The sequence below is a fragment of the Peromyscus leucopus genome, chromosome 22, assembly GCF_004664715.2.
Source record: "Peromyscus leucopus breed LL Stock chromosome 22, UCI_PerLeu_2.1, whole genome shotgun sequence".
NCBI lineage: Eukaryota > Metazoa > Chordata > Mammalia > Rodentia > Cricetidae > Peromyscus > Peromyscus leucopus.
In genome coordinates this window covers 36349785-36493963 of record NC_051081.1, presented here as the reverse complement: position 1 = coordinate 36493963, position 144179 = coordinate 36349785, and the positions used below count along the sequence as shown (strand labels likewise).

The 144179-nt window shown below is 42.1% G+C and overlaps 1 protein-coding gene across 4 annotated transcripts; it reads right to left on the bottom strand.

The window, feature by feature from the left end:
- Positions 1–40487: 40487 nt before the first annotated feature.
- On the bottom strand, positions 40488–133096 carry Asxl2 (ASXL transcriptional regulator 2). 4 transcript variants are annotated; one of them, XM_028874991.2, is made up of 13 exons: positions 132740–133096; positions 112004–112086; positions 107594–107596; positions 97341–97449; positions 91872–92019; positions 80757–80872; positions 72122–72266; positions 66671–66814; positions 57568–57731; positions 53839–53935; positions 52322–52427; positions 49013–49727; positions 40488–43200 (listed from the first exon to the last, which is right to left on the bottom strand). In XM_028874991.2, exons 1-13 carry the CDS (start codon positions 132794–132796, stop codon positions 40771–40773), a joined length of 4317 nt encoding a protein of 1438 aa, XP_028730824.1. In that variant the 5' UTR covers positions 132797–133096; the 3' UTR covers positions 40488–40770. The 4 variants fall into 4 exon arrangements, with proteins under 4 accessions (XP_028730824.1, XP_028730825.1, XP_028730838.1 ...); XM_028874992.2 differs by lacking the exon at positions 107594–107596; XM_028875005.2 differs by lacking the exons at positions 91872–92019; positions 107594–107596; positions 112004–112086; positions 132740–133096 and having other exon boundaries at positions 97341–97421.
- Positions 133097–144179: the final 11083 nt, after the last annotated feature.

The following is a 144179-nucleotide window of genomic DNA, read 5'->3' as shown; positions in this document are numbered from 1 at the left end:
GAGGGGCAGGGAGGAGCAGGGTCCGAGGCCGAGCATTTAACAGATGAGAAGAAGATGCCACCAGGTTGTGTTTAAGCTGGGAGAGATGACTCCTGCCAGGTCTTGCATGGAGAAGGTGTTTCAGGTTGACCGGCCCGCAGAAGCCAAAAAGTATGGGTGAGACGCCCCTTGTGCAATTGTCTGGGGGAGTGGTCCAGCCAATCTGGGCCAGAGAACAGCACAGAGGCACCAGAGCCACCGGAGCATCTTAGATGGTCTGCCTGGCTATGTGAGAGGAGAATGTCCTGAGACACAGCCACCGAACCAAAGGAGAGGGGATGTGAAGCCGGGGGGAGCTAGGCGGGGGAGGCGTGAAGGGAGCTCGATCCAGCCAGGGGTTTCGGCAGCTGAAAGGAAGAGATGATGGGGGCGTTGAAAAATTGAAAATTTAAAGAAAGTAGAGAGAGTTTGAAAGCGTCACGATAAAAAAAAAAGCTGGGAAGACTGGGATCTCCAAGCAGCATGGAGTCCCTGCAGAGCCCATAGTATGAATATGAGGGGCAGCCGGCCGCCAGGGTGCTTTTCTGTAGTCCTGTTGGCAGCCTCCAGCTGGGGCAGCCTGTGCAAGTGCCGATCCAGGATCCAGGTTGGGCAGTGATACAGCAAGCCCTCTGGGAGGTTGGGATGTGAAGCTCTCAGTTGCTTTCAAGGACACGCTAGAGAGAACTCGCCTCTTCCGGGGCCCCGTGTTAAGGCAGACACGGCGGCTTCTGCTTACGTCCAGGGGGGTGCTCCTCCGATCTGTCGGCGTCAGTAAGCACACAGGCTGCTCACAAAGACCAGACCCTAACTACTTCACACTGACACTGCCCGTGATTCACTTCTTTAATTTTTTAGAAACTGTAGTCAGGGGCTGGAGAGAGGCTTGGCAGTTAAGAGCAGGACTCCTGCTCAGGCAGGAAAGTACTTTGCCACGTAAGCATGATGTTCTTGTTTTATTTTTGTCACTGTGAACAAATAAATACCCTGACCAAAAACAAAAACAAAAACAAAAAACTCAGGAGGGCTGGAGAGATGGCTCGGCAGTTAAGAGCACGGACTGCTCTTCCAGAGGACCAGGGTTCAATTCCCAGCATTCATGTCAAGCAGCTCACAACTGCATCGGTGAGGAGACATCAAGGAAGAAACTCAAATAGCTAGTTACAATGTATCCACTGCTAGACACATTGTATCCACTGCTGGTTACAATGTATCCACTGCTAGTCACATTGTGCCCACTGCCAGTTACACTGCATCCACTGCTAGTTGCATTGTGTCCGCTGCTAGTTACATTGTGTCCATTGCTAGTTACCTTGTATCCACTGCTAGTTACATTGTATCCACTGCCAAGAGCAAAGAAAGAACAACCTGGTGGTTGGTTACTCTCAGCTTGCTTCTTCCTTTCTTACATTGTTTAGGACCTGCCTACCCCCACTCCAGGGAATGGTACCGCCCACAATGGGCTGGGACTTTTGACGTCAATTAACAATCCTCCATGGTTTCGCCTACCGGCCAATGCCATTGTAGCTAATGCCTCATTAGTGCCTTTCCAGGTGGTTCTAGATTGTGCCACATTGACAGAAAAACTAACCAGCACTCACGAGGACCTGAATTAAGTCCTAGCATTTGTGTAAAAAGCTAGGCACTATGGTACACACTAGTAGTCTCAGCTCTGAGGCCATAAAGATCCTGATACTTGCTGTCCAGCTGGTCTAGCTAGGTCAGCACTCCCAGGTCCCAGGGAGAGACCCTTTCTCAAAAAATAAGGTGCTGGGGCTGAAGAGATGGCTCAGTGGTTAGGAACACTGATTGTTCTTCCAGAGGACCCGGGTTCAATTCCCAGCACCCACATGCCAGCTCACAACCATGTGTAACTCCAGTCCCACGGCCCCTTCTCATCTCCTCCAGCACCAGACACACCAGACATGTGGTACACAGACGTACATATAGCCAGACACCTGTACACATAACATGATAAATAAAAGGACATTTTTTTTTAAAAGATGGAGGCTGGAGAGGTAGCTCAAGAGTTGAGAGAACTTACCATTCTTGCACAGGACCTGAGTTCAGTTCCCAGCACCCATCTGTCAGCTCACAACTGCCTGAAACTCCAGGTCCAGGGGATCTGGCCTCTAGGAGCTCCTGAACATACTTGGTGAACATAAATTTATGCAAATAAACACAGATAACATATATAAATTTTGTTTTCAAGACAGGGTCTCTCAGAGCTGGAGAGATAGCTCAGAGGTTAAGAGCACTGGCTGCTCTTCCAGAGGTCCTGAGTTCAGTTCCCAGCAACCACATGGTGGCTCACGACCATCTGTAATGAGATCTGGCGCCCTCTTCTGGCCTGCAGTCAAATATGCTGTATACATAATAAATAAATCTTTAAAAAAAAAAAAAAAAAAAAGACAGGGTCTCTCTGTGTAGCTCTGGCTGTCCTGAAACTCGATTTGTAGACCAGGCTGGCCTTGAACTCAGAGATCCACCTGCCTCTGACTCCTGAGTGCTCAGATTAAAGGTGTGCACCACCATGCCCACATAATAAAATTTAAAAATACTTAAGGTGGCTATCTCCTAAAGATCGACATCTGAGGTTGACTTCTGTCATATGTCCATACCTGTGTACACACAGACAAATAGTAAAATTTTATGTGAGTTCTAGGCCAACCTGGTCTACAGAGTGAGTTCCAGGACAGCCAAGGATACACAGAGAAACCTTGTCTCGGAAAACAAAACAAACAAACAAATAAATAAATAAAATTTTAAAGAGACTGTAGTAAAATGTATACACCATAAAATGTGCTCTGGAGCCTACAAGGTGGCATCACATGTGTTAAATTTTGGTGTGGCTATCACCACTGTCCATCGCCAGAACTTCGCCACCATCGCCAGCCAACGTCTGTAATCCTCACGCATAACTCCCCCAGGCCCTGGTCATCTCTGTTCCACTTTCCACCTCTATGAATTTCCCGACCCCAGAACCTCCTGGAAGTCTCATCCTACAGCCTGTCTTTCTGTTTCTGGCTTATTTCACTTAGCATGATTTCAGGGTTCATGCCTGGTTTGGTTGCCACGGGATTTCTTCCCTTTTGAAATCTGAGGGATCCTCCACTGTGTGGACAGACCACAAGCTTTTCTCCAGACACTCATGAGTAGACACTGGAGATGCTTCCATCTTTTAGTTATTGGTAATAATACTCCTTTGAGCATTGGTGTCCAAATATCTGTTCAGCCTTTTTGTTCTGTTGTATGTATACATTCAAAAGTAAAAACTATCTGTCATGTTTATTTGTTAACATTTTTAAGAGTTCTTATGTGTATAAGAATTTTGCCTGCATATATGTAACACATGCCCTCAGATTCCAGAAAAGGGCATTAGATTCTCTGGAACTGGAGTTACAGACAGTTGTGAGCCTGTCATGTGGGTGCTGAGAACTGAACTCAGGTCCTCTGCAAGAGCAGCAAGTGCTCCTAACTGATGAGCCATCTCTCCAGCCCGTAGTTCATTCCCCCCAAAAAACTTTGTAGGGGAGGGGGTGTATATGAGCATATGGCCACGTGGAAGTCAGAGGACAAATTTTCAAAAGGGACTTCGCTCTCTCCTTCCTCTTTTTTTTTCCCCAGGAAGGGGCAGGATCATGCTTGTTTCCACCATCGCACTTTCTAGGAGAGCTTCTGGTAGATTCTCCTATGTCCATCGCCCATTTTGCTGTAGGTATGCTGGGATTATGGATGCGTGGCACTGTATCCAGGTTTTTATGTGTGTTCCCAGGATCACACTCAGGTTGCCAGGCTTATTTGGCAAGGGCTTTGCCTACTGAGCCATCTCCCTGGCCCTGTGATATATTTTTAAATGCTACACATAAGTGAATTTAAAAAAAAAAAAAAAAAAAAACATTAATGTAGCTTTGACTGGGAATGTGTCATGCTGGCCAGTGGAATGCCAGATTCAAGGGAAAATGGAGACGATCACCAGCCTGGAACGGCTGAGTTCACACCAGTCTGTTTCTGAGGCCCTAGGCTGGGATTTGGGGAGTCCTTTAGAATTCAAGGCTGGACCTTGCAATTGATTATTCTAATTGGGGGAACAAAAGAATCCAGGCCAGTGAGATGGCTCACTGGGTAAGAGAGCGTGCCAGGCAGTCCTGACCGCCTGAACTTGATCCCTGTAGCCCATGTAAAGGTGAAAGTAAAAATAAAAAATCTCCATGAAGCTGTCCTTGGACCTCCTCATGTTACGTATGCCATGGTCCCTGGGCACATCCCACCCCATCACACACATGACACACACAATAATGGTGAAGAAAACGAAAAATGTCCTAAAGCAGAGAGGAGCCCCCAGCAGGCTCTGGACACACCACCCCCACGGACGAACATGCGCACACGGCTGTGTGAAACACACCTTCCACAGCAGCTAGGGTTTGGGATGGACAAGGAGGGAGCTGGCCGTTTGTAAAAATAAAACCAAGTCTAATGAGGCAGCCGCCTTCCTTCTCAGATGCACATGCATCAAAAAACAGGTTTTGGATCCAGCCAGCCTTCTGCTTCAATCTGTTCTGTATCACGTCTCTCTCACTCTCTCTCTCTTTTTGTAACGACTGGGTCTTACGTATCGCTGTAGCCTTAGTTGGCTTATAACTATGTAGAACTTGAAATCCTCCTGTCTCTGCCCCCACAAGAGCTGGAATTACAGCTATGAACCACCACGCCCAATCTCTTCAGTAATGTCTAAGCTGCCATGTTCCCCCTCCCCATGCTCTGTGTCCTCTTCTGTAGGTGGGGTAGTATCTTAGTTAGGATTACTGTCGCTGTGATGAAACACCATGACCAAAGCAACTTGGGGAGGAAAGTGTGGGAGTCTGTGGGAGACCAGCTTCGACCTACTCCCACCTTTTGAAGGGTTCTTAAGTGAAGGAGAGAGGGATAAGAAAATATCAGATAGAAAGAAAGACCTAGGGGCTGGAGAGATGGCTCAGCGGTTAAGAGCACTAGCTGCTCTTCCAGAGGACCCAGGTTCAATTCCCAGCACCCACATGGCAGCTCACAACTGTGTGTAACTCCAGTTCCCTGTGATCTGACATCTTCACACCAATGCACATCAAATAAAGTTAAATAAATTATTAAAAAAGAAAGAAAGAAAGACCTAGACAATGAGGAGAAAGACAGAGACACAGGATAGCTTTGGGAGGGCCTGGGTCAATATCCAGTACCTAGTTCTTTATTCAAAAGGGCTTTTTATAATATGCCAAGGGGAGAGGCAAAAGATCCCCCCCTTCCAAGTTCAAAGCACACCGTACAGCCAAGTGTAGACCCTTCCAAACACCTGGTAAACACTCCTGTGGCCAAATCATCTCCTTACGCAGCCCTGCTGGGTAAAACAAGCTCAGATTCTCTAACCCTAAGTAAATTCTCACTAGGAAGCCTCTGTGGGCTCCCACAGGAAAGGGTTTATTTGGCTTACACTTCCACATCACTCACCACTGACAGAAGTCAGGACAGGAACGCAGGAAGGGTAGAAACCCGGAGATAGGAGATGATGCAAAGGCCACTGAGGGGTGCTGCTTACTGGCTTACTCCTGATTGGTCAATCTTTCTTATAGAACCCAGGACCAACAACCCAGGGATGGCACCACCCACCATGGGCTGTGTCCTCCCTTGTCAATAACTAATTAAGAAAATAACTAATTAAGAGCCTGATCTTATGGAGGCATCTTCTTAATTGAGGTTCCCTCCTCTCAGATGATTTTAGCTTGTGTCAAGTTGACATAAAACGAGCCAGCATAGGTAGACAAAAAGATCCCACACAGTAAGAGTGTGGTGAGCACACAGTAGACTGTCAGTCAATGGCCTCCACCTTTGTCTTCCTCCTCTTTGAGTGTTGGGGACTCCTCCACCCTCTGGCACTTTCCCAGGTAGCTTTAAGCTCCCCAGAAAAAGAAACAGACCCAAACACTGCCCTCTGCTTTCTAGTGGCCAAATAAGTACCTTGCAGATGTTGAAACGGAGTTCCAAGTTCAAGTTCTACTGATTTATGAGTCAGAGGTCAGTTCTAACTTACAGATATAGATCTGAATCATCAGCAAAAACGTCACCTTAACTACTACGGCTTACTACTTGCGTTCATGATGAAATACCATACGGCAGGGTGATGATAACACCACGTTAATGATACTGCCCACATCTGATTTGATGGCTAGAGCGATAACTCTGCACACTTAGCTCCCTGCCCATCATTAATCAGTGATGAAGAGTCTATGACTGAGATCAACATGGTTCGATTGAGTGGGGCAGCCCGGAAGTTCATAAGCCCAGAGTTACAGGAAGACTCCAGAGAGCCAGGGCACAGCGGGGAGGGCCGGGAAGATGTAATTAGCTGGAGGTGAGATGCGGATGCTGGTTTTCAGAAAGACTGATCGACTGGGAAGCAGAACACTCAGCCGCTGCTGGCGAGTTGCTCACTAAGGCGCTCACTAAGGCTCCAGGCCCATCTGTCTTGGGTCGTGACTGGAGAGCTCTTCTTTCCAGAGGCAGAAGCAGCTCGGCTGAGAGGAGCGGGGAGATAAGCAAAACTGGGTGGTGCAGCGGAGGCGGCGGCGTGGGAGAGTGATTGGCAGGAGCGGAGAGAAGGCCTTCGGAAGTCTGTGTGTGTGCAGCAAGGTACGTACTTGGAGAGGAGAGCGGGCAGATTGGTTTTGCACTTCAAATGTCACCTGGTGAGTCCCCAACAGCTAGTCACTATGACAATGGTTGTAATACAATGTCTACGACCCACACTGGAGCAGCTGAGAGAATAGGAATTAGGGAGCCAGACTCTGGACAGGATCGGAGAGGTCTCTAGAGCCAAGCAGAAGCCCCACGTCCTGCGAATTAGGCAGAATACACCGACAGGGACCCAGTCACCGCATCGGAAGATGCGCTAGCCTGGAAGCAGTCTTGCTGGCATGTCCCCGAGCTACATACATCATGTCCGGGTGACCCCTGTACCAGGCTAGTTAGTATACTGGTTTTTTTTTTTTTTTTTTAAAAAAAAAAAAGCTCTTTGCTAGGCTCTGTGGCAGACACACGTCCCCGCCGGTGGAGACCACACCTGCACTTCCGGGCCGCCTCCCTCCCCAGTTGGTACGAGAACAGCTCCAAATCCAGCTTTGCTTAGGAGCAGTTTCTGATCGCAGTACACTCTCGGGAGGGACTCATGCCTGGTCTCGTGCTCCTCACCAGCAGAAGCTATTCTCTGTGTGGATGGAGGGAGAGGAAAACTCTGCAAAGTGCCAACTTCCGCACCGTCTGAGAGGAGAGGGAGGTGTGATGACACGCGCATAAATACCCAGGTGGGGATGACGGGGCGCGATGAACCGCCAAGGCACAAATCAAGGCTATTTGAGGAAACACAGTCAGAGAAACTGAGGGCAGCGTGGGAGGGTGCCAGCTCCTGGGGCGTGAGGAGACATTGGGGGGCTGGGGGAGGCTGGGGGTGGGTGGCAGAATCTACCCAGACACTGAAACAGGGTTAGTGCTCCAGAGATGGCGGGCATAGAAGGTGAATGGTGGGGAGTCAAGGAAAATCGCTACTTTCAGAGGGACGGCGTCCTTTTTATTTTTATTTTATTTGAAATAGGGTCTCCTGTAGCCCACACCGGCCTCCAGCTTGCTAAGTAGCTGTGGCTGGCCTTGAACTCCTGATCTTCCTCCCTCTCTCTGCCTCCTTAGGGCTAGCATTACAAGGGTGGCCACCACACTCAGTTTTTACGACGCTGGGGATCCAACCCTTGGCTTTGTGCATGCTGACTACACTAGTTACAATCACTGTGCTAACGTCCCTGACAAAAAGTAACTTAAAAGGAGAAGGAGGGGGCGGCTGGAGAGAGAGCCCAAGGGTTAAGAGCACTGGCTGCTCTTCCAGAGGACCTGGGTTCAATTCCCAGCAACCACGTGGAGGCTCACAACTGTCTGTAACTCTGGAAACCGACACCCTCACATAGACATACATGCAGACAAAACAGCAATGAACACAAAGTTAAATAAATCTTAAGAAAGAAAGAAAAAAAAAGGCCAGACGGTGGTGGCGCACGCCTTTAATCCCAGCACCCGGGAGGTAGAGCCAGGCGGATCTCTGTGAATTCAAGACCGGCCTGGTCTACAGAGCGAGATCCAGGACAGGCACCAAAACTACACAGAGAAACCCTGTCTCGAAAAAAAAACAAATAAATAAATAAAAGGAGAAAGGGGTTATTTTGACTCGCATTTCAAGGAACAGTCCATCAGGACAGGACAGTCCTGGTAGGAGAAACTGATCAGGCTTCAGAGAGCTTCCTTCTTTTTAAGTGGTGCAGAGCCCCAGCCCAGAGAATAGCATTCCCCCGCCCCCTTTCCGGTGAATCTTCCCACTTTCATTAGCCTAATCAGGATAATCCCTCACAGGCATGCCCACAGGCCGACCTAAATAATCCTCCACCGGTGTGCCCGGAGCCTTGTCTCAGGGTGATTCCAGAGCGCATGGATTTGTTAATATTACTCATCACGTTAGGAAAGCGCTCTGCCCCTGAGCCCTGCTTCCAGGCCTATTTTTCTAATCCTCTGTCTCTTAAGAGAGGTAATTAAACTAAACAAGAAGGCTTTGGCTTGCAGATAGAAAGTGTAAAATAGCAAGGCTCTGAAGTGAAACATCAAATCACACGTCTACTTTGAAGGCTGTTGAAGCCGCTTCTTCCCAGCATAGTCTTTTTCTTTTCTCTGCTTTTCTTTTCTATTTGTAGGTTTCTCTGTGCAGCCTCGGCTGTCCTGGAACTCGCTCTGTAGACCAGGCTGGTTTTCGAACTCAAGAGATCTGCCTGCCTCTGCCTCCCGAGGGCTGGGATTAAAGGCGTGCGCCACCTCCTGGCATAGTATGTATGTTTAAGATAGAGTCTTGCTATATATGGCCAAAATGACTTCAAAATTGCAATCCTCCTGCCTTAGCATTCCCAGTGCTACAGTAACAGGTACCCCACAATACCCAGCTTTGATGCTGTAATTTTTAATTCGTGGTTACTATTTTACCAAATTGTCCAATACTCTCACTCTTTAAAGATGAGGAGCACAAGCTGAATGTGGTGGCACATAACTACAATCTCAACACTTAGCGGGGAGAGGTGGGTCAGGAGTTCAAGGTCATTCTCAGATATAAAGAGACTTCTATGCTAGATGAGACTGTCTCACAAAAACAAGAATAGGAGACCCAAGGAGATAACCCAATTGGTAAGACTACTTGATGGGCAGGCATTAGGACCTGAGTTCAGATCCCCAGTACCCAGCTGGGCATGGTGGCATATGCTTGTGGCCCCAGTACTAGTGATGGGAAGGGCACAGAGACGGGAGAATTTCTGTGGATTGCTGACCTTCTAGTGTACCCAAATCAGCAAACTCCAGGTTCCGTAACAGCCTCTGTCTTTTTAGGGTTTTATTACTGTGAAGAGACACCATGACCACGGCAACACTTATAAAGGAAAACTTTTCATTGGGGCTGGCTTACAGTTCAAAGGTACAGTCCATTGTCATCACCGTGGGAAACATGGCCGTGTGCAGGTAGACATGGTGCTGGAGAAGGAGTCAAGAGTTCTACATTCAGATTAGCAGGCAGCAGGAAAAGAACTGGCTTGAGCTTCTGAGACTCAAAGCCCTGCTCCTGCAGTGACACACTTCCTCCAGCAAGGCCACACCTACTCCAACAAGGCCACACCTCCTAAGATGCCACTCCCAATGGGCCAAGTATTGAAACACATGAGCCTTTGGGGGGCGGTTCCTATTCAAACCACCACAGCCTCTGTCTCAAAGAATAAGGTGGGAAGCGGTAGAAGACATCCAATGTCAACTTTTACACACACATACAGACACAGGAGCCAGGTGAGGTGGGTCACACAATCTCAGGACTTGAGGCTTAAAGGTTTTGAGTTTGAAGACAGGATAAAAGTGCTAGGATACAGTTCAGTTATAGAGCAAAGGCTTGGATTCAATCCCGTGTTGCTTTGAAAGAAGGGAGTGGCACTGTTAGGAAGTGTGGGCTTATTGAAGTGGGTGTGGCCTCGTTGGAGGAAGTGCGTCACTGTGGAGGCGGGCTTTGAGGTCTCATATATGCTCAAGCCACCCGCAGTGAGATAGACTGCTTCCTGTTGCCTGAAAGATGTAGAACTCTCAGCTACCTCTCCAGCACCATGTCTGCCTGCATGCTGCCTGGCTTCCTGCCAGGAGGATAATGGACTGAACCTCTGCAAATGTCAGCCTCCCTAAATTAAATGTTTTTTCTTTATAAGAGTTGCCATGGTCATGGCGTCTCTACACAGCAATAGAAACCCTGACTAAGACAAATCCCTAGTACCAAAGTGAAGGAAAACGAACCAAGAAAAGGGCAGAGAATCCAAACCCAAAATAATCATAAGGAAAGGAAGGAGTTGAGAGCTGAGGTCAGTGAAATAGAGACTAGAAAGAGCGGATAGAAAAACAGAGAGCGCCAATGGAGGCAAACACTGCTCTTTAGAAGAGAAACAAGACAAGATTTTAACTAGCCTTACCACGAGAAAAAGACCTCATCACTAACATCAGCAGTAAAAGAGGGCACATGACCACCGACTTTCTGGAACTAGAATCACAGGGAATATCTTGAGCAATTGTATGCCGACAAATTAGGTAACAAAGATGAAATGGAAGGGTTCTCAGAAAGACAGAAGTGGTCAACACTGGCTCAAAAGAGCTGAAGAACTGAACAGACCAGCAAGGACAGAGACTTTCTCAGAAGCAAAGAAAAGCCCCACAAGGCACAGCACTTGCCGAATGTGCATGGGGTCCCCAAATTTAATCCCCAGACAAGTCCACAAAGAAAAGCCTGAACTCCAATGGCTTCATAGGTAACTTCTACCAAACATTTCAAGAAGAATTAAAAGGCTGCAGAAATGGCTCTCAGGGGTGCCCACCACCCTCAACTCTAGTTTCAGGGGAGCCAACACCCTCCTCAGGCTTCCATAGTCACCTGTGCTCATGTGCACATATCCACACAGAGATCCACACTATACACATAATTTAAAAAAAAAAAAAGCAAAATCTTTAAAGAAGAGTAATTACCATTCTTTCACAAGTTTCTCCAAAAGGTATTTGAGAAGTGACAATTTCCTAATTCACCCAGAGGCTAGTATTTATTATACTGATACCAAAACCAAAGTATAAACTGAGCATAACCCTAGCACTTAAGAGGCCAAGGCAGGGTTATGAGTTCAATACTAGCCTAGGCTACATAGCAAGACCATGACCTCTCACCTATGATGGACTGTTTAGATGCCTACCCATTATTTACCCCCATTTCTTCCTTAACAAGCAGACCCCCAGTTTTGCTCATGGGTCTCTTAGTCAGAACAGTCAACACTCCTGGCCTGGAGGAAATCCTGATTGGCCCTGAGCCACCTAAAGATGCATCAGTGCTGAGCAGGCTCATGAGCGGGAGAGTGAGGCCCCAGATAACGTTCTGGATCCATGTTGATGGGAGGAAGCCCAGTTAGAAAGCTTTACAGTTGAGAGATGATGGTGTCTTGTCCAGGGTGATAAGGATGAAGGGGTGAGAAGTTGCTGGGACATTGTAAAGATGGCATTTTGTTTAGCAGATGTTTTATGTTTTTTTAAAAAGTATTTATTTATTCTATTATATATGTGTGTATGTATGTGCACCACATGCACGCAGGAGCCCAAAGAGGTCAGAAGTAATAGGTTTTCTGCCCCATCCCCGACCCCACAATAAGTTTCTTTGCTGATGCAGTAGCCAGATCAAGTAGAACTGAAAAAGTATAACAACAGGTTTATTGAGAGCAACTCTCGGGCGGGTTCTCAGGTCCCAGAGATCGAGGCCAGAGAAGTGGCGTCCTCGAACTAAAGCAGGAGATTTTATAGGTTGTAGGTGAGGGGTGATTATGAGTCTGTCACAAGTTGGGTTTGTGCCCAGGTACGGTCAAAAGCTGAGCACTTAGGCGGGGACTTGAGCAGCTAGCAACTTCAGGGGAGGCAGCCGCAGTAGCCACCAAGAATTCAGAACAGAACATTGCTTTTTGGTGCCTTTCCTTTGTTAGGAGATTCTCTGAGTGTGTGGGGTCTGGAGAGAGAGAGAGAGAGAGAGAGAGAGAGAGAGAGAGAGAGAGAGAGAGAGAGAGAAATGGGGTTTTCTGGACTGTGCAGGGGCAAGCCAGAGGCTCCAACCAAACAAGAAGTGTCAGATCCCCTGGGGCTATAGTTACAGACGATTATGAGCTCCCCCACAGACGCTATGAACCAATCCACAGGCCTTTAAAAAAGCAACTAGTGCTCTTAACAGCTGAGCCATCTCTCTGGCCCTTAGTATATATTTAAAAGAGAGTGCTGCAAAACACATATAAGCAAAACTCTCATCAACATTAACAAATAAAATAAAAATATAGTGCCCCAAAAGATATGGAGGCTGGATATGGGGTAGGCGAGATCAAGGCAGCAGTAACTCAGATGTGTTGGGGTTGAGCACCTGGAAGCATCAGGTTGGTATTTGCTGAGGTGGAGAGCAGGAATTCAGTTCTGACAGATGAGTATGAAATGCCACCTCAAAGCGGAGAGAGCCAGCAGACAGTTAGATGTGCTTAGGGACAGGGGGGAGGTTCACTCTGAAGATACAAATTGGAGAGTTCCCAGCATGTAGACAGTATTAAAGTCCTAAGTGACGTCCCTACCAGTGAGAATGGAAGGAGAAGGGGCCGAGGGCTGAGCTCCAGGGTAGCTGCCATGGCTGAGAAGGAGTTTTGTGTAGATAGGCGAACCCATCATTCAGCAAAATATTTATTTTTATTTTTTATTTTTTTAATATATTTTTTAAAAAAGATTTATAATAAGATAATATCTACGTTTTAATTAAATAATAGCTCAGAATAATGATTTAAAAATCCAATTTGCTGTACGTCAGGTCTCTTTGTATATGATCCAATTTAATTCTCACTGAATCGAACCAGCAATTTCGAGGCACCAGTTCAGTGATTGCACAGTACCATTACACAAATTGAAATAAAAATAAAACCTGATTTAAGTAGGGCTGTGGGGAAAGAGCCGCATGGCTGGGACTGGCGTCAGTGAGCCGGAGGGGAGTCTGGAGGAAACAGACAAGCAGAACCCCTCTGTATTCTGTGATCTTATCTTCGGAGAAGTTAACTCTTCCACACGTTGGTGGTGGCACCGTCAATAAGCACGAAAACCTGGAAATGGCCCGAGACCCTGTGACACTGCATAATACCTGAACATCTCGGGCTGGCCACTTAACCATTGAGAAGGGCAAGCAAGGATGGGAGTTGTTGACACACAGAGTCAGATTTGTCCTCATTGGGGTTGGTTGCTTCCTCTTGAGGATAGAATTTCAGCCAATTAGTTTCAGTCAAAGGAAACTTACTACAAACACAGAGGAATCTTGTGGCTCCAAGAACAACAGATAGCCCAGGAGTCCCTGGAAGCCTTGAGACCCAGAGCTGGGCCCTCACCCGGAAGGGCAGAGCCTGTGCTGACCTTCGTCATTTTATGCCTCTCTTCCCTCTCCCTCTCCATCTGCTTTGCTGCTGTCAATTTCTGTCTGCTCACGAGCCCCTGTGCCGCGGTGGCCTGCTGCGGCCTTCAGTCCTAGTTTAGGGGACTCCGGTGGATGGTGAATCCTCCCCAGAGGAGAGCTGAGGGAGGGCGGTGGAGCTAGAGAGAGTGGACAGCCAAAGCTCCTGAAGGATTTATAGACAGTTAATGGTTGATGGGGGAGGGAGAGGCATTTTCCTCCATGGAGTAGTTGTTAGTTATTTAGCTGCGTTGTGTTCTTACCCTGCAAGGAAGTGTCACGAAACACGACAGAATCCGCTTATAAGAGTTTATTAGAGATAAAGGGATAGAGAGTGCGCAGGCCTGTGGGAGAGACACGTGCGTGGAGAAGAAGAAGAGGAGAGAAGAGAGAGAACCGGGAATATGGAGCTCCGCTTTAAAAACCGGCTGGGGGCGTGGCCAGGTCACGTCACTACTCCACGCATGTGCGTAGATCACATGGTCACGTTGCGCGCTTATGCAGCCATGTAACGTCACGGATCCTGGTCACGTGAGACGCCTTGACCCGGAAATGGCTATCTTGACTTGGAATTGGCTAGGTGGAAGTGTCCGCCTGGTATATGCGACCGTGGGGGCGTGTTGTGAACCCTTCAGTAGTCATTGGTAAGGTCCCAATGTCTCTGTAGATTATTCTTCACCCACTTCACCCGGGTGCTCGTGTGTGTGTGTGTGTGTGTGTGTGTGTGTGTGTGTGTGTGTGTGTGTGCACTCATATGAAAGAGAGAGAGAAACTGGAAGGGTATTAGTTAGGAGGAAGAACAGTATTAATGGGATTAGGAGGGAGACAAGAGCAGATAGCAAGACAGGTAGGCTCAAAATACATTATTCATGCATGAAAATATCATAATAAAACAGACTCATTATTAGTGTATCATTAATATATGCTCATCAAAAACATTCTACCAAAAGACAGCAGAAAGCAAATAACACACCTTAACCCATTTCTGTCTTGTGGAAGGTACATTAACAAAGCCAGAAAGGTAGATACCACCTACAAGATAGACATTTTTCAGCCGGGCGGTGGTGGCGCACGCCTTTAATCCCAGCACTCGGGAGGCAGAGGCAGGCGGATCTCTGTGAATTTGAGGTCAGCCTGGGCTACCAAGTGAGTTCCAGGACAGGCGCAAAGCTACACAGAGAAACCCTGTCTCAAAAAACCAAAAAAAAAAAAAAAAAGATAGACATTTTTCAGGTGCCTCCCCCCTCCCCCGTAAAACTCTTTGTATTTAGTTACATGGTGGTGGGTGGTGCACGCTTTTAATCCTAACACTCAGGGAGGCAGAGGCAGGCAGATGTCATGGAATAAAAGGGAGGAGAGGAGGATGCCAGGGGCCAGCCACACAGCCAGCTACGGAGTAAAGAAAAGTGAGCAGGGCGGTGGTAGCACATACCTTTAATCCCAGCACTCAGGAGGCAGAGGCAGGTGGATCTCTGTGAGTTCGAGGCCAGCCTGGTCTACAGAGGGAGTTCTAAGACAGACTTCTAAGGTACACAGAGAAACCCTGTCTCAAAAAACAAACAAACAAACAAACAAAAGAAAGAAAGAAAGTTAGGAAGGAAGGAAGGAAGGTAGGTAGGTATATAGAATGGAGAAAGGTAAAAGGCCAGAGGCAAAAGGTAGATGGGATAATTTAAGTTAAATGAAGCTGGCTAGAAACAAGCCAAGCTAAGGCCAGGCATTCATAAGAAAGAAAAAGTCTCCATGTATGTACTTGGGAGCTGGGTAGCAGGCCCTGAAAAACTAAAAAACCAACTACAGGCATATCTCTGAGTTCAAAGCCAGTCTGGCTTATAGATCAAGTTCCAGGACAAGCCAAGTAACACCAAAAGCTCCTTGGAATTTGGCTTCCTCTAGAGGAATTCCCTGATCCCTCCAGGTAGTGACTTTGCCATAACCAGCTGAGTTCTTATGATAGATTCCTGCGGCCCGCAGCACACAAGGCCTTACACCTTCGGGAATCATCATCTCTGTAACCTGCAGCTCACTATGAATGAAATTTACAGGTCCCTCTGTGTCCCTGATGGAGAATTAGCCTAAACAGGTCTAGCCCTCACTTCTGTAGCCACTTAGCTCTGAAGCAATTATGTTTTCAAGGGTCTCTTTTCTGGTCATGTTTCTCAGCAATGTGAACTGATATATCCAATCCAAACATCCGTTGTGCCATGGACTCACCTCGATTATTAAGAAGTCTAGAAATCTGGCAAGAGTTTTTTTGAACGGGCAGCTTTTTTGTTACAGGAAAAGATTTCCATGGTTAGCACAAATAATAGGCTAAATAATGGTCGCCTGGAGAGGCTCATGTCCTCAGACCTGGAGCCTATGAAGCTTATCTCATATCACGGAAGGAGGAGCTCTGCAGATGTGATTACACTGAATTAAACGATGTGGTACGGAGATATTCCTGGATTACCCTGCCAGCAAGATGCCGTCACAAGAATGGATGCGTGAGGGAGACAGGCATGGAACGGGTGGAAGGGGGTACTCAGGGGAGCAGAGGAAGAAAAGACAGTGTGAGATGAAGGCAAGCCTAGGACTGGAGGAGGACCCTCGAAGCTGGGAGGCTGCTGGGCTCTTCTCAGAGCCTCCAGCAGAAGCTACCCCTGTATCCACCTTGACCTTTGCCCTCTAAAATGCTTTCTAGATTCCTGACCTCTAGAACAGCAAGAGACTAACCAGGAGCTGCTGGTGTTGTGATACAACAGCAATGGGACCTGACATGGCATGCATGCGTTTTCTTTCTTTCTTTCCTTCCTTCTTTCTTTCTTTCTTTCTTTCTTTCTTTCTTTCTTTCTTTCTTTCTTTCTTCCTTCCTTCCTTCCTTCCTTCCTTCCTTCCTTCCTTCCTTCCTTTCTTTCTTTCTTTTCAAGATAGGGCTTCCTGTAACTCACTTTGTAGACAAGGCTGGCCTCGAACTCAAGTGATCTGACTGTCTCTGCCTCCCAAGTGCTGGGATTTAAAGGCGTGTGACATCACGCCCAGCAACACGTATGTATTTCATCCTGACCCGAAGTAGGAAGGTGTGAGTCCTCATTCTGGTCCCAAAGCCTCCCTGGAAGTCAAGAAAGGTAAATTGAGTTACTGTCCCCTGAGGCTCCCCTAGCCATGTCCTCTGGAAGGTTGCATGCTTGGCCTCCCTCGCTCTCTGGACTTCCAGGGGATCCCACACTAGCAACCACACTCTAAGCACCCATATGTCCAAAGCACAGCTTCTCTTCCTACCTCTCCTTTTGAGAGTCTGTGCGGGGGGGGGGGTGGGGGGGGGGGGGACTCCAAGACTCCGGCGAGTCTTGCTTTCATATCCAGAGTAGCTAGGACTGCAGATACATATGGGTTATCACCATGCCCAGCTCAAGCATACCATCTTTTTAAGAACGAAAGAGTCCCATTAAATGTACAAGAATAGGTGCAGGGAATACTGACTTCTCTACCGTGCTAGTCCACCCAATTAACACTTGAGTGAGCATGCCATTTAACACACGTGCTCCCCAACACTGGTGGGCAGCCTGCCAAGTGCCCTCCTTGCCTTATCTGATTCCAGACTCTCTGGAGTAGCAATGCCCTCAATTGTCCTGTCTGGAGTGGAGCGAGACGCTGGGTCCAGGATTCTGCCTCATCTTGCTCAGCCCTGTGATAAACGCTGTGTGCTTTGCCTCTGCCTGCTCTGACCAGGCCAGTCCCATCCTGCCTGCTATTCATCCTGTGTTCCTGCTGCCACACTGGCTTGGCATAGCTTAGGGGCTGTTGGCTCCACACCAGGTCCTGTTCCTCTGCCCCTTCCAGGCCCACACCACGGGGGATGTGATGTCTTTACTCAAAGGAACTAGACTACATGGGGTTTGGGAACGGATCTCCTAGCTCCATTCTGGAATCCTGTGTGAAAGAGTCCACACAGCAACCCTGTCTGATTTCAACTGTGAGTCACCACATAGCATCTTGGCAACTTGAACAGCATAGGGCCTCGGTTTTTCCATTGTGCCAAGGAGATGATACTGGAAGACCCCACCATAACAGTCTTGTAAAATGCAAGAATGTGTTTTTTAATCCTAGCACTTGGGAGGCAGAGGCAGGCGGATCTCTGAGTTGGAGGTCAGCCTGGTCTACAGAGTGAGTTCCAGGACAGCCAGGGCTACACAGAGACACCTCCATTTCAAGAAAAGGAAGGAAGGAAGGAAGGAAGAAGGGAGGGAGGGAGGGAGGGAGGGAGGGAGGGAAGGAAAAAAGAAGGGAGGGAGATGGGGAGGGAGGGGGAAGAAGCTCTGCAGCTGGCTGAGGTATGTAGAACAGCAGTGATAATCCCAAGAACTTCCTAACTGTTTGGATCTAAAGAAATCTGGCTTCCTCCCCATTTTCCTGGAGAGAATTGAGTCTTTGGTCAGTAGGCACTTTAGTTCATGCCTAAGAAGCTAAGAAAAAGATCCTGGCATGGTGGTTCACTGATGCAATCTCAGAATTTGGGAAACTGAAATGGGAGAATTACCTGCAACATCAAAGCCAGCTTAGGCTATATAGAGACTTCTAGGCCAACTTGGGTTATAGAGTGCCAGAGTAAGACCCCATTCATAAAGAAGAAAGAAGAGGAGGAGGAGGAACATTTTCTTAAAGGAGGTGAAAAAGATGTTGGGGTGATGTTGACCTATAATCCTAGCACTCAAGAGGGGTGCAAGGGGCATCAGGATTCAAGGTCATCCATCCCCAGTTACACAGTAAGTTTGAACCCTGCTGCGGCATGGTCTTTCTGTACACTGTGAATATGTGCTGCTACCATTGGTTAATAAAGAAGTTGCTATGGCAAGGCAGAATAGAGCCAGGAGGGAAATCCAAGCACAGATACAGGCAGAAGGAAGTCGGAGTCAGAGGAGTTGCTGTGTGCTGCCGGGGAGTGGGAGGTGAGGTGGGGTGGGGTGGGGTGGGGTGGAGGATGGAGCAAGATGTAATGGAACACAGCTAACACCATGAAGCCACATGGCAAAAATATATATTAATAGAAATGGATTAATTTAAGATGAAAGAGCTGGCTAGCAAGAAGCCTGAGCCACGGACCAAACAGTTTGTAATTAATATTAAGCCTCTGAGTGATTATTTCATAAGCTGCTGCGGGGCAGATGGGATACAGGAAAACGTCCGGCTACAGAACCCAGTCTGGGTTACATGAGACTCTTCCTCAAAAAATTAGGCAAGGGGTTGGAGAGATGGCTCGGTAGTTAAGGGTACTTGCCATGTGTGGTAGCTAATTTTGGTTATCACCTTGACTACATCTGGAATTAATTAAAACCCAAACAGCTGGTTTCATCTGTGAGGGAGTTTTCTTGATTGTATGATTTGAGGTGGGAGACCCACCCTAAACCTTGAGGTCAGAAGACATACACTAAATCTTGACCACAGCCTGTAAGCCACTGGAATAAATTCCATCCGTCTGTCTATCTATCAATTATCTATCTATCTGTCTGTCTATCTAGCAATCATCTATCTATCTATCTATCTATCTATCTATCTATCTATCTATCTATCTATCTATCATTTTATCCTTTAGAGAATACCACTTTATTTATTTATTTATTTTATTTTTTTCAGAGCTGAGGACCAAACCCAGGGCCTTGCACTTGCTAGGCAAGCACTCTACCACTGAGCTAAATCCCCAACCCCAAGAACACAACTTTTTTGAGAGGATCCCTGTCTGGTTCCCAGTACCCATGCCCTACAGCTCACAACTGTGTGTCACCCCCACCTCCGGTAGATCAAGCACCTGTCCAGGAAGCAACAATGAATGTGTCACACACAGAAACACACACACACACACACACACACACACACACACACACACACACACACACAGGAATAAATTGTTGTTTTTGCTGGAGAGGTGGCTCAGAAGTTAAGAGCAATGACTGATGTTCCAGAGAATTGGGGTGGGGCGGGGACCTATGACATCAGATTAAGAATCAGGGTTAACATTGAAAACGTCAGCTGGGTGTGGTGGGTTAAGGCCAGGGAGGTTCTAAGCATCTTTGAATGCACAGGACAGCTCCCCAGATTTCAACAGTACTCCGGCTTAGAAACTATTGTCTAGAACAGTGGTCCTCAACCTTCCTAATGCTGCGACCCTTTCATATAATCCCTCATGTTGTGGTGACCCCCCCAACCATAAAATTAGTTTCACCGCTACTTCATAACTGTAATTCTGCTACTGTTATGAATCCTAATGCAAATGTCTGTTTTCTGATAGTCTTAGGCGACCCCAGTGAAAAGAGTCATGACCCACAGGTTGAGAACCACTGGTCTAGAAGGAAACTTCTGAGTCTTCAGTCATTTGTTTCAGGCTATACCCAGACAGAAACACATTTTACTTCGAAGTCTTAGTAACCTGGCCCTCTGTATTCCACGACAGCTGTCCATGGCAGAGGAGAGGGTGGGTTGGGCACAGGGAACTAACCTCTCGGAAGTACTGAGAAGCCACCTGACAGTACCAACCCACAAGAGTGCTGTTTCAGAGTGCTCTGCATTCTGACATCATTCATTGGTGAAGGTTATATTTGGCTGGTTCCCCGCTCCACGGGGGAGAGGGGTGCAGGCCCTGGAGACCCTGTTCAGGACCTTGTACTTGGACGGGGTTGTCTTATACAACAGGTTATTCAGACACGATACTCCAGAAAAAGACCGTGCTCAATTTACCCTTAGAAAACTCTAGCAAGATAGGCAAATGAGCCGAATCATCTCTAGGCCACTGGATCTGAGTTTTCGGTTCATTTGTTCGTGTCCCTCTTTTAAAAGTGTGCTGGAGCAGAACTGATCCAATTTGGTCTTTTTGGGGGTGGCCCAGGCTTTGATTGCTGCTCATCTCACATAGTTCCAGCAAAACCATCAGATTTGGACAAAACTGAGGACGGCAAAGAGTGAGATTAAACAACATAAGGCCAGACAGAGTTGGGGTAGTGGGAAGAGAGGGGGTGAGCTGGAGCAAGGGGCAGAACAGAATCACCGAGGGGTAGAAGCCAACCCACAGAGAAAGATGCTGATGATGACCAGCCGGTTCTCGTCTGGGTCTCAAGCATCCTGCTTCCCCAGCTCCTCTTGCACTGAGCTGAATTGAATTCCAGGCTGCTTCTGGGTAGAGGCGACAGCTCTGGTCTCATACCGGCGTCTGAAACACAGCCCTGTCTTGAAGGAGTAGGCCGTGGGGAAGAGAAGCAAGGCCGTTCTGACCTGTTGACTTGCGGTAACAGGGCATCAGCAGGTACCCCCCAACCCCCGTGCTAGATGCCTAGATAGAGCATGAGTATTTCCCAGTTCTTCCGTATACAAGGTGATCGAACCACGTTCCCACCCTTCCTCACGTGGCTGCTAAACTGTCATGGGAGTACTGTGAACTCTGTATTGTATGACCCACTAGCAGAAGAAGCGAAATTCTTTTTATTAGCATTGAGACTTGACTTAGAAAACATTCTTCCCTGTACAGTTTTTATTTGAAATTTATTATAGGTGTTAAACTATAGGTTCTTATTGCTGTGGATTGCATTTATAACAACTTCTGAGGCCACCCACTCATGTTCTGTTTGCATCATGGAGTCACAAAGTAATGCTTATGGCTAACAGGATTCTTTTTCTTATTAGATATGATATAATTCTTTTGTTGTGACTGGTTTTAAGTGTTCTACAGCGCTTCATCCACATAAGAACCTAATAAGGGGCTGGAGAGATGGCTCAAAGGTTAAGAACACTGGCTGCTCTTTCAGAGGTCCAGAATTCAATTCCCAGCAACCACATGGTGGCTCACAACCATCTTTAATGAGATCTGGTGCCCTCTTCTGACCTGCATGTGTACATGCAGGAAGAATACTGTATACACAATAAATAAATCTTAAAAAAGCACACACACACATACACACACACACATACACACACACACACACACACACACACACACACACACACACACACACACACAGAGTTCCAGGGGATCCAACACTCTCTTCTTGCATCTGTGGGCACCAGGAATGCATGTGGTACATCCAGGCAAACAATCATACACATAAAATAAAAATAAATCAATCTTAAGGGGAGAAAAAGCATTAGCCAGATGTGGTGGCACATACCTTTCTTTGATGTAGCACGCAGCAGGCAGAAGCGGCAAATTTTCCTGAGTTCAAGGCCAACCTGGTCTACAAAGTGAGCTCAAGGATAGCCAAGGCTACAAAGACCCTGTCTCAACAAACAAACAAACAAACAAACAAACAAACAAACAAACAAATGTTGGGTGTTGTGGCAAACACCTTTAATTCCAGCATGTGGAAGGCAGAGGTCAACCTGAATTACATATTGACTTCTAAATCAACCAAGGCTATACAGTGTACCCTGTCTCAACTAAAAAAAGGGGGGGAGGCTGCTTAAGAGAGAAGAAACAGCCAGGCGGTGGTGGTACACACCTTTAATCCCAGCACTTGGGAGGCAGAGGCAGGAGGATCTCTGTGTCTGATCTGCATAGTGAGTTCCAGGACAGCCAGAACTATGTGATGAGACCTCATCTCAAAAACAAACTTCCAATAACGAAAAGCCTTTGTTATCCCAAACCTTAACTAATGGCTGACCCTTTCTCACTCTTGAATTTCTCTAAGCTTGGTTTTGGATTCAAGTCCTAGAGACTCAGTGAGTTTCTTTGGCTTCTTTATTGCATAGAAGATGATTGGCTATTTGCTCAGTGTGTGTCAGGTTGAAGAACAGGAGGATGCTGCAGACGGAGTGACAGCCGAACTGTGTGATTGCCTGTTGGCAAGGTTACTCATCAGCATATCCTGATACTGAGACCCATGCATTTCAGGGATCCCACACTCAAGCCTCCCTGATTCTCACGGAGTCTTTGTGCCGGGGATGGAAGCAATACTTTGCCATTGTCTTCCTCAGCAGCCCAGGCATTATCTCTCAGCCAGTCAACATTTACGATCAAGGTAGCGTTTGTCTCCTGGCCCCAGGGTCAGGCCCATTACATAAAAGCCCAAGCTAGTGAAAGGAATGGAAACGATGGGGCTTGAAATTCTTCACTCTTTGTTCTTCTGATGGGTGACAGGATAATTAGTCCAAATGAGATGCAGCCTCTCCCAGCTATATTTAGTCTAATTGCAGAGCTTTTCTCCCCCAGAGGAGTCTTGGATTCCTCCCTAGCAGACAGCGATGCCAGAGGGGAACAATAGAGAGGAGTCTGGCTGGCCACAACAGGACATGCTCAGAGGGGAAGCATCATGGGACAGATCAGGAAATAGGGTTCAATCCCCAGCTCTGTCACTGTGTGGCTTCTGTGTTCCCACAAGATAGGAGGATGGGAGAGCATTCCAGTGTGACTTTCAAATTCTTTATGTAACATCAAAGACCATGTGGGTGTGTCTTTTGTATTTTTAATTTCTCAGAAAATTTCAATAGTTGGAAATCTGTCAAGTTCATGGTGGCAAATAAACATCTTTTTGCTGTTTTTTTTTTTGTTGTTGTTGTTTTGACTTAAAAGCTCAAATTTCATCATTGCCAACAAACAATATCCATTGTTTTAAGTGACACTCATTTTGTTCATTTCTGGAAATGCCCAAATCTAAAGACTATTGTTTCATCATTGTCTTAAACGGTGTTCTCTGATGAAAGCCTAGCTTACTTCATGGCTCAGCCACATAATTTTTTGCCAAAACCATTGCTATGTTTTGCATTCAACAAACAGAAATGTTTCATAAGCAAACTCATTTTGTTTACATACTAAAATGACAGGTGTTCAGAAGTTGTTTAAAAAAAGGTTAAAATATGTATTTCCTAATAAACCATTTTAAAGACACTATTTTAATGATGTATGTCTGTGTGTGGGTGTGTGCATTTGCATGCAAGTGCCCTTGGAGGCAGAGGCTCCCCATCCCTCTAGAGTTAGAATTTCAGGTAGTTGTGAGCCTCTGGGTGCTGGGAACAGAACCCAGGTTATTTTGGAGACCAGTGTCTCTTCTGCCCCAAGTAAAGTATTTCTCTCTCTCTCTCTCTCTCTCTCTCTCTCTCTCTCTCTCTCTCTCTTTTGATATAGGGTCTCATTTTGTAGCTCTGGCTAGCATCGAACTCATGATATAGACCAGGCAGACCTCAAACTCAAGAGACCCTCCTGCCTCTGCCTGCTGCCTGCTGGGATTAAAGGTGTGAACTACTACATCCAGCCCCAAAAAGCCACACTTAAGAGATTGGGTGCCATCTTGTGGTCTCCATGTCACCTGCATGTACACAAATACACATAATAAAATGGAGGAGGAGGAAGAGGAAGAAGAATTAGAAGGAGGAGAAGGAGGAGGCAGTACTGGGTGCTGGCACACACCTGTAATCCTTCCAAGTTAGTCTGGACCACAAAGCAAGACCCTCCCTCAAAACATAAAACCGTCTCAAATTAATGACATCAAATGAATCATTTTTAATTTCTGAGAAATACAAAAATCAAAAATCATCAAAATTACACATGAGTTAAGAAGGACAAATGAAACATAAACTAAGCAGAAAATATGAAACCATAGCAAGTATAATCCTAGCAGTATCCGAGTAAAAACCCAAACTAGAAAATGGAAAACCGGTAAATCCTGAAGCTGGTGTGCTAGTCTGAAGACAATGTAGCATTCACAGACCCAAGACATCAAACATATTGACAGATGCAGAGAACATAATAGCAAGCAGTCCTTTCTGATTAACAGAAGCAGTGCGCGCTCAGCAGGTAATGTGTCTGTGAGCCTGACACAGGACACGGTGGAGACCTCACGAAAGCATCACACTTGGCGTGACACACCAGAGGCTCTTATGCAAGGTCAGCCCTAGGATGCCGAGCTCTGCTTCTCGTCAGCGCTGTATTGGAGGCTGTGGAGCCAGTGCAGTCCTTCAAAGAGAGCAGCTCTGTTGAGAATAATGCGTCCCGTTCCCGGCTATGGCACTGATATCTGGATAGAAAATCCAGAGGATTGTACAAACGTTGAGTTTAGCAACATAGAGGAAGAAAAATCAGTATAAAAAACAAAGTAAATGTTTCTACTCATCAATTCAGTCATAAATGATTTTTTTTAAAAATATTTGTGTGTGTGTTTGTATGTATGAGGGTGTACGTGCTGTGGTTCTGCAGAGATCAGAGGAACACGTCTAGGAGGTGGGGTTTCTTTTACTGTGGATTTCACGGGTCAGAACTAAGGTAATCAAGCTGTTGGCCCTATTTTTTAACTTGGAGACAGGGCCTCATTGTACAGCCCTGGCTAGTCTGGATTCACGATAGTCCTTTGACTCTCTGAGATTATACATACATGACTGCTGAGCTTTAAAACTGCAATTAAGCAAGGCATAATGGTACATGCCTATAATACCAGCACTTGGGAGGAAGAGGATCAGGATCTCTGCGTTTGAAGCCAGCCTGGTCTACAGAGTGAGCAGGACAGCCAGAGCTGCACAGAGAGATCCTATCTCAAAACAACAAAACAAAACAACAAAATTGAAATTAGAATTTTTTTAAAATTTATTTATTATGTATACAATATTCTGCCTACACACCAGAAGAGGGCACCAGATCAAATTACAGATGGTTGCGAGCCCCCATGTGGTTGCTGGGAATTGAACTCAGGACCTCGGGAAGAGCTGCCAGTGCTCTTAACCTCTGAGCCATCTCTCCAGCCCAAAATTAGAATATTTTTTGGCTGGGTGGTGGTGGTGAGCATCCTTAATCTCAGCACTCAGGAGGCAGAGGCAGGCAGATCTCTGAGTTTGAGGCCAGCCTGGTCTATAGAGTGAGTTCCAGGATAGCCAAGGCTACACAGAAAAACCTTGTCTCAACCCCCACTCAAACAGAAGAAATAAGAAAACAATACTTATAATATGCAGTGTAAATTAATATTTGCAATATCGGGCTGGAGAGATGGCTTAGAGGTTAAGAGCACTGGCTGCTCTTCCAAAGATCCTAAATTCAATTCCCAGCAACCACGTGGTGGCTCACAACCATCTGTAATGAGATCTGAAGCCTTCTTCTGGCCTATAGGCATAGATGCAGGCAGAACACTGTATACATAATAAATAAATAATTTTTTAAAAATTGCAATATCATTTAAAATTGATTTTTTATTTTATTTTATTTTATTTTTTTAGTTTTTAGTTTTTCGAGACAGGGTTTCTCTGTGTAGCTTTGCTCCTTTCCTAGAACTCACTTTGGAGACCAGGCTGGCCTCGAACTCACAGAGATCCGCCTGCCTCTGCCTCCTGAGTGCTGGGATTAAAGGCGTGTGCCACCACCGCCTGGCCTTAAAATTGATTTTTTACTTATAGTATCATGGAGGGTAAATCTGACAAAAGATGTAGAAGGCATATTCACAAGAACTTGCCATTACTGAAACGAAAGAATCACACATCAAGCCGGGCAGTGGTGGCGCACGCCTTTAATCCCAGCACTCAGGAGGCAGAGGCAGGCGGATCTCTGTGAGTTCGAGGCCAGCCTGGGCTACAGAGTGAGTTCCAGGAAAGGGGCAAAGCTACAGAGAGAAACCCTGTCTTGAAAAAACAGAAAAAAAAATCACACATCATAAGATAAATGATCAAGCCATCATATGATGCCAATTCCCCCAACTGATGCATTCCTTAAATATAATCTCAAATTGGGATTACATTTGTAATCCCCCAGACTTGGGAGGCTGAGTCAGGAGGACTACCTTGAGTTTGAGACCATCCTTGGCTACAGAGTAAATTCTAGCCCAGCCAGGACTGCAGAGTGAGACCTTGTCTCAAAATAATAAATAATTTCCAATAAAAACCCATTTTTGTAGAAACTGGTCATCTGGTACTCCAATTCACATAGAAATAAAGGCTCTAATACAGCTTCTCTGATTTTATAAGAATAAAGTTGAGAGATTAATAACATCACCTGACTTCAAGAATTGTTTATAAGGCTGCAAAAATTAATGCAATGTTGTAATATTCAAAGATACAAAACTATGTCAAAAGATATGTCAATGAAGGACAAAAAATAAGTCCACCCACAAATATACTACAAGGCTGGCTTTCAACAGAGGTACAAATGTCGTTCTGTGGAAAAATCAGTTTTTTTAAATGTGCTGGGACAGCAGGCATCTCTCTTGAGTTCAAGGCCAGCCTAATCTACAGAGTGAGTCCTAGGACAGTCAGGGCTACACAGGGAAACCCTGTCTCCAAAACAAACAAACAGATATGCTAGAGCAACAGGAAACCAAGTTGCAGAGACCATTGGAGAGCTATACCTCTCACTCTACCTAAAAATTAACCGATACATATGTCATGAAAGAAGATCTATGGGTGACAGGCGGCACTCATCCTTGGGAAGATATCACTACACAGTTGTTAAAATGGCCAAAACACTGAGATTATTTAGGAAAACAAATATTTCATGGAGTGCTAACCATGTAGCCATCACTTTATCCAGCCCTTTCAATCGGAGGTTTTTGCCCAAGAGAAATCAAATCATATGCTCATTAGAAGATGTGCACAAAAGCAGCTTTAATTATTAGGAATAGGAAAGAGTTAAAACCAACTCAGTCACTCACTGGCTACACTATAATACAACCACACAATAGTCCCCAGCAATTGTAGAGACCCACAGAGGGTTCCTAGCGAGAATTTACTCAGGGTCTGAGAACCTGAGCTTGCTTTATCCAGCAGGGCTGCATAGGGGGATGATTGGACCACAGACGTGGTTACCAGGTGTGTGGATAGGGTCTGCACTTGGCTGTACAGTGTGCTTTATCTAGCAATTGTTACTTTGATTTTGATCCAGGTCCTCCCAAAGCTTTCCTGTGTTTCTGTCTGTCTCCTCTCTGCTATCTTTCTATCTGAAAGTTTCTTATTCCTCTCTCCTCCTCATAGGAACACTTGAAAAGGTGGGAGCAGGCCTCCCACAAGAAATAAAGAGGAATCAGCTTTTCATACACTTGACAACACAGGTGGATGACGAACAACTTGGTTGAGGGGCCTGGAGACAGATCTTCCTCAGTGGTAGAATGCTTGCCTGGCAGGACCCACTGGAGACAAAAGCAAAACCAGACCAAAACAGCCGAGGCCAAAAGAGGTGGCTCGGAGGTTAAGAGCACTGGCTGTTCTTCCAGAGGTCCTGAGTTCAATTCCCAGCAACCACATGGTGGCTCACCACCATCTGTAATGAGATCTGGCGCCCTCTTCTGGCCTGCAGGCAGAACACTGTATACATAATAAATAAATAAATCTTTAAAAAAAGAAGGGGATGACGAAAATGAAAGCTAATAACAAATATCAATCCCCAGCGCTGTGATGGCGGTGGGGACAGACAGGACAGACAGTCACTGGGGCCTGCTGGCTGCTATCCTAGCTCACGTACAGTGAGAGACCTTGTTTCAAAGGAACAAGTGAAACCAGCAAAGTCAGACACCCAACATCTTCCTCTGGCCTCTGCATGCACATACCAAGGCCAGACGTGTGCACATATGGCACACAGAAACGTTAATGATTACTTAGGGATGACGTCCCTTCACACTGTTATGGAACCTGCTGCTTTAGTTTGGTTTCCTGTTGCTGTGGTAACTCACCCTGACAAAAGCAACCCAGGAGGAAAGGAAGTTACAGCAGAAGCTTGGAGGGACTTGGTCCCAATCACATCCATAATCAGGAGCAGAGAGTGGACTACGCCGGCGAACAAGGGCTCAGCAACTTCTTGACGACTAGGGAGGGCCTGGCCTAGGACATAGGGCCGTCCACATTCAAGGTGCGGCTTCCCACCTCAATTGAGAAAAACCCATCACAGGCATGGACACAGACCGACACAGCCAAGGGAGTTTCTAACTGAGACTCTCTTCCTAGGTAATGTTCCATCGTGGCAAGTTGGCAATCAAAACTATTGTTATGACCACATTACACTTCTTCATAAATTTCAGAACTTCTGAACCCATGAAACACAACTCTTTTTCTTCTAGCCTTTCTCTCCTGGCTGTGTGGTTTTGACTCCTCTGGGAGTTTCACATTCCTGGAATCATGCGGTAATTGTCCATTTTGTGTTTGGCTTATTTACTGGGCCTGTCTTCAAGGTTGAACATGTTGCCAGATATCACTTTTTTTTTTTTCTGTTTAAGGCTGAATAATGTCCTACTGTACCTATAAAACACCTTTTCCCAGCTCTCTGTTGGTGAATGTTTGGGTTGCTTCTGTTAAGGTTACTGTAATATCTCGAACACTGGTGTACAAATATGTTTGAACATGATGGTCTCAAAAACAAAGATCTGAGTCCCTTCTCTGGCTATCTACCCAGAATCCTAATTGCTGGATCATATGGTAATTTCCATACTGTTTGTATGGCTTGAATGTGTAGTGTGCCCCACAGGCTCCTGTGTTAAATGTTCAGTGTCCAGCTGTCCAGCTGGTGGGTACTACCTGGAGAGGGGACAGAAAATAGATGGACCCTAGTTGGAAGAAACAGTTCATGAGGGTCATGTGTGGGAAAGACATCCTTTGTCCTCCATACCCTACCCTTCTCTGCTATGAAGTAAGCAACTCTGCTCCACAAATCCCTTCTGTCATGGCAACGCTCTCCCCTACCACTGCTGTCCAGAGGCAACAGAGAAGGCTGGCCACGGACTGAAATCAGGGGCTAAAACAAATACTTCCTCCCTTGAAGTGTTCGACACAAAGGGGAAACAGGAAGAGTTAACCCAATAGCCACCGTCTTTAACATTTCTATCGTAAGTGTTCCATTTTCTCCTTGTCCTTTCCAAGGCATTTTTATTTTGCCATCTGTGTGTTGACTTCGGGTTAAAAAAAAAAAAATCTGCTCACGTCTTTTGCCCCTGTGGTGGTTTAAGAATTGGCCCCCCGAGGGTCATCCATTGGAATGTTTAGTCCTGAGGGAGGGAGTGGCATGTGCTGAGAAAGTTTAGACCGATGAGGAGGTATGGCCTTGTTGGAGGAAGTGTGTCACTGGTGTTGGGCTTTGAGGTTTCAAAACTCAGGCACACTTTATCCCACCTCTCTGTTTGGATCAGGATGATGCCCACTGCCATACTCCCTGCCATGATGATAATGGACTAAACCTCCAAACTGTCAGCATGCCCCAATGAAATGCTTTCTCTTATGAGTTGCCAATGTCATGGTGTCTTGTCACAGTAATAGAACAGTGACTAAGACAGGCCCTAACCTTTTTTATTCATATAGTCAGAATTTATTTGATCCCATTTGTAAGTATTTTCTGCCAATCTCCAGGTTACCTTTTCATTCTATTAAGTGTTCTATTTCATTCTTTGATGAACAAAAAAAAATTTAAAGCCATTTTAAAACATGTAATTTATCTTTTTGAGACAAGGCCTCACTTGTAGCACCGTGTAGCATGGAAATACCTATGTAGGTTAGCCTGGTACTCAAGAGATCTGCCCACCTCTTCTTCCTGAGTGCTGGGATCAAAAAGCATGCACTACCATGCCTGGCTTAATCTCCGTTTGTATCCACTGTTCTCCTTTTTCGGCTTTTCATATTCAGAAAACCACTGTTAAACCAACGATAAATCACTTTGTTCTCTTCCGAGAACTTAATGTCTGTTAGGTAAGGGTCTCATTCATTATTTTGCACGGGAACAATCAGGTTAACAAGCTTTTGCATTTGTTGAGAACTGCCCTTTCCCACCATATTGACATGTTGAAAATCATTTGCTTATGAGTTTATTTCTGGGACACCATACGTGATGGGCCTGGCCTCTTGCCAGAACTAGTTTTGATTAGTAGCTTGTGGTATAGATTTGTTTTTCTTCTTCAAGTTTTCGAGACAGGGTTTATTTATGTATTCCTGGCTGTCCTGGAACCAGCTCTGTACACCAGGCTGGCCTTGAACTCAGAGACTCTGCCTCCTGAGTGCTGAGATTACAGGTGTGCACCACCACTGCCGTGGTACACTGTGCCACACCATTGCACCAGCGTGCCACGCAGACAGGTCACCACTGTAGATTGAAGGGTGAGGTTTTCCCTTTTATTACTGACGTGAGGGTCCAGCAGTGACAGCCCTGGGTAGGAGGTCCTGGGCTGTATAATCAGGCGAGCTGGGCAAACCACGGGAAGCAAGCCAGTGAGCAGTGTTCTTACTTTGGTTTCTACTTCAAGCTCCTGCGTTCAGTTTCTTCTGCCTTGGCTTCCCCCAATAGTAGGCTAAAACCTGTGAGCTGAAATAAGCTATTCATCCCTTCAGTTGCTTTTGGTTAGTGTTTTATCACACTAACACAAAAGCAAAACAGGACATTTCCTTCAATACATTTGCTATGGAAAATAAACATTTACTGCAAATTTTGAAAACCAGAAAATGTACCTCTTCATTCCTTGTGACAAAATTAATATTTTCTTTATATTCCTTCAAGTTATTTTTGTTTTGTTTTGTCTTTTGTTTTATCCAAGACAGGGTTTCTCTGTGTAACAGTCCTAGCTATCCTGGAACTAGCTTTGTAGACCAGGCTGGCCTTGAATTCACAGAGATCCACCTGTCTCTGCCTCCTGACTGCTTGGATTAAAGGCATGTGCTACCACGCCCGGCTCCCCCACACCCCCCAAGACTTCAAGCTTTTTATAGCACATGGGAATACTTAAGACCCATTGAGACACCTATATCCATCCAAACTACCCAAACTGTCAATTACTGGCACCAATTCTACCCTGAAGAAAGTGCTAGAAATGTCATAGCACTCACCTCACCACGTGTTGGTTATTCAAAGCTGTCATATGGTCCATCCTAGTTTTTGCCACGTGCATTGAAGTAACCAGCAGGAAAGAACAATGTAAGACTTATACCTAAAATAACCCTATAGGGGCCCACAGAAAGTCTGAGCTTGCTTTGACCAGCAGGGCTGCATAATGGGACAATTTGACCAAGGGTGTGGTTACCAGGTGTTTTGAGGGGTCTACACCTGTGGATACTTTATACCTCGACCTTCAAAGGGGGAGATCTTTTGCCCCTCCCCTTGCTAGTGTATAAAAAGCCCATTAGAACTAAATGGGGGGTGACTGGGTATTGACCCAGGGCCCTCCTGAAGGTATCCCGTGTCTTTCTCGTCTCCATCTATATTTCTAATATTCCCTCATTCCTCCCCCCAAGAACCCTTTGACAGGTCAGGGCTAGCCTCCGCCATCACCCTATCATGATCAAGCCCTATTCTAGTTGAAGAATCTAACAATCCCACATGTATCTGCAGGCAGTTGAATAGCCAGCACCGTCCTTGCTTCTCTCCTGCTTGTCTTCTAAGCCAAAGGCATCTGCAACTTAGGACATCTGTTCTCCCCGCAACGGTGACACCTGCACCTCCATTCTCCCCTAGTGAAAAGCTACCTGTGGTCTCCTGCAAGATCTTTTCCCTTCTCAAACCTGAGGTGAATTTCCTGGTGGAGGGGAGGGAGATTGGTACTAGGGTTGAGAGCCAAGTTATAAAGGTCCTTTATTAACATTTCTGGCTGTGAGTCCATACAATCTTCGGAAGGATTTTCATCACTGGATCTCTGAGGACTAATTGTTATGATGGACCCCTTGACAGTATGCTAAAGCTTCCAAACATTGCTACAAATCAGTCTAGAAAAACGCTGTGAAAACCCCAAACTGCCAACAGTGGTGGTGAAATAAGCCAATCTAAACGTTTTTTTTCTGTTGTTTTTTTTAAAGATAGGCTTGGACTCAAATTAAGTTCCTGAACTCCTTGTGAATGTGTCCTAAAGAAACGCTATTTTTTTTTTTTTTTTTCGAGACAGGGTTTCTCTGTGTAGCTTTGCGCCTTTCCTGGAACTCACTCTGTAGCCCAGGCTGGCCTCGAACTCACAGAGATCCGCCTGCCTCTGCCTCCCAAGTCCTGGGATTAAAGGCGTGTGCCACCACTGCCCGGCTAAGAAACACTACTGTTAAGTAATGAACTAGGGGAGAGACAAGCAGCGAGTAAGCCATGCACCACGTGTTCCATATCTTTAGAAAAGAAAAGGCCCAACAATGAGAGTGAAAGTGTATGCCTTTATTCAACAGGAGTCATTAAGACAGAACCGTATCATACATTGACTTTCAAGAAGACAGTTTCTATAGTACCAATAAAAGGAAGATAGAAAGTGAGAGGAACAGACAATAGTGTGGAGTTGAAAGGCAGACTGTTTGTGTGTCAAAGTGCTGAGGCCTACATACACAAAGACTTCGGTCAACAAGTCTAATGCTAAGGCCATCTCTCCTGTTCTGATTCTCTTGGTGCTGGTGAAGGGTGTGTGGAGAAACTCAATTAGGAGTTCTGAAAACACATCAAAGCACTTACGGCTACAGAAGGCTTTTTAACTTCTAGAGATTCATTTGTTGTATACTCTAGATATATCACGTGTTCAAGAAATCTCATGTATTTTTCTGAGAACAAGTTTGATGAAGCTATCACATCCCCAGCCCAGGACATTCCCTCGTGAGACGGTCTCATGCAGCCCAGCCTGGCCTTGAGCTTGCCATAGCTGCAGATGACCATGAACTCATCTTCTAGCTTTCACCTGCCAATTGCTGGGAACTTCAGGCATGCTACCATTCGCCCCTCTCCTCCTCTGGCCACCGGTGACCGGCCAGTGATTCTAGCAGAACTCCATGTAGATGTGCTCAAGTGATGCCACACAGGTTCAGCAGGGTCACTACTGAAGTCTTTAAATGTTAACACTGCCCGAAAACTTGACTGCAAAAGGATTGCTAACTTCAAGGGGAAACTCCAATTTCAGTCCTAAACTCTAGGTAATTTCAAAACATTAGACTCTTGTTTTTAAATTAACTTTATATTCTACATGTTCCATACGAAGGACCCAGGCTGGGTGTGAAATAAATTCTAGCACATCTTCAGATATTCAGAAGAACCTTGATTAAATTTAGTAAAACTGAGTGTTGGCTTAGGTTGGACTAATAAACTATTCATCAAGTTCAGATACAGACACAGAGGTGCAAGCCCTGACTATGGCAAAGGCTGCCCTAATTTACAGAAGACTGTGCTTTTAGTCCATGCAACACTCATGGTTGACTGGTGTTAAATGAACCTGCAATCCTTTAGTAGGGCTTGTGAAAGAGTAAGGCACTCGGCTCCATTGAAAACCACATCTTGGTTTACCTTCTCCCTAAGGGATCCTCTAAGTTTTGCAGTTAAGATGGAAATCAAGCTTTTGACTTTTATTTCTACCCCTCAGCTTGAGTTTCGAGAACAAGAAAACTGAGACTGAGGCCTGGGAGAAACCACTAGCTAGTCCCCGCCAGCCTCCACAACTGATCATCTGGCTTTTCCAGGTCTCCTCTTGTTCTAAAAGCCTTCTGGGAACTCCTCTTCTTAGCGGAAGGGTGAAAGCTACTGGATACGGAAATACCCACTCCTCAGTCTACAGGCTATCTTCTGTGAAATGTCCCAGGTGCAGCAAGTGTCCTGGACAGAGTGTGGGGAAATACACTGAGCATCCCTTTGAAGTGTAGATACAGATATTTTGGCATACAGAAATCAGGTTGTGAACCCACACATCTGGTTAAAGAGGTAAGGAAAATTCAAGAGCAAGTACTGATGAGGATTTTTTACCTCCCAGCAAGTCCTAAAGAATTAGGACTTGGGCCCAGAGAAAAAGGCTGAAGTGTATTTTCGTCCTGTGACTTAGGGCAATTCTACAATATTAAGATTACCTATTAAAGTGACCCTATCCATTCATTATGGAGAAAAACCAAGGACACAAGAATTCAAATGAAGGGACTCAGTTTCTTCTCAGCAAAAAATGAAACGAGGTTTAAAAGTTCCCTAAAGCTGCATTTGCCTAAGCAAATTTATTTAGCCTGTCCCTCTGTATTCCAACGATCCCCAAAGGTCCATCTATTAAAATGGCACCTTAGGACTACAGTAGCTGCTTCCATCTAGAGTACCTTTTCTTCATCTCACTACTGCTTTGTGCAGTGGTCAAAGCCTCTATGTTACAAGTCATGGATACTTATTTTGGGAAACACAGCACTGATTAATTGAACACTAAAAACTACAGCCAGTGCTGCACAGCTGCAATTTTAGGAAGAACCGTTATGGCGAATTTCTTCTTATTCTTGTATAACCTGCGTTTTAGCAGTGCTGAGTACACAATAAATACTTAAGTTAACAAGATTGTATATAAAAGGCCAGAAATGTTCAATGTGACTGAAAACCAGTTAAGATAAAGTAGTGTAAAAAGCAACAAATATAGGTTTCTAAGATTCTGGGAAATAGAGTCCCGTATCACATGAATATGGATTTTGCTTATGAAGTGACTGAGCTCAATATGTACTATTACATAATGGTAGTTACTTTAATGGACACAATACACTTAAATGTCTCACCTTCATTGCTTTCATGAGTAGGAATTATGATGCAGATGTTCCCTGAGTTAACAAATTTCCTTTGTGTGTGCACACATGTATTCAAGTGCACTTGTCTGCATGGACACATGGAGAGCATAGAGCCTCATGTTGGAATGTTCTCCTCAGTTGATTCTCCACCTTATTTTTGAAGACAGGGTTTTCTCACTGAATCTGGAGCTTAACTGGCTAGTGAATCTCCAGATCAGCCTTGCTCCACCTCCCTAAGAGCTGGTATTATTACAGGCAAATGCCACCAACATGCACCTTCTATGTGGGTTCTGGGGTCCTGATGCTTGGGCAGCAGGTGCTTTCACTGAGCTCTTTCAAGGCCCCAAGAAATTTGTTTTAGAAATAGTACTTTCACTGAGATCTGGAAGCCCATCCTCTTGGATGGCTGAACTAACTTCAATGTTTTTACCCAACTCAGATGTTCGAATCTTCAAGTTACTTTTAAAAAGCTATGCAGACGGGCTTGGTGCACAGACCTTTAACCCCAGCATACAGGAGAAGAGCAGGTGGGCGCACTTGCATCTATGAATTCTATCCAGTCCTGCATTACCCATTTTATACAACAGGAAATCTACCTCCATTCCTAAGATCGTCTATGTAGATACTCTGTTCTCCCCGTTATACCCTAAAATCATTTATTTTACAACCACAAGTGAGTTTTCTCTAATTCAACAGTAATCCAGGTGTGGTACCCAAGACAATTCACTTCATACTTCTGCTACTGCTCATTTCCCTACATGCTCTTCTTGACACAAGCTATCCTCACGATCATGTGGAAACACGACCTAATCAACACAGATGGTCCTCTGACGCAGATGCAGCTTCCATGTGCCCAGATCAGTCAAGCAGGCAATGAATCTGGCTATGAAACTCACCTCGGAGAATGACTAGACAACAGAAAACAAGCCTTCTGTATCTTTGAGCGGCTAGTTCTTCAACATTCCCAGGGCCTGGTATGGCAGCAACATCTAACAAAGCATCCATCACTGTAAAGAAAAGCCTGTTTCCCTACCATACCTTCTTACCTTCCTTGGTGTTAGAAGAAACGAGGCTCACTACAACAGACTACTCTTTTCTCACTCTTCAGTGACATTAGATGGGTAGAAGAACAGAGGAGGTAATAACACAAGACAGATAAGTGATGAAGGTTTCATATTTTTACTTACGTTCTCAAATACACTACCCTGCTTATGGCCAAGTTCCTCAGTTGCTCTTCCCCAGTCTGTGGTGACCTTCCCATAACCTGTTTAAGGCAACTATTTGAGGGCCCTTCCCCATGTCACATTCAGATGTGAGCTCTCAAGATTCATCAAAAACTACAAGGTTTTAAATTCCACTTTTAATTATCTTTTACTTAATAATAAAATGAAAAATAATATATGAATACATACAATCTATATACATATTTATTGCAAATACTTAAAATTCTTATTAAAATGATTTTTCCTTATTTGTGAAAAAATATGACTTATTAAATGGCGTCGACACCAACTTCTCTGTACATACCCTCAATTCCAATGTTAACAATTCCTTTAAAAAGGCAAAAGACACAAAAATTTAGCATTTACCAAACCAGTCTGTACAAACCTTATCACCAGAGAGGGAAAAATAGCTTGTGGTAAATAAGTCAATTTTCTTTTAAAATAAAAAATAAAGCCCCCAAATCATTCCCCTTATTGCATTTTTCTTTTCTTTTGGGAAATAATCTGAGTGTGTTTAGAGTAACTTCTTTGAAATAATTTGTGCCTTAACAGTGAGATCCTACATTAAACATACCATATATGAGAAACTCAGTCTTCCACCGTCACTTTTTACATAGATATTAAAATATATATTACTTAAAATATATTACTGGAAAGTTATTTTAAAATCGATCTTTAATAGTTGTATCAAATGTAAAGCATTAAAAAAAATAAAGTAACCAAGACTCTATGAAGCTATTGCTTCAGCTTTAGGAAATGTCTACCTACTGTTCTGTTCAATAGGTTTGTAGGTATTGAAACACATAGGAAAAGGTCCCTGCCTGTCATCCTGTTTCGCAAAGTCTCTTTGGACTGTTCTATACATGGAGCTGCAGACTACCCACGGCCAAGCTTCCCACTTGCACACATTGTTGTAATGCAAAAGGACGCTTCCTTCTCGTTATGTGAAGTCAGAGAAAAAAACTGCCACTGCTCATTAACAATGAGCTCTAAAACAAACTGCAGTATAACGATCAAAGGAATTCCTCATTCTAACGAACAACTTAATTGAAGAGCTTACTAAGATTTCCTGAAGTGGAGGGAAGTAGTATGGAGCAACCAGAATGGTAACTGATGGGCCTGTTCTATGCAGGACGTCGTACCTTCACCTGGAAGGCAGGGAGGTCTTCCTTTGCTGTCAATCTACATCTGAGACAGGGTCTCAAATGTCCACATCTCTACACTCAGGAGTGCAGCCTTCCCATTTGCCAGCGCTGACTCTTAAGAAATGCTACACAGAACATTGGAGACAGCTTCAGTGTCTTGAGCACAGGGTTGAGGAACTGACGTGGGGCAACACCTCCAGGTCATTTGTGTTCTGCCCCTTAAATTAGTAGGATAAAGATTTCTGATTATTATAAAAATCCTTTATGATTCAGGGAGTGTTCTACTGAGGCAGCTGAGAACACTTAACTGACCCTGAGATGATATGTCACAAATACTCTCCCAGAAGTGACTTGCACAAGTGGTTACCTGAAGGCTGGAGGGGGCACACTGGCATGTGTATCAGGTATGATATTTAAAACTTCACTGGAAATGCCACCTAAAGTCCAAAGGATAAGCTTAACACTTATCGAACCATTTCAGTGTTAATCTTAAGGTAAATTAATTAAAAAGTTATGATAAAAAAACGTGTTAACAGGTACTGGAATACCAAATTCAACTTAAAGGGCCAGACAAATTTTTTCTTTTCTGTTCATTTATAAGATGGATGTTCCTCTTCTATCTGGAACTGTGTTTTAAAACAAACCATTTAAATAGACTCATATTTAATATATTTTCAATCTACGAAAAAAAAAGATTCTTTTGTCAAGTCTGAGGCAGTGTACCTAGCTGGCAAGTTCTGCTTTTGGAATAGCAGAATGCAAATTAGCTGGGTGTTACTTAGTGGAATCAGGTGAAGAGCAATACTTAGGCCCTACATGGCCTGGCTTTGGATCAAGAGAAAAGAACAGTGTGGTTTCCTCTTTAAATGGACCTGACAGTCCCTAATGTCTCCCTCCTGTCCATCCATTCTCAGATTAAGGGACCCAGGTAAGCAGGGTAGAAGGTGGAAAGATTACTTTGACCAATACAAACCAGCCACTGACATTCAGCATGACGTCCATTCTGAACTCCTCTTCCAGCAGGCTAGACAAGGAGACCACTCAGATATGGGTCTTTTAAGGTCCCATGGGGACTACCCAAGGTCCTGAAGGTTTGGGAGCATAACCCTGGCTTCTATTTCCTACTGATCCTTCACTTCAGAACGCACACACTTCTTAACCCGGAATCCTTGCAGCCTTTCTCTTCTCTCAGCTGTGCCTCAACTGGAGTAAAGGGAGATGGAAAGACATCACACTGTCCTGACTGGTTCTGGGACACAGAGTTTAAGCCTGGAATTGTTTAGGGTCACGAAAGCAGGAAAGAAACAGGAAGAGTGAGTTTCACAGAGTCTGGAGCAAGGACTGAGGAACCACATGTGTGTGATGCAGGAAGCAGGGTGGCCAGGGGTGAGCACCACAAGGTGGGTGGGCAAACATATTACTGTCTCCTTTCCTGGGATGTGATTGACGGGTTAAATTGTCCTGAGTTTTTATAAATAGCTTTCGACACCCACCTGTACTGGGTTGTAGTATTACATCACACACTTCAAATAGGAGAATTGAAATGAAGCAATACAGACTATTTGATATCAAAACACCTGGTGAACTGATGTTTTCTTGAAACCGTCTTTAACTGTGACTTAGTAGTATTTGCTTAAAGTTTGTAACTAGTTCATTTTTTGTTTTGTTTTGTTTTCTCAAGACAGGGTTTCTCTGTGTAGTTTTGGTGCCTGTCCAGGCTCTCACTCTGTAGCCCAGGCTGGCCTTGAACTCGAGATCTGCCTGGCTCTGCCTCCCGAGTGCTGGGACTAAAGGCGTGGGCCACCACTGCCCGGCTTGTTTGTTTGTTTTAAAGACAGTGTCATATTGTGTACCCTGAACTTGCTAGGTGGACCAGACTGGCCTTGAACTCACCGAGGTCCGCCTGACTCTGACTCCCAAGCGCTGTGATTAAAAGTGTGTGTCACTATGTCCACCAACTAAAGGTTTTTTATTTTTGTTTTATTTTTTAAATAGACTTCTTTAATTTATTTATTTATGTTTTTGGAGACAGGATTTCTTTATGTAGCCCTGGCTGTCCTGAAACTCATTATGAAGACCAGGCTGGCCTTGAACTCAGAGATCAGCCTGCCTCTGCCTCCAGAGTGCTGGAAAAGGATTTTAAGAATAATCATCAAAAAGAAAGAAAAATTGTAAAATTTCACAGCCAGATAATTGATTAGTCACTCATAATGCCCCTTCTTTCCCATCGGGCATCCCGGCTGTCCCGAGAGCAGAAACTGTAGAACAGTGACTCACTTTCTAAAGCAGCACACTGTCTTCTTTCTCCACGAGTTGGGTGCAAACATGTGGTATGGTAGGATGGCATAAGATCCCTGCATCCATCTCTCATGCCTGGGATGTCAAAGGAGCAAAGAGGTACCACTACAGAGCCTTTCTACCTGGAATGGTGTGAGAGAGACGAGGAAAATAAAGTATTTTGTGTCCAGTGTTAAAATCACTCTTCCCAATTCCTGAAGGTAAGTTTCAGCTGTTTCTTCAGTTTCATTCCCCTTCGCCAACAAGATACAGTTCTCTCTCTCTCTCTCTCTCTCTCTCTCTCTCTCTCTCTCTCTCTCTCTCTCTCTCTCACACACACACACACACACACACACACCAATCACTAATGTATGTGTGCATTTTCTTTTACACTGGTATTTCAGACCTGTCTGTAGGAGCCCAGGAATGATACAGTGTCAGGATGTATTATTGCTGGAACTAATGCCATGACAGACTAGACTAATAGAGGAGTCCTTCTTAAATAACATTCACTGACTAGGAAACAGCAGAGTTCTGCTTGACAACAGTACTGATTCATGGACCAAAAGCTAAGTCAGGACTGTCAGGATCAAAAACACTGTCTGGGAAGTTAATACCTCTTTAAAAATTCCACTTAAAATGGTTCCACCTAAAGTAAAAGGATGAGTAAAGCCCCAATCCAAATCCTTCAAAGGCATGTTATCTGGGAAGAAGCTGCAGCCAGCCTGTGCAGACATAACCAGCATGATGCTCACCTCCTGACCACTCGTCCCTTTTCCCCGACCACCCTGGGAAAGGCTGGAGGCACGCAGTTATCTTTCACCATGCATACCACTCACAACTATTTTCAGAGTCAAAAGAAATGGAACAGAAATCTGAATGTAAAGTTAACACATCATTACCTAAATCCTTGGAAAACAATGTTAAAACAAAAATGTGACATATTTACATGATTTTTTAAGTGCAAACTTGTCACCAATTCATAGTCCTACTCGACTAAGACTTACTATACAAGGTGCTCTTCCTGTAAATCTGAAGACCTGCATTCTGCATTCCTGATTAACGTCTCTTGAGACAACTGCAACTTTATTTCTGTGATTTCAAAGGGTGCACGACCATGTCTTGTTAAGCCTACCCTTCCCTCCTTTACACAGCTGGAGTCTCATTACCGAACGACGAGGCAGGAGACGCACAGTTTGGAGGGGCCAATGCAGTCATCGTGACAGAAAGCTCCACATCCTTTGCACATGATCATGGCTTTCAAGCGGCAGTAACATTTTGAAGGTGTGTCCTCGATGCTGTTCTCGTCAGGAAAGGCCTGCACAGGAAGTGTCTGGCCGTGGCTGCTGGGATTCATAGCTTGGCTAGCAGGGATGGTAGTGACAGTCACGGAAAATGACATTACATCTCCTACATTGCTGGCTACCTGGCTACCTGGCACAGCAGAGCTATGGTCCATGTCTGATGAGGTGGAGACATTGATCATGCCTCGATAGCTTGGCCCTATCTGCGTGGGGCTTCCATACAACTTGGGGGTTTGCAGCGGGGGAAGGAGGAGAGGCTGCTGCGTGGGACTGTCTGCAGGCAGAGAAAGAGCAGTCGAATTGAAAAGCTCGGGGCTGCTACACACTGTCTTACCTCTCATGGCGTGAGCCACCTGTTTCTGTGCTGCCTGAATAAAATCTCTTGCTAGGGTCTTCTCATCAAATGTCTGGCCTCTAGAGAATATGTAATTCTCCTTGCCCAAAGTGGTTTGCTCACTCCCTGGGGCCTCAGCCTTACCATTCTTGCTGGCTAAGCAATCATTGGGGGACGGCGTGTCCCCACTGTGGGGGTGCTTCCCAGAACTCTGAGAAGCCCAGGGCTCCTCCTTCACTGACACAGGCTCCTGCTCGTCCGCCACACTCTCTTCATCAGTTTCATCTCTGCTGCTGCCGCCGCCGCCACCACCGCCGCCGCTGTCCCCAGTTGTGGTTTTACAATCTGCACACCCCGTCTTCAAGTCTTCGGAAGGGCTACTTAGACAAAGCCGCTCCTCGGGATTTACAGAATGTGTCCTCCTCACGCTCTCTGAGCCCCGGCCATAGGTGGAAATATTCAGTAAATAGTGACCTGCCATTGCAGGCTTGGCTGTCCTTCTGCCAGCAAAGCCCAGCATGAATTTCTGGCTTGTGGACATGTCTTCCAACTGGAAACCTGAGTGCGCAAAGTTGAACTGAGAGGGTGGTACAAAAGAAAGAACGCTCTGTCTCTGAGCCCTCTGGATGAGAGTCTGAAAAAGCTGATCTTGAGTTGTTTTACTTAGTCCTTCTGGGTACTGGTGAGCGTCAATGCACGAGTCCCTCGGGTCCTTAGCTTCGAAGACTGGCCTTGGGACCTGGGGAAGCTGCTTACTCTGCAAGGGTTTGCCCAGCTGCTGGATAGCCAGATAGGCCTGCCTGCCATTAACTTCCTCTCTGGTGCTACTTTCCATTACACTGGTACCAGGGAATGTTCCTATCCCTTTTTCCTCTTTTGTAGTCAGTGGGACTGTTTTCATTTCAACTTTGGTGAGAGGTTTAGGCAGAATTTGCTCCATGGGAACATCTTTGCCCTGGAGCAGCTGAGTAACTAAAGGATTATTAGCAGGGATACTAGAACTTGGTCTTGAAACGGGTCCATTCATATTTGCAGAAGTTCCTGGGGTTTTAAGGCTGGAAGCTGCTGTCGAAGTGCTTGAGGATGAAGCTGCTCCAGCAGGTCCTGAAGTTCCACTGGCCTGGGGTACAGAGAGTTTTTCTAAACTGGCTGTTGTCACCAGGGATGTTACAGCGGGGGAAGTCAGGTCCAGTCGAGCAGAAGCAGCTGCCTTTGCTGAGGCTGAAGGCTTTGGTGCGTTCTTACTAGAACCTGCTGTGGGCTCAACTGTGCCATCAGCTACAAAACAAACAGGTGAAGCTCTTGAGATCAGAGCAGGCCCTGCTGGAGAAGGAGCTTTCTCCTGCCTGCAACTGCTCGGGTCTTGAGGGTGGCAAGGAGAGGCTGCTGTGGCTGTTGCTGCCTTGGGGGGTTCTGGGTTTTCCCTGTTTGATTTCTCTATGTGGGGTGGTAATGGGATGCTTGTGCATGCTCCACTGTTGGCAAGTGCTGTAGGCACTGAGGAGGTTTGCTGTAGTTGTGCTCCAGAGACACCAGGAGGCTGTGCTCGGCATGGTGCATTGGTCTCAAGTTGGGGACCGCCTGGTAAAAGCTCTCTCGGACCTCCCCTGCTTCCAGTTCCTGCCAGCTCCAGTGTGAGACCCTTTCCAGTTGCACTGGCTCTGTCTGAGCCTGGACTTCCTCCTCCAGCAGCTTTCCTTTCCCCACCCTCTCCTGGGCTGTGTCCACCCCCAGGCCCAGGTCCGGGAATGGTCCCTCCAACTGAGGCGGCTGCAGCAGCTGCAGCGGCTGCAGCGGCTGCTGCCCTCTGTGCTTTGACCAACTGGGCTTTTGCTTTGATGTCTGCCAGAGTTCTGGCTCCTGTTCTGTAAGGACTAGGGATGGAGACTGGAAAACGAGCCCTGGGAGAGACCTGCGATGTAGAAAGCAGCAGCGGGGAGATTCTGGAGACCGGGATCTGAAGGAAAAAAAAAAGGGGGGGGGGGAGAACAGAGATCAATTTAGGCTCTGACTAGAGTGGATGAGCACAGTGCAGCCATGACACACACTGCCGCTATGATTACGAACACACATGTTGGGGGTGAGAGGGCTCAGCAGCTAAGAGCACTGTCTGCTCTTCCAGAGGTCCTGAGTTCAAGTCCCAGCAACCACAGGGTGGCTCACAGCCATCTATAGTGGGATCTGATGCCCTCTTCTGGCATACAGGAACACATGCAGATAGAGCACTCATACACACTAAATAAAAAAAATAAATCTAAAAAACAAAACAAAAAAACCCAAAAAAACCCCAAGTTGTTGAGTGCTCAGCCCCACTCTGTCTACCCACACACAGGATCATATGCATAATGTCTGCCAAGCATTTTCACTTCTGGGAATGCTGTACTTATTTGTGTAAACTTACTAAAATGCATGTGGTTTTGGATCCAATACCCCAATTTATGAATCAGAATGGTTAGAAAAATGAATATTATACTAAAGAAAAAGTGTGTAATAAACTACTAACTTTGAAACCATTGTTTTGTTTTTTTTTGAAACAGGGTTTCACTATGTAGTTCTGGCTGTCCTGGAACTCACTATGTAGGCCAAGCTGGCCTTGGATTCACAAAGATCCCCCTGCCTCTGCTATTAAAGGTAAAGCCATGTGTCACTATGCCTCGCTGAAACCACTATGCCTCGCTGAAACCACTGATTTTTATATCATAAAAGAATATGATTCCTGTCCTAAATAAAACTTTGGAAGGTAAGGAAACTCACTACAATGTATTCATTGTATGAATCCTTTCAGTATCTAGCTGAGTTTAAAGGAGCAAAAAATGTTAACTTTCTAGAGTATTTAATTTCAAAAAATAAGTGCTTAAATAAATTCCAAGAAAAGTATGCCATCTTTATATAAATTTTCAATTATAAATTAATTGTAAAGTCACTATTTTTCATTGCTCAAAAGGTCATAAGTATTTAAAATCAATTCTCTATACCTCAGAAATCAGTGTGGTATTTTATAACAGTTGTGATAAATTGATATACTTAAAAATTATGTTTGTTTAGCTGGGCAGTGGTGGTGCACACCTTTAATCCCAGGCACTCGGGAGGCAGAAGCAGGCGGATCTCTGAGCTCGAGGCCAGCCTGGTCTACAGAACAAGTTCCAGGATGACCAGGCCTACACAGAGAAATCCTGTCTCAAAAAAACCAAATCAAACCAAAACAAAACAAACAAAAACCCAAAACAAAACCCAACAAAACAAATTTTTCTACTTAGTTGTAAAGCTTAGCATTTTTACTCAGCACACAGTGATTTTAAGTTGCATGGGGAGAAAGAAGCAAGTATTGCCTCTTTTAATATAGAGAAGAGACTACAGGAGAAACAGGCAAAGCCAGAAGAGAAAACACGAGGAACTCTTTTGAGGACAAATGACCTTATTTAGGCATAAGGCCATGGAGCCAACCTCTAGTACTACGTGTGTACACACACACTTTTTTTGGGTGTGTGCAGGTGTAGAGTGTGTGCTAATGTAGACCAAGGCTGTCTGTGGTGGTATTGTGTCCCCCAAAATATTGTGTATTCTAATAAATTTATCTGGGGTCAGAGAACAGACAGCCACTAGATACAAAGGCTAGAAAATGGTGGCACTCACACCTTTAATCCTAGCATTCCAGAGATAGAAATCCCTCTGGATCTCTGTGAGTTCAAGGCCACATTGGAAACAGCCAAGCATGGTGACACGCCTTTAATCCCAGAAAGCCAGCCTTTAATCCCAGGGAGTGGTGGTAGAAAGTAGAAAGATATATAAGGCGTGAGAACGAGAAATTAGAAGGTTTTGGCTGGTTAAGCATTTGGCTGGTTAAGCATGTGGCTGGTTAAGCTTCAGGCTTTTGAGCAGCAATTCAGCTGAGACCCATTCCGGATGAGGACTGAGAGGCTTCCTTCCAGTCTGAGGAGACAAGACCAGCTGAGGATCCGGTGAGGTGAGATAGCTGTGGCTTGCTCTGTCTCTCTGATCTACCAGCATGGACCCCAATAACTCGCCTCGGGTTTGATTTTATTAATAAGAACATTTAAGATTCCTGCTACATCTGGCGCCCAACGTTCGTGTTACGAATTCATGAAAAAGCTGTTTGCCTGTGGCCTTGTGAGCCCCAGCTCAGGCCCAAGCTACACTCAGCCGGTTGTGGTGGCACACGCCGGTAGGATTTGCTGAAGGAGACAGAGGCAGGAGGATCCCGAGTTTGAGCCGGCCTAGGAGGCTTGGGAGAAGCTTTGGCCCGGACTGAGCCACAAACAGTGGTGGGACCATGGAAGCAGTGGCTACTGCTCCAGGTTGCCAGCTCCTTCTCATCATGTTGGTGACTGCGGTGATGCTGCTACCTGGAACAAAGGGTTTACTGCTGCTGGTTCAGAGAAGAATTGCCAGGACCATCATGTTACAAGAAAGCATCGGCAAAGGTCAGTTTGGAAAAGTTTGGCAAGACAAATGGTGGGGAGAAATTGTTGTGAAGATTTTCTGTTCTAGGGAAGAATGTTCATGGTTCCGAGAGACAGACATTTATCAGACTATGATTGCTCCAAACCACAGAGGAGGCACAAAAAAAAAAAAAAAAAAAAAAAAAAAGTCTGCAGGAAACCATGACCATGCCTAACAGTGACTTTGACTTTGAAATCTTTAAAAAGATGACAGGATCCTACAACGATGATTCCACATGGACTATGATAAAGCCATTAAGCCGATTAACACCATGGAAAAATCGACTTTGGACTACAAACTGGTCAGGACAATTTCGAGAGGACTAGCTGAGATGATCCAGCCTGACAGACTACTTGAACAAGGACTTGAAACAAGCCCTGAACTTTCCTATTATGCAGAGACTGGACAAATGATACAGGACTTGATGATTAACCCAAAAATTTTCTTTTCAAGATTCCCTAAAGATATCTTCACCCCTAGAAAGCAAAAAGAAAAAGAGAATATAGATATGAGATAGATCATCGAATCTACTCTGAGAAAAAAGATAAAGAAATAATAGGATAAATAGGTAGATCATTGAATCTACACTGAAGAAAAAGGGGAAGATATAAAAATGACAAATGGTATACTACTGAATCTATTATGAAAAGAAAAAAGAGAGAATATGGATATGATAAGATAAAAAGGGAGATTATGGAATCTACTTTTAAAAAGGAACTACTTGTTTTAAATAAGATAAGTAATGAAAATTTTTTGGTCTGAGTTTATCAGATGTTACTGGACTGGACATTGTTAATATATATAATGGAGTTTTTTGTCTGGATCTGTCAAATGTTAATGGACTAGACATCATTAATGTAAGTTTTGGCTGTATATATTGTATATACTTATTGGATAGTTTTTTCTTGTATTAGTTATAAGTTTTTTTTAATTTTAGACAAAAAGAGAGGAGATGTGGTGGTATTGTGTCCCCCAAAATATTGTGTATTCTAATAAATTTATCTGGGGTCAGAGAACAGACAGCCACTAGATACAAAGGCTAGAAAATGGTGGCACTCACACCTTTAATCCTAGCATTCCAGAGATAGAAATCCCTCTGGATCTCTGTGAGTTCAAGGCCACATTGGAAACAGCCAAGCATGGTGACACGCCTTTAATCCCAGAAAGCCAGCCTTTAATCCCAGGGAGTGGTGGTAGAAAGTAGAAAGATATATAAGGCGTGAGAACGAGAAATTAGAAGGTTTTGGCTGGTTAAGCATTTGGCTGGTTAAGCATGTGGCTGGTTAAGCTTCAGGCTTTTGAGCAGCAATTCAGCTGAGACCCATTCCGGATGAGGACTGAGAGGCTTCCTTCCAGTCTGAGGAGACAAGACCAGCTGAGGATCCGGTGAGGTGAGATAGCTGTGGCTTGCTCTGTCTCTCTGATCTACCAGCATGGACCCCAATAACTCGCCTCGGGTTTGATTTTATTAATAAGAACATTTAAGATTCCTGCTACAGCTGTCCTCAGACTTGTGACCCTCCGCCAGGCTCATGAAAACACACTCCTGAGTGTGTCACCCTACCTGACACCATAACTTAAAAGGCATCAGTATTATTAACATACTAGAATTAAACAACAATGCAGTTCAAAGGTTTCTTACTTGTAAGTTTCAATTATTTTGTATTCATGAAGAATTAATGAGATGTTATATTTTAAGGATATAAACCATTCTACAGTGGAAGGGATAACAATACTGAGTGGACATACACCGAGCAAAGTCATTAGATTCTTTTACTTTCTCTTTCTTTCTTTTTTGTTTTTTGAGACAGGGTTCTTTCTCTGTGTAGCTTTGTGCCTTTCCTGGAACTCACTCTGTAGACCAGGCTGGCCTCGAACTCACAGAGATCTGCCTGCCTCTGCCTCCTGAGTGCTGGGATGAAAGGCATGCGCCACCACCACCCAGCTAGATTCTTTTACTTTATACAGTAAAACAAACAAAATACATCAAGTTGTAACATTTACGGTAAAATTCCAATTTTGTTTAAAACGGTCTTTTCTGTTTTGTTGTTGTGATGTGATGAGGCCTCACTGGTTTAGCCAATTCACTATCTTTCTGCATTACCTTCCCAGGGCTTGCTATTAAAGGCATATAGAAACAAACGACCTAAAACATTTGTTCTGTTATAAACTCTATTAAGCTGCGTCTCTGAAAGCTAGATAGGGTATAAGGTAAAAGAGTAAACAACTTCTGACAAGATCCTAGGAAGGAGACATTCAAGTAATCTGGTCAGAATGGATTCAAGTGCTCAGTGTAGAATCATTCTGAATTAAACTAAAATGGAATATGGTTCCTAGGTCTAGAATTCATTTCTGAGTTGGGCAGTGGTGGCGCATGCCTTTACTCCCTACAGAGGCAGGCAGATCTTTTGAGTTCAAGACTAGCCTGGTCTACAGAACTAGTTCCAGCACAGCCAGGGACACAAAGAGAAACCCTAGAAAAACAAAAAACCAAAACAACAAAGAAATCATCTTTGATTGGCATTCACTAAAGACAAGTTTTCGGTCAATAATTCATACTCAAGCAGCAGCAACGGAAAACACTGAGAATTCAATGCCAGCCTGAGTTACGTATCGAGACTGCCTCAAAGAGGAGTGTCGGGGGGCTTCTGTACTCTGACTCCTTACTCAGATATCAAGAAAGATTTGGGAGGAATGCAGTTCTAGAGCCTAATTTTTTTTTCCAGGCTATTACAGAACTTTATTGGACTTTTACCAGTTTACATACATGTGTGCATGTGTAGATACAGGAGTGTAGTTCTAGGAACCTTTTTTTTTTTTTGATAAATGCTGTTTATTGAAGGAGGGAGGTCTTAAATACAGGCTTAGAGCTCAATGGAAGAACCCCGGAGGGCAGAAGTTTGCTACAGATGTTTTACAATCTTGCATCTAAGCTGTTAATGCCCGTTATGCAGGATACACAGACAAGGAACTTCCCTTAAGCATTCAGAAGGTTGAAACCTGGCAGGGAATTAGCATAGGGAGGACATCAAGGTCAAGGTCAGCAAGCAAGGCAACAGCTACCCAAAATGGGGGCCAGGGCCCTACAGGTCCCCCTTTTACTAAAAAATGAGCTTCTGACGTAGGTTGTGTAGGACGTTAGCAGGTCACCTTACCCGTCATGGAGACGCCTACCCAGGACACACAGGCATAGAGCTTGATTTTTACCATTTATATAATGCCATGGTTATATGTGTATTAAATATAGGCTACTGCCTCTACGGTTATAGCACAATTGTGAAACCGAGTAGGTACAAGCACTTTCTTACCTTGAGAGGTGGTACTTTTCGCACTTGGACTCTGTCCCCTCTACTAAGAAAGGGCTGTGGCGAGACAGGAAATGGCTGCTGGTGCTGGTGATTCTCAGTGATACGTGGTCTTTTTTCCCAGCTGCTAGTGGCCTCTTCTTGGGTAAGAGAAGATTTCCTTTTGAGACTTTCTGGGATCTGATCAGTAAGAGTTGCTGGAGGCATCTTCATATCAGGGTCCAGTGGACCTGCTTCTTCAACAGGCTTTGTCATGGGTTTTTCTAAGCCAGCATTTTTAGATTTGCTTGGGGATGTAGCTAACACTTCTTGGTTCTCACTTTTGTCATAGTTAGAAGTTGTGACGACATGATTTTCTTTCTCAGACTCCTGTTCAGCACAGACAACTGGCTTCTGCTCTAAGAGCCTCTCATCCTCAGGGCACTGGCTGGACTTCATGGTAACAAACTCACTTGTATTGCCGCCTGATGATGCAATGGGTTCTGGGGATTTCGAGTGTGGCTGTGCCTCATCTTGGCTTTCTTCTTCTTTTTTGAATGGTGAGAGTATTTGCACTGTTTCTTCTTTACACTCTGACTGAAGAACTACTGGGATGATTCTGACAGGAGAGGCTTCTGAAGGAAATAAGGATTTTGGTTGCTCAGCTGGGGTTTTCTTTACTTTGGAATCACTAGGGGAAGCTGTCAGTTTCTGTGAATCTTCAAGGCTTAAGCCAGAACTAAAAAATTGAAGGAAATGTTGTCAGTTGGGAAATAGTCCAAATTACTTAATACACAAGAAAAGTAGACTACATCAGTAACTAGGAAACCCCTAACACAGATACTTTCTGTAGCACTCTTGACCCAAAGTAGTTAAATTCAAATCTTGGCTCTGGTAACAACTGTAGATAAGATACTGACTGACTAGGCTTCTGCACCTTAATTTCTTTAATTGTACACTGGAATTAACAAGTTCAACATTGCTATGATAAAGTTAACTCCATGTGAAGTTCTCACTTGGCACACAATCAAAGTTCTATAGTGGTGGCTGGTATTGTCACTTCTGCTTCTACAGGAGCCATAGTATGTAGAGACTCACAGGCTACCTACAAGAACCCGAGACTTAGGTTGGAACTGGGATCAATCCTGTTAACCAATGTTTGTGGCAAGACTGACCCAAGACTTCTGAGGGAAACTTGCAAAGTGAGAAGACAGCAGGAAAGTTATCAAGTTCTTCAGCTTAGACAGAACTGAGTTTGTAGAAAGGCTGTCTAAATCCTACTTTGTCTAGAGCCAAAGTTCTGAGGTTGTATGCTACTGAGCTATCCAGAGGTGAAAGTCAGCTGTGGCTTGCACACGTTGGCCTGGCAAAAAGTGTCACCAATGACCGTTCTTAATATTTCTTTCTTTTTTTTCTTTTAACGCAACAATCAATTAAACCATCTCTGTCACCTCAAGGAATTAGTAATAAAAATAGTCTATCTAGGGCCAGCAAGATGTCTCAGAAGAAAAACAGTGCTTCCCTGATCACCTAGGTTCGAACCAGGAAATTCATGTGGTAGAGAAAGCCAACTCCAAAAGCTGCCTTCTGATCTCCAAAAGCACACTACAGCACATACACCTACAGAATCCCTGTAACTTATAATAATAGATTACCAACTTTATAGCTTAATGCAGGAAAATCAGCATTTGAGACTTTTTTCCCCCAAGACAGGGTTTTGCTCTGTGTAGCCCTGGCTGTCCTGAACTCTATACACCAGGCTGGCCTTGAACTCAGAAATCTACCAAACTCTGCCTCCCAAGTGCTGGGATTAAAGGTGTGTGCTCACACTGCCCGGCTAGCATTTGAGAACTCTTAATTTCTTCTTCTTCTTTTTTTTTTTTTTTTTTTTTTTGGTTTTTCGAGACAGGGTTTCTCTGTGTAGCTTTGTGCCTTTCCTGGAACTCACTTGGTAGCCCAGGCTAGCCTTGAACTCACAGAGATCCGCCTGGCTCTGCCTCCCGAGTGCTGGGATTAAAGGCGTGTGCCACCACCACCCAGCTGAGAACTCTTAATTTCAGTAGGGGTCTTTCTTAAGTGACTAGGAAGGAAGGTGGTCCATGAACACTACCTGGAGCTAAGAGAAGCTCTTCATTTCTCAGTCAGTGATCAATAGAATCCTCTCACTGACTTTACTGGGATGTGAAAAGAGGAAAGGGAGACTAACAAACAGGAGCTGGAATATACAATCCTGTTCAAAGCAAATGGCTTTATTATCGATTAAATGTCTCCAGTACAATTGCATTCTGTTTTTTGTTTTGTTTTGTTTATTAGACAGGGTTTTTCTGTGTAGCCCTGGCTGTTCTGGAACTCACTCTGTTGATCAGGCTGGTCTAGAAGTCAGAGATCTGTTTGCCTCTGCTGGGATTAAAGGTGTGCATGACCACTGCCCAGCTGATTTTCTTTTTCTTTTGTTTTTTCGAGACAGGGTTTCTCTGTGTAGCTTTGTGCCTTTCCTGGAACTCACTCTGTAGACCAGGCTGGCCTCGAACTCACAGAGATTCCCCTGCCTCTGCCTCCTGAGTGCTGGGATTAAAGGTGTGTGCCACCACCGCTCGGCCCAGATGATGTTTTTTTTTTTGTTGTTAAAAAAAAAAAAAAAAAGGGTGTTTCAGACACCAGCCCTAAAATTTGTGTGTTGATTCAGTGATGCTTATCTCCCAGTCACAGAGGAAAGGATTTTAATTACATGTTTGGTATAATGGCCCACATTACATGATTCTTAGGATTCCTGACTAGTTTTGAATAAGTTACATTTTAGACAATCACTATAAAAAATGCACAGAACTCTCAAGTATTATTCTAACTCATGAAATTACTAGAAGCCAGTCTTTTCCAAGGAAAGACTCTAAGATTAAAAATAGAAGAAGAAAATCCAATTCATTTTTTTAAAGGGAGAGGAACCTATTTTGCCAACAATGTATGTTAAGGATCAAGGATTACTAGTGATAAATTTCTGTCCACACGAAATTCTCTCTCTCTTTTTTCCTTTGGTTTTTCAAGACAGCGTTTCTCTGTGTAGCTTTGGAGCCTGTCCTGGAACTCGCTCTGTAGACCAGGCTGGCCTCGAACTCACAGAGAGATCCGCCTGCCTCTGCCTCCTGAGTAGTGGAACTAAAAGGCTTGCGCCGCCACCGCCCAACTCCACAGGCTAATGTTCTGAATGAAAAAGAATTAATGTGATAAAACTTACAGGAAACTAGGACCAGACTTTCTAATAAGGTAAAAATGTGGAGGCATCACATGACACATGTAGGAATGAACATGTGGACTACAGAGTCTGCCTTCTCTTACCTCTGACCATAGTAGCTTTCAAAGAATTGTTCCTTCCATGGCTCTACTCTCTTCTCCTTCTCAATCTCTTGCCGAATTCTCACCTGCATTTCAGGGGTAAATTCACCTGCAATGGATCAACACAATGACATAAATGAAAAAGCATTATTCATGGATTTTAATCATCGAAGACTCTTATAGGAACAGAAAATACTATCACATCAAATCAACAAGCTTCCCAAAGAACCTAGCCAGATAGACAGAAACACCACTAGGTGGAGTCCAGGCACACACTATCCTGGAGTTTTCAATGTGCAGCTAAGGAAGGCCCAAAGAACTTGTTCTCTGCTTGTTCCCCAAAGCATATTCTTCCAGTTACAAACATCATACACCACCTCTAACCTCAAAGTTTTAGTTTATTTGCTAATGGAATGAAAGTAATGAATGTGTGCTGGAACATAGTCTAATGGAGTCACGTGAGGAAAATTCTGAGTGCTTGTGAGAAAACTCCAAGAAAACCAGTCTCATGACCGCAGTTTCTTCAAAGGCACAGAAGTGCTTGGATTATGCTCTCCTGCCCCTCTCACATGTATTGGACAGGAGTGAGTTTACTGAAGATTATTCACTACAACTGGCCACTGTTATTGGTTTATATGCCTCTATGGAAAAACATGGTTTGTGTGTGCTGCTTGTCCGCCACATGCAGCTTGTCCTTGTGATTAGGTCCTTTAATCATGTGATTCCTCTTAACCCTCAGAATATGAACTGTTCCACGCTCTGACTAAAACAGGCTATTGCATGAGACTTTAGTCCTCTTCATTTACCAGCTGCGTTCTCCCAAGGCCCACTGCCAAACAGAGGAGTGACAAATGTGATCTCAGTAAATAATGTCATTAAATATCTTGCCATTTTAAAGTTAGGTTTCTTCAAAGAAAACTGTGTTTGAGGCCTTTTTTCTTTTCTTTTTCTGAGACAGGGTTTCTCTATGTAGCCCTAGCTGTTCTGGAACCTGCTCTGTAGACCAGACTGCTGGCCTCAAACTCACAGAGAGTTTATGTTTAGGAAACTTCTTAACCTTCACTATGATGGCTGTTCTTGGTTGTCAACTTGACTACATTTAGAATTAACTAAAACCCAAGTGGCTGGGCATAACTGTGAAGAATGTTTTTTCTTAATTAACTCATTTGAAGTGGGACTTTCCACCTTTAATCTGGGTTACAGCTTTTGGTCGCAGACTGTATAAAGGACATGGGAAAGGGAGCTTTCACTCTTTGTTTGCTCTTGCTGGTAAGTCCATTCCTTCACTGGCATTACTTTGGGATTCTGGCATACACTGAAAGACTAATGGATTCTTGGACCTTCCATTGGTAAACAGCTGAACTAGCTGGACCCTCCTGCCATGCTAATAACCCTCCTTTACATACAGTCATTCTTCAGGTTCTGTTCCTCTAGAGAGCCCTGACAAATACATTCACCTTCCACATTTGTTCCAGTACCTAGGCATACAGACTCTGGGAGCCACAGGGCAGAATATTTACCTTCTGAGAGCCTTTCCTTCCAGCCCTGAGCTGCAGAAGTGAAGAACTCATTGTTAAGGGCTGAGCCATTCAATTTCATCAAACCATCTGGACCAACCTAGGTCAAAGAGCAAAACAGGGAAAATGTTCAAAGAAAAGGTGTGATGACCACCCTTCATGTCAGAAGAGAACGTATGCACAGTCCATCCCACAGAAACTAGGCATCCCAGCACTCGGGAGGTAGAGGCAGGCAATCTCTGTGAGTTCAAGGCCAGCCTGGTCTACAGAGTGAGTTCCAGGACAGTCAGGGCTACACAGAGAAACCCTGTCTCTAAATAAAGAAAACAAAACAAAACCCACCCAAACATGGCTAGCTCATTCTTCACTGGTGTTTTTTTTTTTCTTTTTAAACCGTAATATCATTTTCTCTTAAAAAAAAAAAATTCTTTTCCATGTATCTCTTTTCCTTTCTCTTTCAGCTCTATTCCAATGATGGAAAAACATTGCTCACTGAATGATACTTAAATACATGTATATTTTGCTCTGAGCAGAGTTTACTATTTTCTTTACAGAACTGGGACCAAATTATATATAACACACCATAACTTTAGTTTTCTCAGAGCACACTATGAAAGTCGAGTCAAGTCAACTGGCATATATTTAGCCTCTCTGAAATTGCTGCAAATTAGTTCATTGTATAAATCTGTCTCAATTAATGGTAAACATGTTGTACACATGTACTTTGTTACCAGTGATTTCCCACAATCAATAAACTGCAACAAACATTCTGGCAGAGATGAATGCATTAGTACTTTTACTGTTTTACTTCTTTGTTTGAAACAGGGAATTGCTATGTAGCCCAGGCTGGCCTTGAACTCAGAGGTTTGCCTCCTAGGGGCTGGAATTAAAGGAGTATGCCACCTTGTCTAGCTGTACTAGTGATTTTCTTTCCTCCTCCTCCTCCTCCTCTTTTCTGTTTTTGTTTTTTAAGACAGGGTTTCTCTGTGTAACAGTCAAGATGTCCCCGAACTCATTAAAGATCCACCTGCCTCTGACTCCTGAGTGCTGGGATTAAAGGCATGCACCACCACACCCAGCTGTGATTTTATTTCTAAGGACTGTATTCCTAGATCAAAATAGGATTAGTATGTAAACAGTTATTGTTATACTACTTTCTAAAGGCTAAAGCTACAAACAGAAGAACATATAATATGCTTTTTTTTTTTTTTTGCCAACATGCATCAACATGTAATTTAATTTTTAACAACCTCATAGGTTTGAAATGGTAGATGATTTCCTGACTCCTGTGTTGTTTACTGTTACTGCACGGTCATTAAACATGGAAGTCTGTGGTGGTCTTGTGAAGAGTCACTTCCCATCATTTTTTAAGTTTTCTATTAGGCTGTTTATTATTATCAAACTGTGAGACATGTCACATGTCACCGATGCTGTATTCCCCCCCATATGTCTACTGAGTTCATTTCTGATGCTTTGCCACAAGGCTTAAATTCTTGTTCTCGTGGGCTAGATGTATCTCCAGGATAGTGCAAAGCACTATGGGACAATCATTTGTGTGTGTCTTTACCCAGTGTTTGCAATGACATCTGTGAGGCATTCAGAAGACAACTTGTAGGAATTAGTTCTCTCCTTTCCCCACGCTGAGTCCTGGAGTTGAACTCAGGTCGTCAGGCTTGACTGCAAACCCTTTTACCTACTAAACCACAGGCCATGGGAAAATTTTTAAATGGAAAAAAAAATTTAATACCTCTAAACTTTGAATTTTCTATCTTGTTTTTTAAGTAACTTTTAACTTTTAAAATACTATGGAAAAAAGTGCCACTCAAAGCATGTACAAAAATACTTTGTTTAAAGCCTGGCAGCGCATGACTTTAATCTCAGCACTTGGGAGGGAGAGGCAGGCAGATCTCTGAGTTCAAAGCCAAACTGGTCTACAGAATTAGTTCCAAGTTAGGCTCCAAAGCTACACAGAGAAACTCGGTCTTGAAAATAAAAAAACAAACAAACAAAAAACAAAAAATAACTTTGTTTACAATTATTTTCAACACCAACATTATCCACATTGAATACATATGGTAACTTAAGCTGCAAGTTCACTTAATTAAAACTGTGTCTTCTCAGTATCACTTACATTGCTCATCACATATCCATAGCTCAAAGACTGGCCAACTACCTTCCTAAGAAAAAAAACACACAAACACACAAACAAACAAGAAACCCTGTAGGATTGCCATCTGTGGGAATTGGAACTAGAAAACTATTATTAAAACTACACATGGCAGGAGACAAGACAGATGGCTAGTGGTTAAGAACACTTTTTGCTCTTGCAGAAGACACAAGTTTGGTTCCCAGCACTTACATGGCATTATAATAATAACATCATAACATTTTAGTTCCAGGGGATCTAGGGTCCTCCTCTGGCCACCTCAGGCATCCGGCACACATGCACTGCACATGCACATTAAATGCATGCAAAACACTCATATAAATAAAATTTTAAAAAACATCTTTAACACCACCACAACACAACAGTAACAAACTACATGTGGCAATCTTCTATCAGAAGGCAGAAAGGACCATCAGTGCTTCTGAGAAAACAGCATTAGACTTCCACAAATAGGCTCTTAGTTATGCTTCGTGTATTATTTCTAGCCTATCACCCTGCTGACGACACTTCTACTTCAGGGACTGGGGACTGGAACAACACAGGACACAGGCACGCACGCACGCACGCACGTGCAGCCGCCAAGTCACCAGGTCCTTAAGATCATGCTGAGACTTCAATCTCCTCATTTCTTCCATCAAGAAGTAAGGTATCTTCTATCAAGAATCTAAGGTAACTTTTTCCTTCTTGGAGGAGATAGGGCAGAGAACACAGTCACTAGGCACAAGTCTCCTTCAGTCTCTATTGCTGGAAGAATACCTGATTATCTAAATTCTCCCAAAGGACTCTGATGACACACACTGAAGACAGACCTGAGACACTGGGAGCACAGCAAATCTCAGAGAAAACAGACTTCGAGCACACTTTTAACTCAGCACTTGGGAGGTAGAGGATCTCTGTGAGGTCAAGGCCAGCTTGATCTACAGAGCAAGTTCCAGGACAGCCAGGGCTACAACAGAGAAACCCTGCCTCAAAGCCCAAAAAAAAAAAAAAAGACTTCATTTTGTCTTTGTAGTCAATTAGCTATAATATTTGTGTAGCTTACCTTTTGAATCTCTCCCTATAAACGAGGAAAGATAGTCTGTTATTACATACTAGGGAAAATGCCTTCCTTTCATATTGTGTTTTTGTTTGTTTGTTTGTTTTGATTTTTCTTTTGTTGACTGGTGGTACCTTATCTGGTATGTCTGTTCATAGCTTTCCATGGAAAGTCACACAACACCACCATTAACACCACACTTTTATAGGAATACATAAAGAAGATACTTTAAAAATCTTAAGAACTAGGCATGTAATTCAGCTGAGTGTTTGCCTAGCATACATCAAGCCCTGGCTTTTATCTCTAGCAACACATACATAGACTTGACATGATGATGTATATCTGTAAGCCCAACCTTCAGGACGTAAACGGAAGAGTTAAGACATCATCAGCTACATAGTAAGTTTATGTCCTGCCTATAACACATGAGATGCTATCTTAAGAAAAACAAAATCTTAGGGAGTTTTAAAGGTGATGATCGTCGGGGCCTCATTTAGTCAGAAAATCACTTATGCTTGCCATCACCCACCTGCCGATCCACCTCTGGAAGCAGTAAAAGCAGGCGCTGCTGGCAATCTCCAGGAAGAACTGAAAAGGTGTGCTTGTTAATCAGTGCTCGAAGATTAGTATTAACCAAAATGGAGTCGGGTGTCTCAACATCAATGTCAGCACACTTAGTCCTTTTCATCTGTCCTACAAAACGAAGAAGACAGTCATTTATCACCTGGCTTTCCTTTCACAGTTTCGGTCCTAACCACAGCTTGCCATGCAGTACCTAAAGTAAAAAGAAAGAACAACCAAACTTAAACACTGCACACTGAAGAAGGGAGAGCTAAAGACCTTAGAAATGTCTTCTAAGGTAAAGAAAATAGATTCTGATCATTTATAGAGAATAAAAAACCCCACAATCTACAAAATAGATCTCTAAAAGTAAACTGTTCATCATTACCTTTCTCCGTCAATTGAAATGACAAATGACACAGATACAGAACACTTGCTTTTATTTTGTTCAATAGAAAATTGGAGCTGGCAAGATCACTCAGAGGTTAAGAACACCAACTGCTCCAGCAGAGGACCTGTGTTTGGTTCCCGGCATCATGTGGCTCACAATTATTACACGTAACTCCAGCTTCAGGGGAACCTAGGCCACCTTCTGACCTTGGTAGGCATCTGCCCGCCACATATGCACATAAGCCCACACAAACACACATAAACACATAAAAAAAAAATATTTTGAGACAGAAAACCTGGCGGAGGAGATGGCACCATAAGTAAAACACTTGACATGTGAACCTAAGAACCTCAATTGCAATCTCCAGAACCTATTTAAAAGCTGGATGTGGTAACATGTTTATAATCACATGGCTCCTATAATAAGACAGGCAGTAAAGACAGGAAGCTCATGGGCCAGCTAACCTGTGTCTGGAGTGGCAGACTGCAGAGACCCTGCCTCAGCACTAATTAGACTTGGTAGTTTATTTAAAAAAAAAAAAAAAAAAAAAAAAAGCCGGGCAGTGGTGGCGCACACCTTTAATCCCAGCACTCGGGAGGCAGAGCCAGGCGGATCTCTGAGTTCGAGGCCAGCCTGGGCTACAGAGTGAGTTCCAGGAAAGGCGCAAAGCTACACAGAGAAACCCTGTCTCAAAAAATCAAAAAAAAAAAAAAAAAAAAAAAAAAAAGAGCCATAAAATTGGGAGGCAAAAATGTTAAAGAGTGATCAAGGGGAAATTGGGGAGTCAGCAGGAATAGACAGAATCAAAATATATTGTATTTATATATAAAAGTTTCAAATGGCCCTCTCTTTCCTTTCCGCTCCTTCCTTCCATCTGTCCTCTCTCTCTCCCCCCTCTCTTTAAAGAAAAAAAAGTTTCAATGAATAAACAAGGGGGAGGGAGCCCTCTGCCTTAAACAATGTAGATGGTAAGGACCAACACTTCAAACTTTCCTCTGACCTCCATACAGGTATTGTGTACAGACACAATCGTATCACACACACAGAGGCCACTGAAGATTTTTAAATCCAAGCCAGATGTGGGAGTACGTGCTTGTAACTCCAGCATTTAAAAGGCAGAGGCAGAAAAACCAGAAGTTCAAGGCTACCCTGGGCTACACACTGAGGTACCAAGCTAGCATGATCTGCATTTTTATTTAAAAAAACAAAAGAAAGCAACAACTCACAATGTATGAATGCACAGAAACTTGAGTACACAAAGATTAGCAGTACTAATTAAAATGTGGTGCTGTTTGTGTACATTTTTACACATTTTACTATTTCCATTGAATCTCATTTTTATCTTGATATCTTCCATCTTTCATTGGTTCTCATTATGTAAATTTAAGTCTTGTAATAAAATTTGGGAAAAGAAAAAATTAAAATGCAACTTAACACGAATAAAAACTGGTTTCTATAAAAAAGGCAAATAGTAATATAGGAATGGGAAGTATGTAGGGAAACAGGAAAAAATTTAAATATTTCTGGTGGAACTGAAGTTTATAGCAAAATCTTAAAGAAAATTTGTAATACCTAACAAACTGAAAACATTGTTTTACATTTATTTATTGTGTGTACATTTGTGTGTTGGAGGGTATCTAGACCATACAGCACATATGGAGGTCAGGGCACCTCTCAGGAGTTGACTCTCTCCTAATACTGGGTGCTGGGGTAAAATTTAGGCTGTCAGGTTTGGCAGCAGGTGTTCTTCCCCACTGAGTCACTTAGCTGGCCTCTGACACACCATACACCTGTACAAAGTTATTTATTCAATCCTTAGTGCAAGTACCCACTAGCTCCTAGCTGAAGAACAAGGAAAGTCACTCTCAGGAAAGAATTTTCCTCAAGTCAGGCCCTCAGGAGTCCTAGAAATTAAAACCCAACACAATCGCAAAAATTATCCAACAAATTATAAAGTATGCTACTATAAATGCCATTAGAATTCAGAAACAACAGGTTTATACTTAGAAATATTGCATGTATGAAACACAGAATACATAGTAGCTATGTGTAAAATGTGTAAAGAAGAGAGCTAGACAGATGGCTCAGTGGTTAAGAGCACTGACTGCTCTTCTAGAGGACCCAGGTTCAATTCTCAGCACCCACATGGCAGCTCACAACTATCTGTAACTCCAAGATCTGACATGCTCATTTAGACATACATGCAGGGAAAACACCAATGCAAATAAAAATAAATGAATTTTAAAAAATGTGTAAAGAAATAGTAGATGCAAACAACAATCAAGAAAACACAAACAGACTTTAAAAAGAAGCAATAGGTAAAAAGAAGCAATAGGACTATTATAGTAGCTAACATCTGTCATCCCAGCATTGGGAAATATAAGCAGGAGGACCACTAAGGTCATCCTCCACTACATAGTGAACTCAAGGCCAGCCTAGGTTCAAGAAACCCTGCTCAAAACAAACACCATCAAAAAGTCTCCCTCCTGCTGGGTGGTGGCAGCAGCAGTGGTGGTGCTTGTCTTTAATCCTAGGACTCAGGAGGCAGAGGCAGGTGGATCTCTGTGAGTTCGAGGCCAGCCTGGTCTATAGAGCAAGATCCAGGACAGGCTCCAAAGCTACACAGAGAAACCCTGTCTCAAAAAACAAGCAACAAACAAAACATACATACAAAAAAAAAAAAAAAAAAAAAAAACCCAAAACAAACTAGATACAGATCTGTGGTGGTTTTAAAGAAAATGGCACCCAAAGGGAGTGACACTATTAGGAAGTGTGGCCTTGTTGAAAAGAGTGTGTCACTGTGGGGGTGGGCTTTTCTCAAGCTTTCCTCAGTGTGACTGTGTGGTGGTACTGTGTTCCCCAAAATATTGTGTACCTTAATAAACTTATCTGGGGTCAGAGAACAGAAAAGCCACTAGTTAGGCAGTGATAGTACACGCCTTTAATCCTAGCATTCCAGAGGCAGAAATCCATGTGTTCAAGGATACAGACAGGCATGGTGACTCATCACGCCTTTAATCCCAGGAAGCAAGCCTTTAATCCTAGGAAGTGATGGTAGAAAGCAGAAAGGTATATAAGGCGTGAGGACCAGAAACTAGAAGCATTTGGCTGGTTAAGCTTTCAGGCTTCTAGCAGCAGTTCAGCTGAGAGCCATTGGGATGAGGACACAGAAGTTTCCAGTCTGAGGAAGCAAGACCAGCTGAAGAACTGGCAAGGTGAGGTAGCTGTGGCTTGTTCTGGCTCTGATCTTCCAGGGTTCACCCCAATAACTGGCCTCAGGTTTGACTTTATTAATAAGAACTTTTAAGATTCCTGCTACATGACTGTTCAGTCAACTTCCTGTTTAGTGCAGGATGTAAGACTCTCAGCTATTTCTCCAGCACATCTGCCTGCACGTTGCCATGCTCCCCATCATGATGATAATGGATTGAACCTCTGAAACTGTAAGCAAGTCACTCCAATTAAATGTTTTCTTTGTAAGAGTTGCTGTGCTCATGGTATCTCTTCACAGCAATAAGAACCCCAAGACAGACATAAACAGAGAATTCTCAATAAAGCAAACTCAAATGGCTGAGAAACACTTAAATGTTCAATATTCTTAGCCATCAAGAAAATGCAAACCAAAACTACATTGAGATTCCATCTTATACCTGTCAGAATGGATAAGATCCATAATAAAAAGTGACACCTCTCGTTGGTGAGGATGTGGAATAAGGGAAACACTTATCCATTCCTGGTAGGAGTGCACTTATATAAGCACTATGGAATCAGTGTGGCGGCTCCTCAGAAAGTTAGAAATCAATCTATCCCAAGATCCAGCTATACTACTCTTAGGCATATACCCAAAGGATACTCTATCCTACACTTGCTCAACCATGTTCATGATAACTCTATTCATAATAGTCAGAAATTGGAAACAACCTAGATGTCCCTCAACAGAATGGATAAAAAAAAATGTGATACATTCACAACACAGTATTACTTAGCTCTTAAAAAAAATGACATCATGAAATCTGTGGGCAAATGGATATAACTAGGGAAAAAAAAAATCATCCTGAGACCCAGAAAGTATATATTAGCTTATATCTGGATATTAGCCATTAAATAAATGATGGTAACCAAGTTACAATCCGTAGACCCAGAGAGGTTAGGCATAGAGGAAAATACTGGGGAGGGGATGGGGTGGGGGGTGGGGGGAGACACGGACGACAACGAACACATGGATCTCCCTGGAGGGGGAATTAATAGATTTTTATGGGTGAACTGGAGCAGAGGTGGGGAGGGGATGAGAACAGGAGGATCAGGTGGGAGGTGGGAGGAGAAATGGGATTGAGGTAGGGAATAGATGGGGCAGAACTAAGATGAGTAAATTAAGATAGAAATTAGAGGGGACAACAGATAAATGTAGAGAGAAATCAGGCAAGAAAGGAGCTAGGCATGAGAGCAGAATAGGAGGTGTGTAGAGAGAGAACTGACTCAGAAGAATAAAGTGTATGGACTAAGGAGTTTCGTGTACATAGATTCAATTTCTTTTCATCAAAGATTAATTATCAGCTGGTTGTAGATTCTTCCCGGACCCTGGGAGGGGACTATTAAGGGGCTGGACTCCCATAGTCCTCGATAATTCTACTCTGATTAAAAAACACAAACACAAACAAACAAACAAAAAAACCTAAAGATCTAAAAAAAGAAACTGAATTGAAACTATAACCACATAAACGACTAATAAGAAAATTTAACTCCTACCAAACAGGAGGAAAAGACTAAAAGAGAATGAAGAGAAACAATATACATCCAGATGGCTCAGCAGGTAAAGGCACTTGCCGCTCTTTGCCAAACTTAAAGGTTCAACCTCTGGGACCCATGTGCTAGGGAGAGAACTGAATCCCACAGGTTTCCTTTGACTTCCACAACCCCAGTACATGTGTGTGGTGTGTGGGTGTGGGTGCGCGCAAAAAAAAAACTCAATAAAAAAGAAACAATCTTTTAGGAAAATTTTGAGAAGACTATGAAGTGATACTAGAAAAATGGGCAAAGAATAAAAATTACTAAGATTAAAAAACAAGTTCTAGTACATTAGATTAGCAAAAGCAATAAATAAATAAGACCAAAGAGACTATCACAAAAAATTAAAACAAAAACACCAGCCACCTAAATACAGTTTATACAGATATACAAAGCACAAGGGCACACAAATAAATAGGCATAACAGGCAAAGTCTAAATCCCAGAGAGCTGTGTGTCATTCATTAATATCCAACAAGACACTTATCAATAATTGATAAAGTAAATCAGGAAGATTTTACTTCACTTTTGTGGATGGGATCTTGCTACAAACCAGGACATGCCTGGGATATAATTCAGGCTGAATGTAATGCTGAATGTAACTGGCCAACAGTTACATTAAACAAGAAACCATCTCATACAAAATAGCTTTAACTATTTGAAAGGCAGAGCACAGCGGCCCCTATCTACAATCCCATCATTTGGAATGCTGAGGGAACAGGATCACAAGCTCCAAGCTAGCCGAAGACACACGTAAAGACCTTCTCTTAACAAACAATGTGTTGATTTGAGACAGACTGTCACAACTAGACAAATCCCCATAGAGAATAGATTTTAGTGTATCTTGCACAATCATTAACCAAGCATACCAAACCAGACATTTAAAAAGGATGCACTGCTTCATGGTGGTGGTGGTGGTGGTGGTGGTGGTGGTGGTGGTGGTGGTGGTGGTACGTATCTTTAATCTCAGAACTCAGGAGGCAGTGGCAGGCAGATCTCTGTGAGTTCGAGGTCAGTCTAGTCTATAAAGCCAGTTCCAGGACAGCCAGTGCTACATTGAGAAACTCTGTCTCGAAAAAAAACACAAGACCTGGGAGCTGGAGTGGTTTGAGAACTGTAAGATGAGATGGGAACCAAACTGTGAAAGGGCAGTATAGGCTCTTAACTCTTGAACCATAACTCCAGTCACAGGATTCATTCATTATTTTAGATTAATAACCTTGATTCAACAAACTTGGAATTCACTGAACAAGTAGGACTTAAATATTGTTAAGCCTAAAAGAGCACTTCTCTGTAAATTTTAAGTAATGCCAATAATAAAACAATTACCACAGTAACAGCAGTGGCAAACTTATTAAGGGTTACTGGGTACCAGGCACTATTCTGAGCATTTATTTATATTAACTTGCTTACTTTTCACACAGCTCCATGAAGCAAGTAATGGTTACTATTATCGCTGATTTACTTTTGAGATGACATCTGACTACTTTGCCTGGGCTGGCTTCAAACCTCTGCACAGCTGTGATCACAGGCACATACTGCTGTGCACGGAGAGCTGGGTAATTATTATCCACTGCACAGATAAAGAAACATACCCAATCCCAGTACTCGGGCACACCTCCATGGGTTCAAGGCCAGACTGGACTACAGATCAAATTCCAGGACGGCCAGGGTGGTACAGAGAAACCCTATCTCAAAAAACCAAAGTAAGAAAAAAAGAAAGAGATAGAGACAAAGAGGAGGGAGGGAGGGAGGGAGGGAGGGAGGAGGGAGGGAGGGAAGAGGGGAAGGGGGAAGAGGGGGAGGGGGAAGAGGGGGAGGGGGAAGGGGAGAAGAGGGGAAGAGAAAGAGATGCTCAAATTACACCACTGAGTTACAATGTAACAAACTGAAGTCAGAAACCAGCTTTAGTCTGTTGCTTATCACTACACCACACAGGTAAAGGTATCACATGTGGCCTAGGACTCTTGGCCAAAATATACTTCAGCTAAAAGTTCCTAACAAAAAAAACCCTATATATATGGAAAAAAGAATAACTGCAAAATACTTTCTCAGACAAAGAAATAAATTACAGTAAAACAAAACTAAAAACATCTTTTCAAATCAAACAATAGTAAATAGCACCCAAGAGGTAAGGATCGTCAAAGAGGAGAGGGAGGGCTGGAGAAAAGACACTTTGAAGAATGTCAGTGTGTGTGTGACACAGTGTAACACTTCTACCTTAGCTGTCAAGGCACAGGATTAGAGTCCAGGTAAAACAGTTCCAAAACATCTGGGAACCTGCAATGTGCCTGCACAGTTATCTTCTGAGCTTTCCTATTTCTTTAGCTACTGATCAGCTGATCTGGGACACGGCAGCAGGACAGAGTGGTGGTTGAAATGTGCTCTACTAAGTGTTCTGTTCTGGAAGCCAAGCAGGAGAATTACAATTCAGTCTTTGAATTTGACGAAATTCCCCAAATTTCTGAATAGTGCCTATGAGGTCTTGAATGTGAAACAGCCCTGACAAGCTCCTGCCACCCTGGTCTCCAGCCAGTAGCATTGTCTGGGGAGAAGGGCATGGAAGGCAGAGAAGGATTACTAGGACAGACCTTGGAGGTACTGTCTGGCCCTGCTCAACCACAAGCAAGAGACAGGACCAGCCTGTTGCTACTGTCCAGGCAAGAACCAGCACAACTGCTGTGCGAAAGTTTCCTACTTGCTCCCTCTGGACTGTGACTCCAACTAAACTTCGGCTTCCTCAAGTCGCCCGTCACGTCCTTTGTTCAGGCAACAAACAAACAACACAGGGCTTCCTCCCTGGCCTGCAGCTCCATGTGACGGTCCTCAAGCTGCCGGAGTTTCACTCAATTTCACTCTTCGACTTCGAGTAAAGCATCCAAACGCTTCTCCTTCATTCCAAACGACAGTCTTCAGCCCTATGCCTCGCCTTTCTTGTGGCTGCAGCCACAGCTGGTTTACTATGACAATTCCTTTTCAACTTCACCCAATTTTTATCTTTCAACCTGTGTTGACACCTGTCCACCTGGCTGTCTGTTTTCTTCACGCATACTGATTAAATCGTTTTGTCCATATTCTCATTTTAGTGGGATTTCCAAGGGAGTTCACTTTACAATATTTAATTATAAGCCCTTCTATCTTTTTATCTCTAGAGAACAAAAAACGAGGTGGGGTCTACTGGTAAAAGAGAAATAAACCACAGAATAACGAATAGCAGATCTTTCTGTGAACCAGTTTGATAAGGGATGAATACATGATCACAAAGACAATAAAAAATTCAAAGACAAAAGAAGTGAATAAAAGGAAAGGGTGGGGTTTTCTTATAGCATCACTTGTGAGACTGAAGCAGGGAGATTACAAGTTGAAGGTCAGTTCCAGAATATCTTAGACTGTATTGGTGAGACCCTGTCATTAAAAAAAACAAGACAGCAGATAACACGACACACTGGGAATTAGGGATGTACAGCTTACTTGTGGAGGGTTCCCTGGCACATTCAAGTCTGTGGTTATTAATGTTCACTAAGAAACAAACAAGCAAAACAAAATAAAACCTCAAAATAATTATATCAAAAACATTGTTTTAAAAATTCAAATAATGTCAGCAAAAAGTCTAGCCAGGCAAAGTGGCACACACCTTTAGTCCCAGCACTTTGGGAGGCAGAGGCCAGTGGATCTCTGTGAGTTCGAGGCCAGCCTGGTTTACACAGTGAGTTCTAGGACAGCCAGAGCTATATACTGATACCCTGATTTAAAAAAAAAAAAAAAAGAAATTATGTCTAGCTTTTAAAAATAAAATTCAAATTACACATTAAACTCAAGCTAGTGGCTGATGAATTTTAAGCATACTTTGGACCCATCATGGCACTAAAAACTGAAGCCTTTGTAAACTAACTTACTTGTGTGGAGTCTGTCCGACCTCTGGAAAGACTTCTTCCCCAAGGCTAGAAGAGAACTGTCCACTTTCACTGTGGAGGAGAAGGTGGAGTGTGAGTTCTGGGGACTGCTGGACTGTCCATCAGATTGCTTTCCTTCCCACAGGGCTAGGGGAAAAAACACGGGAAGACAGGTGACATTGAGATTCAGAAATAAACCATAAGGAACTACAAGACAGCTCTACCAACCCTGACAGCCTGACTTATTTATTTCATGGTAGGAGAAAAGTGACTCCCTCAAGTCAGCCCCAGACTTACATGCAGCTCCTCCCCAGACCCCAATAAATCTAATAATTAAAAGAAAGTGAAATAAAAACATCAAACCATGCCCCCTGGAAACCGAAAGTCACGAGCTACAATACATGGAAGTAAATCTAAGTCCTACAGAACGGAGAAGAAGAGAGTGAGTAGCGGCACTGAATGGAAGGCAAAGCAGCCAGTGAACCAGATAGCAGGCTTGTTACAGGCAGAAGGGTGGAGTTTGGTCTCCAGCAATTTAGCTACATACTGGTGCCTAATCTCAGCCCAGAACATTCTTCACTCTTCCCAACCCCCCTATGCCTTCCCAGCCCGCATTAGCTGCCACGAGGGACAGATTTGTGTTGGAAGAAAAGGGATTCTTGGGAAACAGAAACGGTCATTAAAAGTCTCCCAACCAAAAGAAGCCCAGGACCAGATGGTTTCAGTTCAGAATTCTATCAGATTTTCAAAGAGCTAATTCCAATACTCTTCAAATTGTTCCACACAATAGAAACAGAAGGAACATTACCAAACTCCCTCATGAACATTGATACAAAAATACTCAACAAGCAAACCAAATCCAAGAACATCAAAAAAATAATCCACTATGACAAAGTAGGCTTAATCCCAGGGATGCAAGGATAATTCAACATACAAAAATCTGTCAACGTAATACACCATATAAACAAACTGAAAGAAAAAACTACATGATCATCTCATTAGATGCTGAAAAAGCATTTGACAAAATCCAACACCCCTACATGATGAAGGTTCTGGAGAGATCAGAAATACAAGGAACATACATAATCATAATAAAGGCGATTTACAGCAAGCCAGTAAAATTAAATGAAGAGAAACTCAAAGCGATTCCACTAAAAACAGGAACAAGACAAGGCTGTCCACTCTCCCCATATTTATTCAATATAGTACTTGAAGTTCTAGCAAGAGCAATAAGACAACAAAAGGAGATCAAGAGGATAGAAATTGAAAAGGAAGAAGTCAAACTTTCCCTATTTGCAGATTATATGATAATATACATAAGTGACCCCAGCTGATAAACTCCTTCGGTAATATGGCAGGATACACGATTAAAAAAAAAAATCAATAGCCCTCCTATATACAAATGATAAACAGGCTGAGAAAGAAATCAAAGAAACATCATCCCCTACCAATAGCCTCAAGTAATGTAAAATGTCTTGGGGTAACACTAACTAAGCAAGTGAACGGCCTGTATGATAAAAACTTTAAGTCTCTGAAGAAAGAAATTGAAGAAGATATCAGAAAACAGTAAGATCTCCCATGCTCATGGATAGGCAGGACTAACACAGTAAAAATGGCAATCTTACCAAAAGCAATCTACAGATTCAATGCAATCCCCATCAAAATCCCAACACAATTCACCACAGACAAAAAACCCAGAATAGCTAAAAGAATCCTGTGCAATAAATCAACCTCTGGCGGCATCACCATCCCTGACTTTAAGCTCTACTATAGAGCTATAGTAATAAAAACAGCTTGGTACTAGCATAAAAACCGACATACAGACCAATGGAATCAAATTGAAGACCCTGACATTAATCCACACACATGAACACCTGATTTTTGACAAAGAAGCCAAAACGATACAATGGGAAAACAAAAGTATCTCCTACAAATGGTGCTGGCATAACTGGATGTCAACATGTAAAAGATTACAAATAGATCCATATCTGTCACCATGCATAAAACTCAAGTCCAAGTAGATCAAAGACCTCAACATAAATCCAGTTACACTGAACTTGATAGAAGAGAAAGTAGGAAGTACTCTTGAACGCATTGGCACAGGAGGCCACTTCCTAAATATAACACCAGTAGCACAGACACTGAGAACAACAATTAATAAATGGGACCTCTTGAAACTGAGAAGCTTTTGTAGGGCAAAAGACACAGTCAATAAGACAAAACTACAGCCTACAGAATGGGAAAAGACCTTCACCAACCCCACATCTGACAGAGGGCTGATCTCCAAAGTATATAAAGAACTCAAGAAACTAGACATCAAAATACTGAACAATCCAATTAAAAAATGGGCTAAAGAGCTAAACAGAATTCTCAAAAGAAGAATCTCAAATGGCTGAAAGACATTTAAGGAATTGCTCAATACCCTTAGTCATCAGGGAAATGCAAATAAAAATGACTCTGAGATGCCATCTTACACCTGTCAGAATGGCTATGACCAAAAACACTAATGACAGTCTATGTTGGAGAGGATGCAGAGCAAAGGAAACACTCCTCCACTATTGGTGGGAGTGCAAACTTGTAGAGCCACTTTGGAAATCAGTATGGCTATGGCAGTTTTCTCAGAAGAATTGGGAATCGATCTACCTCAAGACCCAGCTATACCACTCTTGGGCATATACCCAAGGAATGCTCAATCATATCACAAGGATACATGCTCAACTATGTTCATAGCATTATTCCTAACAGCCAGAATCTAGAAACAATGTTGATGCCCGTCAACTGAAGAATGGATTAAGAAAATGTGGTACATATACACAATGGAGTACTACTCAGCAGAGAAAAACAATGACTGCATGAAATTTGCAGGCAAATGGATAGAACTAGAAAATATCATGCTGAGTGAGGTAACCCAGACTCAGAAAGACAAACTTGGTATGTACTCACTCCTAAGTGGATGTAAAGCAAAGGACAATCAGACAGCAACCCACAGCTCCAGGGAGGCTACCCAGCAGGGAGGACCCTATGAGGGCTGCATGATCGCCCAGCAAAGGAGAAATAGATGAGATCTACATGAGCAAACTGGGGGTGAGAAGGGGTAATGGAGGGCAAGGGATGGGGGATGAGAACATAGGGGAACTGGAGTTTTGAACTGGAACAGAAACCGAGTTGGAGAACAAGGAAATAGAGATCATGACAAATGAAGACATCATAGGAATATGCAGAAACAAAGTGCTAGGGAAGTTCCCAGGAATCCACAAAGATGATTCCACCTTAGTCTACCAACAATACTCTAGAGAGTGCCTGAACCGGCCTACTCAGGTGATCGCATGGATGAATACCCTAACTGTCATCACAGAGCCTTAATCCAGAGACTTATGAAAACAGATGCAGAGATCCACCGCTGAGCACCAGGATAAGCTCCAGGAGCCCAATTGATGAAAGAGAGGAGAGATTCTATGAGCAAGGGGCATCAAGATGATGATGAGAATATACACAGAGACGGCCAGCCAAACTAGTGGACGCGCATAAACTGTGGACCGAAAGCTATAGAACCCCCATGGCACTGGATTAGGACCTCGGGACACATGAGACAGTTGTTTAGCTTGAACTCTTTAGGGGGGCCCCCAGGCAATGGGATCGGGATCTGTCCCTGGTGCATGAGCTGGCTTTATGGAGTCCAGTGTCTATGGTGGAGCACCTAATGCTGCCTTGATGCAGGGAGGTGGGTCTTGGTTCTGACTCAACTGAATGTACCAGGCTCTGCTGACTCCCTATGAGAGACCTTGCTTTGGAAGAGGTGAGACTGCGGGGTAGGTTGGGGGAAAAGGCTGGGGTGCGGGAAGAGGGAGGAGAGGGAGATCTGTGGATGTTATATAAAATGAATAGAAAACATTTTAAATAAATTAAAAAAAAAAAATCAAACCATTATTCAAGTCAAACCATTATTCCATGGTAACTACAGAAATTATAAATGAAATGTAGGCTTCTTGAATACTCTGTAAAATAAAATCCCTTACATCTCCTCTCACATTATTATCTCCAATGGCAAATGTTTAAGAAGAATGAAAAGATCTGTAAGACTCAGACCTTTGACTTTGATGGCAGTCCCTAGAATCAGCTTATGGTATTTAATTGAACTATATAATGCAAAACAAAGTCTGTGAGGCAGAACAAGGTGAATCTCTTTGAGTTCAAGGCCAGCCTGGGCTACAGAGTGAGTTCCAGGAAAGACGCAAAAAAGCTACAGAGACCCTGTCTCAAAAAAAAAAAAAAAAAAAAAAAAGGAAAAAAGAAAAGAAAAAAAAAAAGAAAGGAAAAAAGAAAAGAAAAAGTCTGTGGCAAAATAAAAGAAAAAACAAAATAAGTAACAACAAATACACAAAGTCCATGTAAACATATCCAATGGAAACTAAAGAGTATATATTTTTAGAAAGCCCTCATACTTCGTTTGTCGCTGTTTATTTTAAAATTTATTGTGTTTTATGTGTACGAGCATGTCGTGTGTATGTATATTATTGCTCCAACTGTATGCCCATTGTCCACAGGTACCAGAAGATGGAATCTGATCAGTACATATTCTTCATGACCGAGCCATTTCTCCAGCCCCATCCTCATTATTTTAAATGCCAGCATTGGGAAAGAGTTCATTTTGGGGCTGCATAATGGCTAAGTCTAAATAGTACTTGTTGCCTAAGTTTGCATAAGGACCTATGTTTGATCCTCAGAAACCACATAAAGAGCCAAAATAAGCATAGTACACTTGAAATCCAAGCGCCAGGAAGTGGAGACAGGAAGATTCCTGAGGTTTGCTAGTCAGCCAGTTTAGCCTAAACCACAAGTCCCAGGCCAGTGAGAGACCCTGTCCAAAATGATACAAAAAACAAGACCACCAGAAGATAGATGGTACAGGGAAATGACATGAGGCTATCCTCTGACCTCAACAAGCATGTACATACACATGTACCTGCCTACATATACACACAGAGACAGAGTTCACCTTGACCTTGGAAACAACAGATTTATAAGGTTAATGAATATAGGTTTCCAAATCTCACTCCTGCACTTTTAATCAAGTATATAATAATTTTATATGAAAATATTTCCTATTTATCTTAGGATTTTTTGAGTGTTTTTTTTTGTTGTTGTTGTTGTTTTGTTTTGTTTTTTTTAGATTGGGTTTCTCTGTGTAGCCTTGGCTAGTTCTGTAGACTAGGCTGGCCTTGAAGTCATAAATCTGCTTGCCTCTGCCTCTCAGTGATGGGATTAAAGGCGTGTGCCACCACCATCCAGTCCTATCCTAAAATTTAAATCAGTTTTGTGGCAGCAGAAAGATTATGCTAGTAAAATAGCAATTTAAAAATAAACAATACAGTATAAATATTCACAACATCAAAAGCACAAAAATGCTGATAAAAAGAAACTTCCATTGGGGAGAGAAGACTAGTAACTGCCTACCAGGTTTGGCAGGTAGAGGGTCCCCAGCTGCTTTGACAGTCTTGAGAGAGAGGTGTTGATTGGAGATGGACATGCTTGGCCTGCATTGCTGCTGCTGCTGCTGCTGCTGCTGCTGCTGCTTCTTCTGCTGTTGTTGCTTCAGGGCCTATAAAGTAAAACTGGTAGTAAGAACCAAGCTGGTTTTCAGTGAGTGGCATCTCTTATGTCGAGAACTACTCTGACATCTACTCAACACAAACAAAAGCCTAAATTTAACAAAACTGACACAAGTCTAAAGGACCTATGGAATTTGGGAACTTTGGGAGGACGAGATTATTCCATTATATACAGCAGTAAGGAAAAATCATTTGATTTTCTTCAGAACTTAAAAATCAGCAGTAAGGCAAGGGATTTACAATCTTCTATTTGAGAATTACACACTTTTATCATTTCTGAAAACAGAATTCTAAGCATTGATTCTACGGAAAAGAGCAATTTTCTGTATTATTTATGCTTCACGGGTATTTAATTAAAAGTTTAATAGGTATCTGTATTACCTTGAGTAAGAGTGAAGAGACTTGCCCAAATGATAGTCTTAGTTACTTACCGCAATGAAATAAACAGAGAGCAAGGGACACAGCAGTGTAGGTTCTAACAACAGCAGTTAGTTCCTTCTGGCCATTTTAGCTCATTTTTATTTCTAAGAAGTTCTTAATTACACACACACACACACACACACACACACACACACACACACACACACACACGGATGAAAAGGGCTGAGGAGATGATTCTTGCAGAAGATGCAGGTTCATTTCCCAACACCAACATAGCAGCTCTGTGTGTGACACTATGCCTCTCCTACAAACAACTTTCAATAAAACAACTTCTAAATCCTTTAAAATTCACATAATTTAAAATGTTTGGGGATTCTAGGGCAGGAATGGTGGCCCACATCTTTAATCATAGTTTTCAGGAAGCAGAGGCAGAAACTCAAAATCTTTCTGAGTTTTAGGTCTGCCAACACGATACATTAATACTCAATCTAAAAAATTAAAATTATGAATTTTAATCCTTCATAAAAAACTAAAAATACATTTTTAAAAATTATTCATTTAAATTCAAAGCCAAATCCTTTTTTGACTATCACTTAAGTTTTAATGTGCAATCCAACTGCACTGGTCAATTTATTTTATTTACTAAACTTCTTCATACTTTTCCATACACACTTCTACCAAATACAGCACTACTTTTGTGCATTTTGTGAACAGCACTATTATTTACATACCGTAGTAAAACTTATCTAAGAGTATGCACAGGGGCATGAGTGTAGCAGTCAGAGGCTAACTTCTGGAGCTGGTGTTCATCATGTGGTTCCAAAGGATAAAACTCACGTCACTGGACTTGGCAGTATCTCTATCCTGTGACTCATCTCATTGGCCCTTAGGATTTACAAGTATTTTATATCATGTATAGGCATTATACAACTAAGGATATTTTCATGTAAGTATGTACTGTAGATAAAGTGTATTTTACTCCTTATCTTTTCTTAGTAACCTGGACAGTTTTGTGTCTGTTCACAGGTTATGTGTACAACCTTGTCATCCATGTTTCTGCAAATGCTTTAAGTTTGTTCTTTGTATGGCCAAAAACAAATGACATTGTCTATACACCGTTTATCTAGTTGGGACACGTGGGTGGATCCCACAACTTCATCATCGGAATGCGGCTGCAAGCAACACTGGATGCAGGTGTTCCCGCCAGAGTCCTTGGGCTAAATACTCAAGGATCTGTGACATTAACACCGTCAAGGTGACAGCATCTAGTCTCCTCTAGGAGACAAATGTGGGACCAGTCCATGAGGATTTCTAGACTGGGTTCACTAATTTGAGAAGACCCTCCACAACGTAGGTGAGAGCAGCTGCCTCATGTCTTTGACATCAAGCCAGACCTCTCATGACAGGCATGTAAATGAAAACCAGAATAAACTGTTCCTCCTTAAGCCATTTAGACAGTGCTTTTCTTCCCCCTGGGGGAGAGGGTGTCACAGAACTGATACCAAGCTACTTAGCTGGGTTATATGGTAAATCTGTTTTTACTTTTCGTTAGGTTTATTTTTATTCTGTGTGTATGGGTGTTGGGTCTGTCTGCATGTGTCTGTGCACATGTGTCTGTGAAGGCCAGAGAGTGCATTTGACCCCACTGGAACTGGACTGACAAGCAGGGGTTAGCCAGTCCTCGGCAAGAGCAGCCAGTATTCCTAACTGCGGAGTCATCGTTCTAGCCCCGCAATTTAAATCTTTTGAGAAACCTCTACTGATTTCAGAAAGTCCTTGCATATGCCCTGGAATTGTTTCTCCTTGTTCTTCTAAATGTTTCAAGTCTTATATTAGGGTCTTTCCATCCATTGGGAGTTAGTATTTCCAAAACAGATCTAATCTTGTTCTTCTACACATGGATACGCAGTTTGCCCAGAATCATCTGTTAAGCTATCTTTTCTCCACTATCTATTTCTGGTGCTTTGTCAAAAGGCAGAGGGTTACAGCTGTGGATTTACACTGTATGTCCTCTATTCAGTTTCATTGATCTGTGTGTATGTCAGTATGTTTTTGTTACAACGGCTCTGTAGTACAACTTGAAATCAAGTACAGTAATGCTCCCAGCAATCTTATTGCCTAGAATTGCTTTGGCTATTCATATTCAGGGTCTTATGTTTCCATATGAATTTTAAAATTGTTTTCTAGTTCTGTAAGAAGGCACATGAGGGCTGGAGAGATGACTCAGAGGTTAAGAGCACTGGCTGCTCTTCCAAAGGTCCTGAGTTCAATTCCCAGCAACCACATGGTAGCTCACAACCATCTGTAATGAGATCTGGTGCCCTCTTCTGGCCTGCAGACATCATACATGCAGGTAGAACACTGTATACATAATAAATCAATCTTTTTTTTTTTTTTTTTTTTTTTTTGGTTTTTCGAGACAGGGTTTCTCTGTGTAGCTTTGCGCCTTTCCTGGAACTCACTTGGTAGTCCAGGCTGGCCTCGAACTCACAGAGATCCACCTGGCTCTGCCTCCCAAGTGCTGGGATTAAAGGCGTGCGCCACCACCGCCCAGCTATAATAAATCAATCTTAAAAAATAAAAAGATGGGAAATTCACAGGGTGTCTGCATCCTGTATGGTGTTTTTTATTTAAAAAAAAAAAAAAAAAAAAGGAATGCACATGAAATTTTTGTGGAGATTGTACTGAACTTATACTGAACATATATATTTATTTCATTTGGTAGCACCATCATTTACAATAGTCATCCATTTTCTAGCATCTTCAATTCCTTTTTTAGATGTTGAAGTCTTAAATTTCTTTCTTTCTTTCTTTTCTCCCACGAGACAGTTTCTCTGTGTAGCTTTGGAGGCTGTCTTGGAATTCACTTACAGAGTGCTAGGATTAAAGGCAGGCGCCACCAACACCCAGCTCTTTCTTACATGTTTTAAGATTTTTACTGGTTTTAAGGTTTTTACAGAATTTACATTTTGTTGCTATTTTAAAAGAGAGTTTAAGTACTATACTAATTAAAGGTAGATAGGGTAGACATACTTGTATCTGAGTTTAGTGGAAATATTTTGAATTTTTTCACACTTTGTATAAATCTAGAATATATTTATAGTATATAGCCATTATTATGTGGAGGCACTTTCCTTCCATTCCTACCCTTGTGAATTCAACACCATGGAACAAATGTCAAATTTTGTCAGAAGTCCTTTCTACATACATTGGGATGCTTAATTTCTATACTAGGGTGCATTTATGTGACGTATTATACCTGTTAATTGGTGTACTATGAAGCAACCCTGGAGACGATGTTTTATACAAATTTGCATTGTCACATAATTTACATATATTATGTATAATAAGCTGGCTGTAAGCCTGAGGGTGACTGAACTGCTCCTCCTACCTTCACGTTCTAGTGCGGGCATTACAGGTGTGTGCCACCCTGTCAGGCAGTTTTAAGTTTTACGGGATGTAACACCAGGCTTCATGTATATTAGGTAAACACTACCAACTGAGTTACATCTAGAACCCTTGCTATGTTCTTGAATACAGCCTGCAAGTATTTCAATGAAAATGTTTGTATGAATGTTCACCAGGAAGACTGTCTATAACACCCCCACCCACCCACACATCCTTCTATGTGTGCATGTATGTTTTTCTGTGTCTGTTTTTAGTACTGGAGTAATACTGGTGGATCTACTCTTTCAGGCAAACTGATGTTTTTCCCTGCAGCTTTCAAGACACTTTCTTTGTTCTGTATATTTAATATTTTGACAGTTAATATGATATGGGCAGGTTCTCCTCTGTTTACTGTTCTAAATGCTGCCTGTATCTGAGTGGATATCTCTTTTCACAGATTATTTTCCATTATGATTTTCCTGGAGATATTTTTTATGCCTTTATCATGAATATTTTCTGTACACATAGTTCATTGATTCTCTGCTTTCAGAGAGTTACAATCATTTTGAATGTTCTACCCCTAGTTTCTTATTAATTTATCCTGGCCAGTGCCTGGATGTTCCAACCATTTAACTGTATCCTTCAAGTCCTGATATTCTGCCCCTATCTTTGATATATTCTACTGGCTTTCAACAAAGACTTTTATTAGAAATCGTTTTTAGTTTTTTTTTTTTTTTTTTTAAACTATTTTATGGGGGCTGGAGAGATGGCTTAGTGGTTAAGGTCACTGTCTGTTCTTCCAGAGAACCTGGCTGTGTTCCCCTGCAGAATTCTCTAACCAGGTATCATTCCATGCATGGAATATTCCTTCATACTATGTGAATATGTCACTGTGACTGGAATAATAAAGAAGCTGACTGGCCAATAACTGGACAGGTCAAGGTTAGGTAGGACTGGCAGACAAAGAGAGTCTTGGGAGTAGCAAGGAGATGGAGAGGAAGCAGGCGATGAACTTGCCATACTGAGAAAAGGTACTAAGCCATGTGGCAGAGAAAAAATAAGAAACATGGGTCATTTTAAAATATAAGAGTTAGCCAGTAATGAGCCTGAGCTATTGGCCGAGCACTTATAATTAAGCACTTATAATTAAGTCTTTGTGTGGTTATATGGGAACTGGCTGGCAGGACAGAGAAACTGCCTACACCATGTTGGTTAATAGTGAGTGAGCAGAGTCCTGATTCAAATTTCTTCCCTATAGTGTCGAGTATTTTGCTGGCCAGGCTTGCACATATAGTTACCAGATGCTCTGGTAGTGTGATTCAAACAAGTGTGGTGCCAACAAGTTACCCACTCCTTGGGGCCTTTTGTGTTTATGTATGTGTGCTCGCGGAGAACAGAAGGCGACATCGATGTCTCTTCTAATAGATTCCCACCGTTTTTTTAAGGCAGGCTCTCTCACTGTACCTAGAGCTCACTGATGCATTTAGACTGGGTGGTCTACAAGTCACAGGAATACCACCAGTCTGCACCCCTAGTCCTGTGATTACAGATATAAAATGCCATGTATGACTTTTTACATGGGTGCTTGTACATGGAGTATCTGACCTACTGTGCCAACTGTACAGCCTTTGTCAGGGGTCCTTCTTTTAAAAGATTTTATTTCTTTTTCTGTGTATTTGTGTTTTGCCTGCATGTCTGTGTACTATGTGCATGCAGGGCCCAATGGGGGAGCAATGGTCATTGGATTCCCTGGGACTGGAGTTATTGACAGTTGTGTGATAACCAGTGGATGCTGGAAATCAAACCAGGTCCTTTTGGAAGATCAGCCAGTGCTTTTAACCCTTGAGCCATCTCTCTAGAACCTAAAACATTTTAAGATTTAATTATTTAATTTTATGTGTGTCTTAAGTATATGCTATGTGTGTGCAGGTGTCTATAGAGGCAAAAAGGAATCAGACTGCTGGAATTGGAGCTAAACTGTAAGTGATAGGTAGGTGTTAGAAACCAAACCCAGGTCTTCTGTGAGAGGAAAAAGCACTCTTAATCAATGAGCCATATCTCCAAACCCTTTATTTTTGTTTTTAGTTATAGGTAATGTACGCATTTGTGCATGTGACTACAGCACCTGTTAAGATCAGAAGAGGACTTTGACTTCCCTGGATCTAAAATGACAAGCAATTGTCAGCCCAGTGCAGTTTCTGGGAACTGAAACTGGGTCTTCTGTGAGAGCAGTATCTTTTTGGTTATTTCATCTCTTAACTGCATAGCACAACCTTTTACAGCATAAGCTTCTAATCCTCTACAACTGTCCATTTTCAAGAATGTTTATACAGTCCCCGAAATGATTTATCTTAAACATATATGAGTAACAAATATATGCAATATATACAAATAATATGATAAAATTTATGTAAGCTAGGCCATTTGCTATTTCTTACTGTTAATAAATTTTTATGCTAATATTTTCTGTGTATCTTTCTTAACATAAGCACTAAAATGTTTAATCACATGTTCATGAAGCATGTACATTTAAAATTTAATAGGTATTATAAAATTTTCTCCAATAAAGCTATAGTGGCTGGGTATATAGCTCAGGGACAGAGAGAGTACTTGCCTAGCACGCACGAGGTCCTATATTCAATCATTTATATTTAATGACTGTTTTTTACTATACTGTATCAGTATAGGAGTAACCATTGTCACCTTACTTGTCAATTCTTGATATAATACAATCTCCTAGTTCATACCAAATTATGAGACTAAAATTACGTCAGTTTGTATTTATTGATTATTAGATTCTTCTTGGAAGAAGCTGCTATATAACCCAGGCTGCCTTGAAATTAGAATCCTCCTGCTACAGCCTCCTGAGTACTGGGACTATGTGACTATGCTGCCAGACAAAGCATTTCAAGAAAGAAAAAAAGAGAAAAAGAAGGGGGCAAAAACAACCTGGCATATTGAGCCAATCCAAACAACACAGCAAGGAGTTATCTCGAAACAAAAGCAATCCAAAGCCAGTTCTTTGAAAATTCCAATAAAACAGAAAACTCAACTGGCAATTAACAATGGGAACAAATAAATGAACAAGGACAAATGAAAAAAACAAAACATTATATAACTTTATAGCAGTACATGCAATAAATCAGGTAAAAAAAATTTACTTTTTTTTATATTATTATTTTTATATTATTATTTATTATATTATAGAGTTGGGGGGGCATGTATATGGAAGTCAGAAACAATGCCAAGGAGGTAGTTTTCTTTTCCACCATGTGGGTTCCAGGAATCAACTTAGGGTTTCAGGTTTGGGGGTAAGTGCTTTTACCAGCTGAGCAACTTTACTGGCACAGAAATGGACCATTTTCTAAGAAAAATCTCCAAAATTGATGCAAAAGGAGACAAAGCAATTGACTAATATAATAACAACAAAGAACAGTATAATTCAAGGAAAAGGATTCTTACATACTATTCATTCAACCTAGGGAGTAAAGATAATTTCTACAACTTTCTCCCCAAATCTAGAATAAAATAAACAACTACACAGTTTATTTTATGATGTATTTCAAAACTGCACTACAATAGAAGAATACTGCAAGACAGGGTCTTGCTACTGTACAATCCATGATGGTTTCAAGCTCTTCCCTCCCTCCCTCAGCCTCCAATGTAATAGGATTACAGATGTGTGCTACAAAACAACAGCTGACTAGAAACTCAGTTATTATTTATTTATGGTTTTTTGAGACAGGTGTCTCTGTGTAACAGCCCTAGCTGTCCTGGAATTCACTTTGTAGTCCAGGCTGGCCTCGAATTCACAGAGATCTGCCTGCCCCTGGAGTGTTCTTAAAGGCATGTGCCACCACACCTGGCTTAAAAACTAAAATTTTTACAAAAAATTTGCACAAGCTATTTTTTTTAAGAATAAACACATAGGTTCTATTCCATACTTACAATTAGTACAATATTAAAAAAAATCTAGCAATATGATTCTATATATTAGATTAAAAGTAAAAAATCTACCTAATCATTGCAGTAAGCTCCAAAGCAAACTAACCTGAGGATTGGGAATGTGGCTCAGTGTGAGAAGTATTTGCTCACTGAGTGATGGGTTTCATCCTCAGTACCCCCAAAACAACCAGACACACATAAGAAAAGCTCTTAAAATGTAAACACCTATTCATGATTCAGAACACATACCTCAGCAAACTAGGAAAAAATCTGGGTCTTCAAAACCATGTTAAACCCTACATACAATGGGTGATACAGAGTACAAAAATTACTAGCAGCATATTAGCCGATTGCAGACATTTACCCTGTGAAGACATCAATCTAAAAGTTTTCAAACAATTTTCAGTAATTAACAGAAGATTTGATGAAGTGTCTTATTGAAAAAGGACCTCGATACATCATTGTCCATTACACGACAGAACTAAAGGTGTGAAACACCATGTAGCTCTCATTATTATTATTATTATTAATTATTCGTTTTTTTTTTTTTCTAGACAGGTTTTTCTCTCTGTAGCCCTGGCTGTCCTGGAACGCATTCTGTAGACCAGGCTGGCCTCAAACTCACAGAGATCTTCAAAACTCATAGAGATCTACCTGTCTGTCTTCTGAATGCTGAGATTATAGGCATGTGCCACCACAGCCCAGCTTTCCTAATTATTTTTAATTGGAGAGATTATTCTTCTGATAAACAGAGACTTAGTGCTTACCTGTTTTAATGCCTTTTTGCTGTGCTTCTGTGATGGAGAAATGACTTTACTTGCTGGAATGGTAGGTGATGGGCAGCCTGACTGGGGAGAGGATGGCTGTGACAGTCTAGATGATACTAGGGAAAAATTGACAAGGAAACATTTGTTATCAGAGTTGATATCAAGCACCACTCCTTCCCCAGATCATATGCTGCTACCTGTTAACAACTGTGACCAAACACTTTAGGAAAGGATCTTCTCTTTGGAGTTGTCCTGCAAACAGTCTGCCTTTTCAGTTTATTTCCTCAGAAAGTTCTAGTGCAGGATGATAGGACGGGGAAGGGGCGAGTATTAGTATAGATGACTTCTCATTGTTTACTATATTAGAAGTGATTAAAGGAGCCATGTTATCAAATTAGAACTGTAGTATCTATGGTCCATAGATCTCGCTCTGTAGACCAGGCTGGTCTTGAACTCAGAGATCTGCCTGGCTCTGTCTCAATTAAAGTGCTGTGATTAATAGTGTGTGCCACCACTGCCTGGTGCCCCTGCTTTCTTTGTTTTTTCTTTTTGTTCGTTTTTTTTTGAGAAACAGATCTATAACTATAGCTTAGCTCTCACTCTGTAGTCTAACTCCTGGTAATCTTCTGGGATTGTATGTGTGCACCAACCTGCTCGGTTCAGCTTCTTAAACATTCTTTCTTGTTCTCCCTTCTTCTGCATGACTCCATGTTTTGTTTGTTTGTTTGTTTTGTGTGTGTTTGTTCTTTCTTATTGGGTTTGTTTGTTTGTCTTGACCTTTGCTTTTTTTGTCTACTCTGGTTTTTTTTGGGGGGGGTGGCGGGGAGTGAACATGAAACGGTGGGTAGGTGGGGTTGGAAGATCTAGGAAGAGTTGGGGGATTGGAAAGAATATGATCAAAATGTATGGTATGACGAAAAAAAATTAAAAATCAAACAAACAAAAGCCCTTGGATTTGAGGAACCTAAATTCGTGTTTGCATGCCTCATTATCCACAGCTCTCCAATTTCTTGAATTCAATCCAAGAAAGAACTGCAGCGTTTTATGGTAACTCTGTGCTTAATTTTCTTGAGGAACTGCTGTGCTGTTCATGAAGTGATACAATTCTAGCAGGAATGCTATATAACTGTCAGCATGTATTGTTATGTCTTTTTTATTTGGTCAGTGATATGACAGAGAACATATGAAAATACAAGGTAAAACTATTAATAATCAACTGGTTTTTTTTCCCAAAGCCTTGTAAAAATTTTGTAATATACATTTTCTCACTTCTAAAAACTGATTATAAACAGCAAACATTCAGAACTACCCTACTAAAGAATCTAAGAATCATACTTTATTGTCTTAAAAAGACAATGTAATAAACAAGACATGTTACTTTGAAGGTTCTTCCTTAAGGTAAATGCCTTTTCTAACAAACAAAAGCACAATCCTATCACTAAGTCAACTCAAATACATGGTGAAAATTATAGGACCCATCAATAAGGGCTTAAATTATGGTAACTTCTAGTCTCACCATCTATGAAACTTAATACACTCTTCTTTTCAAATGCTTCAAAGAGCAAACAAAAAGAATTAAACACATGCTGAAAAACCTCTCTTTAAAATTCCCGCTGGGCGGTGGTGGCACATGCCTTTAATCCCAGCACTCGGGAGGCAGAGCCAGGCGGATCTCTGTGAGTTCGAGGCCAGCCTGGACTACCAAGTGAGTCCCAGGAAAGGCGCAAAGCTACACAGAGAAACCCTGTCTCGAAAAACCAAAAAATAAAATAAAATAAAATTCCCTTCTACAATTTAGTAACAGAAAGCAAGTCTTTCTATGTGCTTAAAACTATATTAGGTTTATTTAACAAGATTTTGATCAACTCTTCTATGTTCTACCGAAAGCATAAGTTCTATTTTCTATTCCAAGCTCCTGAAATTCTATTTCCAGTGATAGCTAAATCTAAATAACTAGGTTTGCATCATTACATTCTTTTCTGTGCAAATAAAATAGTACAAAGATACACACTGGCTGCTATGTAAGTTCTCATAACCTACATTTACTTATCAAAAAACTGAATCAGCTTGAGAAAAGATACAAAGCTAGTATGGAACAAAGGCAAGATTTAAATTTTATTTTCAGAACAATGAATAAGTACCTGGAGTAGCTGACAGTGGTGACCACTGAAAACATGTGCTAATGTCCAAATTCTCAGAGCCTGTGAACATTGCTTTATTGGTGAAAGGGCTAAGTATCTTATTACCTAGATTATGCCTATATTACCTAGATTATGCCAGTCAGTCTTAACAACGTATATTTTACTTTTCAAGACAGGGTCTCAATTTACAGCCCTAGCTGGCCTTGAACTCAGAGAGATCCACCTGCCTCTGCCTCCCAAGCATTGGCATTAAAGTTGTGTGTTATCACATCCCACACAACAAAGTATTTTTATAAGAGACATAGTGAAGACAGATTCAGAGAAGGTGAAGAAAAAGCCAGGTCAGAATAAAGTGGCCATAATGCAAGTTAGTTGGCCATCACAGAAAGCCAGAAAAGGCAAGGAACAGAAGAGTCTCTCTGAAAGCCTCTGGAGGGATAGCTTCCTTGCTGATCCCTGGGCTTACAAACTGACTTTCAGAACTGTGAGAGAACAAATTTGTGTTACTTAAGCCACACAGTCTGCGGTAATTTGCTGCTTCAGGAACCATATAGTAACTAAGTTTTGTTTTGTTTTGTTCTGTTTCTGAGAGTGTTTCTCTGTGTAACCCTGGCTGTCCTGGAACTTGCTTTGTAGACCATGCTGGTCTCAAACTCATGGATATCCACCCACCTGCCTCTGCCTCCCAAGTGCTGGGATTAAAGGAGTGCACCATCATCACCACCACCACAACTGGCATAAGTTTTTAAAGTATTACTATCAACTTACAGACATTTGAAACATACATTTAAAATGTTCAAATAAAAATCAAGCCTGGCCTGGTGGCACAGGCCTTTAATTCTATCACTTGGGAGACAAAAGCTTTTTCCCTTGCTTCTGGTTATCCTTAAAGCCTCAGTCCTAATAGTACAGCCATCTTTAACACAGGCTGTGCCTAAACCTTCACCTCAGCCACTATCAACAAGAACATCTCCCAGAAGTCTTTCAACCTAAGTTAACTTTGTCACAAGTTTCGTTTCTAGGATGTACTTGAAAGAGAACCCAATCTTCCCCATTCAGTAACTTAGCACATATAAAAAAATGCCAGAGGGCTAGTGGATTTACCATATTTTCTAACTCCAGTTAGCAAATTACTGATTAAAAAAAAAAAAGTCTTGAATATATGCTAACAGTAATGTGCTCTGGGAAACAGGGATCCCTTACAATGAAAAGGAGTATTTCACTGACTCATTTTTTTTTTCTTAAAAATAGCAAAAGCAAACCAAATCTCACAACTTTTCCTTATAACAAGATAAAAACTATAACCATGCAGCGTCTTAAATCCCAGCACTTGGGAGGCAGAGGCAGGAGAATCTGTCAGTTCAAAGCTAGTCTGCTCTACATAAGTTCCAGGACAGCCAGGGTTATATAACGAGATCCTATCTCTAAGGGAGAAAACAAAACAAACAACAATTATCCATGCAGCTGTTTCATATTACAGTATTTATAACATATTTGGGGGGAAAAACAGAAATTTCCCTTAGCTATGACCAAAAAACAGTAAGAGAGACAGTTGATTTTACTAGTAGTTTTTCTGACATCATTCCACCTTACCTTGACTTGAAATTCCATTAAGCTCTTCTCTGAACATGTTTCCTGTCTGAAAGCTAAGAACCAAAGCTAGAAACTAGTAATTTCCTCTACTTTACATATAAATCAATAAGCTAGATTCAATACTGGACTGAGTTTCTGAGTTCTAGTCTGTTCCTATTTGGCTGAAAGGTATAAATATCAAGAGTTTCTATCAATTTTCAACTAAAAGTATCAGTTTTGCTGTCAGAGCTCTGTATTTTTGCACATAAAAAGGAAGTGGGTTTTTGATACTATCTCAATGTTCTTCCTGTCTTACAATGCATTTGAAATCATGATGTCAAACTCAGAGTCAAAGCCCCAAATAAGAAAAATGAACAGCAACAATTAGATTGCTGTATTGATAAGTAGGACTGTCTTTTCAATATTTTTACCTGTTTAAAATCTTTTCACAATGTGTCTCACTGCATGGTGCTGGCTGGCCTAGAAATCATACTGTGGTCCAGGCTGACCTTGAACTTGCTGCAGATCTCCTGCTTCTGCCTGCCAAATGCTAGGAGCTTGAATGTGTGCCAACTCACTCATCCTAGAACTGCCTTTCTTTATGTGTGTGTAGAAGCATGTCTGTGGAAGTCAGAGGACAGCCTTAGGAAGTCAGGGCTCTCTTTCTACCATGGAGGCTCCAAGGTTCAAACTCAGGTCAGGAAGCTTAGCCACAAGTGTACCTGCTGAGCCAATTCTCCAGTCCCTTCATTTTTATTTATTTCTTCCTCCTTGAGACAGAGTCAGGTGTGGTAGCCCAGGAAGCATCCCATTTCCAAGTCTTCCTGCCTCAGCTAAGCTTAGAACTGCCTTGTTGAATGAGGCAGCTATTCCTTTCAGGCTATAGGTCTGCCACATCATTTCCATAGGAGTATAAAAACTCACAAATGTGATACGTACCTAACATTTTAAGGATATTATACTATGAATGATCCAAAAATAATAAATCTAGATCATAAGAGAAACTGTTATTCTGTATTACTGGTAGCTCAGCATTTACCCATTTCTTAAGACTATTAGAGCTGCCCTAGTAACCCTGAGTTACGTGCATACCTCCCACTTCCCATTCCAAACCACTCTCCTCCCAGTTTATAGATTCTCTACAGTTAGGTGATAACTTCAGAGACTGTCTCATCAGAGTACAATTCAAGGAGAAACAGCCGACACTATACTCATTTCTAGAAGAGCGATGAATCAAAAGCAGATCAAAAACAATGCTGAATTTGCTATTACCTAGTTGTCAACATCTATTATTATGTAGAATGTAGAATAAGCTTATACTATTCAAATTTACCTAGGGAGCTACTGACAATGGAATTTTATGATTGTTATTTAAGGTATTTCTGCATTATTTGAACTTACCTTAATTTTTTGGCATGGTCATTAACAGACAAATGCACCAGCAAGAAGAGCCACTGCTCAAAGGGTTGCTGCACCGGGTGTAGCTTTTTTTTAAAAATTTATTTAAAAGAACAAAAAACCCCATCTTCATTTTACATGAACGGGTACTTTGCTTCCATGCACACCTGTGCACTGTGTGGTACCTGCAGAGGCCAGGAAGGGGCATGGGATCCCCTAATGAACTTACAGACGGTTGTGAACGGCTATGTGAAGGCTGGGAAAGGAACCAGATCCTCTGCGAGAACAACAAGTGCTCTAACTGCTGAGCCATCACCCCAGCCCTGCATGTGTGACTCTTAAAAGGTAGGAATGAGCCCGGCATATTGATATCTATTTAGCAAGTTCCAGGCCAGCCACAGCTACACAGTGAGACTTGTCTCAAAAACCAAAAAAGTAAAAATAAAGCCAGATGGGGTAATCTGCTTGTCACTCCAGCTCTTGGGAGGTAGAGGCAAGAAAGCTAGGAGTTCACAGCCAGCTCTGGCTAAATAGTCAGTTCCAGACTAGCCTGGGCTATGTGAGAACATGTGAGCACTCCATCCCCAAATAAGGATGTTCCAACACATTCCAAAGACAATGATTTTTGTTCACAGTTTAAACTGGCCACCTTTAATGTTGATCTTCTTGTTTATGAAGCTACCTAGAAAATATGAATCTTGCTAGGTATTTTCCTTGCCTGATGTCTTGGCTTTGTTCTATAATTTTCAAACTTATAGAGAAAAGTTCAAGCTGGAGAGAAGTGGAGAAAAGACAAAGCCACTTTCACTTGTAGCCTTCCCAAATCGGGTGCTTAAAAAAAATCTGTAGAACAGCCAGGCGGTGGTAGCCCAGCCTTTAGTCCCAGCACTTGGGAGGCAGAAGCAGGCAGATCTCTGCGAGTTTGAGATCAGCCTGGTCTATAGCGTGAGTTCCAGAACAGCCAGGACAACAAAGTGGAACCATGTCTTGGGGGGGGGGGGTGTTTTTTATTTTTTAGAATAAAAGACCTGGCCACAGCTGCTCTACATCATTATCAGGGATCATTCTGAAATTATTTATCAAGGATTTGCAAGAAGGCCCTATTTCATTTTGTTTTCATCTCATTTGTGTCTGATAACTGAAGTTTGGTGCCTCTCCAATGAACTTGTAAACTAAGATTATGGGATTAGTTTTCTTGAACTGTATGCATAGTAGCTATACCAGAGAACATAAATGAGTAAGTTGATGAATTATTTCCATGCTCCCCAAGAGTAGCACAACCATTAGATTGGGGATAAAGAGAAGGAAGTAAAAAAAACAAAAACAAAAACAAAAAAACACCTATTTTTCTGATATGGCACACCAACAGTTCTCAAGGCAGTTAAAATTAACAAGTCTATGATTACAGGAAGCATAATTCAATTTAGAAGATATTAAAACTGGAGAAAACTGAATGTCTACGCAGGAAAATCAATATCCCATAAGGTATTCAGAAGTTAAGTCTAAAATTTCTTCTGCCACATACAGCTTAATAAATGTGGGATTTAAAGAAAATTTTCCCTCTTCAAACAGAATCTAACAAAAAGCTAGAGATTAACAAGAATAGATGATAAAATGTTATTATTCATAACAGAAAAGCCTTCCAGAGAAAGGGCTGCCATGTAGCCATTATTCCTTACGTGTCTTCGGTTCGCTATGAAAGATATCAAATGGTGTGAGAGCAAAGACAGGCAGACTACATCCGGTGTTAGCGAGTAGTAATGAACGTTCTTTCCTAGTAAGGAGAGAGCTGAGAACAGCCAGTGCTCCAAGCCTGGGACCAGAATCAGACAAGAGTTGCAAATAAGTAATGGTAAAGCATCTATGACGGTCACAGCTAAGAATAAATCAAGGTAAAAATTTAGAATGTTGTCCAACACATTTCACCATTTAAGTTAAATAAAAATAAAACTTGCACTTTTTTTTTCTTTTTTGTGGTAAGATCTCATTATGTAGCTCTGGCTGGCCTTGAATTCTTATCTGGCTGCATCTGTCTCCGAGTGCTGGGACTAAAGGTGTGTGTGCACCACCATCCCCAGCTAACTGCATATCCTCACTGCAAGATGCAGATTTCCCTCAACAATGACCTCAAACTGAGGTTGGTGAGACGGCTCAGCAAGGAAAGGTGATGACGGCAACATAAGCAGGACGGTCTGAGGACGGCCCCGGGAATCCACAGAGGTGGAAGGACTGAACAAAGTCGTCCAATGACCTCCAAACTGCACTGCGGCGTAGACCCAGGCCAGCTAGTCCCTCTTTCGCTCTGTCTGCCCTCCATACACACAGCACACACATACTCAACATTTTTTAACAATTAAAACTAGGACCTGGAGAGATGAGGTTAAGAGCACTGGCTGCTCCTCTTCCAGAGGTCCTGAGTTCAATTCCCAGCAACCACATGGTGGCTCACAACCATCTGTAAGGAGATCTGGTGCCCTCTTCTATATACATAATAAATAAATACCCTCTTCTGTATACATAGTAAATAAATAAATCTTTAAAAAAAAACAAAAAGAATTAAAATTAATCACAGACTTAAAACTCAAGATGATAAAACTTCTAGACGATATAGAAGAAAATGTAGGTGAGCCTAGACTTGGTCATCACTTTTAGATACAATACCAAAGGCTCAAGATCACAAAACAAAGGACTGATAAACTGGACTACATTCAAATTAAAAACTTCTGCTTTGTAAAAAGAAACTGCCAGATCCAGGACTGGAGAGATGGCTCAACTGGTACCAGTCCTTGCCAAAAACCTGACAACGTGAGTCAGATCTCTGAGACTCATAAAAAGCAGATCTGGAAGCCCTGACCTACAATCCCAGCGTTCTGAAGGCAAAATGGAGGTAAAGACAGAGGAGCTGCCCAGAAGCTTCGGGGCAGTGGCAGAAATAAGAGAGATTCTGCCTCCAACAAGGTGTAAGTAGTGAGAGCCAACTCCTGAATGCTGTCTTCTGATCTTGACACTGGCATGCACGAGCATGTACTCATATCCACATACATACGAACACACACACACACACATTTGGAGAGGGGAAAGCTGCCAAAGGGGGAAGGACTATAGTTTTTGAGAAAATATACAGAAAAAACCTTACCAAATAAAAGACTATAATCTAGGGCTAGAGAGCGGGCTCAGCAGTAAAGAGCACTGGCTGCTCTTGCAGAGGACCCAGGTTCAACTCCCAGCACCCACAATGGTGGCTCATCACCATCCATAACTCCAGTCCCGGGGGGATCCAATGCCCTCTTCTGGCATCTGTGGGCACCAGGTACGCACATGATACAAACATACACTCAGACAAAACTTAAATACACATAAAATGAAAATAAATCTTAAAAAAAAAAAAGACTATTCAAAATGAACAAAAACTCCTGAAGGCCAATTATTAGAAAACAAAAAACAACAAACAAAAAAAACCTGACATCCTAACCTTAACAAAAATGGGCCAAGAACCAGGGTACACTTCTTACCAAAGAGCATATTCAAATGGAAAATAAGCATGCAGAAAGACTTCTCCATCACATGCAATCAGGGAAATACAAATGACAGCAGTGACATACAGATGCGCACCATTAGAATGGCCAAAGTCTAGAAGACTGGCAGACAATACGAACTGCTGGTAAAGATTCAAAGCAACAGCAACTGCCATTCACTGTAGCAGTGTGGCAGCGTTTTACAACATTTAACATACTCATCACAATGCAGCAGTCACACTCCTGTGAATTTACACAAAGACAACATGTACCCACAGAAAAACAAAGTTCATAGTAGTTTTCACTCATAAATGGTAAAACATGAAGTAACAAATACATCTTTTAGTTGGTGAATGGCTATATGCAAATCATGTCAAATACTATTTAGTTCCACAAGGCAATGTACTGTAAGCCATGAAAACGCATGGAGGAATCTCCAACACACATTACTAAATGAAAGATGCCAATCTGGAGCCAGTGAGGTGGTTTGGTTGGAAAACACCTTGTCGCCATGCTTGACCATTGAGTTTGATCCCTAGGACTCACATGGTTAAAAGGAGAGAATCAATTCCTGTAAGATGTCCTCTCATCTGTATACAACTGTCATGGCACCAGTGCACATGTGAATGAAGGTGTGTACAAGAACACACTCAGAAAAAAAATTGTAATGTCAGTTTTAAAATAATGCCCATTTAATGCCAGGCAGTGGTGGTGCATGCCTTTAATCCTAGCACCTGGGAAGCAGGGGCAGGTGGATCTCTGTGAGTTCAAGGCAGGCCTGGTCTACAGAGCGAGATCCAGGACAGCCAAGGCTACACAGAGAAACCCTGTCTCAAAAAACAAAAAAAAATTAAAATTAAATAAATAAATAAAACAATGTCCATTTGAAAAGGTTCCAACTTTCTGATAGTCTCAAAAAGACAAAACCATGCAGATAGTAGAAAAGATCAGAAGTCAGCCAGAAGACTATGTGGATGGGGCAGTGAAAATACACTGCATGGCATTTGTGTGCACACATGTCTTTGTAAATAACGCATCTGTCCCAAGTTTTAGAAAGTACACTACCAAGAGTGAATCCGGTGGAAATAGAACCCAGATGATAAGAATGTGCTACACATTACCAAGTACAAGTAACAAACATAGAAGAGACATGGGACAAACCTGACTGCTAAAACACAACTCCAAAACATAGCTTCCAGTCTGTAGTTTGAGCACTCAAGAGGCAGAGGCAGGATGATTAACCAATTGAATGCCAGCCCAGTCTACATATCCAATTATAAACCAGTGCTACATGGTGAGACCCTGTTCCAAAAAGCCAAGAATATAATGCATGTAAGCAAAAAAGCACAAAGCAGCAAAACCTGATGTGAGCAAGTCTGTGCATATGAACAAGTAGAAAGCAAATGGCAACACTGTACTTATCAACCCGAACCTAAAAGTGTTCTCCAAAAGGACATTTTATGTGTGGATGCATGCATGTATTTAAGTGTCTACCGTGACCACTCTCCATGGGTTTTCTCCCTTATAGATGTATGTGTAGTGTGCAGGTCGGATGTGTGCAGAGGCTCAACACTGATGTCAGCGTCTTCCTTGAGTACTCTCCACTTTCTATCAAGGCAGGATCTCTCACTAAACCCTCAGCTTGTCGACTTGAGCTAGTCTAGCTAACCAGGATCCTGTCTTTGCTTAAGTGCTGGCTGAGATTACAGGCAGCTGTCATGCCTGGCCAACATTCTGGGACTCGAACTGTGGTCCTTATGCTTATTATATATTCCCGTATTACAGCTCCCAGAACAACCCCACCAACACACCCGCTCTTTCAACTTCTCTCTCTCTCTCTCTCTCTCTCTCTCTCTCTCTCTCTCTCTCTCTCTCTCTCTCTCTCTCTCTCTCAGACAGGATCTCTCATTGAACCTGGAGCTCATAGTGCTGGCTAGGCTGCATGGCCAGCGAGCCCCAGGAAATGCATAATTCCTCATCCCCTTTACTGGTGTTATATATCCGTATGTGCTAGGGATTCAAACTCAGTTCTTTATGCTCACACAGCATATTAGCCACAGAGCAATCTCCCAGCTCCTAAAAGCATATATATAGATATCTACATAGAGAGAGATTTATATATAGATACAGATTTGTCTGTTTCATTTTGGTTTTTGAGACAGGGTTTCTCTGTGTCACCCTGGCTGTCCTGGAACTCACTCTGTAGACTAGGCTGACCTCTAACTCACAGAGATCTGCCTGCCTGCCTCCCAAGTGCTGGGATTAAAGGCACGTGCCCCCATGTCCGACTAGAAAAGTCTATTTTTGAAAATTTCTCAGTCACACAGTCCAAAAGGTCCATGAAGCTGGTGGCTGCTGCACTGTGTCCAGCAGGTGAAATACAGACGCTTCCGCCCCTGCAGGCAACCAGGCAGAGCACTAGGCTACAGGGAAAGAAGAGGCGGATGGTCGAGAGCGAGAAGGCACTGCCCTGCAGCAGTGGGGATTACCTTTCCTCTTCCACCTGCTCTTTCTCCCCTCTTTGTGGCTGCCGCCATCACTGCTGCTGCTGTTCTCAGAGCTCTGAGAATCTGACTGACCATCACTGCTTTCTTCTGAACCTTCTGACAGCTCTTTCACTCCATCTGGCACATCTTTCTGAAAATGTAGGCATCCTGTTAGGATTATTACCATTTTAGCAAATCGAAACTAAATTTCTCGTATGTAATACAGTAACTTAACTGATTAATTTTTACTATTATAAAATAGTAAAACCACCAATATTAGCTGAAATCCTGATACTTCCCCCTTTTTTTGGTCAAATAAATTAATTTTCCACCTACATCCAGAAGATAAAAATTATACACAACATTCATATGCAGGTACCACATATGTTTAAATTACACCAAAATTGGTAGCCATAAATCCAGGTAAAAGACGTAATGTTCAGGTTTAAAAAGCTAATAATGATTTTGTTAGACATATTTGTGTCGGGGGTGGGATGGGGTGGGGTGGGTTGCCCTATGTATTCTGAATTCAATTCTAGAATTAAAGTCAGGAGAACAAGATTATCACATTATTTTCCCTAACTGGGTCCTCAATATTGGTTAATGAATAGCATCAAGAAAAGGAGTTTTTGTTTTGTTATGTGGTTTTTTGAGACAGGGTTTCTCTGCGTAACAGCTCTGGCTGTCGTCCTGGAACTCTCTTTTGTAGACCAGGATGGCTTCGAACTCACAGAGATCCAACTACCTCTGCCTCCGAGTGCTTTAAAGGTGCGCCACCATCACACAGCCTGTTGTTTGTTTTTTAAAGAATCACATCAATCTCTTTAGTTTCAGCTCTGAATAATGAGAATATTAAATAGACAGCATAACTATGACCATTTAATGTGAGAAAAGAGTAGCAGCATATGAAAAAGGCTAGTGATGCAGGGCTCTCTGGCTTCATCTTCTCCCAGTTACACAGCCTTAGTCTCAATCTCCCATAACCTCATTTCAGTGTCTAAGGTGGGGTAATAGCACCTACCTTAAAAGAGCACACAGAAATTAAATGAGCTAATTAATATTAAATGTTCACAACATAGCCTTTATGAGAGCTCAGTACTAGTTACTATGTGTTTACATAGTACAAAAAGCTTACACAAATAAATGGATAAATGAATGTTATTTCTTATGGATTTTCTTTCCATCAATACTTTGTTATCCCATATAATTATTTTTATCACATTAAAAAATGAACTGACAAACACACAAAAAAATTGCCCTCCATCTAACTGGCACCACATGATATCTACCCAAGGCCATTAAGTCCGATTGAGCAAGAACAGTATTTTTCCACTTAAATTTTTCTCTCTAATCCATCTCTTATGTTATACACTTTCTTAAAATACAGACCCCATATTTTTATATTCCTTCTTTCAAAATGCAGGACAGCTTTTATAGAGTTAGTTGCCAGCCAGACATCTTGACCTGTAGGTTCAACAAGTATCTGAAATACAAATATAATTATCTTCTTTTTGCAAAAAACTTGTGATCCCCTTGGGATCAACGGCTCATGCCCCAAATCTTAGAATCTTTTCTCACCCACTATTTTATACACACCAAATGCAACGCGTTCTGTGCCTCAAATGTCCCGTGTCTACCTATTTTACTACTCTGAGTTCCTACATCAAACTGTAATCTCCTTTTCATAAAAAATCAACACATAGATCTGATCACATGGTTCTCTCTGAAGACCTCTTCCATCTACTTACTCAATACCCCACCCAAACACAGAGCTCAGTCAGGGCAAAACTTTGTTAATTTGTCAATTATCCCAACTACAGTGATTATCACTTAATCCAATTTCCTCTACTTTCAAATTCATCCAGAATTTTATCTGTTCCTTCATTTGAGCTACTTATCCTTGAAGGCCTTCACTCTTCTTATGTATATGTTCAAGTCCAGCTTAAATCTTACAAGTAATAACACAAACTTTCTAAACCCCTTTATTCAAAACTCATCTTTATTTTGTGTCATTATAATGGAAGAGTTTCACAATATATTTTGTAAATATGAAAATTTTAATAACTAAAATGTAAGCATTAAAGAGATCAAGAACTATAGATTATTCATCTTAGTCTCTTTATTTCTGGCATAGACTTGACAATATGATATAAGACATACAATATTTGAACTCTTAGTTTTTTTCTTTAAAGATTTTATGTATGAGAGTTTTGCATGCATGTATACACACCACGTGTGTGCAGTGCCTGTAGAGGCCAGAAGAGGGCATCAGGCTAGAAACTGAATCTTGCTTCTCTGTAACATCAGCAAGTACTCTTAACTGCTGTCTACAGTGAACTCTGAGCTCTTGCTACAGAGTGCTAAAACTTTTGTACTTTCCTGATCAACAGCAGATTAGGAAAGCCTATTGTTCTGCTATTTGGTCTTTGACTCTAGTGATAATTAGATGGTCTGTTTGGATGATTCTTTGTTGGCTCGGAATGGTCTGCCTCAGAGTAGGGACTGACTACTAAGAGAAACAATTATGTAATTAGAAAATTGGAACTTTTAGTCCATCTTCTCAAGAACGAAGGTTGAGTTGATGGCCAATGACAAAATCACACTCATATCACAAATCCTCCATAAAAACTCTAAAGACCAGGGGTTTGGATGAGCTTGCACATGGTTAAAGTCTGTGCTTGGAGACTGGTATGCCAAGACAGATTCTATACTCAGTGGCCACACCTCACTTCATGAATGTCTTTTATCTACATTACAATAAATAGAAAACTCAAAGATTTTTTTTTTCCTCTAATATCTTTTGTAAGCAGTCCTAGAGCTTAGGTCTCATCCAAAGACTTGTAACTAATAGCTGAAGTGAAGGGTAACCTTTAGTACTGGGCCCTTTGACTGACATAATAGCCAAACAGTAAAAACTGAGTTAAATTAAAGGCACCTAGCTGACTTCAGTTGGAGAACTGCTTGGTATATGGGAGAAACCCCTGAACACATGGTATCAGAAGAACTGTACTAATTGGTATGTAATAACAGAAAATACATTCTGAGGATTTCTTTCCCTCTCTCTCCAACACAGTACGCATTTAATGAATGCAATTAAAATCATGGAAGATCTAGAATAGCTAAAGTATCAAAATGAGATCATGAAAGCTTCATTTAGAGCTAAAGTCCCATAACACCCACAAGTTAAACACTGCAGACAGTCAGAGGAAGTTAACATTAAAAGGCAGAATAGGGTTGTGCTATATATATTGCACAGATTGGCCTTGAGCTCACTATATAGGTCAGGGTGATCTAGAACTGGACAGGACCTTTTACCTTGGCCTCCTGAGTACTATGATTGATAACCATATGCGACCACATTAAGCTGCTAGATGTAGGATTTGTTCCTCTTTTGTTTTGTTTTGAGACAGGATCTCACTGGCTTGTCTGCCTAGAATTCAGAGATACCTACATCTGCCTCCAGAGTGCTGGGATTAAAGGCATGCACGGCCACCAAACCTAAGTGTTCATTTTCTGTGTTTTGTTTTATGTTGGGTACCTGTGTGCCATAGCACACATACGAAAGTTATAGGACAACTTGTAGGAGTTGGTTCTGTCCTTCATTTATATGTGCCCAGGGAACCAAAATCAAGCTGTCAGTGCCTTCACATGCTGAACCATCTTAGCACCTCAGGTCAGAGTTCTTAATGTCAGTGGACGCAATACTGCCACTGAGCACCGTGATGAGCTCAGAGACAGGAGGCATTGGGACAGCCAGCGGTCTCTACGAACGTTTCACTTGGGGTACAACAGTCTGTCAAACAGTCTGCCATTCTGGTTTGCTGATAAACTTCCTTTGAAAAACAAGCCCTCTCCTAATTATCAGGCTGTCACAAGCTCAACTACAACCCCACATCAAGGATGACAACGCTTCGACATTTGTCAACAGCCATAACTCATGAACGGTGGGTGTCACATGGGTCAGTCAGTCTGAGTGAGATGGAGCCCCTGCTTCAGTCTCGGACTCTTGTCTCTAGACTCTCAGTCTGTAGAACGGAGACTCGGACTGAATCCGTGGACGAGGAGGAGAGGCTGACTGAGAACAAAGTAAAAGAAAGAACAGAGACCAAGACCAGATGACACCTTTTGATCAGCTGGACCCAGCCTGGATTTCCCATGAATGTTTAGTTTAGCTGTATGAGTTCACACATTTTCCAGCCTATTTACTAAGCTCATTTACATTGGTTTTCCTACTCATAAGTGAAAGGATATTGATGAGAAAAGGTCACCATTTCAGTGTACAAATGAGGTATTAGCCAGCTTGTTATGGAAGAAGAAATGTGGGTGTGGAATCGGATCAAAGTTCCTATTCTTCTTCTGATACAATACAGCCAACACTGGTCAGGAATTACATCTTTCAAACTTTACTTTTTCCCATTATTAAAAAAGGAATAAGGGGTTGGGGGTTTAGCTCACTGGCAGAGCGCTTGCCTAGCAAGTACAATGCCCTGGGTTCGGTCCTCAGCTCTGAAAGAAAAAAAGGGAATAATAACCATAACTAAGTTTTAGTGGGGAAATTTATGAATAACAAAAAGAATCTGGGCTAGAGAGATGGCTCAGTGATTAAGAGTACTGATTGCAGCCGGGTGGTAGTGGCGCACGCCTTTAATCCCAGCACTCGGGAGGCAGAGCCAGGCGGATCTCTGAGTTCGAGGCCAGCCTGGGCTACCAAGTGAGTCCCAGGAAAGGCGCAAAGCTACACAGAGAAACCCTGTCTCGAAAAACCAAAAAAAAAAAAAAAAAAACAAAAAAAAAAAAAAAAAAAAAAAAAAAAAAAAAGAGTACTGACTGCTCTTTCAGAGGTCCTGAGTTCAATACCCAGCAACCACATGGGGGCTCACAACCATCTGTAATGAGACCTGGTGCCCTCTTCTGGTGGGCAGGGGTGCATGCAGGCAGAACACTGTGTACATAATAAATAAATCTTTAAAAAAAAAAGAAAAAGAAAAGAATCTATGGCTCTACGCAGTATGTTTCAAAAAAAGAATCCTCAATTTGTAATTGAAATATTTTGAAGTTCTGTAAAATAAGAAACAGGGGCTAGAGAAAGGGCTCAGCAGTTAACACTGACAGCTGCTCTTCCTTCCAGAGGACCTCAGGTTCAATCCTCAGTACCCAGAGTCACTAGCAACCATCTGGAACTCTAGTTCCAGGAAATGAAACACCCCCTTCTGGCATCCATGAGTACTGCATGTATGTGGTACATGGATACACATAAAATAAATCTAAAAAAAAAAACTATGTTAAATAAGAATATATACAAAGGGTGCCTTCTTAGTATTCATGAGGCCCTGCCTTCAATTCCCAGAACATCTCCTCCCTCTCCCAAATTTATTTACTTACTTATTTTAGGGTTGAAATATTGAATTCTGTCTCTGTGACTCAATTATTATACATTGTCACTTACTCTTTCTTGGCTCCCAAGCAACTTACCTTCAAAGTATATACTCCCATTCTACCTGGGACTTTATAGAAGATGCCCTCTTCACCTCGGGAGTTTGTGTGGAGCATTGCATTTAAGCATGCAAGAGGGGAAGTCCCACTACAAAGCAAAGCAGGTGAAGAGCATAGTGATTAGTTTATCTCTGAATATTCTTTGTAATGCTGGCTTAATTTCTTTAATTGATCAATATTCCTGTTTTTAAATAAATTTTTACTAACTGTAAAAAATATCAACACAGAAAGATATTGCCATGAAAAAAAATGAATGAAAAATTCATTTTTGAGTATCTAAAGGGGAAAAAAAATCCGTAATCTAACACTTAAGTAAAAGAAAAACAAAAAATCAATATCAAATTTATTTTGCAAACCTACTTTATTTACACACAAAACTTTGTAAGTATAATTAAAGTGGAAAGCATGCGCGCGCATGCGCGCGCGCACACACACACACACACACACACATTCAAATAAATCTCCAGCTTCTTGTGTGCTGCTGCACAAAACTAAATCTGATTTGTAAACAAAACTGCCGTGGTTTCTTGTATTTAAGCTTCACAGAAGATCACTTTAAAGACATTTTACAGACTTATTTTGCATGGATTAGCTTTCTTTCCCATTTTCTAAAATTTTATGTGCATAATAATTTATTATTATGATGAAAAAAGTTTTTTGAGTGGGGCATGATGGCACACAACTATAACCCCAGAATTTAGGAGACTGAGGCAAAAGAATCCCAAGTTCAATGCCATTCTCTACTATAAAGCAAGCTCCTAAGGGAAAAAATTCATTTCAAAGTGTCATCAGACTTTACTGTGCTCTCAAAAAAGGGCAATAAAATTCACTAACAGGCATCCTTATCTTGGTCTGTCACTACATTAAGGAAATGGAACTGGGATTGCAGAGATAAGACCACTGGCTGCTCTTCCAGGACCAGGGTTCAATTCCCAACACCCACATGGCCACTAACAACTTTTTGTAATTCCAGTTCCAGGGAAATCCAACATGCTCACACAGACACACATGCATGTAAAACACCAATGCACATAAAATAAAAAGTAAATAATTTTAAAAAAGAAAAGAAAATGGGTCTGATGTTCTACCCTAAGTCTAATGTTAAGCACTTCTGCATTAAGAAACAGGAAGGCATAGTAACTGCATGCGTTTAATCCCAGAACTTGGGAGACAGAGGCAGAGGTCAAGGCCAGCCTGCTCTACAATCAGTACTACACAGAAAAACCCTGTCTCAAGAAACCAAAAACTAAAAAATGAAAAGAAAGAAAATAAACAGAAAAGAGAAGTATAAGCAATGCATTTTTAAGCATAAAACCACATTGTGGTGATATTTTATCTGTGTCCCCCAGTAAAATAAAGCTTGCCTGGAGATCAGAGGAAGGCCAGCCACTATAGTAAACACAAAAGTCATGCAATGTTGGCACACATTAATCTGTCTGGATCTCTGTGAGTTCAATGTCACACTAGAGAACAGAGCCAAGTGTAGTTACACACGCCTTTAATCCCAGCACCAACCATAGGAGGTCTGTACAGATAGACAGGAAGTGACAGAGCTGGGCAGGTAGAGGAAGTGATGTAGCTGGGCTGAGAGAGCCAATTAGAAAACAGAACGGAAAAGGCATATAAGTCTGCTTAGAAAGGAAGTCGCTCTCTTTGGAGACTGGCAGCTGTTCCTAACCCTCTGATCTCTGTCAGATTTTCACCCCTATTTCTGGTTCTGTGTTTTTATTTAATAAGACCGTTTAGAAACTCATTTACAACACATGCTTTAAAAAGTATACCTGAGCATGGTGATTCACACATATAATCAAGCCTCTAGAGCAGTGGTTCTCAACCTTCCTAATGCTGCAACCCTTTTATACAGTTCCTCATGTGGTGACCCCCAACCATGAAATTATTTTCACTGCTCCTTCCTGTCATTTTACTACTGTTATGAATTGCAGTGTAAACATCTGTGTTTTCTAATGATCTTAGGTGACTCATAAGAAAGGGTCATTCAAATCCTCACATTGAGAACTGCTGCTCTCGAAACTGAGGCAGGATGAAAAGAAGTTCTATGTTAGCCTGAACTACAGAGTAAAGACCTGGAAAACAAAAACAACAACAAAAAGGGAGTATGTTATAAAATATCAAATTATAGAGGCTAGAAAGCTGGCTCAGTAGTTTAGAACATTTGTTGCTCCTGCATTGTACCCAAGTTCAATTCCCAGCACCCATATAGAGGCTCACAACGATAACTCAAGTTCAAGAAGATCCAATGTCCCCTTCTACACTCTGCAAACACCAAGCGTGCACGTGGTGCAAATACACATACACACACACACACACACACACACACACACACACACACAGACGCCAAATATTGATTAAAGGCATGGCAGCACACACCTTTAATCCCAGCACTCGGGAGGCAGAGGTAGGCAGATTGTGAGTTCGAGGCCAGCCTGGGCTACAAAGTGAGTTCCAAGACAGCCAGGTCTACACAGAGAAACCCTGTCTCAAAAACAAAAACAAACAAACAAAAAGAGGCAAACCTGCTCTGCATAATGATTATCAGGCCAACCAGAGATACATTGTGAAATTCTGCCTCAAAAACAAACAAATTCATACACATTAACTTAATTTTAAGTCTTTTAAAAATCAAATTATAGACTGACTACCAAAAGGAATAAAATTGTATGTTCTGACTACCAAAAGGAATAAAATTGTATGTTCTCAGATGATTAAGCCTGTGGATTTTATTCAACAGAAAAAAGCTAAGAAATAGCTATTAAAATAAAAGCTTCAAGCTGGATGGTGAACACGCCTTTAACCCTAGCACTCAGGAGGTAGAGGCAGATTCTCTGAGTTCGAGGCCAGCCTGGTCTACAGGGGGAGTTCCAGGACAGCCAGGGCTACAAAGAAAAACTGTTTTGAAAAACAAAACAAAACAAAACAAACAAACAAAAGCTTGAAATTAAGAACGATATTAAAATATAGGATATAAAATGATAGAAAATATTACTAAAAACCAAGTGTTAGTCTAAGGTCAAGGGCTCTAGTGTTAAAGAAAGCACACTAATCCTTCTGTGTATGATTGGTAGGGGTTTGTTGTTTGTTTGTTTGTTTTAGGACAGAATCCTCATTCTGTAGCACAGGTCTGAAGTGGTGTGGAACTCTAGATGTAGCTGCTGGCATCAAACTCAAGGCAATCTTCCTAGTTCAATCTCTCAAGCATTAGAATTACAGGTATAGGATCTATGCCTAACATTGGGCGCTGCAACTCTTAAAGCAACACGTTCCTGTATCTAGGAAACAGAAGTAACAAGAAAGCACGTTGAAAGTTCATATGGAAAGAAGTCAGGGAATGGTCTGGAGTCTGACTACAGCTCCCTTACGTAGTTTTTGTTTGTTTTTCACAATTATTAAGGGGCAAAACAACTTAACAGGACATTCTCAACTCATCTTCCTCTCAGCTCCCTGCTGGTTATACTCAAAACCCTAAAACCAAATCTACTACAGAGACCACAAGCAACATGGACAGAAGTGGAGGACTGACATTAAGAAAGGCAGAGGTTAGCTGGGCGTTGGTGGCGCACGCCTTTAGTCCCAGCACTCGGGAGGCAGAGCCAGGCGGATCTCTGTGAGTTCGAGGCCAGCCTGGGCTACCAAGTGAGCTCCAGGAAAGGCGCAAAGCTACACAGAGAAACCCTGTCTCGAAAAAAGAAAAAAAAAAAAAAAAAAAGAAAGGCAGAGGCAGGTGGACCTCTGTGAGTTCAAGGCCAGCCTGGTCTACAGAGTGAGTTCCAGGGCAGCCAGAGCTACACAGAGAAACTGTCCGAAAAACCAAAATGTAGGAAGAAGAAAAGAAGAAAGGCAGATCTCGGGCTGGAGAGATGGCTCAGCAATTAAGAGCACTGGCTGTTCTTCCAGAGCACTTGGGTTCAATTCCCAGCAACCACATGGCAGCTCACAATTGCCTGTAACTCCACCTCCAGGGGATCCAACACTCTCACACAAACATATATACAGGCAATGCACATAAAAATAAAAATAAATAAATCATTAAAATAAAAAAAGGCAGATCACTGGAGATCACTGGCCAGCCAGTCTAGCCAAACAGAAGAGTTAATGACTCTTCTGGGGAAAGCAGGTGGGGAAAAGGGAGCAGAATATACTTGATGTCCACTTCCGACCACTACAACACACTAATAAATACCAATAAATAAATCACCAAGTATCCTGGGTGTCTCTAATGGGCATGTGTTCATTCTTTGTTTGAACTGTGATAATGTGGCATATCAAAATGCAGAGAGAAAGCCACAACACAAAGCGTGCTAGGATTAAAGGCATGTGCCACAAAGTCCAGCTGAAACTGTCACACACACACACACACACACACACACACACACACACACACACACACACACACCCCTCCTTGTTCAAAGGCTGACAGAGTACTTGACTATCATGCCTTGTGAAACCCCTGGGTTCAATCCCTATTACCAAGGAGGCAAAGTAAGCTCCTTACCCAATCACCTACCGTTCACACAAAAGTGAGGCAAAAACAAGAGTTTACCTTCTATCATGACTAGCTCTGCAAGTCTTTCCTGTTCCACTGTCGATGAGACAAAGACGTCTATCTAAGAGTTTAGTAAACATAACATATACTCCCATCTTAGCCAAGGTCATTTCAAATACTAGCTCATTATACCATCTAACTTTTAAATATTATGATAAACAGGCCATAAAAATAAAAATTAGCTTTGAGAGAAACAGAATGCTTCTTCGTTTCTGTAATAAAGGTACTAACTACCTATCTATTTACTATCTTATTATAGATGATTAGGACGCCTAAAGTTTTTTTTTTTTTTTTTTTTTTTTCCCCTGGAGACAGGGTTTCTCTGTGTAGCCCTGGCTGTCCTAGATCTCACAGACCCACATGCCTCTGCCTTCCAAGTTCTGGGACCTAAAAGGCGTGTGCCACCACTGCCCAGCTGGGATGCTTAAAGTTTTTAACAGCTGGACCAAATCCCAAACAGTGTTTGTATCCAAACTAAGTACAAAAGGTTACACAAGATCTTGATTCCAGGTAAAAAGGAATGCCAACATAACACAGAAATTGAAGCTCAGAATCTCTGTGAAGAAAATAAACTATGGGTATAATTATACAAGAACTGAACTGGAGACAATAAAAACACAGAAATCAGATAAAATTTTATATCACTGTCCTTATTGGGTAATTATTGCTCATTTAGCAATGCAATTTTGTATCTTAATAGTTAGTGCTGTTATAATTGCTTTAGGCTTTTTTATAAAAACTACTTTTTAGAAACTGAACTGGGTCCTCTGCAAGAGTATCAAGTGCTCTTGCTGCTGAACTGTTTCTAGACAGGCTCTGCTTCCTGCTTTTGTGAGAACTAGAATGCCACATGTGGATGTGGATATCAAAATTCTGAGTTTTTAAGTAGTAGTCTGACCTAGTTATTTAACCAATTCATGATATTTTCTATCAGAAATTATTTCTCTTAGATATGGTAAACCTTAGATTATATTAAATGGCTTTCACGTCAAGTCTCAAAAACAAATACTAAAATAGGAATGAGTTCTTAGGTGGTATTATGCAGGTGGGGTAAGATCACAGAAAGTTGGGCATGGTGGCACACATCTCTAAGCCCAGCATTTCAGAGACAGATCTTAGTAAGACCCTGCTCAAAACAAAACAATAAAAAAAAAAAGACCAGAAGACAAGAAACAGCTCAGTCTGTCACTCTGTCCTCAAAGACAAGACCACCACTACTACCTGCAAGTGTCCAACAGACCAAAATCAAAGATCTTGCCACAAGAGTGCCACGATACACATGTAACTGCATTCACACATCATACACACAAATAACTTAAAAGGTTAAATCTTAATTAAGCTTCATTCATAACCCATTACTTAAAAAATAAATTATAAATGAAATTAACAGATTAACTGAAGTTGAGAGATTAATCTGAAGCTATAAGCAAACATGGCATTCTATGACATGAAAATACAGATATAGTTCCCTGTCCTCAAGCCTCACATGAAAGTCATATAACTGAAATTTTAAAACAAAACAAAAAAAACCCACTATACTATAAACGGGAATTGCTACAACCAACAGCTATCTAAAGTGACAAGCAAACATCGACAAAAAGCCAATTCAGTAAAGGATTCAGACTATGAATTTTCATCTGTTCTGCCTGGTTTAAAGTTAAGTATCATTTGGGTAAACAATTTACCAATTATTTTCTCTGTATCAGTCAAGTAAATAAATATATTTTCAATCTCACAAGCAACAGGCAACACACATTGCTCTATCTTCTAAGCATTTTCATTAATGCCGAGTGGTACGTCAGTGCTATAAGACAAATGACAATTTTGATAGGCCTTAATGTCAACAATTTCTAAAATTATGGCCATGTAATGGTTACAAATTACAAAAATTAACAAACCAAAACAAAAAAGCTCATTTAGTAACTAACATTTATATAATATCACTATTACTTTATTTCTAGGCCAAATCATTTTATAAAGTAAAAACCATGCATACATTGGCACATTCAGTAAAACTTGTAAAAGACTACATTATAATTGCTTAATACTCCTTTAGAATAAAGTAATACTTCTTACCTTCTGGAGTTGGAATGCACCCCAAGAAAACAAGAGGAGGGAAAAAAAAAGTTTTTAATTTTCTTTACAAGTAACAATAAGCTCCCCCAATTAAGTTATACGTTGATCTCCCAGCACTATTAACAACTCTCAAATTAGTAACAATCCCCATTTTGCTACATAAAATATTAATTTTTAAAAATGCAAATTAGTCCAAAACATCACTGTCTAAAATTGCACACTTAAATTCAGCTACATAGTCTAAATAAATTACTTTAGAAAAACAAGTGAAATACTTGAATTCTATGAAAAAGTGTAATTACAGTTAAGTGTGAATTTTTTCATAGTGTTCTCCCCACCCCCCCGTACATCTGACTGCCAAGAGTCATCGTAAAGCCATCAACTAGAGCATTACTTTCTTCTCTTTGATCTATAACAGAATTTGATGCGAATTTAAACAACAGACAAGAATATATTGCTATTGCTGCAGCTGCTGGGTCTGGAGGCACATGCTTATACTCTTAGGAGAGCTATGGGTTCTAGGCCAGCATAGGCTACTTAGTAAATCCAGCCTCATTAAAAAAACAACACAACAGAAAGCTGGGAAAGCTGGTAGACACTGTGATCTCACCACTTACAAGGTTCAAGAGTTCCAGGACAGCCTGGGTATTGTGAGAGCCTACCTTCCTTCCATTAATCCCAGAACTTAGGGATCTTTATGAGTTCGAGGCCAGCCTGGACTACAGAGTACGTTTCAGGACAGCCAGGGCTACACAGAGAAACCCTGTCGCAAAAAAAAAAAAAAAAATCTACCAATATCAAATGGTTTTGTTTCTGTTTCTTAGAAAAATGTTAGTAACTTAATAAAAAATGTGCATATACACTTTTGGGAGTTGGCTCTCCTCTTCCACTCCTACCATGGGATGGATCCAGAAGTCAAACTGTATTGCGTACACCAAATGCCTTTACCTCTGGTCATCTTACAGGCAAAAAAATGTTCTTCATTCTTTAGTTTGTTTTTATTTTTGTTTTTTTATGTGCACTGGTGTTTTTCCATGGGTGTCTGGTCCCGTGGAACTAGTTACAGACAGCTGTGAGCTACCATGTGGGTGCTGGGAATTGAACTTAGGTCCTATGGAAGAGCAGTCCATGTTCTTAATCACTGAGCCATCTCTCCAGCCCAAGTTCTTCATTCTTTTTTTTTGTTTTGTTTTGTTTTTCAAGACAGGGTTTCTCTGTGTAGCTTTGCACCTTTCCTGGATCTTGCTCTGTAGACCAGGCTGGCCTTGAACTCACAAAGATCCTCCTGGCTCTGCCTCCCAAGCGCTGGGATTAAAGGCGTGCGTCACCACCGCCCGGCATGTTCTTCATTCTTAAACTAGGGTCTTTCTAATGAAATCACTTTGGGGCAACTTAGCTTGGTTAAGTAGCCAAAAAAGATCTCCTTTGCTGAGATAATGATTTCTGCCATAAAGTAATAACTATGAACTCTTTATTACCTCTGTTATGTATTTTTTTGCTTATAAGAGGTGGAGGATAGTTTTGAGATTTTTATGATATCAACCCTAAAAGTGCCTACGACTTTGGTATAAAGTAAAAAATAAACTTTGAGACCACTATAAAAAAAACAGAAAGCAAAGGGTAATAATCAACAACCACAAATCTAATGCTATTATATGTAGCATACAGTGTAAGTTTAATATAAATGATAGAATATATTAATCAGAAAGAAAAATAAAGACAGTATGATAGACTAAAAACACCAGAGCTAGTTGTGTGACTCTTGTCAAGTCTCAAGATCTCTATGAGCCTTCATTCATTTGTAAAAAAATGAGACATAAAACACATTATCCTTTCCAACTGACTTTTGTGGCAGTTCTGTAACTGTGTGTCTATTCTGTAACTAAAATAATGTGACAGGGAAAGGTTATAGGAGAGAATGCAACCGATGACCTCTAATTGTACAGCTCATCAGAGACATCACTGTATTATAACTATTAGATAAGTTTCTGTGGGAAGGAATACACATCCAAGCCATCTGCATATCCTCTTTCCATGAAAAACCAATGATTTTTAAATACTCCTACTAAACTTCTTCCAAAGGTGAAAAAGGAAGAAAAAAAAAACTAATCTAGAAACTAGGAAGTTGACCACAACCATTCATTAGCCTCATAATCTATCATATTGACCTATAATAAAAGATTCAAATTGATGCCACATCCAAACTACCTACTCTATGGACTCTAATGAATGGTCTAGGTCAGAAAACAGCCAATTCATGGGTAAGATAAATTCAGGAAGACTCTGCTCATATGCAAGTATTTTTCCACTCTAGGAGTATGCTAGCACATGAGGGGTGCTGGACTGACTTGCCAGCACCGCTTTAACAGATAAGAAAGACAAACTGTGACTCTAGAAGCAATGCACGATAATGTATACTCAGAATTTAAATAGAACACAATCAACAGTCACAGATTATTACAAGGAAACTAAGGCGGGTTCTATCTCCCCTGTACTTTAAATACTGTGCTTTACACTTCTAAACAGGCATTGAAATGTCTCGAAGTGCTTTAAAAAAATAAAAATAAACAGCTTTTGTTTTTGTTTTTCATTTTGAGACAGGGTTTCTTTGTATAGCCTTGGCTGTCCTGAAACTCGCTTTGTAGACGAGGCTGGCCTCAAACTCACAGAGATCTGCCTGCCTCTGCCTTAAGTGCTGGAATTAAAGGCTTGAGTCACCACTGTCTGGCATAAAATGGCCTTTTAGTGTGTTAATTTATAAATGTTTACACACAAATTTTTCAGGAAGATAATACATCAAAATGAGGTATGCTCATTTATAACTTTTCATATCAATGAAATAAACTAATTTTCAACCTACTGATATGTGGCCACAATCAAAGCTTCTTTTTCTTCTGCTGTTTGTTTTTCAAGTTTGTGTGGGTGGGTTTACCTGCACAAGATAGGCACACACACACAGAGGCCAGGGTACAATGTGCAGGAGGCGGATTCTCTCCTTCCACCATGTGGGTTCCAAGGATCAAACTGAGATGTCAGGCTTGGCAGCGGGCACCTTAACTGCTGAACTATCTCACTGGCCCCATTCTGATTTTTGGTTGTTTCTTTCTGAGATGAGGTCTTACTAGGTTACTCTAGCCAGACTGAAATGTGCAATACTCCAGCCTCAACCTCCCAAGAAGCTGGGATACAGACATTCACAACAGCACTAGCTCAAAAGGGAAGGGCAGCTGGGTCTCCAACAGTCCACATGTCCAGAAATGAGCTCCAGCTCGACTACAGAAGAGACATTGATTGCTCTCTACTGACAGACATATACATGCCTGTGGCAGCTATCTACATATGGAAGCCCATGCTGGCCTCCAGGCTTCCTCAGCATCACAAGTAGCTGTTACACATTTCAAAGTCCACATTAGCCTCCTGGCCCTCCTCCCTTCCCCCAGCTTCTTGTCCTCCTTAAAACAGGCATGTTTTTCCACCCCATGCTCTCTCACTTCTCGTGAAGACAGCCCTGGCTATGACCAGTCTACTTCTTTCTCTCATTGCTCTGGACTCTTCCAGGTGCCTCTGGATAATTTCTCTTATTCACAATAAAAACCTTCTCCCTAATGAAGAAGCCATTTCAGTGGTCTCTTTACCATGTCCCTCACACACAGAGGGGATATTCTTGCTCTAGAAAAGAACCAATTGAAAATATCTCAAGGGTTGGGTACATGACTCAGAGGTAGATCTCTCACTTACATGGAATCCAATGATGCCTTATATTCAACCCCCAACACCACAAAAATAAGCAAATCTGAAGTATCACATTAAAGAAAATTAAAGTTGAAATCTAAGGAACACTCAAGGCCCTGGTTGGTGGGAAGACATCCACGGCCCCCTTTTGCAGTTCTGCTCAAGTGGGGGCTAGTCAGGTGCCGGGCAGGTGAGTCCCATAATGATGAGCAAATATGTGGTGGAGAAATGGCAGAGAAAGAGAAGCAGAGTGGTCCATGTGCTGTGGAAAGAGGCAGAAAGGAAGAAATGAAGATGGTGAAGAAATGAAGATGGTGAAGGCTGATGTTGGAGGCCTGATTGCCACATGGGGCCATGGTGCTGTCTGGGCCAACATTTGTGGCTCCTGTTACAACCGAAGGCTGTATGGTTCTGTGTGTGTGTGTGTGTGTGTGTGGTTGCCTGAGGTCTGATCAGTCACCGGAACCATGTTGGTACCCAAAGGCCATGCTGTAGTCGAGCCCACACAGACCTGAGTAGCACATACTATTACCCAGTGCCATGGTAGCATCTGGGCCAGGGCTACAGCTGGGAGCCATGTCTGGGTCCCCAGCCCTACTGCAGCCAAGGTCTATGTTGATATTCATACCTCCTGTTGCCATTGAGGACCATACTGATTCCAGTGGTCTGGGCTGCCACCCAGGGCCATGCCAATTGGGTTGGCCTATGCAGCTACCAGGGTCCCTGGTGACAATTAGACCCAGAATGCTGCCCAATGACCATGTCTGGGTCTGTGGTCCTACTGCAGCTGAGGTCTGTGTTGAAGTCTGTGGTCCATGTTGCCACCAGAGGCCACATGGAGCCTGGGGTCTAGGCCGCAACCTGTGGCCTTGTTGGTGTCCGGGGCCATGATGCTGCCAGAGTCATCCTAATCTGAGTGGCCAGTGCTTCCACCTGGACTCAGGATGTCGACAGACCGAGCTGCAGCCTGAGACAATGTTTGGGTCCCTGGTGGAGCTGTAGCTGGGGCCTGTGTTGAAGTCTATGACCAAGAATGCCGCTAGGGCCTATACAGAGGCCTGGGATCTCAACCACAGCCCATGGACTTGTTGGAGTCTGGGGGCATACAGATCTAGGTGGCCTGTGCTGCTACCTGGGGCCCTGGTGTCATCCAGGCCCAGGCTACTCCCAAGGGCCAAGTCTGAGTCTGTGGCCCTAGAGCGGCCGGGGTCTGGATTGACATATGTGGCCTGTTGTCACTGAGGGATGTGAGGATGCCCAGGGTCAGATATCCATCTGAGCCCAGGTCGGTGTCCTAGGGTCATGCAGGTCTGAGCAGCCTGCATTGCTAGGCAATGCCATGGTGATGTCTGGGCCAGAGTTACAGCTGAGGGCCATGTCTGAGTCTGTGTCCCTACTGCAGCCAGGGTCTGTGTTGATTTCCAAGGCTCCTGTTACCATAGAAGGCCATGCAGACACTCGAGGGCGAAGGCCATGTTGGTGTCCAAGGGCCAAACTAAATCACTGGGGCTCGGGCCAATTTGAGTGGCCTGCACTGCTACCTGGGGAAATTGTGACATCTAGACCCAGCTGCTGCCAAGGACCATGTCTGGGTCTGTGGTCAAGCTGCAGCTGGGGTCTGTGTTGATGTCTGTGACCCACATCACCTCAGGGGTCCAAAGTAACCCTGCAAGATGAAATCAGAGGGCCAGGCTGGGCCAGCCCCACCCTTTGCTAGCTCAGAGAAAGCTGGCCTTGCCTCTCGATGGACATTGCAGCAAGAAAGCTGGCCTCAACCCTCATGGGAGAGATGGCCCCACCGCTCACCACAAGGGAGAGTGAAACAACCCTGAGGGCATGGGCGTAGGGGAGCTGACTCCACCCTCTCACCTGAGGTGGATGGCCCCAATGGCCTGGACTGACTATCTCCGTTACCATCCGCTCACAGCAGGGCCTTGGGTTGGCCCACCCTAACATCTACCCCATCCAGGACCTGCTGGAGCTTGTGAAGGGACTGGTCCTGTGGGACAATACCCACAGGGGCTCAATGACTCAGGGCAGCCACTGGATATCCCAGAGGAGTTCTGGTGAGTGATGATGATGTACCAGAAACCAGAGGCCTTGAACCAGACCCCAGATTCACTGCAATCAACATTTGCTTACTAGTAAAGTAGGCAGGACAAAAGGGTGTCCTGTATAACAGAGGCCCTCGATGCCACCAGATGAATGAAGAGGTGTTGCAGAGGTGGGAAAGAAAGAGAAGTGAAGAGGTTTTTGTTTGTCTTGTTCTTGTTTGCTCGCTTGCTTTGTTTTGATTTTTAAAATTTTCTTGGGAGGGGGGGACACTGCAGGGCTGAGGGGAGGATTTGGGGGGGTGGGAGGTAAGTGGAATTGGGGTACATGATGTGAAACTCCCAAAGAATCAAATTTTCAAAAAAAAATAGATCATACAATAGCTACTTATAAAAAGAAATTGCAGTCTATTTTTAAATTTTTTAGCACAATTCAGTGTTTCTCAAAGACGCATCACTGGCAACTCTTCAATGTAAGGAACTGTCCATGTAAGGTATGTGGTGTTCCTATTACCTGCCTATTAAATGATACAGTGTGTTCCTCTTCTCATCCAGTATTATCTTCAAAAATAGCTCCTCGCACACCAGAGTGATCCCCTGCCCACAGTTAAGAACCACCATTAGCCAGGTCATGGTGGCACAGACGTTTAATCCCAGTACTCAGGAGGCAGAGGCAGATGGATCTCTGCTTTCAAGGCAAGCCTGGTCTACAGAGTGAGTTCTAGGACAGCCAGGAAGGACTACATAAAAAAACCCTGTCTCAAAAAACAAAACAAAATAAACAAACAAACAAACAAAGCACAAACTTTGTATCCTTATTTTGGTTTAATGTTGTGAAACAGGGTGTGGTAGTTTAAAGAAAATGGTCCCCACAGATTCATATATTTAAATGCTTGGTCCCCAACTGTTGGAAGTGTTTTAGGAAGGATTAGGAGGTGTGGCCTTCTTGGAGGAGTGTCAATGGGCGTGTACTTTGAAGTCTCAAAAACCCATCTAATTCCCAGTCTAGCTCACTCTGTCTCATGCTTGTGAATCCAAGAGGTAAGCTCTCAATTACTGTTCTAGCACCCTCTCTGACTGTAAACCCAACTGAAAGCTTTCTTTTATAAGTTGCCTTGGTCATAATGCTTTATCACAGCAACAAAGTAACTAATACACAGAGTTTGCTGGGGAGCCCTACCATCCTGGTATTCAATAAGTAGCTGAGGCTGGCCTGGCACTTGTCTCTATTTCCTGAAAACTGAGAAATGCGCCCCAGCCTACCTAACATTTTTTTATTCAAATTTCTTATCTTAATGAAATATCCCCAATGTAGATAGCCAAATTTGTCTCAATATACACAATGAATTTGGCATTCTTAATGACAGTCTTAATTATGCAAATAAGACTATTATATGCTAACATAACAAGACTCTTAGAAATCAAAGATTATCTTTGACCCTATTTACATATCTACTACATTTGAAGATTAAACATTCATTTTTAAATGTGTGTGTCTGGGTGTGTGTGTGTGTCTGTGCATGTGTGAAACAGAATGCATGTGGAGACCAAAGGACAACCTCCAGAAGTCATCTCCTTTCTTCCACTGTGAGCTCTGGAGACTGAACTCAGGTCACCGAACTGGCAAGAGCTTTACCTCCTTGAGACATTTTGGCAGCCCTCTTTGTGTATTTGTTTGTTTATCTATTTACTTGGGGGAGAGGCTCTTGCTGTGCTGTCCAAGCTGGTCTAGAACTCATCGGCTCGAGTGATCGTCCAGCCTTAGCTTCTCTCAAGCATCTTGGACTACAGGCATGTGTGGTGATGCCCAGCAAAGACTTTCTCTTGACACACAAAGACCTTTCCCATTTCATTCTTTTTAAGAAATCTTATTTCTTCTTACACTACCTACTTCTGAAGCTGCTGTGTAATAATTTTTGTCCAATTACCAACACAAAGTGATAGGTGACAGCTTAAAGATGACTCCAGGCCTTCCTAAGAATCAAGGTGCATAGGCTTTGAAAAACAGCTACTTACTTTTTCATGAAGAATTTACTTACTTTTGATTTTATAAATGCTATGACTTAAAAAAAAATCCAAGGACTGAGAGAAAAATGAACTAGAAGTTCATAAAGTACATTATACTAACCAATGAAGGTTTAAGACAAAGAATACCAAAACATACTAAATTTTATTAGATACTCTAAACATAATTATTACTAGTAATACTTTTAATAACTCACCTGATTTCCTTTAGTCCTTCTCTCTGGATAACTTGAAGAATTTCTTTATGACTCATAGGTGTATTGGGGTATTTTTCTAAGACCTGAGAAGCAAGGAATAACAATGAATTCTTATTTTAAGTTCTCATTCTTATAATTGTCTATTATTATTATAACTATGTCAATAATTAGATCTATAACATACATATCTAGAGACTTCACCCAGATATTTTCTGTTAATCACAAACGGTAAGTCAAATTATGAAGCAGAAATAGATCAAAAAGGTTAAAATTAAACTTTAATTACTCCTATTAATGAATATGGAATTGATTACTCTTAGTCTCCATTCCCATACCACATCCCTACCTGTGGTCTACCACTGCACACATCTTTAGATTATCTACTTTAGTAGGGTGTAGTGGCACAGCCCTTTAATCCCAGAACTCAGGAGACAGACGCAGGTGGATTTCTGCCTCTGCTTTCCAAGAGTGCTGGGATTAAAGGCATACATCACCATGCCCAGCTAAATCCATGCTTCCTTTAAATAAATAAATAAATAAATAAATAAATAAATAAATAAATAAATAAATAAATAAATAAATAAATAAAAACTATGTCAGTGTTTTGGATACAACACGAACAGTAAGCTTAGTTTGTTCTGTCTTTCCCATTAAATTTAACTAAAAATCGGGACAGAATGAATGGAATCACTATTTGAAGACTCTGAAAATGGGAGCAGATAAAGGTAAACCACAATTAGAAAAAACACAATATAGTCAGGAGTGAATTTCCTGGTTTTGATTTCTCTACAACCTCCTGTCCTGGACTTAACAGCAACCTGAAACCCAAGAGCACACTGATACAGACAGAAAATGTTCCAAGACAATCTGTCATTTTTGATCTGAAGCACAGTAAAGGGAGCCCTTCCTAATGTCAGAGGTAGAGAATTCTCCTAATTTGTTTTTAGGCTTTGGGTATGTCATGGTCCTTTCCCTCTCTATACCTGCCCAGGCAACATGGCAGCAGCTATAAACCAATACCACACTTGGAAACTAACCACTAGCCAACATAAATACAAAATAGATGTGAATAGCTGCCAAAGTTCTAAAAATTATGATGTTTTGAAATTTAATACACAGGAGATTGGTAGAAACTTGGGAGTTAAAGCTAATGCCAGGCATGGTAGGACATTCCTTTAATCCCAGAACTGGAGGTAGTGGTAGGCAGTTCTGTGAGTTCAAGGACAGCTAGGATACAACTCTTGTCTCAAAAACAAATAAACAAAATAATTTCCCGCCAGGCTGTGGTGGTACACATCTTTAATCCCAGCACTTGGGAGGCAGAGGCAGGTGGATCTCTGATCTGTGTGAGTTCAAGCCTGGTCTACAGAGTGAGTTCTAGGATAGCCAGGACTGTTTCGCAGAGAAACCCTGTCTCGAGAACACACACACACACACACACACACACACACACACACACACACACACACACACACACAGAAAAAAACATAAAAAAAAATTCTCATAGGACTTAAACAAGCATTTGATGCTGTTTTAGTTTGAGGACAGATTCTCTAGCCCAGGCTGCCTATAACTCCCTAGAGCCAAGAATGCTCTTGAACTTCTTTCTGATCCCCCTACCTGCCCTTCCCCGTGCTCAGACACTCCACATCCACCTGGTTTTTGCTAGAGATGGACTCCAGGGCCTCTTATATGCTATTCAGCACTGTACCCAATGAGACACATGTCCAGCCGCTCAGGGCTGTGCGATCCTAACAGCATCAGAATGTCAGATACATAATCTACAATCACTCAGTGGAACTCACAAAAGACAAACTACACACAACAGACCCCAAATGGCAACTGTTAAGATCAGACACGCACAACTATGCTTCAGGAAACAGTGGTGCAGGCCGTTATCCCCGGCACTCAGCACGCTGAAGCAGGAGTCAGTGCCCTGCTCGCCAATAATCTTTGCCACATCCTATTTCTGATGTTAGCTTTATCAAAAATGTCACCCTCATTACTCAGGTGAAGTAAACAAAAGAGCATGCTTTCCTTGAGCTATTAGCCTTCTGTTTTTTTCTTTAGTTTTCACTATAAAAAACTAATGGTATATTAATTTCTACTAATTAAAAAAACAGAAAATAATCATAAATTCCAAAACTCACTCCTCTGTTCAGAAACTGCACTATACTGCAAGAAAAACCAAGAGTAAACTATCATGAGTGAAACACTTGTGTTTACACACAACAGTCCTTTGGTTAAGCTGGACAGAATGGTATGTGACTGTAATTCCAGTGCTGTCAAGGGAGAGGCAGCAGGATCAGTTAGAAGCCAGCCTAGACTACACATGGAGAGGGTGTCTCCCCCTCCAAACGGATCGTGCCTGTAATTACAGCACTTAGGAGAGACAGGAATTCTGTAACAAACTGTTGTCAGTCTAGGCTACATAATGAGTTCCACGACAGCTGGGCAACAAAACAAAACAGAAACAGGACCTGGGACGGTGAGATGGATCAGCAAGTGAGAGCATTTACCCTGAGTTCAATCCCCCAGAGCCACATGAGAGAGGAAGAGAAAGAAGTGCCTCTTGCGTTTCAAGTTGTTTTCTGAGCTGTGTGCACATGACCTCACACATAAATACTAATAATAAAAAAGGACAGTTTCTCCTTTCGATAACCATTTTTGTTTATATTTAATTATCTTTTTTTTTTTTTTTTTTTTGGAAAGGAAGTTCGAGACAGGGTTTCTACATGTAACAGCCCTGGAACTCGCTTTGTAGACCAGGCTTGCCTCAAATTCAGCCTTCTGATGCCAGGATTAAAGAAGTGCACCACCACAGCCTGGCTTATATTTAATTATCTGAATCTCCCTAAGAAAATATAAAAAATGAGAAAAATATATACATACACTAGAAAAACCTGAGAATCAAAACACTTCTGAGCAAAAATACTAAACTGTTACAATTTTTTTAAAAGTACAGCAAGTGTAGATTTACTAAGGAAAAGTGAGGAAAACTCTTTAAGGTGGGAAGGATCCAAGGGAGGCATACCATATTATATTCTTTTACCACAAGCTCAAGATGTAGACTAGCAGTTTTCCAAAACAGCTACCTTATTCTGACCACAGGAGGGCAGTGTCTGTCTCACAAAACAAAAAACAAACAAAAAATTCTACTAGAACTGTTCAAACTACAAAACACAATTTAAACAAACTACTCTTATGACTATATGATCAAACATGAAAAAAAAATTAGAAATCAACAGTATAGGGCTGGAGAGATGGCTCAGTGGTTAAGGGCACTGTCTGCTCTTCCAGAGGTCCTGAGTTCAACTCCCAGCACCCACATGGTGGCTCACAACCATCTGTAATGGGAGCTGATGCCCTCTTCTGTCTGATGCCCTCTCCATCATGCAAATGGAGCACTCATATGCATAAGATACATAAATAAATAAATCTTTAAAAAATTAACAGTATAAAGAACTCAAGGGCACGGCTGGAGAGATGGCTCAGCTGTTAAGAGCACCTACTTACTGCTCTTCCAGAGGACTCGAGGTCAATTCCTAGACGCCACACGGCCACAAACAACTGTTTGTATTCTAGTTCCAGAGGACCCAACACCCTCACACAGACATACAAGCCCGCAAAACAACAATGCACATAAAATATAAATAAATAATTTTTTTAAAAAGAGACAAAGAACTCAAGGGCAATGGACAAGGTTCCTAAAGGACTTACTAGGACTATTCCTCAGCCAGAAATAGTGGTGCAGGACTTTATTTTTTCAGCACCCAGGAGCCAGAGAGGCAGAGGCAGGCACCGGATCCCTTTGAGTTCCATGCCAGCCTAGTCTACATAGCAAATTCCAAGTGGGCCAGGGCTATATAGTAAGACCCTGTCTCAAACAAAACAAAGCAAAGCAAAACAAAACAAAAAGCAGGATTTAAATTATCAGTCTCTAGTAAGTTCATTCAAGAAGTGAAAAGATGAATGAAGAGTCTGAATTTTGTGTAACGTGGATCATTTAATTTTACATTTAAAATGTTAATAACATAATAATCTCTTAATGTCTGGCATAAGAATTATTTACTATCACTTCTCGGCCTTTTGGCTAAGATCAAGTGAAGAATTATTTACTGACCAAAAAGCCTTAAACAGGATAACTAATACTTTTGTAGTCACAGAGATCAACCAGAACACAAGCAGAGTAAGGTTTCGGAAGTCTGTGCTACACAAGATACACAAGATGCCTAAAAGCCAGGGAAGAAAAACTATCAAATAAACTAGGTGGCTAATGGGACAGGAGAAAAAAAAATAGTCAAATCTGAAATAAATTTTAAAAAAAGAAAAGTCAAATCTGAGTCAGGCGTGGTAGCACAGGATTTTAATTCCAGCACTTGGAGGTAGTGTCATGTGGACCTCTGTGTTCGAGGATAACCTGGTCTACAGAGTTTGCTCCAGGACAGCCAGGGCTACACAGAGAAATCCTTATCTTGACCAAAAAAAATTTTAAAAATTAAAAAAAAAAGGGGGGGAGAGCCAGGCCGGAGAAATTTCAGCAGTAAAGAACAGTGGATTATCTTCCAGATGATCCAGGTTCAATTCCTAGAACCAATATGAAGGTTCACAACCTCTGTAACTTCAGTTTCAAAGAATCCCACACCCTCTTCTGGCCTCAACAGCACCAAGTGTGCAGGAAAAACACTCAAACACATAAAAATAACATTTTTAAAAAAGGGCCAAAATGCTTCTGCAGTTATAGTGGTCAACAATGTCTAAACTGCAAGGTTAATAGAAACATTCTGTTTTTCAACAACAAAATTGCTTTAACTAGCTGTGAGAACTCAGACTCCATTTAATCAGGAAAAGGCATCAGATTCAGCAGACTTAGCAGTGAACTGGCATCCAGGTCAACAACTAACATTGAATTCTTCCTAGAACATCAAATCAAACAGGGAATGGGAGTCAACCAACTACTTTTGCCAATGACAGAAATGAATTTCCAAACGAAGACAAAAGGAGAGCCTAGCCATTCCAAATTTTGATTCCCTCATGAGAAGCGGGTACAGTTTTGACATTTGCTTCATCATCCAAACTTCTACTACCTAATATTTGAAACCGAGGAACCAAATGAAGTCAAGATGCTATTTTCCCACCTACCAAACTCACTATATACGAACACTGTGACAGCTTAGAAACTGAACTTTACACAGGAAAGTCATCCTGCTGAAGGAGGAACAGCAGAAGGAGAGAGAAAGGAACACAGGCACTTCAAACTGAAAACACAACTAGCTAGGAGATGGTGGTGCACACCTTTCATCCCAGCACTCAAGAGTCAAAGGTAGGGGGATCTCTGTGAGTTCTAGGCCAGTCTGCTCTACAGAGTGAACTCCAGGACAGCCAGAATTACACTGAGAAACCCTGTCTCAAAAAAGAAAAGAAGGAAGGAAGGAAGGAAGGAAGGAAGGAAGGAAGGAAGGAAGGAAGGAAGGAAGGAAGGCAGGCAGGCAAGGCAGGCAAGGCAGGCAGAACTAAATAGTGAGGGGACTCTTGCACAAAGAACCAAGGGGAAGGAACTCTAACAAGTTTCTAAACTCCATTATGCCGACATTCTAATATCAGTACTCCCTACTCAAGCCGTACTCTTCCTATGTCTAGTGAATTGTGCTGGATTTCACCCAAAGTTAAGAAGCACTTATTCCTTCCAAGTAGCCAGTATTATTTCTTCAAGGTCAGTGACTGTTACATAGTAATGACGCCACAAACAAGACAAGGTTACTCCAGGAGGAGGAGGGTACAATTAAATTCAAGAAGGTAAGTTATACTATCATCAACAACACTGGCATTGAGCGGGATGATTAAAGGTTTTCTCCTTGTTTGTCCCCTCCGTATTTCCTATTCTGTACAAGTTTTTATTTTAACCTAGAGCTGTCTGCTTTATGTAATATTCCCTTTCATGGATTCTACCTTTATTGAGTCATATATGACATAAAAGTGATAAGGCTGGTACTATGTGAAGTAATATGCATGCATTCATTAACATAATCTAAAGAAAAGCCGGAAGTAAACAGGAAAACATTATCACACACAAAGTTGTCTGAGAAAAATCAATGAGAAAATACTTATTCAAAGAAAGCAATAGAAGAAAGAGCTCAGAATTGCATGCTGAGGCAGAAGGGTCTTGAATTCCAGGACAACCTGTGCTATATGGCAAGACTGTGTCAAAAGCAAGCAAAACACACCCCCTTAATATTTAGAGGGAAACTAATAAAAGGAAGAAATGTTAATAAATCAAACACAATTAGAAACACAAAAACAATTAGAATTTTATAAGAAAAATTCAGATGGAAATACATTTGCTTATAGTGTAAAGTTCTCTCATTATGCATGGTAATATTTAATCATAATTGAACATCAAAGTGCTCTTATCTTTTAAGCAAAAAAAAAAAAAAGTAATATTAGCCTGAGAAAGTATCTATTACATGGCAAAAGCAGTGATTTCATGTACTGAAGGCAGAGTTACAAACAGATGAAAGCAGCTGGGCAGTGGTAGTGCACACCTTTAATCCAAGCACTTGGGAGGCTGGCAGATCTCTGAGTTTGAGGCCAGCCTAATCTACAGAGTAAGTTCTAGAACAGCCAGGACTACACAGAAAGCCCTGTTGCACGTGTGTGTATGTGTGTGGGGGGGGGTGACACAAGACCAAAAGATCCTATATAAAAATTATCTGTAGATATTGTTTACCTATGGATCTACACAGTAAGAAACATGCATGTAGACTCTAGAATATATAAAGAACTCTTACAGGGCTGAAGATAAAGCTCAGTTAATAGACTGCTTGCCACGCATGCAGAAAGCCTTGGAACAGAACTCCAAAACTCAAAACCCTGGGTGTGGGAATGTACATATACAATCTCAGCACAAGAGGCTAGAGAAGATCCAGAGTCCAAATGTTATGTGTATTGATTGGTGTTTTGCCTGTGTGTATGTCTGTATGAGGGTGTTGGATCCCCTGGAACTGGAGTTTCATACGGTTGTGAGCTGTCATGTAGGTGCTGGGATTGAACCCAGGTCACCCTAGGTTATATAGTGAATTTAAAGACAGCCTGTTCTAATTTCAAAAAAAAAAAAAAAAAAAAAAGCAACAATAAAAAGCTAAAACTATGGCCTAGCAATTTATTCCTATTAAAAATAACTAAAAGCATATACTGAGACAAAGAACTGTGCCAACATGTTCATAAAAACCTTTTCCAGGGGCTGGAGAGATGGCTCAGCAGTTAAGAGCACTGACTGCTCTTCCAGAGGACCTGGGTTCAATTCCCAGCACCCACATGGCAGCTCACCCCTGTCTGTAACTCAAGTTCTAACACACTTACACAAACATATTAAAAAATACTAAATTATGTTAAAAAAAACCCTTATTCACCATTAAAAACTATGTAACATATTTAGAAAAATGATTTGAAAACTACACAGCTGTATGTGTCTCACTGGAAACAAAGGTCAGAACGTCGACCTTTCAGTACCCATAGAAATGGACTGCCAACCTTAAAATCTATACACAGCAAGAACACTCAACTAGGAACGGTGGCCCCTGTTGGAATAGCAGAACTCCAGAGGCTAAGGCAAGAAGAACCAGTTGGGTTAGACCCTATCCAAAACAAAACACCCTTCTGGAATGAAAGTAAAATAAAGTTATTCTCAGGAGCTGGATAAATGCCTCAGTGGTTAGAAGCACAAAATGTTCTTCTGGAGGAGGTTCATTTTCCAGCACCCACGTCAGGCAGCTCACAAATACCTATCTATAACTCTAGCTCCAGGGGAGTACAATCTAACTCTGACCTCTGCAAGCACAGGCACACACACACTTAAACATTTTACAAGACTAAGTTGTTCTTTGCCAGGCAGTGGTGGCTCACACCTTTAATCCCAGCACTCAGGAGGCAGAGGCAGGTGGATCTCTGGAGTTCAAAGCCAGCCTGGTCTACAGAAAGAGCTCCAGGACAGCCAGAACTACACAGCGAAACAATCTTAAAAAGACAAAAAAAAAATTAAAAACAAAGTTTTATTTTGTTGTTGTTTGTTTTTTTCAAGACAGAGTTTCTCTGTGTAGCCTTTGGAGCCTGTCCTGGCACTCTGTAGACCAGGCTGGCCTTGAAATCAGAGATTCTCCTGCCTCTGCCTCCCGAGTGCTGGGATTAAAGGTGTGAGCCACCACCACGCAGCTAAAGTCACTCTTACAGAGATTACGTGCAGAAAAGGAAAAGAACAGAGCAAGCCTGTAACTACTGTCCTTATTTTGTCCTGCCTCCAACAACTGGCCATTGACTGGTATATGAGAACTTGGACTTGGAGAGAAATTTTCCTGTACAAACCATGTGATTTATGTGAACATCTGCTTTCCTTCTAGAAATTCAGAATTGTGATATATGCTGACCTGTTCTCAATAAAAAAAAAAAAAAAAAAAAAAAAAAAAAACTCCCTGGCACTGTTTCGTGACAGACATTTTACTTTTACTCCTTGTCATAATTCACTCCTGGAGGCACTAAGATGTGATCCTACTCAGACACCACTTGAAACCTTCCTCCAAATTTCACCTCAAGCATATTTCCATCTACCCACTTCAATTTGAATGTTTTGTATGTAAATACACATTCACACATGTATACCTGTGGGTGGATGCCAAAGGTCAACCTCAAGTACATTACCCTTAGCAGCCCTCCACTGGACTTCCTTTTTGAGACATTCTCTCACTTAGGCCTGGGGCTCATTGTTGGCCAGTGGATTCCAGGGGTCTGCCTGTCTTCCTTCCCCATGCCTAGGATTACAAGCATACATACCATACCTGGCTTTTTACGTGGGTGCTGAGGATCCAAACTCAGGTCCTCCTGCTTGTGTACACTTGACCAAGTGAATCATCTTCCCAGCCTTGTTGTTGTTTTCTCCTTGAAACAAAGTCTCAATCCAAATCCTGCCTCCATATCCCCCAAGTTTTGAGGTCACAGGCCCATGCACCATGTCCTGCTTCTACTGCACCCAGTTGTGACTGAATTCTACGCCATAATAAATGACAGTGATTAGTCTGACTAAAAGCCCAGCCCCGTGTGTTGTCTTACAGAATTACTAAACCTGGAGGTGGTGTCAGGGATCTCTCCCACAAAAAAGAAACTAGGAGTCTGTTGCTAGGAGACCATGTTCTAAAAGACAGCTAAAAGTTTTCAAGGCAGAAAAGAAATACTATCAGAATCTGAACAATAAATAATGAAAGAACAAGTCGGACTCAGTGACTACTCCAGCAGAGGTGGAAGGATCAGAAGTTCAAGGTCATTCTTGACTGCATAGGGAATTCCAGGCCAGTGTGGGCTACATGAGACTCTATCTCAAAAAAATATAATATAAAAACAATATGAAGAGTTGGGAGCTGAAGAGATGGTTCAGAGGTTAAGAGCACTCACTGGCTGCTCTTCCAGAAGACTCTGGTTCAATTCCTAGCACCCACATGGCAGCTCACAACCATTTTTAACCTCAGTTCCAGGGAATTCAATGCCCTCTTCTGACCTCCAAGGGCACCAGACATGCACACAGTATACAAATATACATACAGGCAAAACATCCATACACATAAAATAATAAATTAAAAAAATAATAATAAAGAGCAAATATATGGTAAGTATAATAGGCTTTCTCCTGAACTTTCAAAATTATTTTCCATGCCAGGTATGGTGGCTCACACCTTTAATCCCAGCACTTAGGAGGCAGAGAGGGGATCTCTGTGAGTTCGAAGCCAGCCTGGACCACCAAGAGAATTCCAGGACAGCCAAGGCTATCACACAGAGAAACTCTTGCATGGAAAAACTATATAGTAATATATATATATATATATATACACATATATATATGTATATATACATATACATATACATATATATTCATTCCATAGTTATATGCAAAATTATACTCTTTCATGGGCTTTCTAATTTGTAGTATCATAAGACAATGGCAATATATACAGGTTAGTAAGGGAACTATATGGTGATAAGTAAAACAATGATTCTAAAAGGTAGGTATACTCTCTTCTCTAGAGCAATGTGGGGCGACGACAAACACAAAATGAGACAACTTAGAAAGAAGGTGTGGTGGCTCACACCTACGATAATAGCGGAGGCCATGAGGCAAGGCTAGGAGGTGGAGGCAGAAAGATCAACAGGAATTTGAGGTCAGCCTGGACTAGCTCTCACAGTGAGAGACCCTATCTCAAAGAGCCAAAGAAGTGGAGAGTGGCCCCATGAGCCACCCCCTTCCTGGAAATCTTGGCTGTTAATGGCTGCTAGAGGAGGAGGAAGGGGCATTTTCTTCAGTGGCTACACTGGGAAGTGCCCACAATCCCGTCAATAACCCCTCCTCCATGCACCTGTCAGCAACCCAAATGAAAACTCACTGGGCCACCAAACTGTTAACAGCAAAGAAAGTACAAGGGAAAGTAGGGAAGAGGAAGGGCATCAGCAGGAGGAGGAGACAAGGCAGGATAATGGGGATAAAATGATACAAATTCATGGACATGGATGAAAACGTTGTAATGAAATTCATTATTATGTATAACTTAATGAGGACTAATAAAAACCATTAAAGATAAGTAAGCCAGGCATGATGACTAAGAACTAAGATCCCAGCACTCAGGGCCAGCCTGGCCTACATAGCAAGTTCCAGGCCAGTTAAGGCTATAGTGCAAGACTCTACCTCACCAAATGAACAAAAACAATAATAAAGAAATTTTTGTGTGAAAGAACCACACTAAAGCTCCTTACACTTCAGGAGACCAACAGAATTTGAGAAAAAGGTTCAGCTAGAGAACTCCATGTGTAATACATGTGGGGAGAAGAAACCTAAAGTGAAAACAGTGTGAAGGCCAAGGGAGGAAATACCCAGCCAGTAACACTAGACTTTCCAGACCTCTCTAACAAACCCCACACACGGCCCAACCACCTCATACAGACATGCTAGCTCCTGCATAAAAAGCTACTATTCCCAGAATAAAAACACGTCACGTCAATTTTTTTCAATCTTCCACCCTTGCAGCCTTTCTCTTCCAGTACAATACTTCACAATACTCAAAGATGAATTAGCAATATATCAGACATTTTTCAGTCTTCCTTCTCCTCACCTTGTGCCTCATTTTACAATGACCTTACATATCATTCATCTGTAAATTTTCTATCCATAATCTTTAAGATTTTCACTTTTGTATGGGGATATGTGTGTCTATACACGTGAATGCAGGTGTCTGCAGACTTGGAGTTGGATCCCCCTGAAGCGCAAGTTACAGGTGGTTGTAAATGCTAGCCATGGGTAATCAAATATGGGTCCTCCACAAGAGCATTCCATGTTCTTGCCCGGAGGTGTACTCAGGAGGCAGAGGCAGGCGGATCTCTGTGAGTTCAAGGCCAGCCAGGTCTACAAAGCAAGTTCCAGAACAGGCTCCAAAGCTACACAGAGAAACCCTGTCTGGAGGGCAAGGGGCGGGGGGAGCATTCCATGTTCTTAGCCATTTGGACCAAATTGTTCCAGTCTTTACTCATCATTTTTAAACACTGAGGCCTTGAACACTCAAATTTTATTAACTTACCACTATACAGCTTCAACAACATATTTATTCTTATTCATGACTATACATTGTATTATCAAATTTTTGTTAAAGGAATATACATTTATCTCACAATTTCTATGTGTCATGGTTCCAAGCAGATGAACTGGCCCTCTTAGAATCAGACCATGCTGTGAAAACCAAGTGTCACTTCAGAGTATGAACTCCGCTGAGCTGTGCGGTCCTCACTCACTCCAAGGTCCTTCCCTGTCTAGTCTTTGCTGGACCTTAGCTGACACTCACTCAACTCGTAAGGCCGCTTGCCCCCTGTCCTCTTTCACACACAGACCACAGCACGGCTGCTGGGTTTCTCTTGTTTGTTTTTTGAGACAAGGTCTCACAACACAGTCCAGTACAGCCTAAAACTTACTATCTAACCCATGTGGACTCCAAGCTCCTGGCAAATCGGCCTCAGCCTCTCCCGTGTTAACCCACACCTTCTAGGATAAAAATTATTTCTCTATTTTACCCATTGCTTTTTACATAAAGACACAAAATACACAGTAGGGAAAACTTCACAGCATGCTAATGTATTTCACTGGAGTCAAGCTGGTGGCTCATACTGACTGTTGGTTTGGAGACCAAGCTGGGATGCATGGCAAATGCCAGGCCCAGCTGGATTACAAAAAAGACCCTATCTCAAAACCAAATCAAAAGCGAAGAAGGAAGAAAGGGAGCAGAAAGTACTAACAGCGTCCACAGGAACAGTGTTATTTGAAATTGAGTATCAATAAACCAGCTACTGCATAATTCAAACATCAGTGAGTTAGACTCCAGATGGAGGCCTGAGGATGTGGCTCGTCTGGCACATTGCCTGCCTGGCATACAGGAGCCCTGGATTTCATTCCTAGCACTGCATGAGTCCAGGTACCACATAAACCTGTCATGGTGGCGCCCACCTGAAATCCCAGCACTCGGGAGGATCAGGAGTTCAAGGTCATCCTCAAACATACAGCCAGTTCGAGGCAGACTAATTACATGAGATCCTATCTCAAAATCTAAATGAATAAAATCACTTAATACCCCCATTTCTCACTCCTTCCCCCTCCCCAAAAACCCTCTCCCAAGGATCTCAAGCCCAGATGCCTCAAATTCATTATGAAGTAGAGAATAACTCTGACCCCTTGATTCTCCTATCTCCACCTCTTAAGCCCATACAAGATTATACCAACAACTCAGCTCATGCCATGAAACCATGCAGTGCTGGGGATAGAACCAATTCATTCTTGTTAGGCAAGCAATCTTCGGACTGAGCTACATCGCCAGCCCACAATTTATAATCTCTTAATGGTTTGAAAAATATTTCATAAGATTCCCAAAACCTAGAAAGAAGAAAAGTTAAAGACTGATCAATTTAATTCCATTAACATTAAATATATATGTGTAGATGTGCAGGGCTAGAGAGAGAGATGGCTCAGCAGTTAAGAGCACTTCCTGCTCCTGCAGAGGAACCACAGTTCAGTTCCCAACACCTATGTCAGATGGCTCACAACCACCTCTAACTCCAGTTCCAAGAGGTCCTCTGTGGGCACCTACACACACATGATACACACTCATACAGATACACACAAATAAAAGTAAATCTTGAAGTACATATGTATGAGGGTGCACACTTGAGTACATGCCCAGGACAGGGGCCAATAAGATGGGTCAGTGTAGGTAAATGCCTTTGCCAAATAAGCCTGACGACCTCAGTCTGATCTTTTCCAAAACCCTCAGGAGGAGAGAACCAACTCACAAAAGCTGTCCTCTGCGCACAAACCCCAAATGAAGGTCAGATGTCATCTGACTTTCTTTTTATAATACACACCAAACACACACAAAAAATCTGTACAGAAAAGAAAAATCTCCACAAATTCATTCAAAAGAAAAAACAGGAAAACAGATCTGTAATATAACAAATTACCTTTATATATAAAAACACTCAGAAATTGACATGAAGGAAATCCCAACACTAGGGAGGTAGGGAGGTAGATGTCTTTAAAAAGACAGACAGACCAGGATATAGGAACTGGAGAGAGAGCACAGTGGTTAAGAATATTTTGTTCTATGGAATTGAATTGAAGACCTTGACATTAATCCACACACATATGAACACCTGATTTTTGACAAAGGAGCCAAAACTATACAATGGAAAAAAGAAAGTATCTTCAACAGATGGTGCTGGCATGACTGGTTGTCAATATGTAAAAGATTACAAAGAGATCCATATCTGTCACCATGTACAAAACTCAAGTCCAAGTGGATCAAAGACTTCAACATAAATCCAGTTACTCTGAACCTGACAGAAGAGAAAGTAGGAAGTACTCTTGAACACATTGGCACAGGAGGCCACTTCCTAAATATAACACCAGTAGCACAGACACTGAGAACAACAATTAATAAATGAGACGTTTTGAAACTGAGACGCTTTTGTAGGACAAAAGACACAGTCAATAAGACAAAACTACAGCCTACAGAATGGGAAAAGACCCTCACCAACCCCACATCTGACAGAGGGCTGATCTCCAAAGTATATAAAGAACTCAAGAAACTAGACATCAAAATACTGAACAATCCAATTAAAAAATGGGCTAAAGAGCTAAACAGAATTCTCAAAAGAACAATCTCAAATGGCTGAAAGACATTTAAAGAAATGCTCAACATCCTTAGTCATCAGAGAAATGCAAATCAAAACGACTCTGAGATACCACCTTACACCTGTCAGAATGGCTATGATCAAAAACACTAATGACAGTCTATGTTGGAGAGGATGCAGAGCAAAGGAAACACTCCTCCACTGTTGGTGGGAGTGCAAACTTGTACAACCACTGTGGAAATCAGTATGGCGGTTTCTCAGAAAATTGGGAATTGATCTACCTCAATACCCAGCCATACAACTCTTGGGCATATACCCAAGGAATGCTCAATCATACCACAAAGATACATGCTCAACTATGTTCATAACAGCACTATTCACAATAGCCAGAACCTGGAAACAACCTAGATGCCTGTCAATTGAAGAATGGATTAAGAAAATGTGGTACATATACACAATGGAGTACTACTCAGCAGAGAAAAACAATGACAGCATGAAATTTGCAGGCAAATGGATGGAACTAGAAAATATCATCCTGAGTGAGGAAACTCAGACCCAGAAGGACAAACATGGTATGTACTCACTCATAAGTGAATTCTAGATATAAAGTAAAGAACAATCAGACTGCAACCCACAGATCCAGGGAAGCTACATAGCAGGGGGAACCCTAGGATGATTGTGGCTTATAACAAGTTTTTACTCAATCACTGGGCAAGCCTCAGTGAAACATTTCACTATTAGGATAAGAATTTGTACTGTATCAAGCTGATGATAGAAAATAATAATAATAACAAACAAACAAAAAAGAATATTTTGTTCTTCCAGGACCCAAGTTTGGGCTAGCAGCTCACTGCTCCAGCTTTGGGATATCTAACACCCTCTTCTAGACTCTGCAGGTACCTGCACACACATGGCATACACACAGAGAGACAAACACAAACATATAAATAAAAACTAAAATTTTAAAGATCAGGAATAACATAGAAAAAGACTAAAGATAAGATCTGAATAGCAAAGTTTACTGGCAAAAAATACAAATATTGTATTTTTGTAAGTTGAAGAACATCTACAATCTCAGCTACTCAGGAAACTGATGCAGGACCAGCTTGGGCTACACAATAAGTTCAAGTCCAGCCTGGACAACTTAGTGAGACTGTCTCAAAACTTAAAATGAGGGTCAGAGGCATGACACTATGGATGCACATGAATGTAGCACCTGGCTAGCAAACACAAGGCCCTAAATTCAATCCCCAGTTTGAATATAACAATAAATAGTCAGCTGGGTGGCGGTGGTGCATGCCTTTAATCCCAGGATTTAGGAGGCAGAGGCAGGCTCTGTGAATTCAAGGCCAGCCTGGTCTACAGAGTTCCAGGACAGGCTCCAAAGCTACACAGAGAAACCCTATTTAAAAAAAAAAATGTAATAATAGTCAATAAACATGGGAAATTACTTTAATTCTGTATTATCCAATAATAGCCATATACCGATATTTTTGTTTGTTTGGTTTTGTTTTGGAGACAGGGTTTCTCTGTGTAGCTTTGGAGCCTGTGCTGGAACTCACTCTGTAGCCCAGGCTGGCCTTGAACTCTGGAGATCCGCCTACCTCTGCCTCTGCCTTTGGAGTGCTGGGATTAAAGGCATGTGCCACCACCGCCTGGCCCACATACCGATTTTTAGCAGTAATTAAGATTAAATAAAATGTTAAATGCAGTTCGTAATCACAGTGGCCATTTTAGGTGTTCAAAGGCCATGGAATATTTTTAGCACACGACAACACAGATACCATTATAATTCTGACATAAGTGTATCCCCAAAAGGCTCAAGTGTTGAAGACTTGTCTCCTAATGAGTCAGTGTTCAGGTGGGGGGATTCTAGGAAGTGAATGGATCATGAAGGCATGGTTTCATCAAAGGGCAAATTCACTGATGGATCTGCAATCTGATAGATTTATTATGCAGCGGAAATGTTAAAGAGGTAGGGCCTGGTAACAGAGTTTCTCTATGTAGCCTTGGCTGTCCTGGAACTCTCTCTGTAGACCAGGCTGGCCTCGAACTCACAGAGATCCACCTGCCTCTGCCTCCTATCACCCAGCAAGGTCGGGCCTAGTTTTAAAAAGTATGTTGTAAGCCGGGAGTGGTGGCACATTCCTTTAATCCCAGCACTAGAAGGCAGAGAGAGACAGATCTCTGAGTTCAAGTTCAAGACCAGTCTAGTCTACAGAGCAAGTTCCAGGACGGCCAGTGGTATGTAGAGAGACCCTGTCTCGGATAGATAGGGTGGGTGGGTGGATGGGTGGGTAGGTGGGTAGATGATAGATACATCTTAGCCAGGCATTGGTGGCTCACTCCTTCAAGGCCAGCCTGGTATACAGAGCACATTCCAGGACAGCTAGACCTACAGAGAAACCCTGTCTTGAAAAGACAAAACAACAACAATAAAGTAGGTCCTTGGGCATAGGGTACATGCACTACATTGTCCCAGTTTGTCTCTGTGTCTGTGCACTGGCTTGCTAGCACTTGCACACTCTTTCCAACCCTGCCATCATGAGACTTTGTCTCAAAAAAAAGGAAGGTGGCAGCAATTTAGTTATTGCCATGAGAAGATATCCATGATATTCATAAAGAAATTATAGAACTTTATGTAATATACACCCTCCACCTGCTTGTATGTTTAGCAAAATGTCAATCTTAGCTAACTTGAGTAGCATTTTTTAAAACATTTATTTTATTTTATATGTATGAGTGTTTTGCCTGCATGTATGTGTGCCTGGTGTCCAGGGTCAGCAGAAAGCATTGGACCCCATAGAACTGGAGTTATATAGATGGTTGTGAGCCACCATGTGGGTGCTGGGAACTGAACCTCGGTCCTCTGCAAGAGAAACAAGTGCTCTTACACTGAGTCATCTCTCCAGCTCCAAACTGAGCATCTCTAGTATTTTAGTATGCACACTTTTCAGTAAATTAGACTCATCTGAAATTACTTACTTACTTCTGTTTTTTATTTAAATAGTTTATGTAAATTTTATAGCATTGTTTTTTTCTTTTATTTCTGAGGGAGTTTCATGTAGCCTAGGCTATCCTCAAACTTTATATAGCTGAACCCGGCCTTGAATTTCTGATCCTGCTGAGAGCTTGGGTTATAGACATGAGGCACCATGGGGGCTTCTATATTTGATTTAAAGGGTGTAATTAATACTCTTAAAATCATATTTTAAAAGTTTTTAAGTTTAGTATATTCAGTAACCTGGAACAAAGCACAACCATCTGTAACTGCAGTTCCAGGGGACCAGACACCCTCTTCTAATCCCAGGTGTGCATGTGGTGCACGGACATGCAGACAGGATATACATACACATGAAATAAATTTACAAAATTTTGAATTCAGGTGTGCATGGTGGCCCCATACAAATAATACTAGTACTTGGAAAGTGGAGATGGGGGAGGCCTGGGCAAGCTGGCCAGATACACATGTAGACCAACTGGCAAGCTTCCAGTTTAGTGGGAGACCATGTCTCAGTAAATAAAGTGGAGAGCAACTGAGAAAAGCAACTGATAGTAGCATCCTCTGGCCTCCACATGCACATCTAGATACACACAGACATCCCTCCCCAAAAAAGGCAGCAGAAAAGTAAAATAATTTTTTTTAAATGGGGAGGAGATACTTTGTAAAGGTGCATTCCTGTACAAGTGCTCTTAAACACTGAGCCATTTCCCCAGCCTACTCTGTCTTTTTGTTTGTTTGTTTTTTCGAGACAGGATTACTCTGTATTGTTTTGGAGCCTTCCCTGGAACTCGTTTTGTAGCCCAGGCTGGCCTCGAACTCACAGACATCCGCCTGGCTCTGCCTCCCAAGTGCTGGGATTAAAGGTGTGCGTCAATACCACCCCGGCGTCTAATCTCTGTCTTTTAAACACTATTTTTCACATAGATATCTGGGGCACAAAATAAGTAAATGTTCTAATTTATTATTTCAGAAAATAAAACAGATGCAAAATTATTCTTCCTAGTTGTCACAATTTCCCAATCATTAAACTATTGAACCCAAAAGATAATTCATAAGGTACTGTACAGATTGAATCAGACATGGTAGTATGTGCTTATGATCCCAGCCCTGGGGAGGCTGAGGTAAGAGATCACCTCAAGTTTAAGGCCAGCCTGGATTATACAATGGGCTCTTAATTAGGCAGAGCTACAAAGAGTCCATCTCAAAAACCAAACAAACGCCCGGTGGCGGTGGTGGCGGTGGCACATGCCTTTAATCCCAGCACTCGGGAGGCAGAACCAGGTGGATCTCTGTGAGTTCGAGGCCAGCCTGGTCTACAGAGTGAGTTCCAGGAAAGGCACAAAGCTACACAGAGAAACCCTGTCTCGAAATACCAAAAAAAAAAAAAAAGTTAACAAAAAGATATAAAGATTGCTGAGATTCCCCAAATCTTACTGCTTCCAATGCTAAGGCCTGCCTGGGCTACAAAGTGAAACCTGGTCTCAAAAAACTAAAGCCTAATAAGTAAGTAAAATTAATTCACCTAACTAATTTTGGGATTTGCATACTTTTAACTAAAATAGCATCTTCTCTTTCATTAACAGGAAGCAGTCAATGAGGTGCCCCTGAAGTAGAAAGTACAACTTCTGTGGAAGAGAAACTCCTCACCACCAAAATATTATTTCTAGAGATGTTTGTTAGGGGAAACTACCGATACTGTCACAAAGACAAATTCTAAGTGGGCGGGAAGAGCATCTGCCTAGTATGCATGATGCCCAGGTTCTATCCTGAGCATCCCATAAAAGTGGGCAAGGTGGTGCCTGCCTATAAACCCAGCACGCAAGGAGCAGAGGCAGGAGGATTGCTGCAAATCGGAGACAACCATTGATGTGAGATTCTACCCCAAAGTAAGCTAATAAATGTATATAGGGGAAGCATTCAACAACAACAACAACAAATGCAGATTGAATAAACAATATAATTCAGATTTGGGGAAACAAGACTAGGCAGTAGTAAAGGAGTGAACTGAGTTCTTTTTTTCTTCTTCATACTTTCCAGTTTTCTCCATGATGAACATTACTTTTGAATTCTGAAAGTTTCATTTAAAAACAGAAACCAGGATCCGGGCAGTGTGGTGCAATCCCAGCACTTGGGAGGCAGACTCGGGGAATCTCTGAGTTCAAGGCCAGCCTGGTCTGTCTGCTAAAGGAAACAGTTATTTACAGTGATCTACAGTGTTATACGGTGGGTTCAAGGACTTCCAGGACTAGACAGAGAAACCCTGTCTCTTAAAACCAGAAAATAGATTAATAACTAAACCAAGACCAGCGAAGTTGCTCAGTGAGTAAAAGTGCTGGCCAGCAAGACTGAGAGCCTGCATCAACTCCCACAAATTGTCCTCTCACTTCTGCATGTGCTCCATGGCCATCTGCACATGCCCCGCCCCTAAGACAGACAGACAGACAGACAGACAGACAGACACACACACACACACACACACACACACACTTGTTTAAAGGAGAAAATAACACCTTATAACCTGTAAGGCTTCACTTACTAAGACCCAACTTGTTGTCCATTTATAAAAGAGGTTGAAATGCTACTAATGTTTAATGTCCTGCTTTTTTTCTGTTTAATGTCCTGTTATTTTTTTTACACTTGCAATGATGGAATTTCAATTTCTCCTTAAAGTAACGTTTCTTCGTAAATACACGTTTTTAACTTTTTTTTTCAAAACAAGACTTGGCACTAATACTCATTCTGAAATGACTTCTAAATTCCGTATAACAAAATTGTGGGCGGGGGCGGGGTGTGTGCCCACTAAACACAATTTCGTCGGTCCACCTTCACTTTGGCTAAAGAAAAGTGGAGGCCCGGTAAACTACACGTCCCACCATGCATTGCTGCCTTATTCAGAGTAGGTCTCTACGGAAACAGAAAAAAAAAAATTCTCCAAGTCCCACCTGTTACTTCGTTTCTAAACACCTCCTGCACTTTCAGCTCGGACGGCAAACACAAAAGCCTCGTGACCTGCCGTTGGCTCCCAGAGCCAGATAAGCAGGGGCCCCGGGGTCTGGTGGCACCAGCGCCTCGGCGGGGGAAACGCCACCGAGCCCCAGCGCTCCCCTCTCCTTTCCGGGGCTGGATGCACGCACAAGCCTCCTCCTGCCTGCATCCAATCGGGGCTCTCCAAGGCGCACAAGGGAGAAGAACCGGTTACTGGGCAAGCACAACACACGGTGCCGAAACAAGGGCTAGCAGTGCGGGGGCGCCGGCGACGTGACCCCCGACAGGGCAACCTCGGAACACCGAGGGGTCCGCTCGCAGCCCCCGGGAGAACCGGCAGCCAGGCGCGCCACCAACCCCCTCGCGCCGGCGCCCCGCTCTCCTCGGCGCTCGCCAACGCGACCCTAACCGCCGCCCTCTGCGCGCGCTTTCGAGCCCCTCAGCCCGGCCGCGGGGCCAAGTGACCTCCCTTCCCCGGAGACCGGCAGCCCGGCGAGAAAGCCAACTCCTCCCGCCGGCCTTGCCCTCCGCGCCCCCCTCCTTACCGTCTTGGCGGCCTCCGCCCAGGTCCTGCCCTTCTTCCTACGGCCCTTTTCCCTCATGTCGGGTCCTGAACTGACGGGGAGGCTTCCGTGCCCCGGCTCCGGCTGCCTTCCCTTGCCTGCTGCGCCCTGCACCGCTTTTCCCGCGGGGCGGGGAAAGGTGGGAGAAAAGGGGAAGTCGGACCGGAGAAGCAACTCAGCGGAGACGCGGCCACGGAGGCGCGCGGTGGCGGGGGTGGAGAGGGGGGGTCTACGGGGCGGCCGGTCCGGCTGCTGCTGCTGCCACTGCTAACGCCGCTGCCATATTGGGTTCTTACTGTACAGGCAGCCGCTGTGGTCATGTGATCGCTCCCGCGCGGCCGTCACTACTGTACGCAGCCGGGCTGCGCGAACGAGCGCGCATTTGCGCGCGCGCGCGCGCGCGCGTCCCCGCCTCCTCCTCCTCCCCCCCCCCCAACTCCCCGAGCCTCGGCGTCAGAGCCGGCTGTCTGGAGCGGCTTCGCCACGCCCCTGCACTTCCGGTCTCGGGCCCGCCTCGGGCGCATGCGCAAGATGGAGGGCGGGCCCTCCAGCGTCTGTGATGGGGGGGGTGTCGGATGTTTTGGCGGTCACACCCACCGCGAAGATCCGCCGGCGGAAACGGAATTGGCTCCTTCCGGGGCGGGGGAAAGGCTGAGTGAGCGGTTGCTGACCGCGTGTGTGCGCGAGGGGCGGCTCTGGAGACTTAAAGAGCCCGACGCTCGCCTAAGGGATCCGGCCAAGTACCGTTCCGATAAACTTCATGTTTTGTTTTATTGTGGAACAGGCTCAGGGAGGGAACGATCTTAAACTCCAGATCCTGTTTCCCCATTACTGGTAATTACAGGCATGCACCCCTGTGCCCTTGAGCTCAATTTTACAAACTCAATCTTTTTAAAGATGTACAGCAAGCAGTTCTCGTCTATAATTAATCTCAGTTTAATACATGAGATAGGTTAGATTGATTCACTCAAATCTCGCGTATGAATGTGGAGAAACAAAAACCAGGTTGTTAGCTCACAAGCCTTGCCTCTCAAACTTGGGTGACGTTTTTCAAACCACTAGAAACCAGTTACATTTTTACATGTGATTAGTCCCATCAAAGAAATGTCTTTTACCTCAGTGAACTCAGCCCATGGCACGGTGCCTGTATGTATCAGGCATCCGTTAAATATTTGTTGAATGATTCAGCTATGTCTGGTCAAGGACTACTCATTCATAATGTCAGTAATACCCTCTTGAAAAATCCAGAACATGGCATTTACCTAAAGGTTTTTGTTTGTTTGTTTGGTTGGTTGGTTGGTTGGTTGGTTAGTTGACTGATTTTGGTTTTTGATTTTTGTTTTGGTTTGGTTTCTTTTTTGAGGTGGTTTCTTCGTGTGACTTTGGCTGTCCTGGAACTCACTCTGTAGACCAGGCTAGCCTCGAACTCACAGAGATCCTTCTGCCTCTGCCTCCCGAGTGCTGGGATTAAAGATGTATGCCACCACCAGCTGACATTATTTGTTGTTAACAATACAGAATGAATGTATAGGGGGCTAGGAATAAATATCGGTGCAAACATTCCTGCCTCCCCTGGATACTGGGTATTAAAACTACAGCCTAGCACAAGCTTTGTACCACTCAGCTATACTCCCAACCCTTTTGTTGTTTTTGAGATAGTGTCCCTGAATTATCGACTTTTTTTTTTTTCTGTTATCAGCTTGATACAGTACAAATTCTTATCCTAATAGTGAAATGTTTCACTGAGGCTTGCCCAGTGATTGAGTAAAACCAAAACTTATTATAAGCCACAGTCATCCTAGGGTCCCCCCTGCTATGTAGCCTACCTAGTTCTGTGGGTTGCAGTCTGATTGTTCTTTGCTTTATATTTAGTATCTACTTATGAGTGAGTACATACCATGTTTGTCCTTCTGGGATTGGGTTACCTCACTCAGGATATTTTCTAGTTCCATCCATTTGCTTGCAAATTTCATGCTGTCATTGTTTTTCTCTGCTGAGTAGTACTCCATTGTATATATGTACCACATTTTCTTAATCCATTCTTCAGTTGACAGGCATCTAGGTTGTTTCCAGGTTCTGGCTATTGTGAATAATGCTACTATGAACATAGTTAAGCATGTATCTTTGTGGTATGATTGAGCATTCCTTGGATATATGCCCAAGAGTGGTATGGCTGGGTCTTGAGGTAGATCAATTCCCAATTTTCTGAGAAACCGCCATACTGATTTCCACAGTGGTTGTGTAAGTTTGCACTCCCACCAACTGTGGAGGAGTGTTTCCTTTGCTCCACATCCTCTCCAACATAGACTGTCATTAGTGTTTTTGGTCATAGCCATTCTGACAGGTGTAAGGTGGTATCTCAGAGTCGTTTTGATTTGCATTTCTCTGATGACTAAGGATGTTGAGCATTTCTTTAAATGTCTTTCAGCCATTTGAGATTCTTCTTTTGAGAATTCTGTTTAGCTCTTTAGCCCATTTTTTAATTGGATTGTTCAGTATTTTGATGTCGTTTCTTGAGTTCTTTATATACTTTGGAGATCAGTTCTCTGTCAGATGTGGGGTTGGTGAAGGTCTTTTCCCATTCTGTTGGCTGTCTTTTTGTCTTATTGACTGTGTCTTTTGCCCTGCAAAAGCTTCTCAGTTTCAAAACGTCTCATTTATTAATTGTTGTTCTCAGTGTCTGTGCTACTGGTGTTATATTTAGGAAGTGGCCTCCTGTGCCAATGTGTTCAAGAGTACTTCCTACTTTCTCTTCTGTCAGGTTCAGAGTAACTGGATTTATGTTGAGGTCTTTGATCCACTTGGATTTGAGTTTTGTACATGGTGACAGATATGGATCTCTTTGTAATCTTTTACATGTTGACATCCAGTTATGCCAACACCATCTGTTGAAGATACTTCCTTTTTTTCCATTGTATAGTTTTGGCTTCCTTGTCAAAAATCAGGTGTTCATATGTGCGTGGATTAATGTCAAGGTCTTCAATTCAATTACATTGGTCTGTATGTTAGTTTTTTGCCAGTATCCAGTTCTTGAATTGCTTCTGTAGCTTTGGCAGCCTTTGAACTTGCCATCCTCATTGCTCAGCCTCTCGAGTACCTGGGGTTACAGACCTTCACCTGAAGGCACAACTCTAGAGATAACCTGTTGTCTAGCATGTAAGAGATCACTAGATGAGTTCCAGCAGTTCATATAGCCTTTTACTATTATTGGCAATATTTCCTGTGTCAAATATGGTGTCCTTGTCACTTTATCTTCCTACCACTGAGGCATTAAAACCATGAGGTCTGCTGAGGAGAAAGTTCCAGGTCAGCCCTGGCTCTATGAGACCCTGTGTCAAAAAAGAACCAGCAATAAAAAGTGTATGTGTGTGTGTGTGTGTGTGTGTGTGTGTGTGTGTGTGTGTGTGTCTTTGTAGCCCTGGCTGTCATGGAACTTGGTAAGGGGACTTAGACTGGCCTGGAACATCACCTGCCTCTCTCTGCCTCCTGAGTGTTGGAGTTAAAGGGATGCATCACCACACCCAACCCACATGTGGATTTTTTTTTGAGTAATAGATTGATACCTTTCCTGGAATTTTAAATTTATCTTTACTTATTTATACTAGGGAACAAATCCAGGACTTGAACATGTAGGCAAGTGCTCACCCACTGAGTTTACATCCTTACCTCTCAGTTCTAAAGGGCTATATTACTTAGAAATTAAAAAAAAAAAAAAAAAAAAGGTTGTTAGTAAGTTTGAGAGACTATCAGCTACTGATCACAGGACTCTGGCAATTGATATGTATATATATTTTCACCAATCCCTTTAATAACTCACAGCACTATACATAAGATTCATGGTACATGCCACCTCAGTTCAAAGCCTGTCTCTAGTCAACTCAAGAAGGCCCAACTCAAGCCAAACCAGGGAGACCTCTAAGAGCTTGAGGCCCTAACCAGTCTTGACCAATTTGCCAACTCTAACATGCTTGCCTAAAGTCAGTTCATGACTGGGAACCGGCTCTACATTGGTTCTGCTCAGAATCCATGCCTCTGACCCTACATGGAGCAATAGCAATGGTATTATGTGACAGACATTTCCTGGGGAAACACAGAGACACAACACATTCATCTACTCACCCCACTAAGAGAGCCCACAACAGACCAAAGTATCTGGAACTATGTGGGTCCAGCCCCTCGATAGTACCCTCCCAGGGCCCGGGAAGAATCTACAACCCACTGATAATTAATCTTTGATAAAAAGAAGTGAATCTATGTACATGAAACTCCTTAGTCCATACACTTTATTCTTCTGAGTCAGTTCTCTCTCTACAAGCTTCTATTCTGCTCTCATGTCCAGCTCCTTTCTTGCCTGATTTCTCTCTACATTTACCTGCTGTCCCCTCTAGGTTCTATTTTATTGCTTCATCTTAGTTCTACCCCTTTAGGTTCTCATCCATCTAGTTCTTTCCCCTATCAGCTCCTCTCCCATCTCCTTCTCTCTCATCTTGTTCTTCCCCATCTGGCTGTTCCTCATCTTCCATCTCATTCCTCTAGTACTCTCTTCAGTACTCTCTTGTAGCCCTTCAATCTAGTTCTTCCATTCTCTTTTCTCTTCTCCGTCTCCTTATTCTCTCAGTTCTCTATGTTCCTCCTAAGTCTCCCAGGAATCCAGTTATAAACCCAAGCAATAGCAATCCCCTGGTGGAGCAAGGTCACCAGGCTTGAATTCTAAGGGGTCATAAAGGTAGGTAAGAATTTTCCTCAGGCAGTGACCACCAGGCTTTCTTTTACAATCCAAAATGGGAGTGGTGAAAGAGGAGGTCACCTGAGTGCTAATGACCGGTTAGCATATCAAAAAGGGGATCTGTGTGCTCAGTCTACATTCCGAGAGAAGTGGTTAGGTAAGAAGTTAGGGGTCTATAAAGTTAGTAAGGTTGAAAGAAAGGAGGGTCTGAGCTAAATTGTGTAAAGCTATTACTTAAGGTCCACCTGACCTAGGTGGTGTCTCCTTGTGGAAATTACCTTCAATCAGGAGACTATCATGTGGTGGTCTGGACTTTCATTTCTGTTAGTCCTTGAAAGTGGCTAAGGGAGATATCTGATTCCAGTGCTGAAAGGGGAGAAACGGATGGGCTGGGGGGAAGGAAGACTTTCCTGAGACTGTTCTCCAAATACCATGAAGGTATATGTCCAGAGAGTGATCAGTCCACACTGTTAGCCCTTCTTCAGGAAAAATCAATTGGGAAAACTATGAAGGCACACATGATTTTCATAACAGAAGACAGCTGATATATAACAAGCCAAATAACACCAAAAGCTCCTTGGAATTTGGCTTCCTCTGGAGGAATTCCCTGATCCCTCCAGGTAGTGGCTTTGCCATAACCAGCTGAGTTCTTATGATACATATATTCCTGTGACCCATAGCACTTTCCATTTTTTTTCATATAGTAAAAAAAATAAGGATAATGTTTAATTCTCTCTAGGGCTGTGAATATGTATGTAGATAAACTCAAATTTGGAGATGACTTGAAAAATGATAAGTAATAATATTGATATTTAATCAATATTGTATCAATAATATATATTTATAATCAACAGTCTATATAGATGGCAGGCTGAGGATTAATTTAACCATCTAATAAATATGATAATATATATAAATATAATAAATAAATAAAATAGGTATAGTTGTATATAGTTAGACTATATCTGTGCCAAAAGGGGAGCAGAGGAGTAACATAAATCAATCATTAACTAGTATGGCATAATATGGTCAAAAGTGTCTAAATACTATGATTGTGACTTAGCAAAAAGAAATGGTTAGTTTGGAACGTTAACTCTATTAATCTTTGATTAGTGGTATTAATTTGGTTAAACTGTGTTTTAAAGAGGGATAGTTAAAGAGTTACCTGAGTTAGTCATGAGCATCTGTGGGAACAAGGCTGCAGCTGCAGCTTGCCTAATTTAAATTTGTAATCATTGCAATATTAAATAAACTATTAGCTGTGAGAAAACAGTAATAACCTGCGTCAGGGTATACATGGCAAGACTTACATACTGAACAATTGTACATGAGGAGAATATCTGATATATCTGATAATACATAAGTTTCAGGATCATGGGCAGAACTTATACAATTAATAATAGAGCATTTTTTTAAGGGCAGTCCAGCCCTTGGGCTGGAGAGTTCAATTCAGAAAAAGGGGTATGTGACAAAGGGGGCTGTAGAAATCTCTCATGGTTATTTCCTGCTGATATGGGGGCAAAGGTGGGGGTCTGAAATGCAGGGGAAACCCAGGAAACACAGGCTGTTTTAGACTCTGTGAGACATGCAGTCTAGCAGAATTTTCTGTCTCGTGGGCTGGAGGGTGGGATGCAGACCTGCAGCTAGACAACATGTCTGTGGTCCAGATGAAGACAACCTGTAACTCTTTAAATGGTTAGAATTTCTGCTGGAAACAAATATATGTATTAATGGTAGAACATGCAGCCGAGGAGTTTTAAAGAGGAAACTTTTTCTCTTAGGTGTACCTATGGAATATTAAATGCATGGTTAGCAGGTGAGAGGAGATATCAGGCCAAAGAGAGAAGGAAAGTTCCACTCCCTACCCCAGAGAAGAAAAAGAAAATATGTAAGTGGGAGATGTAAACTGCAGTCAGGTTGCGTTCCTCCTGGTCTTTTTGGGTTGTGAGCATTGGCAAATTTTGATCTCCTAAAACTTACAAGAACCTTCTTAATAGACAAAATCTTAGACATGTTAGCAATATAACAGTGGTAAATTTTGTCAGAGCAAAATTATGAATCCTTGGAGTCTCAACAAAACATCAGGATAGGCAGAGAATAAAATCTGAAATGTGAAATTGTGTATATATATATACATATATATATGTATATATATATAAAGTCTCATTTATCTTTTGACAAAAATTAATAAAATACATTTAGAACAGAATTATTATTTCTAATCATATTTCTATAAGTTTTATACCATTGATGAACAGTTCATCAAAAGGATCTGGAATTGTATCTATTCATATTCAAAGCTCAATATTTAAGAATCTAGAGGTAAATAACAGTCTGTATTCAGACTGGCAGCTTTAGAGCGCCTTTGTCCTGCAGTGGCCTAGTATATGGTATGACCAGGCAATCCAGGATTCATAAAGGCAGGTCAATATCCTGTGAAGACATGTAGGCATATCCTCCTCCTGACAGTATGAAAACATCAGGACCTTTTCAAATACCAGTGGGAAGAGCGTAGAGGCTTAGGTGTAACTTTGTGTCTTGGCCTGGGGGTAATAAGGAATGCCTGTAGTGAAAAATAAAGCACCAATTCTTAAGAGCTCTTGAAGTATATGTAAGGCTGTTGTCTATAAATGAGCTCTAGGCATTCCTAAAATTGGAAAGCAGTGAAATAAATGATGTATTACTTCTTATTTCATAACCATAAATCATAAGGACATAAGCCTCCTGGGTGAACTTCCATAGGGAGAGAATTTATAATTGTTGGACAGACACATGAAAAGGCGCCAGTATATCCTGTAGAGCCAGCTGCCAATCTATAGACTCATAAGTTTCATAGTTTGATATAAATGTAATACCATCTGTGCAATAAATGTATTGTAATATATATGTATATACCTAAATATTATTATTAGTTTGGGGGACTGTGAGGAAACTATAATTGACAGTTCTGATAGTTAATCTGTATATATAAAATGAGGAACTCTGCTCAATAAATGAGTTCTAGATAAACAGAATTTGCATTTCCTGCTCTGTATGTCAGCTTTGGCCTCCATCATGGCAGGGTGAATAGGCAAGCTAAAAGGGAAATGCTGACAATCTTTAGGTTGAGGAGGTATGGCAAAGAAGCAATCTTGCAAATTTATAACCATTGTTATTTTGATTCCTAGGGATGGTAATGGGAGATGGCAAGCCAGGATGTGAGAATCCCCTTGGCTTTAATAAATTTTATTTAATTTCTTCAGATCCTGTAACGGTTTATAAGCCTGATTTTCTTTAAACAACAAATATTGGGATGACTGAAGGACTGGTGGGAGGCTTTATATGCCATATTTTTACATTTCTCCTCCACCAGACAGGTCGCAATTATAATTCTCTCAGTATTCAAAGGCCATTGTTTGATCCAGAAAGGAGCAATAGATTTTTCTGGAATGTGGTCAGCAGTGGGGGGATAGTGGCTGCTGGGACAAATCCTGATAGCCTAGGCCATGTCTGCCATTTATGATTTCTGGAATAATGGGCTCAATTATGCCTTGAGCTTCTTTACTCAAGTTCCTTTATGTTTACAACCCATCTGTAGCATTTGAGCTGATATTAGTCCACAGCAGAGATTAGTTACATCCACTAGTTACAGCATGTCTCTTCTTCAGTGTGTTAGGTTTGGAGGATGACATATGGGCAGAATATGCCATAATTTTATCTATCTGACCATCTTAATATTTTTGAGCTGCTAGCAATACTACTAGATTCACCTAGGCCTATAAAAGATGAAAGAGTAATAATCGTCTTAAGTACTTGACCAATCTTTTCCTAAAATATAAGAAACAGCCGTGCTTATGTCTAGTAAGCCAATTATTTTCTTTCCCTGTATTTTAAGTGTTTAGTTGGTTTGGAATATTTAATTTCCTGAACCCAGAAGGCCATATCACTAGAATCCACACCATCAGCTCCCTTAGGCGCTGCCCTGCATGAATCTGAATTGTTTTAGTAGAGAGTTGTACAATGATCTTAATTTCTTCAGTAAGGTCAGGAATCAAACCCTCCAGGGAGGACCTTAATATTTTGTACAGCAGAGGAGCTACGGCCTATTATTAGCCCCAGTGTCCCTTCTGGGGAGGTCAGTAGATTCTTGTATTAAAGCATACATAAGTTCATTCTTAAAGCCTATATATCTATTTCAGACCTCAATAAAAACTTTATCCATAGACCTAACTTAGGCTTACATTCTCAGTATCTCTAGGTCATTCACTGAGACTCAGGTATCATTTATAACATATCTAGATGTTTTTATTTTTTTCTATTCCAATGGCTTGCACTACATATAAATTATTTCTTAATGTTCTTAAACATTCTTTATATCTAATTCTTTATATCCTTATAAAAACTTTACATCTGAAAGCATTTTTGTATTTAATTCATCAGGAGATATAGGTAATTGATGATTGAGAATAGCCAATGTAAAGTGAATTTCTTTCTTTCTTTCTTTCTTTTTTTTGTATTTTTCAAGACAGGATTTCTCTGTGTAGCTTTGCGCCTTTCTTGGAACTCACTCTGTAGCCCAGGCTGGCCTCGAACTCAGAGATCTGCCTGGTTCTGACTCTGTGCTGGGATTAAGGCGTGCACCACCACTGCCTGGCATGAAATTCTTTTAATAAAGGAACAGTAAAAGGTTATTTTGAAATCTGTTACGTGAGCTATCTTTTACTTGAAATTGGATAGTAAGGCAAATTAGCTTTAAAATATCTGGTAAATGGAAATATAATCTAAATGATCTCAAAGCATAGTTTGGACAAAACCCTGGCAATAAGGGATATGGCAGTTTTGTCCAAAGCTTAAACATTTTAAATGTTAGGGGGCTAAGTAATGAATTGATTATATGAAACTTAGCATACTTAGCATGTATATAAATATGATTTTGTATATATTACAGAATTTGATCATTCATGAGATAATCAAGTTTTAATTTGTATCCTAATAATTATCTCTATTAGCTTATAGCTTTGGTACAACTTATTCTATTTTTTTTTGTTTTGTTTTGTTTTGTTTTGTTTTTCGAGACAGGGTTTCTCTGTGTAGCTTTGCGCCTTTCCTGGAGCTCACTTGGTAGCCCAGGCTGGCCTCGAACTCACAGAGATCTGCCTGGCTCTGCCTCCCGAGTGCTGGGATTAAAGGCGTGCGCCACCAACGCCTGGCTGGTACAACTTATTCTTAACAGTTTACAGTTTAGGTTGATCAATCGATCAATAAGTTTTATTTCTTAATTATCTTTAGTTAAAGTAAACTTATTCTTTTTTTTTTTTAAGATTTATTTATTATTATGCATACTGTATTCTGTCTCCATGTATATCTGCAGGCCAGAAGAGGGCACCAGATCTCATTACAGATGGTTGTGAGCCACCATGTGGTTGCTGGGATTGAACTCAGGACCTCTGAAGAGCAGTCAGTGCTCTTAACCTCTGAGCCACCTCTCCAGCCCCAAAGTAAACTTATTCTTAACAATTTATAAGTTAGTTGTCTTTGTAAACTTAGAAATTAGGTTTTATACCTGTCCGGATAGCCTTAAAAATATGAAGTTTGTGGTGAAGTTATTTTAATATAGAAACAGGAGCTTTTATTTAAAAATATAGTATATAAGGAAAGTGACAATTTAATAAATTCTTTGTGTATCATGAAATGAGATAAGCACGGTAAAAAACCAAACTAAAACGGAGGAGAAATGTTTTGTTGTTGTTGCAGCTGCAGCCAGTTTGTCCGGTCCGCATCTAGCCAGGCAGCCGCCAGAAATGGAGAGGGGGGGTGGGTGGAGACTGAAGTGAGCTGAGATGCAGACAGCAGACGGTTATGTTCAGAGAGAAGAAGGCAGATGTTTAGTATTCCAACCCCAATCTTTGGGGGGTCTGATGAATCCATACAGGTCTTAGGGCGTCCCCTAACCAGTACCTGTTTTTTTGCAATGGGTTGACTGAAGTTCTTGTACGTGGCCGAGATTTTTGTAAATTACCAAGAACTTAATAGTCAACCCAAAAAGAAGAAAGAGAGAAAAAAAGACACTTTTTTAAAAAAAATACAGCAATAGACAAGTTGGGAGTTGCCATTAGTTTTTAAACTGGTACTATCAGGCCTGTGAGGCTTGCATTATTATTTAAATGAAGGCTGCTGGAGCAGAGCTCCTAGCTGGCTACAGGGCAGTTTTGAAGGTTTACAGCTCAAGTTTGCCCTTAGATTCCGGTAGTTTTAGCAAAAAAGGCTGTTTGTAGCAAGATGCTGCTGCTACTATGGAGAACTTAGTGAACTTCATTAGCTCTAGTTTACACTCTTAGGTGGTCTTGTAGTGTGGTGATCTCTTTGTAAGACCCCAAATGAAGTAACAGCAGGTTTCTCCCTAGAAGGGAGGGGTTAGAATCTGTGCCACTTATCATAGTCTGATGGTAAGTCAATTTCATAAGGTTGGCAGCTTTTAGGGGTCTCCTTAATCTTTCCTTACGTTTTTTAGGAGGCCTTATGGGATTAAGATAGTCTGTTGTTTCCTTATCTAAGCCTGTAAACTGACCGGAACGCCTTCTATCTTAAGCCTGTGCCCTGTAACTTCTATCAAAGGCTGTTTCTCCCCCCCACCCCACACACACACCTCCCAGAGCTGAGGACCGAACCCAGGGCCTTGTGCTTTCTAGGCAAGCGCTCTACCACTGAGCTAAATCC

What these genes read in the sequence shown, in the direction of transcription:
- Asxl2 (XM_028874991.2), bottom strand. Translation starts at nt 132,796, where the DNA reads ATGAGGGAAAAGGGCCGTAGGAAGAAGGGCAGGACCTGGGCGGAGGCC. An exon ending in GGGCGGAGGCCGCCAAGACG is followed by an intron (nt 112,087 to 132,739) that starts GTAAGGAGGGGG and finishes CTTGCTTCTCAG; the next exon opens with GTCTTAGAAAAATACCCCAA. An exon ending in GAAAGCTACTATGGTCAGAG is followed by an intron (nt 49,728 to 52,321) that starts GTAAGAGAAGGC and finishes TCAATTTTTTAG; the next exon opens with TTCTGGCTTAAGCCTTGAAG.